Source organism: Parasteatoda tepidariorum, chromosome 7, assembly GCF_982258835.1.
Source record: "Parasteatoda tepidariorum strain Cologne lab strain chromosome 7, Ptep-v5.0, whole genome shotgun sequence".
Classification (NCBI taxonomy): domain Eukaryota; kingdom Metazoa; phylum Arthropoda; class Arachnida; order Araneae; family Theridiidae; genus Parasteatoda; species Parasteatoda tepidariorum.
The window spans coordinates 5369132-5505198 of record NC_141761.1 but is presented as its reverse complement, the minus strand read 5'-3'; the positions used below and the strand labels follow the sequence as shown (position 1 = coordinate 5505198).

General features: G+C 29.6%; 1 protein-coding gene, 1 long non-coding RNA gene and 2 pseudogenes across 4 annotated transcripts; 2 read left to right on the top strand and 2 right to left on the bottom strand.

Moving 5' to 3' along the window:
- Positions 1-28459: 28459 nt before the first annotated feature.
- On the bottom strand, positions 28460-67978 carry LOC147806771 (ras-related protein Rab-34-like; annotated as a pseudogene). Its single transcript, XR_015435145.1, has 10 exons — positions 67732-67978; positions 67101-67207; positions 66209-66303; positions 64928-64993; positions 64398-64499; positions 61650-61714; positions 59485-59612; positions 57744-57834; positions 44460-44570; positions 28460-33592 (listed from the first exon to the last, which is right to left on the bottom strand). The product of XR_015435145.1 is annotated as a ras-related protein Rab-34-like (transcript).
- Positions 67979-67980: 2 nt separating this feature from the next.
- LOC147806770 (phosphatidylinositol N-acetylglucosaminyltransferase subunit A-like) lies at positions 67981-109794 on the top strand (annotated as a pseudogene). Its single transcript, XR_015435144.1, has 13 exons — positions 67981-68213; positions 69152-69263; positions 69987-70140; positions 74330-74452; positions 75533-75708; positions 78268-78383; positions 80041-80148; positions 85856-85959; positions 87298-87376; positions 88368-88491; positions 98821-98935; positions 103075-103179; positions 109679-109794. The product of XR_015435144.1 is annotated as a phosphatidylinositol N-acetylglucosaminyltransferase subunit A-like (transcript).
- Positions 104443-126308, bottom strand: LOC147806768 (acetyl-coenzyme A synthetase, cytoplasmic-like). The gene is made up of 2 exons (XM_087167161.1): positions 125570-126308; positions 104443-108400 (listed from the first exon to the last, which is right to left on the bottom strand). The coding sequence occupies exons 1-2, from the start codon at positions 125848-125850 to the stop codon at positions 108352-108354; spliced, it is 330 nt and encodes a 109-aa protein (XP_087023287.1). The 5' UTR covers positions 125851-126308; the 3' UTR covers positions 104443-108351.
- On the top strand, positions 118794-122729 carry LOC147806769 (uncharacterized). Its single transcript, XR_015435146.1, has 2 exons — positions 118794-118957; positions 120458-122729. It is a non-coding gene; the product is annotated as an uncharacterized LOC147806769 (long non-coding RNA).
- Positions 126309-136067: the final 9759 nt, after the last annotated feature.

Below are 136067 nucleotides of genomic sequence, written 5' to 3'. Positions count from 1 at the left end.
TTATTTTTTTAACTTCTTTCTCAATATTTTTAAGTGAATAAAGTGTTTCATATATGAAAAGAATTATTTTTCTTTGTTAAAGAGCGAATAATGGCTTAAAAAAAGACAAAAGTCGTATCCGGAGGCACGCACACATAATACCTCGTTACTCCCTATAATATTAACCTATAAATTTCAAACTCTTCCTGAAATTAGAGTTTAATGTATCAAACAATTGTACTGAAGGAATTTTTTATTGACTAACTAGAGGGCCCACAATGTTCCAAAATATGTTTTGTTGACTGACCGGGAAGAGGTACTTTAAGCTATATATACGCGGAGCATGTATGTGAGGCGTGGTGCAGTTGTTAGCGTTGTGGGGAAGAATGCTATGCAGTCCCGGATGTCCTGGGTTCGATACCCTGCTAGGATCGGCTTTAATTTTTAACTCCTTTTAATATGAAGTTATAATTTTCAAACTCGGACACTAAGTAGAGGTCCATGGTCCTAACAATACAGTACGAGGAAATTTTTATAGGTGAATTAGGCGGAGCAGGGGGGTCCCCAAAGGTCAATTGCACTGCTGACCTTGAGAGGGATTTTGAAGTGAAATTGTGGCACACTTCCTGTGTTCAAGTGGTCCGGTGGTCAAGACGCTGGACTAGTAATTCCCGGCAGGGATGAGAGGGCAGGGGTTCGAATCCCTACTGCGGCAACTTCTCAAAAATTTTTCTTTCGCTTATTTTGCATTATATTATTTTTTTATTGTGTTTTTCTGTATTTTAGTGGGTCCTACATGTACGAAATAATTTTTTTAAATGCGGAAAACAGCGAATAATGGGTAAAAACAGGAAAAATCCAGGAAATTTGGGTTTTTTCCCATTGTTTTAAATTATTTTTACAATATACTTGAACGTTTATCATGCGTAAGGTGATCTATGAGTAAAATCGTGCATCTTTCTTTGTAAAACAACAGAAAATGGATTAATAATAAAAAAAATGAAAAAAAAAATAAAAAGGTTTGGTGCGGTTCGAATTTCGAAGCCATCTAACTCATTTTAATATAAAGTTATATTTTTCAAACTCGGACACTAAGTAGAGGTCCATGGTCCTAACAATACAGTAGGAGGAAATTTTTATTGGTGAATCAGGCGGAGCAGGGGGGGTCCCCAAAGGTCAATTGCACTGCTGACCATGAGAGGGATTTTGAAGTGAAATTGTGGCACACTTCCTGTGCATGTGATCCGGTGGTCAAGACGCTGGACTAGTAATTCACGGCAGGGATGAGAGGGCAGGGGTTCGAATCCCTGCTGCGGCAACTTCTCAAAAATTTTTCTTTTGCTTATTTTGCATTATATTATTTTTTTATTGTGTTTTTCTGTATTTTAGTGGGTCCTACATGAACGAAATAATTTTTTAAATAGGGAAAACAGAGAATAATGGGTAAAAACAGGAAAAATCCAGGAAATTTGGGTTTTTTTCCCACTGTTTTAAATTATTTTTACAATATACTTGAACGCTTATCATGCGTAAGGTGATCTATGAGTAAAATCGTGCATCTTTCTTTGTAAAACAACGGAAAATGGATTAATAATAAAAAAAATGAAAAATAAAATAAAAAGGTGTGGTGCGGTTCGAATTTCGAAGCCATCTAACTCCTTTTAATATAAAGTTATAATTTTCAAACTCGGACACTAAGTAGAGGTCCATGGTCCTAACAATACAGTACCAGGAAATTTTTATAAGTGAATTAGGCGGAGCAGGGGGGGGTCCCCAAAGGTCAATTGCACAGCTGACCTTGAGAGGGATTTTGAAGTGAAATTGTGGCAGACTTCCTGTGTTCAAGTGGTCCGGTGGTCAAGACGCTGGACTAGTAATTCACGGCAGGGATGAGAGAGCAGGGGTTCGAATCCCTGCTGCGGCAACTTCTCAAAAATTTTTCTTTTGCTTATTTTGCATTATATTATTTTTTTATTGTGTTTTTCTGTATTTTAGTGGGTCCTACATGTACGAAATAATTTTTTAAATAGGGAAAACAGAGAATAATGGGTAAAAACAGGAAAAATCCAGGAAATTTGGGTTTTTTTCCCACTGTTTTAAATTATTTTTACAATATACTTGAACGCTTATCATGCGTAAGGTGATCTATGAGTAAAATCGTGCATCTTTCTTTGTAAAACAACGGAAAATGGATTAATAATAAAAAAAATGAAAAATAAAATAAAAAGGTGTGGTGCGGTTCGAATTTCGAAGCCATCTAACTCCTTTTAATATAAAGTTATAATTTTCAAACTCGGACACTAAGTAGAGGTCCATGGTCCTAACAATACAGTACGAGGAAATTATTATAGGTGAATTAGGCGGAGCAGGGGGGGTCCCCAAAAGTCAATTACACTGCTGACCTTGAGAGGGATTTTGAAGTGAAATTGTGGCAGACTTCTTGTGTTCAAGTGGTCCGGTGGTCAAGACGCTGGACTAGTAATTCACGGCAGGGATGAGAGGGCAGGGGTTCGAATCCCTGCTGCGGCAACTTCTCAAAAATTTTTCTTTTGCTTATTTTGCATTATATTATTTTTTTATTGTGTTTTTCTGTATTTTAGTGGGTCCTACATGTAGGAAATAATTTTTTTAAATAGGGAAAACAGCGAATAATGGGTAAAAACAGGAAAAATCCTGGAAATTTGGGTTTTTTTCCCACTGTTTTAAATTATTTTTACAATATACTTGAACGTTTATCATGCGTAAGGTGATCTATGAGTAAAATCGTGCATCTTTCTTTGTAAAACAACAGAAAATGGATTAATAATAAAAAAAATGAAAAATAAAATAAAAAGGTGTGGTGCGGTTCGAATTTCGAGGCCATCTAACTCCTTTTAATATAAAGTTATAATTTTCAAACTCGGACACTAAGTAGAGGTCCATGGTCCTAACAATACAGTAGGAGGAAATTTTTATAGGTGAATTAGGCGGAGCAGGGGGGGTCCCCAAAGGTCAATTGCACAGCTGACCTTGAGAGGGATTTTGAAGTGAAATTGTGGCAGACTTCCTGTGTTCAAGTGGTGCGGTGGTCAAGACGCTGGACTAGCAATTCACGGCATGGATGAGAGGGCAGGGGTTCGAATCCCTGCTGCGGCAACTTCTCAAATATTTTTCTTCTTTTGCTTATTTTGCATTATATTATTTTTTTATTGTGTTTTTCTGTATTTTAGTGGGTCCTACATGTACGAAATAATTTTTTTAAATAGGGAAAACAGAGAATAATGGGTAAAAACAGGAAAAATCCAGGAAATTTGGGTTTTTTCCCATTGTTTTAAATTATTTTTACAATATACTTGAACGTTTATCATGCGTAAGGTGATCTATGAGTAAAATCGTGCATCTTTCTTTGTAAAACAACAGAAAATGGATTAATAATAAAAAAAATGAAAAATAAAATAAAAAGGTTTGGTGCGGTTCGAATTTCGAAGCCATCTAACTCATTTTAATATAAAGTTATATTTTTCAAACTCGGACACTAAGTAGAGGTCCATGGTCCTAACAATACAGTAGGAGGAAATTTTTATTGGTGAATCAGGCGGAGCAGGGGGGGTCCCCAAAGGTCAATTGCACTGCTGACCATGAGAGGGATTTTGAAGTGAAATTGTGGCACACTTCCTGTGCATGTGATCCGGTGGTCAAGACGCTGGACTAGTAATTCACGGCAGGGATGAGAGGGCAGGGGTTCGAATCCCTGCTGCGGCAACTTCTCAAAAATTTTTCTTTTGCTTATTTTGCATTATATTATTTTTTTATTGTGTTTTTCTGTATTTTAGTGGGTCCTACATGTACGAAATAATTTTTTAAATAGGGAAAACAGAGAATAATGGGTAAAAACAGGAAAAATCCAGGAAATTTGGGTTTTTTTCCCACTGTTTTAAATTATTTTTACAATATACTTGAACGCTTATCATGCGTAAGGTGATCTATGAGTAAAATCGTGCATCTTTCTTTGTAAAACAACGGAAAATGGATTAATAATAAAAAAAATGAAAAATAAAATAAAAAGGTGTGGTGCGGTTCGAATTTCGAAGCCATCTAACTCCTTTTAATATAAAGTTATAATTTTCAAACTCGGACACTAAATAGAGGTCCATGGTCCTAACAATACAGTACGAGGAAATTTTTATAAGTGAATTAGGCGGAGCAGGGGGGGGTCCCCAAAGGTCAATTGCACAGCTGACCTTGAGAGGGATTTTGAAGTGAAATTGTGGCAGACTTCCTGTGTTCAAGTGGTCCGGTGGTCAAGACGCTGGACTAGTAATTCACGGCAGGGATGAGAGAGCAGGGGTTCGAATCCCTGCTGCGGCAACTTCTCAAAAATTTTTCTTTTGCTTATTTTGCATTATATTATTTTTTTATTGTGTTTTTCTGTATTTTAGTGGGTCCTACATGTACGAAATAATTTTTTAAATAGGGAAAACAGAGAATAATGGGTAAAAACAGGAAAAATCCAGGAAATTTGGGTTTTTTTCCCACTGTTTTAAATTATTTTTACAATATACTTGAACGCTTATCATGCGTAAGGTGATCTATGAGTAAAATCGTGCATCTTTCTTTGTAAAACAACGGAAAATGGATTAATAATAAAAAAAATGAAAAATAAAATAAAAAGGTGTGGTGCGGTTCGAATTTCGAAGCCATCTAACTCCTTTTAATATAAAGTTATAATTTTCAAACTCGGACACTAAGTAGAGGTCCATGGTCCTAACAATACAGTACGAGGAAATTATTATAGGTGAATTAGGCGGAGCAGGGGGGGTCCCCAAAAGTCAATTACACTGCTGACCTTGAGAGGGATTTTGAAGTGAAATTGTGGCAGACTTCTTGTGTTCAAGTGGTCCGGTGGTCAAGACGCTGGACTAGTAATTCACGGCAGGGATGAGAGGGCAGGGGTTCGAATCCCTGCTGCGGCAACTTCTCAAAAGTTTTTCTTTTGCTTATTTTGCATTATATTATTTTTTTATTGTGTTTTTCTGTATTTTAGTGGGTCCTACATGTAGGAAATAATTTTTTTAAATAGGGAAAACAGCGAATAATGGGTAAAAACAGGAAAAATCCTGGAAATTTGGGTTTTTTTCCCACTGTTTTAAATTATTTTTACAATATACTTGAACGTTTATCATGCGTAAGGTGATCTATGAGTAAAATCGTGCATCTTTCTTTGTAAAACAACAGAAAATGGATTAATAATAAAAAAAATGAAAAATAAAATAAAAAGGTGTGGTGCGGTTCGAATTTCGAGGCCATCTAACTCCTTTTAATATAAAGTTATAATTTTCAAACTCGGACACTAAGTAGAGGTCCATGGTCCTAACAATACAGTAGGAGGAAATTTTTATAGGTGAATTAGGCGGAGCAGGGGGGGTCCCCAAAGGTCAATTGCACAGCTGACCTTGAGAGGGATTTTGAAGTGAAATTGTGGCAGACTTCCTGTGTTCAAGTGGTGCGGTGGTCAAGACGCTGGACTAGCAATTCACGGCATGGATGAGAGGGCAGGGGTTCGAATCCCTGCTGCGGCAACTTCTCAAATATTTTTCTTCTTTTGCTTATTTTGCATTATATTATTTTTTTATTGTGTTTTTCTGTATTTTAGTGGGTCCTACATGTACGAAATAATTTTTTAAATAGGGAAAACAGAGAATAATGGGTAAAAACAGGAAAAATCCAGGAAATTTGGGTTTTTTTCCCACTGTTTTAAATTATTTTTACAATATACTTGAACGCTTATCATGCGTAAGGTGATCTATGAGTAAAATCGTGCATCTTTCTTTGTAAAACAACGGAAAATGGATTAATAATAAAAAAAATGAAAAATAAAATAAAAAGGTGTGGTGCGGTTCGAATTTCGAAGCCATCTAACTCCTTTTAATATAAAGTTATAATTTTCAAACTCGGACACTAAGTAGAGGTCCATGGTCCTAACAATACAGTACGAGGAAATTTTTATAAGTGAATTAGGCGGAGCAGGGGGGGGGTCCCCAAAGGTCAATTGCACAGCTGACCTTGAGAGGGATTTTGAAGTGAAATTGTGGCAGACTTCCTGTGTTCAAGTGGTCCGGTGGTCAAGACGCTGGACTAGTAATTCACGGCAGGGATGAGAGAGCAGGGGTTCGAATCCCTGCTGCGGCAACTTCTCAAAAATTTTTCTTTTGCTTATTTTGCATTATATTATTTTTTTATTGTGTTTTTCTGTATTTTAGTGGGTCCTACATGTACGAAATAATTTTTTAAATAGGGAAAACAGAGAATAATGGGTAAAAACAGGAAAAATCCAGGAAATTTGGGTTTTTTTCCCACTGTTTTAAATTATTTTTACAATATACTTGAACGCTTATCATGCGTAAGGTGATCTATGAGTAAAATCGTGCATCTTTCTTTGTAAAACAACGGAAAATGGATTAATAATAAAAAAAATGAAAAATAAAATAAAAAGGTGTGGTGCGGTTCGAATTTCGAAGCCATCTAACTCCTTTTAATATAAAGTTATAATTTTCAAACTCGGACACTAAGTAGAGGTCCATGGTCCTAACAATACAGTACGAGGAAATTATTATAGGTGATTTAGGCGGAGCAGGGGGGGTCCCCAAAAGTCAATTACACTGCTGACCTTGAGAGGGATTTTGAAGTGAAATTGTGGCAGACTTCTTGTGTTCAAGTGGTCCGGTGGTCAAGACGCTGGACTAGTAATTCACGGCAGGGATGAGAGGGCAGGGGTTCGAATCCCTGCTGCGGCAACTTCTCAAAAATTTTTCTTTTGCTTATTTTGCATTATATTATTTTTTTATTGTGTTTTTCTGTATTTTAGTGGGTCCTACATGTAGGAAATAATTTTTTTAAATAGGGAAAACAGCGAATAATGGGTAAAAACAGGAAAAATCCTGGAAATTTGGGTTTTTTTCCCACTGTTTTAAATTATTTTTACAATATACTTGAACGTTTATCATGCGTAAGGTGATCTATGAGTAAAATCGTGCATCTTTCTTTGTAAAACAACAGAAAATGGATTAATAATAAAAAAAATGAAAAATAAAATAAAAAGGAGTGGTGCGGTTCGAATTTCGAGGCCATCTAACTCCTTTTAATATAAAGTTATAATTTTCAAACTCGGACACTAAGTAGAGGTCCATGGTCCTAACAATACAGTAGGAGGAAATTTTTATAGGTGAATTAGGCGGAGCAGGGGGGGTCCCCAAAGGTCAATTGCACAGCTGACCTTGAGAGGGATTTTGAAGTGAAATTGTGGCAGACTTCCTGTGTTCAAGTGGTGCGGTGGTCAAGACGCTGGACTAGCAATTCACGGCATGGATGAGAGGGCAGGGGTTCGAATCCCTGCTGCGACAACTTCTCAAATATTTTTCTTCTTTTGCTTATTTTGCATTATATTATTTTTTTATTGTGTTTTTCTGTATTTTAGTGGGTCCTACATGTACGAAATAATTTTTTTAAATAGGGAAAACAGAGAATAATGGGTAAAAACAGGAAAAATCCAGGAAATTTGGGTTTTTTCCCATTGTTTTAAATTATTTTTACAATATACTTGAACGTTTATCATGCGTAAGGTGATCTATGAGTAAAATCGTGCATCTTTCTTTGTAAAACAACAGAAAATGGATTAATAATAAAAAAAATGAAAAATAAAATAAAAAGGTGTGGTGCGGTTCGAATTTCGAAGCCATCTAACTCATTTTAATATAAAGTTATATTTTTCAAACTCGGACACTAAGTAGAGGTCCATGGTCCTAACAATACAGTACGAGGAAATTTTTATAAGTGAATTAGGCGGAGCAGGGGGGGTCCCCAAAGGTCAATTGCACAGCTGACCTTGAGAGGGATTTTGAAGTGAAATTGTGGCAGACTTCCTGTGTTCAAGTGGTCCGGTGGTCAAGACGCTGGACTAGTAATTCACGGCAGGGATGAGAGGGAAGGGGTTCGAATCCCTGCTGCGGCAACTTCTCAAAATTTTTTCTTTTGCTTATTTTGCATTATATTATTTTTTTATTGTGTTTTTCTGTATTTTAGTGGGTCCTACATGTACGAAATAATTTTTTTAAATAGGGAAAACAGAGAATAATGGGTAAAAACAGAAAAAATCCAGGAAATTTGGGTTTTTCCCCACTGTTTTAAATTATTTTTACAATATACTTGAACGTTTATCATGCGTAAGGTGATCTATGAGTAAAATCGTGCATCTTTCTTTGTAAAACAACAGAAAATGGATTAATAATAAAAAAAATGAAAAATAAAATAAAAAGGTGTGGTGCGGTTCGAATTTCGAAGCCATCTAACTCCTTTTAATATAAAGTTATATTTTTCAAACTCGGACACTAAGTAGAGGTCCATGGTCCTAACAATACAGTACGAGGAAATTTTTATAGGTGAATTAGGCGGAGCAGGGGGGGGGGTCCCCAAAGGTCAATTGCACAGCTGACCTTGAGAGGGATTTTGAAGAGAAATTGTGGCACACTTCCTGTGTTCAAGTGGTCCGGTGGTCAAGACGCTGGACTAGTAATTCACGGCAGGGATGAGAGAGCAGGGGTTCGAATCCCTGCTGCGGCAACTTCTCAAAAATATTCTTTTGCTTATTTTGCATTATATTATTTTTTTATTGTGTTTTTCTGTATTTTAGTGGGTCCTACATGTACGAAATAATTTTTTAAATAGGGAAAACAGAGAATAATGGGTAAAAACAGGAAAAATCCAGGAAATTTGGGTTTTTTTCCCACTGTTTTAAATTATTTTTACAATATACTTGAACGCTTATCATGCGTAAGGTGATCTATGAGTAAAATCGTGCATCTTTCTTTGTAAAACAACGGAAAATGGATTAATAATAAAAAAAATGAAAAATAAAATAAAAAGGTGTGGTGCGGTTCGAATTTCGAAGCCATCTAACTCCTTTTAATATAAAGTTATAATTTTCAAACTCGGACACTAAGTAGAGGTCCATGGTCCTAACAATACAGTACGAGGAAATTTTTATAAGTGAATTAGGCGGAGCAGGGGGGGTCCCCAAAGGTCAATTGCACAGCTGACCTTGAGAGGGATTTTGAAGTGAAATTGAGGCAGACTTCCTGTGTTCAAGTGGTCCGGTGGTCAAGACGCTGGACTAGTAATTCACGGCAGGGATGAGAGGGAAGGGGTTCGAATCCCTGCTGCGGCAACTTCTCAAAATTTTTTCTTTTGCTTATTTTGCATTATATTATTTTTTTATTGTGTTTTTCTGTATTTTAGTGGGTCCTACATGTACGAAATAATTTTTTTAAATAGGGAAAACAGAGAATAATGGGTAAAAACAGGAAAAATCCAGGAAATTTGGGTTTTTCCCCACTGTTTTAAATTATTTTTACAATATACTTGAACGTTTATCATGCGTAAAGTGATCTATGAGTAAAATCGTGCATCTTTCTTTGTAAAACAACAGAAAATGGATTAATAATAAAAAAAATGAAAAATAAAATAAAAAGGTGTGGTGCGGTTCGAATTTCGAAGCCATCTAACTCCTTTTAATATAAAGTTATATTTTTCAAACTCGGACACTAAGTAGAGGTCCATGGTCCTAACAATACAGTACGAGGAAATTTTTATAGGTGAATTAGGCGGAGCAGGGGGGGGGGTCCCCAAACGTCAATTGCACTGCTGACCTTGAGAGGGATTTTGAAGTGAAATTGTGGCACACTTCCTGTGTTCAAGTGGTCCGGTGGTCAAGACGCTGGACTAGTAATTCACGGCAGGGATGAGAGAGCAGGGGTTCGAATCCCTGCTGTGGCAACTTCTCAAAAATTTTTCTTTTGCTTATTTTGCATTATATTATTTTTTTATTGTGTTTTTCTGTATTTTAGTGGGTCCTACATGTAGGAAATAATTTTTTTAAATAGGGAAAACAGCGAATAATGGGTAAAAACAGGAAAAATCCAAGAAATTTGGGTTTTTTTCCAATTGTTTTAAATTATTTTTACAATATACTTGAACGTTTATCATGCATAAGGTGATCTATGAGTAAAATCGTGCATCTTTCTTTGTAAAACAACAGAAAATGGATTAATAATAAAAAAAATGAAAAATGAAATAAAAAGGTGTGCTGCGGTTCGAATTTCGAAGCCATCCAACTCCTTTTAATATAAAGTTATAATTTTCAAACTCGGACACTAAGTAGAGGTCCATGGTCCTAACAATACAGTAGGAGGAAATTTTTATAGGTGAATTAGGCGGAGCAGGGGGGGTCCCCAAAGGTCAATTGCACAGCTGACCTTGAGAGGGATTTTGAAGTGAAATTGTGGCAGACTTCCTGTGTTCAAGTGGTGCGGTGGTCAAGACGCTGGACTAGCAATTCACGGCATGGATGAGAGGGCAGGGGTTCGAATCCCTGCTGCGACAACTTCTCAAATATTTTTCTTCTTTTGCTTATTTTGCATTATATTATTTTTTTATTGTGTTTTTCTGTATTTTAGTGGGTCCTACATGTACGAAATAATTTTTTTAAATAGGGAAAACAGAGAATAATGGGTAAAAACAGGAAAAATCCAGGAAATTTGGGTTTTTTCCCATTGTTTTAAATTATTTTTACAATATACTTGAACGTTTATCATGCGTAAGGTGATCTATGAGTAAAATCGTGCATCTTTCTTTGTAAAACAACAGAAAATGGATTAATAATAAAAAAAATGAAAAATAAAATAAAAAGGTGTGGTGCGGTTCGAATTTCGAGGCCATCTAACTCCTTTTAATATAAAGTTATAATTTTCAAACTCGGACACTAAGTAGAGGTCCATGGTCCTAACAATACAGTAGGAGGAAATTTTTATAGGTGAATTAGGCGGAGCAGGGGGGGTCCCCAAAGGTCAATTGCACAGCTGACCTTGAGAGGGATTTTGAAGTGAAATTGTGGCAGACTTCCTGTGTTCAAGTGGTGCGGTGGTCAAGACGCTGGACTAGCAATTCACGGCATGGATGAGAGGGCAGGGGTTCGAATCCCTGCTGCGGCAACTTCTCAAATATTTTTCTTCTTTTGCTTATTTTGCATTATATTATTTTTTTATTGTGTTTTTCTGTATTTTAGTGGGTCCTACATGTACGAAATAATTTTTTTAAATAGGGAAAACAGAGAATAATGGGTAAAAACAGGAAAAATCCAGGAAATTTGGGTTTTTTCCCATTGTTTTAAATTATTTTTACAATATACTTGAACGTTTATCATGCGTAAGGTGATCTATGAGTAAAATCGTGCATCTTTCTTTGTAAAACAACAGAAAATGGATTAATAATAAAAAAAATGAAAAATAAAATAAAAAGGTTTGGTGCGGTTCGAATTTCGAAGCCATCTAACTCATTTTAATATAAAGTTATATTTTTCAAACTCGGACACTAAGTAGAGGTCCATGGTCCTAACAATACAGTAGGAGGAAATTTTTATTGGTGAATCAGGCGGAGCAGGGGGGGTCCCCAAAGGTCAATTGCACTGCTGACCATGAGAGGGATTTTGAAGTGAAATTGTGGCACACTTCCTGTGCATGTGATCCGGTGGTCAAGACGCTGGACTAGTAATTCACGGCAGGGATGAGAGGGCAGGGGTTCGAATCCCTGCTGCGGCAACTTCTCAAAAATTTTTCTTTTGCTTATTTTGCATTATATTATTTTTTTATTGTGTTTTTCTGTATTTTAGTGGGTCCTACATGTACGAAATAATTTTTTAAATAGGGAAAACAGAGAATAATGGGTAAAAACAGGAAAAATCCAGGAAATTTGGGTTTTTTTCCCACTGTTTTAAATTATTTTTACAATATACTTGAACGCTTATCATGCGTAAGGTGATCTATGAGTAAAATCGTGCATCTTTCTTTGTAAAACAACGGAAAATGGATTAATAATAAAAAAAATGAAAAATAAAATAAAAAGGTGTGGTGCGGTTCGAATTTCGAAGCCATCTAACTCCTTTTAATATAAAGTTATAATTTTCAAACTCGGACACTAAGTAGAGGTCCATGGTCCTAACAATACAGTACGAGGAAATTATTATAGGTGAATTAGGCGGAGCAGGGGGGGTCCCCAAAAGTCAATTACACTGCTGACCTTGAGAGGGATTTTGAAGTGAAATTGTGGCAGACTTCTTGTGTTCAAGTGGTCCGGTGGTCAAGACGCTGGACTAGTAATTCACGGCAGGGATGAGAGGGCAGGGGTTCGAATCCCTGCTGCGGCAACTTCTCAAAAGTTTTTCTTTTGCTTATTTTGCATTATATTATTTTTTTATTGTGTTTTTCTGTATTTTAGTGGGTCCTACATGTAGGAAATAATTTTTTTAAATAGGGAAAACAGCGAATAATGGGTAAAAACAGGAAAAATCCTGGAAATTTGGGTTTTTTTCCCACTGTTTTAAATTATTTTTACAATATACTTGAACGTTTATCATGCGTAAGGTGATCTATGAGTAAAATCGTGCATCTTTCTTTGTAAAACAACAGAAAATGGATTAATAATAAAAAAAATGAAAAATAAAATAAAAAGGTGTGGTGCGGTTCGAATTTCGAGGCCATCTAACTCCTTTTAATATAAAGTTATAATTTTCAAACTCGGACACTAAGTAGAGGTCCATGGTCCTAACAATACAGTAGGAGGAAATTTTTATAGGTGAATTAGGCGGAGCAGGGGGGGTCCCCAAAGGTCAATTGCACAGCTGACCTTGAGAGGGATTTTGAAGTGAAATTGTGGCAGACTTCCTGTGTTCAAGTGGTGCGGTGGTCAAGACGCTGGACTAGCAATTCACGGCATGGATGAGAGGGCAGGGGTTCGAATCCCTGCTGCGGCAACTTCTCAAATATTTTTCTTCTTTTGCTTATTTTGCATTATATTATTTTTTTATTGTGTTTTTCTGTATTTTAGTGGGTCCTACATGTACGAAATAATTTTTTTAAATAGGGAAAACAGAGAATAATGGGTAAAAAAAGGAAAAATCCAGGAAATTTGGGTTTTTTCCCATTGTTTTAAATTATTTTTACAATATACTTGAACGTTTATCATGCGTAAGGTGATCTATGAGTAAAATCGTGCATCTTTCTTTGTAAAACAACAGAAAATGGATTAATAATAAAAAAAATGAAAAATAAAATAAAAAGGTTTGGTGCGGTTCGAATTTCGAAGCCATCTAACTCATTTTAATATAAAGTTATATTTTTCAAACTCGGACACTAAGTAGAGGTCCATGGTCCTAACAATACAGTAGGAGGAAATTTTTATTGGTGAATCAGGCGGAGCAGGGGGGGGTCCCCAAAGGTCAATTGCACTGCTGACCATGAGAGGGATTTTGAAGTGAAATTGTGGCACACTTCCTGTGCATGTGATCCGGTGGTCAAGACGCTGGACTAGTAATTCACGGCAGGGATGAGAGGGCAGGGGTTCGAATCCCTGCTGCGGCAACTTCTCAAAAATTTTTCTTTTGCTTATTTTGCATTATATTATTTTTTTATTGTGTTTTTCTGTATTTTAGTGGGTCCTACATGTACGAAATAATTTTTTAAATAGGGAAAACAGAGAATAATGGGTAAAAACAGGAAAAATCCAGGAAATTTGGGTTTTTTTCCCACTGTTTTAAATTATTTTTACAATATACTTGAACGCTTATCATGCGTAAGGTGATCTATGAGTAAAATCGTGCATCTTTCTTTGTAAAACAACGGAAAATGGATTAATAATAAAAAAAATTAAAAATAAAATAAAAAGGTGTGGTGCGGTTCGAATTTCGAAGCCATCTAACTCCTTTTAATATAAAGTTATAATTTTCAAACTCGGACACTAAGTAGAGGTCCATGGTCCTAACAATACAGTACGAGGAAATTTTTATAAGTGAATTAGGCGGAGCAGGGGGGGGGGGTCCCCAAAGGTCAATTGCACAGCTGACCTTGAGAGGGATTTTGAAGTGAAATTGTGGCAGACTTCCTGTGTTCAAGTGGTCCGGTGGTCAAGACGCTGGACTAGTAATTCACGGCAGGGATGAGAGAGCAGGGGTTCGAATCCCTGCTGCGGCAACTTCTCAAAAATTTTTCTTTTGCTTATTTTGCATTATATTATTTTTTTATTGTGTTTTTCTGTATTTTAGTGGGTCCTACATGTACGAAATAATTTTTTAAATAGGGAAAACAGAGAATAATGGGTAAAAACAGGAAAAATCCAGGAAATTTGGGTTTTTTTCCCACTGTTTTAAATTATTTTTACAATATACTTGAACGCTTATCATGCGTAAGGTGATCTATGAGTAAAATCGTGCATCTTTCTTTGTAAAACAACGGAAAATGGATTAATAATAAAAAAAATGAAAAATAAAATAAAAAGGTGTGGTGCGGTTCGAATTTCGAAGCCATCTAACTCCTTTTAATATAAAGTTATAATTTTCAAACTCGGACACTAAGTAGAGGTCCATGGTCCTAACAATACAGTACGAGGAAATTTTTATAAGTGAATTAGGCGGAGCAGGGGGGGGGTCCCCAAAGGTCAATTGCACAGCTGACCTTGAGAGGGATTTTGAAGTGAAATTGTGGCAGACTTCCTGTGTTCAAGTGGTCCGGTGGTCAAGACGCTGGACTAGTAATTCACGGCAGGGATGAGAGAGCAGGGGTTCGAATCCCTGCTGCGGCAACTTCTCAAAAATTTTTCTTTTGCTTATTTTGCATTATATTATTTTTTTATTGTGTTTTTCTGTATTTTAGTGGGTCCTACATGTACGAAATAATTTTTTAAATAGGGAAAACAGAGAATAATGGGTAAAAACAGGAAAAATCCAGGAAATTTGGGTTTTTTTCCCACTGTTTTAAATTATTTTTACAATATACTTGAACGCTTATCATGCGTAAGGTGATCTATGAGTAAAATCGTGCATCTTTCTTTGTAAAACAACGGAAAATGGATTAATAATAAAAAAAATGAAAAATAAAATAAAAAGGTGTGGTGCGGTTCGAATTTCGAAGCCATCTAACTCCTTTTAATATAAAGTTATAATTTTCAAACTCGGACACTAAGTAGAGGTCCATGGTCCTAACAATACAGTACGAGGAAATTATTATAGGTGATTTAGGCGGAGCAGGGGGGGGTCCCCAAAAGTCAATTACACTGCTGACCTTGAGAGGGATTTTGAAGTGAAATTGTGGCAGACTTCTTGTGTTCAAGTGGTCCGGTGGTCAAGACGCTGGACTAGTAATTCACGGCAGGGATGAGAGGGCAGGGGTTCGAATCCCTGCTGCGGCAACTTCTCAAAAATTTTTCTTTTGCTTATTTTGCATTATATTATTTTTTTATTGTGTTTTTCTGTATTTTAGTGGGTCCTACATGTAGGAAATAATTTTTTTAAATAGGGAAAACAGCGAATAATGGGTAAAAACAGGAAAAATCCTGGAAATTTGGGTTTTTTTCCCACTGTTTTAAATTATTTTTACAATATACTTGAACGTTTATCATGCGTAAGGTGATCTATGAGTAAAATCGTGCATCTTTCTTTGTAAAACAACAGAAAATGGATTAATAATAAAAAAAATGAAAAATAAAATAAAAAGGAGTGGTGCGGTTCGAATTTCGAGGCCATCTAACTCCTTTTAATATAAAGTTATAATTTTCAAACTCGGACACTAAGTAGAGGTCCATGGTCCTAACAATACAGTAGGAGGAAATTTTTATAGGTGAATTAGGCGGAGCAGGGGGGGTCCCCAAAGGTCAATTGCACAGCTGACCTTGAGAGGGATTTTGAAGTGAAATTGTGGCAGACTTCCTGTGTTCAAGTGGTGCGGTGGTCAAGACGCTGGACTAGCAATTCACGGCATGGATGAGAGGGCAGGGGTTCGAATCCCTGCTGCGACAACTTCTCAAATATTTTTCTTCTTTTGCTTATTTTGCATTATATTATTTTTTTATTGTGTTTTTCTGTATTTTAGTGGGTCCTACATGTACGAAATAATTTTTTTAAATAGGGAAAACAGAGAATAATGGGTAAAAACAGGAAAAATCCAGGAAATTTGGGTTTTTTCCCATTGTTTTAAATTATTTTTACAATATACTTGAACGTTTATCATGCGTAAGGTGATCTATGAGTAAAATCGTGCATCTTTCTTTGTAAAACAACAGAAAATGGATTAATAATAAAAAAAATGAAAAATAAAATAAAAAGGTGTGGTGCGGTTCGAATTTCGAAGCCATCTAACTCATTTTAATATAAAGTTATATTTTTCAAACTCGGACACTAAGTAGAGGTCCATGGTCCTAACAATACAGTACGAGGAAATTTTTATAAGTGAATTAGGCGGAGCAGGGGGGGTCCCCAAAGGTCAATTGCACAGCTGACCTTGAGAGGGATTTTGAAGTGAAATTGTGGCAGACTTCCTGTGTTCAAGTGGTCCGGTGGTCAAGACGCTGGACTAGTAATTCACGGCAGGGATGAGAGGGAAGGGGTTCGAATCCCTGCTGCGGCAACTTCTCAAAAATATTCTTTTGCTTATTTTGCATTATATTATTTTTTTATTGTGTTTTTCTGTATTTTAGTGGGTCCTACATGTACGAAATAATTTTTTAAATAGGGAAAACAGAGAATAATGGGTAAAAACAGGAAAAATCCAGGAAATTTGGGTTTTTTTCCCACTGTTTTAAATTATTTTTACAATATACTTGAACGCTTATCATGCGTAAGGTGATCTATGAGTAAAATCGTGCATCTTTCTTTGTAAAACAACGGAAAATGGATTAATAATAAAAAAAATGAAAAATAAAATAAAAAGGTGTGGTGCGGTTCGAATTTCGAAGCCATCTAACTCCTTTTAATATAAAGTTATAATTTTCAAACTCGGACACTAAGTAGAGGTCCATGGTCCTAACAATACAGTACGAGGAAATTTTTATAAGTGAATTAGGCGGAGCAGGGGGGGTCCCCAAAGGTCAATTGCACAGCTGACCTTGAGAGGGATTTTGAAGTGAAATTGAGGCAGACTTCCTGTGTTCAAGTGGTCCGGTGGTCAAGACGCTGGACTAGTAATTCACGGCAGGGATGAGAGGGAAGGGGTTCGAATCCCTGCTGCGGCAACTTCTCAAAATTTTTTCTTTTGCTTATTTTGCATTATATTATTTTTTTATTGTGTTTTTCTGTATTTTAGTGGGTCCTACATGTACGAAATAATTTTTTTAAATAGGGAAAACAGAGAATAATGGGTAAAAACAGGAAAAATCCAGGAAATTTGGGTTTTTCCCCACTGTTTTAAATTATTTTTACAATATACTTGAACGTTTATCATGCGTAAAGTGATCTATGAGTAAAATCGTGCATCTTTCTTTGTAAAACAACAGAAAATGGATTAATAATAAAAAAAATGAAAAATAAAATAAAAAGGTGTGGTGCGGTTCGAATTTCGAACCATCTAACTCCTTTTAATATAAAGTTATATTTTTCAAACTCGGACACTAAGTAGAGGTCCATGGTCCTAACAATACAGTACGAGGAAATTTTTATAGGTGAATTAGGCGGAGCAGGGGGGGGGGGTCCCCAAACGTCAATTGCACTGCTGACCTTGAGAGGGATTTTGAAGTGAAATTGTGGCACACTTCCTGTGTTCAAGTGGTCCGGTGGTCAAGACGCTGGACTAGTAATTCACGGCAGGGATGAGAGAGCAGGGGTTCGAATCCCTGCTGTGGCAACTTCTCAAAAATTTTTCTTTTGCTTATTTTGCATTATATTATTTTTTTATTGTGTTTTTCTGTATTTTAGTGGGTCCTACATGTAGGAAATAATTTTTTTAAATAGGGAAAACAGCGAATAATGGGTAAAAACAGGAAAAATCCAAGAAATTTGGGTTTTTTTCCAATTGTTTTAAATTATTTTTACAATATACTTGAACGTTTATCATGCATAAGGTGATCTATGAGTAAAATCGTGCATCTTTCTTTGTAAAACAACAGAAAATGGATTAATAATAAAAAAAATGAAAAATGAAATAAAAAGGTGTGCTGCGGTTCGAATTTCGAAGCCATCCAACTCCTTTTAATATAAAGTTATAATTTTCAAACTCGGACACTAAGTAGAGGTCCATGGTCCTAACAATACAGTACGAGGAAATTTTTATAGGTGAATTAGGCGGAGCAGGGGGGGTCCCCAAAGGTCAATTGCACAGCTGACCTTGAGAGGGATTTTGAAGTGAAATTGTGGCAGACTTCCTGTGTTCAAGTGGTCCGGTGGTCAAGACGCTGGACTAGTAATTCACGGCAGGGATGAGAGGGCAGGGGTTCGAATCCCTGCTGCGGTAACTTCTCAAAAATTTTTCTTTTGCTTATTTTGCATTATATTATTTTTTTATTGTGTTTTTCTGTATTTTAGTGGGTCCTACATGTACGAAATAATTTTTTTAAATAGGGAAAACAGCGAATAATGGGTAAAAACAGGAAAAATCCAAGAAATTTGGGTTTTTTTCCAATTGTTTTAAATTATTTTTACAATATACTTGAACGTTTATCATGCATAAGGTGATCTATGAGTAAAATCGTGCATCTTTCTTTGTAAAACAACAGAAAATGGATTAATAATTAAAAAAAATGAAAAATGAAATAAAAAGGTGTGGTGCGGTTCGAATTTCGAAGCCATCTAACTCCTTTTAATATAAAGTTATAATTTTCAAACTCGGACACTAAATAGAGGTCCATGGTCCTAACAATACAGTAGGAGGAAATTATTATAGGTGAATTAGGCGGAGCAGGGGGGGTCCCCAAAAGTCAATTACACTGCTGACCTTGAGAGGGATTTTGAAGTGAAATTGTGGCAGACTTCTTGTGTTCAAGTGGTCCGGTGGTCAAGACGCTGGACTAGTAATTCACGGCAGGGATGAGAGGGCAGGGGTTCGAATCCCTGCTGCGGTAACTTCTCAAAAAATTTTCTTTTGCTTATTTTGCATTATATTATTTTTTTATTGTGTTTTTCTGTATTTTAGTGGGTCCTACATGTAGGAAATAATTTTTTTAAATAGGGAAAACAGCGAATAATGGGTAAAAACAGGAAAAATCCTGGAAATTTGGGTTTTTTTCCCACTGTTTTAAATTATTTTTACAATATACTTGAACGTTTATCATGCGTAAGGTGATCTATGAGTAAAATCGTGCATCTTTCTTTGTAAAACAACAGAAAATGGATTAATAATAAAAAAAATGAAAAATGAAATAAAAAGGTGTGGTGCGGTTCGAATTTCGAAGCCATCTAACTCCTTTTAATATAAAGTTATAATTTTCAAACTCGGACACTAAGTAGAGGTCCATGGTCCTAACAATACAGTACGAGGAAATTTTTATAGGTGAATTAGGAGGAGCAGGGGGGGTCCCCAAAGGTCAATTGCACAGCTGACCTTGAGAGGGATTTTGAAGTGAAATTGTGGCAGACTTCCTGTGTTCAAGTGGTCCGGTGGTCAAGACGCTGGACTAGTAATTCACGGCAGGAATGAGAGGGCAGGGGTTCGAATCCCTGCTGCGGCAACTTCTCAAAAATTTTTCTTTTGCTTATTTTGCATTATATTATTTTTTTATTGTGTTTTTCTGTATTTTAGTGGGTCCTACATGTACGAAATAATATTTTTAAATAGGGAAAACAGAGAATAATGGGTAAAAACAGGACAAATCCAGGAAATTTGGGTTTTTTTCCCACTGTTTTAAATTATTTTTACAATATACTTGAACGTTTATCATGCGTAAGGTGATCTATGAGTAAAATCGTGCATCTTTCTTTGTAAAACAACAGAAAATGGATTAATAATAAAAAAAATGAAAAATAAAATAAAAAGGTGTGGTGCGGTTCGAATTTCGAAGCCATCTAACTCCTTTTAATATAAAGTTATAATTTTCAAACTCGGACACTAAGTAGAGGTCCATGGTCCTAACAATGCAGTACGAGGAAATTTTTATAGGTGAATTAGGCGGAGCAGGGGAGGTCCCCAAAGGTCAATTGCACAGCTGACCTTGAGAGGGATTTTGAAGTGAAATTGTGGCAGACTTCCTGTGTTCAAGTGGTCCGGTGGTCAAGACGCTGGACTAGTAATTCACGGCAGGGATGAGAGGGCAGGGGTTCGAATCCCTGCTGCGGCAACTTCTCAAAAATTTTTCTTTTGCTAATTTTGCATTATATTATTTTTTTATTGTGTTTTTCTGTATTTTAGTGGGTCCTACATGTACGAAATAATATTTTTAAATAGGGAAAACAGAGAATAATGGGTAAAAACAGGACAAATCCAGGAAATTTGGGTTTTTTTCCCACTGATTTAAATTATTTTTACAATATACTTGAACGTTTATCATGCGTAAGGTGATCTATGAGTAAAATCGTGCATCTTTCTTTGTAAAACAACAGAAAATGGATTAATAATAAAAAAAATGAAAAATAAAATAAAAAGGTGTGGTGCGGTTCGAATTTCGAAGCCATCTAACTCCTTTTAATATAAAGTTATAATTTTCAAACTCGGACACTAAGTAGAGGTCCATGGTCCTAAAAATGCAGTACGAGGAAATTTTTATAGGTGAATTAGGCGGAGCAGGGGAGGTCCCCAAAGGTCAATTGCACAGCTGACCTTGAGAGGGATTTTGAAGTGAAATTGTGGCAGACTTCCTGTGTTCAAGTGGTCCGGTGGTCAAGACGCTGGACTAGTAATTCACGGCAGGGATGAGAGGGCAGGGGTTCGAATCCCTGCTGCGGCAACTTCTCAAAAAATTTTCTTTTGCTAATTTTGCATTATATTATTTTTTTATTGTGTTTTTCTGTATTTTAGTGGGTCCTACATGTACGAAATAATATTTTTAAATAGGGAAAACAGAGAATAATGGGTAAAAACAGGACAAATCCAGGAAATTTGGGTTTTTTTCCCACTGATTTAAATTATTTTTACAATATACTTGAACGTTTATCATGCGTAAGGTGATCTATGAGTAAAATCGTGCATCTTTCTTTGTAAAACAACAGAAAATGGATTAATAATAAAAAAAATGAAAAATAAAATAAAAAGGTGTGGTGCGGTTCGAATTTCGAAGCCATCTAACTCCTTTTAATATAAAGTTATAATTTTCAAACTCGGACACTAAGTAGAGGTCCATGGTCCTAACAATGCAGTACGAGGAAATTTTTATAGGTGAATTAGGCGGAGCAGGGGAGGTCCCCAAAGGTCAATTGCACAGCTGACCTTGAGAGGGATTTTGAAGTGAAATTGTGGCAGACTTCCTGTGTTCAAGTGGTCCGGTGGTCAAGACGCTGGACTAGTAATTCACGGCAGGGATGAGAGGGCAGGGGTTCGAATCCCTGCTGCGGCAACTTATCAAAAATTTTTCTTTTGCTAATTTTGCATTATATTATTTTTTTATTGTGTTTTTCTGTATTTTAGTGGGTCCTACATGTACGAAATAATATTTTTAAATAGGGAAAACAGAGAATAATGGGTAAAAACAGGACAAATCCAGGAAATTTGGGTTTTTTTCCCACTGATTTAAATTATTTTTACAATATACTTGAACGTTTATCATGCGTAAGGTGATCTATGAGTAAAATCGTGCATCTTTCTTTGTAAAACAACAGAAAATGGATTAATAAAAAAAAATGAAAAATAAAATAAAAAGGTGTGGTGCGGTTCGAATTTCGAAGCCATCTAACTCCTTTTAATATAAAGTTATAATTTTCAAACTCGGACACTAAGTAGAGGTCCATGGTCCTAACAATACAGTACGAGGAAATTTTTATAAGTGAATTAGGCGGAGCAGGGGGGTCCCCCAAGGTCAATTGCACAGCTGACCTTGAGAGGGATTTTGAAGTGAAATTGTGGCAGACTTCCTGTGTTCAAGTGGTTCGGTGGTCAAGACGCTGGACTAGTAATTCACGGCAGGGATGAGAGGGCAGGGGTTAGAATCCCTGCTGCGGCAACTTCTCAAAAAATTTTCTTTTGCTTATTCTGCATTATATTATTTTTTTATTGTGTTTTTCTGTATTTCAGTGGGTCCTACATGTACGAATTAATTTTTTTAAATATGGAAAACAGCGAATAATGGGTTAAAACAGGACAAATCCAGGAAATTTGGGTTTTTTTCCACTGTTTTAAATTATTTTTACAATACACTTGAACGTTTATCATGCGTAAGGTGATCTATGAGTAAAATCGTGCATCTTTCTTTGTAAAACAACAGAAAATGGATTAATAATAAAAAAAATGAAAAATAAAATAAAAAGGTGTGGTGCGGTTCGAATTTCGAAGCCATCTAACTCCTTTTAATATAAAGTTATAATTTTCAAACTCGGACACTAAGTAGAGGTCCATGGTCCTAACAATACAGTTCGAGGAAATTTTTATAGGTGAATTAGGCGGAGCAGGGGGGGTCCCCAAAGGTCAATTGCACAGCTGACCTTGAGAGGGATTTTGAAGTGAAATTGTGGCAGACTTCCTGTGTTCAAGTGGTCCGGTGGTCAAGACGCTGGACTAGTAATTCACGGCAGGGATGAGAGGGCAGGGGTTCGAATCCCTGCTGCGGCAACTTCTCAAAAATTTTTCTTTTGCTTATTTTGCATTATATTATTTTTTTATTGTGTTTTTCTGTATTTTAGTGGGTCCTACATGTACGAAATAAATTTTTTAAATAGGGAAAACAGAGAATAATGGGTAAAAACAGGACAAATCCAGGAAATTTATGTTTTTTTCCCACTGTTTTAAATTATTTTTACAATATACTTGAACGTTTATCATGCGTAAGGTGATCTATGAGTAAAATCGTGCATCTTTCTTTGTAAAACAACAGAAAATGGATTAATAATAAAAAAAAATGAAAAATTAAAAAAAAAGGTGTGGTGCGGTTCGAATTTCGAAGCCATCTAACTCCTTTTAATATAAAGTTATAATTTTCAAACTCGGACACTAAGTAGAGGTCCATGGTCCTAACAATACAGTACGAGGAAATTTTTATAGGTGAATTAGGCGGAGCAGGGGGGGTCCCCAAAGGTCAATTGCACAGCTGACCTTGAGAGGGATTTTGAAGTGAAATTGTGGCAGACTTCCTGTGTTCAAGTGGTCCGGTGGTCAAGACGCTGGACTAGTAATTCACGGCAGGAATGAGAGGGCAGGGGTTCGAATCCCTGCTGCATCAACTTTAAAAAAAAAAAAAAAAATTCCGCTTATTTTGCATTATATTATTATTTTATTGTGCTTTTCTGTATTTTTGAGGGTCCAACACGTAGGAAATAATTTTTTTAAATCAGGAAAATTTCAAATATTTGGTGAAAACTGGAAAAATCCAGGAAAATAGGGTTTTTTCTATTATTATAAATTATTTTTACAATATATTTGAAAGTTTATCATGCGTAAGGTGTTCTATGATTAAAATCGTGCATCTTTTTTTGTTAATCGACACATATTGGAATAATAATAAAAAATTAAAAAACAAATAAAAAGGTGGGGTGCGTTTCGAATTTGGAAGCCGTCTAACTCCTTTTAATATAATGTAATATTTTTCAAACTTGGACCCTAAGTAGGGGTCTTTTGTTCAGAGTTTTTACCAGAAAATTTTCCAGAGAATACCAGAAAATTTTAATAGGTGAATTAGAGGGAGCAGGGGGGTGGCCCAAAGTTCAATTACATAGCTGACCATGAGAGGGCTTTTGAAATGAAATTGTTTGACCGTTTTGAATTGTTTGACCGGTTGTCATTCACGTTAAAATATTGAAAAAGATCTCATAAAAGTATTTTATAGAACAAATAAATAAAAATTAACCCGTGACCGGTATCGCAATTTTAAAAATTAATCCTCGATCCCAGACCCTTTGCTTACTACCCAATCGCGCTTCTATCCACGCTATGCCTCACACGCTGCTGCCGCGAATATTGAGCTTAAAGAACTTTAAAGCGGTTACCTAATGGTTCCTATTATGGGCCATTGTATGCCTCCTGATTTGCCTATTAAAATTCCCTTTGGTACGATTGTTTAGTATATTGAACTCCAATCTCTTGCTGAGTTTGAAAATTATAAGTTAATATTAAAGGAAGATACGGGGTGATTCGTCTGCGTGTCTTCGAAGCCGAAATTTATCCGTTTTTTGGCAATTATTCGCTTTTTCCCAAAGAAAAATAATAATTTTTATATATTGAACACTTCATGCACGTTAAAATATTGAAAAAAATGTCAAAAGTATAATATGGAATAAATAAATAAAAATTAACATTTGACCAGTATCGCAGTTATAAAATTTAATCCTCGGCCAGTATCGAACCCCAGACCCTTTGCTTACAAGCCCGTCGCGCTTCTAACGACACTATGCCTCACACACTGCTGTCGCGAATATTAAGCTTAAAGAACTTTAAAGCGGTTACCTAATGGAGCCTATTATGGGCCTTTGTATGGCCCCTGATTTGTCTATAAAAATTCATTTTGGTAGGTTAAAATTTGTATGTGTACAATAAAAAGGACCATCCTCAATAACTTCTGATCTAACGATCGGATTTTCAGGATTCCATGTTAATGGTTTAAGAGGGTGACTTTAAATATGTTAAATAATTAGTGCATCCGATTTTGAAAGTTACGAAAACAGACACAAAAACGTTTCTTCTCTGAATAAACATACCTTTTTTTATGATGGATTCCGATTTCTGACCCATGAAATCACTATAATGTGTGAAATATAGCCCTTATAGTTTGGCCCCCTTCATGTTAACCTTACTTTACCATTTCTTGAGAACTTTTTAAGCGTACTGAAAAATATTTAGATAATTCTATGCAAAATAATTCCGTTTCAAAATATTAAATATTTATAGTTTTTCCTGATAATAATCCTGAAAATCCCTTTTATTAAATATTTAATTTATTAAATATTATTTTTTAATTAAATATTAATTTCACAATTTTATTTAATAATAGTTGAAAAGTTTTGGAATTGTAAGGTATACAATTTCTTAGATCACTTTAAAGAACGGAATCTTTTCTTTTCGGTCGGAATTTTTCTTTTTGAGCGGAATCGGTCGAATAGTTCCTGAGAAATAAATTTTAAAAATCCCCTATAGTTTGGAGGGTCAGTAATCCAAATCCATCATAAAATGAAGATATTTTCATGCAGATAAAGTACGTTTTTGAGTCTAATTTCGCAACTTAAAATATCGTCTTCACTAATTAATTCAAATGATTGAGATCACCCCCTCCAACCATTAAGACTGAGCCCTTCGATCAAAAGTTATTCAGGATGGTCCGATTTATTTCGCCCACTGTACAATATATTGAAAAAAAAAATGTATTAAGTTTATCACAGTCATTCTAAAATTCATTAAAAAATCTTTCTTCTTTAAAGACTTCTGTGTTGTTCCCTTTTAAGTGGTTGTATGTAGGGCTTTGTCCAAAATTTCCATTATTTCTTTTGAATGGACTGTGGACAATATGGCTTTTTCGATCGGAGGAAGAACCGGTCACATCCATTCTATGAGATCTCAGGCTTCTAATAAATTGGGCAAACATTTGGTATAATTTTGTTACTTAAAATATATTTTTTGGTATAATTTTGTCACTTAAAATATAAATACGATTTGTTTTCCTATTTAAAAACATTTATCAATGTAGTTGGATCTGTTCTCGCTGGTGAAAATTTTGAATAGCAATAAAAAAATTATATATATGAAAAACAACAACACACAATTAGTAACCTTTTGGACAGTTTCGCGGTACATAGATATCCTAAATTGCATCCAATGGGTTGTGTTTCATAATTAAAATTTGAAGAAATACATTATACAATTATCCTACGATCAGTACTAAGAAATTAAAATTTGTAATTTTTTTGTACAATAATAATGAATTGAAATTTTTTATTAAAAAAATCCTATTATCGCATTTATGAGTTTATTTCCCACTATGCTACATATTTTTCAGTAAAAATCGCATTTCCGCCATTATTTAAAGTTTGGGTTCCTTGAAGATATGCTGAACGCATAGTGGAAAACAATACCAACGATTTAAGTTGCATGGAGTTACATTTTTAAAAGTTATATTTAAAAAAACAGGAATTATGCCATTATAATTTCCAATTTGTAGAATAAGTTGTTGTCCAATTTGTAAAAATTCAGCATATAAAATTTAGTCATGTTAAAAATTAAGAAACAATTTTCTAATTTTTAATCGTTGAATTGTATCATTTGTAACTGATTTAAATCCACTTCAGCTACATCTCCATATGTTTCATATGATACAGATAACTCGATTTTTCTCAATTATATCCTACATTATTATTCAGTAGGGTCATTTTTAACTTTTTACCAAGACCTGTAAGGTGAAGCACGACATTCAGTACATTCATGCTTAAAAAAATTGATGTACGGCATACCGGGCAACTATCCGGGACTTACCAAAGCAACTATGTGATTGTCAACATTCACCGGTGGAAGCCAACAATCGTCAATTTCGCTCATTCACAATAACATACACACTATTTAAGAGCAATTAAAAAAAATAATAATAAAACAAACTTATTACTTTATTTCTTCCAAATAACTTAAGAATATAATTCCTTAACATTAAGCGGGGCGACATTTTACAAAATTCTTTTCTTTATTGAATGCGGTAAAAGTGTGCATGCAGTCTCAAAAAGTATCGTCACGAGAGGACCATGGAGTAGGAGTTACAGCAGTCTTTTTGCATCCCCTCATCCATCAGGGGTGTTGAATAATTTTCCATATGAACACGATCTGAAACATTTATTGACTTGACCCTCAAACTTTTCTGAGAAAAAGATATCTCAACAGGAAATTGGAGGTAAAGGGTAAGTAAAAGAACATATTCTCGTTTTTAAATTATTCTCATTTACAAAAATAAAATAACCCTAGATTTTTAAAGAATATATATATTTTATTGCAAGGCAGTAGCTTTTTACCCACGATTTTTAAGTTCATCCCGATAGGGGGCAAAAAGGTGCGGGACAATTGCCCCCCTTCTGGCTACTACCTTAGTTCTAACGTTAGGATGACAAATTTTAATTTTTCATACTTTTTGCGACGTGATATTCATTTAAAACTAGTTTCATCTTAAAGTATAAGTGACATATTTTCTTAAAACATCCTATCATGCCTCTATAAATGTTTAAAAATTCTTTTTTTGTCCAAAGTACTCTAAGTCAAACGCCCATATCTTGTAAACGTAAAATTAGCCATTTTGGACTTTTTTTAAAAATAATTTTTTGCCGTGTATTATTTATTTAAAACAAGTTTCATAAAATACCCATTTATGTCTAGAAATATTAACAGATAATTTCAAAAATTTTCAACCTTACATTAGCATCTATCTTGTTAATGTAAGGATGGGCATTTTTTGATTTTTTTTCCTCATAATTCTTTACTCTGTGAGACTCATTTACAGCTAGTTTCATATTAGGTGGCTGTAATTTTCTTTAAATATCCATTTATGACTAGAAACAATAATGGAATTCTTTAAAATTTTCTTATTTTGTCCAGAGTACACGAAGCCAAAAGCATATACCCTGCTAATGTAAGGATGAACATTTTGGAATATTTTTATAGTTCTTTGCTGTATGGAATTAATTTAAATTTCATTATATGGGTGTCATATTTTCAAAAATATCCATTTATGTCTAGATATATTTATAAATTTTTTTTTTTTTAAATTCTTATTTTTTCTAAAATATGCAAAGTCAAAAGCATATATCATGCCATGTAAGGTTGGGCATTTTGAGATTTGTTTAAATTTTTGCTGACTTAGGTAGTAATAACGTAAAGTTAGACATTATGTTGATAATTTTTGCAACATGGGACTTATTTGTTACTTACTTGTCAATATGGGAGTCATATTTTTGAAAATATCCAAATTTGGATTTTTTTTTTATATGAGTTTTTAAATATTATTAAGCCTAAAAAGCATGAGCATATGTAGCACAAATGAAACAATAATCATATTGCGATTTTTTTAATATCTTTTAGCCAAGGGTTATTTGTTTGAAACTTGTTTCATATTAAAATATTGGCTTCATATTTCTGAAAATAGATCAAGAAATTTTCATATTTTTTATCGTTAAATGCCCAAAATGGCTATAAAAGCCAGGATAGCCTGGTTTTCAGGCTACTGGACGACTCCTTGTGTAGTAAATGGTGACGGGTGCACGTTAAATCTGTCGGATCACAAAGTCCTCCATGTTCTCATAACTTCATTGGAGATTGATCATTCTCTGGTTCATGTCAAAATTACAATTTGTGATGAAGGAATAGATGTATGAATGGGTCCACACTATAAACAGGTGTGATGTATGGGTGTGGCAGAAGTCAAATTCTTGGACATAGATGGCGCAACTGGAAAACAAGAACTCGCGACCCCTCTGCTTTAATGGTCAACAACAACAAAATGGCTACAATAAATCACGAAAGAATGAGTTTAGATAGGTGAACGCAATAACCTTATGTTACCTGACATAAAAAGTTTTGTAAAAAGTGAGAAATAATTTTTATAAATATCTATAAAAATTTTATTTTGTTTTCAAAATCACAACACTACTTTCATAAACATCATTCATGTGATAACAATAAGGGAATAGACATGTAAAAAAGATTTAAAAAAAAGTAATATTATAACTATAGTACACAGAATAAGTGTAACTGTATAAAAAATATTGCAACAGTAGAAATATGAATATATAGTGGGAAAGTGACATTGCAATAATTATTCAAAAATAGTTCTAACTACGAAAGAGACTAGTATATTCATATAAAGCATGATAAATATTACATTTGAATTTTGATTCAATAAATCTTTATAAAACAAATATGAAAAATATTTTCTAAAATATATATGAAATGCATTGACTAGAAAAATATTTTCTTTCAAGAATGTAATCACTGAGAAATGCATTTAAATGCCTAAAAATTGTATGACATAAAATAAGAGATAATAAAATAAATTAAGTAGATTCGAAAATACAAATATGAAACGAAAATAATACTGATTTACATTTCAATTTATAAGTATATGATCAGCCCAGAAGCTTAAATTGAAAATCTGTCTTCTACATAAAGTTAGAATAATTTATAAGTCTTATTTTTTACACAATCACTTATCAATACAAACTTTTAAACTACTATTAAAATAATGATATAAAATGAAAGCTCTTAATTTTTTAAAATACTACAGAGTTTCAGAATTCCTTTTTATTATTATACAAACAGATTCTAACATTCAAATCAATCTCTTTTTGTAAACATATTTTTTTTATAAAATTGAAATGATAAATGAAATAACGATTTCTTATAATTTTTTTTAAAGTTATGTTTAACCATGTGAAATAATGCATAATAATATAATTGAATTATGACTATTGAGCCAGACTTTTTTGTATGCTTAAGTTACAGTGGATAAAAAATGTGAAAAATGTAATCGTTTTAATTCTTCAGACAAATTATTAAAAAATTAATGCCATGGGAGATTTACTAAGTTCTAAATTGTGCTGATAAGTAAAGGGTGATGTTGGTTAAGGTAAGAAAGATTGTGAAGCAGAAAATTAATTTCATTCCTGAAGGAAAAGAACAACACAAATCAACAGAAAAAAAGGCGAATTCTTGTATATTTTTAAATGGGGGTTGATGACTTTGAAGAATATCAAATTTTAAAGCATCTAAGTTATTGTATGTAGTTCCATTACATAATAAATTATGCATAAAATAAGAGAGATAGTTAAATAATTACAAATTATCAATATAATTGTGATCAGAAGAAAGACATACATAATAGTGGCGACAATCGCAGTAAAATGAAAATAAGTGGTATATATATATACATACAGGCACACAATATATCATTTATAGAATTGTATGATTGATTCCCACTAAACATTTACTAAATAGTATATAGGAATTTTGAACTGACAATTACCTTATATTACTGACATTTAACAATTAAAAAAATGATGTAGTTTAAGTTTGATACCCATATTATAAGCCTCCAACCTTTATTTATATCAAAAAATTTCAAGCACTTAATTCTATGTGCCTATTTAAGTTTTAAAATATACACATTTATCTCATTAAAACTATTTATTCAGTTAAAAAAGTTTGAATTAAATAAAACTTAGGAGCGTATGAAAATATAACAGTGGATAAAATCTCATACATAGATTCCAAGTTACATAAGTTCCTGGCAACAGAATTTAGGGCCTCAAACTACAGCACTATCTTGATAAATTCAAATTTATCTGCAACGTCAACGACAGATTACTGTTAAAATTTAGCTTAATGTGTACAATACAGCAAAATTTGGAAACACGAGGCACTTAAAAATAATTAACAAAAACATTATGTTGTTGTAATTGATAATTCAAAAAAAGGAATAAATACCTATGCTATATGGGGAAAGTCTTTAATCCTGCTAAAAAAATAAGTCCCCCCCCTATGCGTCAAGTCTTATGTCAATTCAGCTTTATAAATTTGATGAGAAGAAAGTTTAGAAATGCTCTAAAAGGAAGGGTAGTAATTAAAAATAAATAGCTCTGCTCAATATGAGAACAAACAGGTGCATACATTAAGTACAATAAAGAAATCAGAAGAAAAAAATATTTATAAAAAGTACGAACTTGTAGATGATAATATTGTGGGGAAAAAATCTTTTTACTTCAAAGGGAAATTTAATCTGCAGATGTTGTAATATTTTGCAATGCCCTCTGCAGTGCAGTAGGGTTTCTGCTACCAGGCACAAGTTGTTTAGCTTACTCCAAAATTTTGGAAGCTACAATTGTACATTTAATTTACAGCAAACATCTTTTTACATACAAAAACCACTGTTGATTGACCATAGTAAAAAAAGCTTATTACAATAAAATTATTTAAACTTGTACCATAACAGAAAAATGTGGAAATCAAATAACATTTTTAATATAACTGAACATTAATATCCTAACATTAATTAATGTGATACAACCTGACAACAAATGTTATATTCAAATAAATGCATAAATATTTGAGGACACAATAGCCACTGAAAAAAAATTTATAATGCCATTGTCTAAAGTAATTTCAATAATGCAATAATAAAAAATTGGCATGTAAGTTAATATTCAAATAATATAAGAAATAAAAATACAATGAGATTTCATAAATGAATTTTAAAATTTGGTCATTTTATTTTAACAATTGTATTGTATTTATAACAATTGTATATTTGGTCTTAGCAAAACACTTTTTAAACTTAAAATTCAGATAATACATAAAATGATGGAATATTTAAGTAATTATATAATAAAGAAATACTGGAAGTTTATATGCACACATGGAATTAATTGCTTACTACTTATTATGAATAAAAGATATACAGCACATAATATATATAAAAGATGGTATATATATCATATAGATAAAAGATGGTATAGATAAAAGATGGTATATAGCACAATACACTTTTATACAAAGTATAAAAAAATAAGGCAATTTTTTTTTAGCTCTAAGTAGGTTTCAATGTAGATGCAACAAAAGTAGTGAAATAATGTATGGGTTAAGAAGGGTTTTTTTTAGAGGTTGAAACTTCTGGGAAAAATGATATTAAAAAATACTGTAAACAAATACATATATAATAAAAACAACTGGTAAACATTTAAAAAAAAAAGTGTAGAGACCAATCAAGTAATGAAAGCACTTAATATATATGGGCATTTTCAAATATGGTGTTGTTTTTGTATCAGTGACTACAAAAAATAATTTTTTTTCTTTTAAAAAAAAAAAGACAATTTGTAAATTATAAAATTGTTCATTAAAATTTATAGAATAAGTAAATTGAAATAAAAATTACATGCTTTAATTGCATAATTTTACTTCAAAAATCAAGTAAAATTACATGAAAATATAATTTTCTTGGGTCACTAACACTAAATTCTCCCTTTTGAGCCCTTACCTTTTTGTGGGACATGGCTATTTTCTTTTGAAAAAAGAAAAAAAAAACTGTGTACATATAAAACGAAGTAAAGGCTACAAATTCTGTTTAAATATCACATTGTGAAAATGGTTTTTAAAACTGAAAAAAATTCAAACTTCTCTCACTAGTTTAGGATTTTAAATGTCTGGTCCGAACTTTTGATGTGCAAGTGGAGCATTATGTCCAAGTGCTTTACTTTTTTAAAAAGTAATTATGCCTACAATTTACAGGTAATTTTATGAGGACTGTGCATCCCCATTATGCACCTCAATCCTTTCAAAAATGTTGCATAATTTTATTTATACTTTTTGTCTGATTGAAAGAAAAATTTTTCTCTTGCATTTTTATAAAACTAAGGTGAGTTGGATAAGAAACTACAAGCCTTGTTTTCCTGTAAGCTATAATTAGGAGGTCAACTTCAACAACATATACATAGCTGCCAACATGAACAGGAAAAAATCCAGCAGATTTTATGAAATAATATAAACTTCATGATAATCGTTGCATAATTTACTAAATATTTTACACGTAGGGAATTTTAGGGATTTTTAAAATCATCAAAATAGAAATACTGCAATATTTTCCAACTATAATTGACATTAAACATACTTGAAATGTTATGCATTATGTATACTCATAATTTTGAATATTATTAGGCATTTAATTCATCAAAGATAGTTAAAAGATTTTTTTTAAATTATTTAAAAGAAAGAGATTTTACTATTAAAATAAACTGTATATTTAAAAACAACAAAAGTTTTGAACTGATTTCTATAAATGAGGTTTACTTCATTACATATTAGTAATACTTATTTAAATATTTAAGCAATAATCTGTTTAAAAATTCTATTTCAATAGGGATTTTTTAGATAACTTACTCAATTTAAGGGAATTTTCTAAAACGCACAAAAATCAGAAGAAATTCAATGAAATCAGTAGACCAGGAGAAACTGGAAAAATACAGTAGTCTACTGGGAAATCCAGTAGAGTTGGCAGCTATGCATATGTCATTTTGCTTGTAGATAACATAAAAACTTGAAGACAATTAATTGACACTATTTCTAAAAATGCTCATATGATTAAAATTTAAAAAAATATATATTAAAATCAGGGGGTGAAAATCTATATTTAATTGAGGAAAAACAAGAAATTACTAAAGCTGTAATTAATCACAATATAGTAAAGGACGGATTAAAATAATCTAACACTAGTTTATTTAAAGATGAAGCTTTAAGGCTGATTTAATTCTTAATGGTTATGATGATTCCTAATGAAAAATAAGTGAAGTTTTATGATTTCATATTTTTACTAGTATTAAAAATACATATCAAAAGCAAATATTGTTAAATATAATTACATTAATATCCATAAATAAGTAGTTTTTATTGGCTTAAAATATTGTAAAAAAAAATACTGTACAAGAACAAAACTAAAAATATTGTGCGAAATTAATAACTAAGTTCACCTTACTACTAATAAAAAAAATACATAAATAATGCATAGAAAGAAATGTAAACCATATTTATTAAGTAGGATAAATGAATTTTTTTAAAATGAAACCCGTAACTCTCGCAACAAAATAAAAGCAATTCAAGAGGTAACTGTTCTCCCTCTGCAAGTCAAGAGCCGCAACCTGACACACATCTTCCTTTCTTTTTCTTCGGACTTGCTTTGCTGATCTCTGTAAATAGTAAGACGTTACACAAAATATAAAAAGACAGAAAGTGTTAAAACAGATGAATAATAAATTTTTGTTGCATTTGTTAAAATTTAAGACATTTCTTTTAAAATTGTCAGACATTGTGACACATTCAGATAAAAAAATACTGAAGTTTAATCAATTTAAAATGAGATATGTAAGCTGCAGTCAAGCATGGCACCAGACTTTGCCAGACAGGGGATCAAGCCACCCCGATAGGGGAGCTCAAATAAATTAATTCAAAATATTTGAATTAAAATACATTTTATACTTTAGATTTTTTTTCACATAATTTTTTTCAAATGTGTTTCTAAGAAACTAAAATCACTAATTTTGATACCACAATGTGCAGATTCATTTACAACTCTATTTTAATATTTTTATTCATATATGAGCAATTACAATTGAATTTATTAGTATACATACACTATTTAAGAGCAAATTAAAAAAAGAAAAAGATTGACAGAACAAACTTACTCCTTCACTGCTTCTAAATAATTTAAAGACAGAATTCTTGGAGTTTAACGGTGTGACGTCTAACAAAATACTTTTCGTTATTGAATGCGGAGAAAGTGTGCATTATAGTCAGTCTCAAAAATTGTGATAAGAGGACAATGGAGTAGGACAGTCTTCTTGACTCGCCCTATTCCTCAGGGGTGTTAAACAACTTTCCATATGGAGACAAACAAAAGACTTGTCTATCAGAATTTTCTGATGAAAAGTGAGCAGTAAGTGGTAATAAAGTGTCAGTAAAAAGATAACGCATGTTAATGTTTTTAAATTATTCTTATTTACAAAAAATATAAATAAATAAATAGCTTTTATTTTTTTTAAGAATGTAATTATATTTTTTTTCAAAACAGTAGCATTTTCCCAACAATTTTTACATTTGTCCTGATAGGGAGGCAAGCGATGTCCGACAGGAGGCAATTGACTGACGCCCTACTGGTGCCGGCCTTGCTTGCAATCTTCCTGTTTATTAAGATGTGCATAAAGGCATTGCATGCAATGTACAAATAAGCAAAGTGGGAACATATTTAACTATGATGTTACTCGTGATATGAAAGAAAAATCTCAAAAAGCTGCAGAAAGTGTAGATAAAATACTTGTTAAAAATAAAACTAGTTATAATTAAAAAACAAACAATAAATTATCAAACAAACATTAAAAATAAGGATGTTAATTTTTTTTTGTTTCAAAAAATATTTATCTACACTAAATATAATTTTTTTTAAATTTATACATAAAGACCAATTTAAAAAAAGCTGTTTATTTTTATATTAACTATCAAATCGTTTTTAGGTACGTTAAACAAAAAAATAAACACAAATGTTAAGAATAAAAAAAGTAAGCACAACACACCAGATTCAATAACAGCTCTGCTTTCTGTTAAAAATTTCGAAAGAGGTAAACACTAAATATAATAATAACATAAACACTAAATTTAATTAATTGTAAAAATACCATAAAAGCTTTAGGACAAGATAATTGGAACAAAGTGGCATTCTATATACAGTAGTCTCTGCCTAATGCATTAAATTTGTGACGATTTTAGTAACATTAACAGAGTGATAACAATAAAAAGGAAACCAAAATGACATAAATTGAAGAAAAAAATTCACTTTATATTTATGCAAAGCATTTTTACTTTAACATATAAAAATGATACATTATTTAAAATTGCTGTCAACAATTTTCTCTCATCAGTTCACTCTGACTCATAATGCTTTTTAAAGGCGTATTGCACTAAACATTTCAAAACTTTCATTGCATTCCTCATTTCAACATTTGAAGAAGGTGGCATTTTCTTCTGATTTGTCAGTTCCAACATCTTTTTTCCTACAACAATCTGGTAAACTTCTGATTTCATTAATATGAAAGCATTTTCATCAATAGGATACCTGCAAGTGACGTAGTGTAACCAGCTTGATCCCGATTGGTTGTTAAAACGTGGCATTTGTTTACTTTAGCAACTGTTCTTTCCATCCTATTTTGAGTAAGCCAAGCTCAATTCCCTTCCCTGATGTTTTGACTCTTTTTATAATTTCAATAACAGATGGCGCCAGTGGTACTGTTAATCAAGAAATATTTTGTTTTTGTTATTCTCCGTCCTTTTTTTTAGTTTCAGTTTAGATTTATTCATTATGTTGGTAGATGAGTAATATTTATGTTTGGCAATATGGCCATTGAAATTTCAATTACTCATTTATAATTCAATGAAAAATATTTCAGTGTTATCTATAAATCATGCTCTGATAATCAATCAAAGAAATAAAGTATATATCCGGTAAGATTTCGAAAACTTATTTGTTGTGCTAAGTTGTCATAATTTTCATTTTCCCACATTGTATTAGTTTCTATAATTTTAATGATATTCTACTTAATTTTTATGATTTTTCCATTATATAAGTTTATAATTTATTTAAGATTCATTCCATTTTTTGGTCCTTCGAGACCAGAGTGAAAATTCTGAGCTATTGTTTATAATTGTAGTTTCGATTTCAATTAAGAGAGCTAGATAAAAGTATTTTATATTGCTCTAGTTAATGCTGTTTTTTGTTTTTATTTTTCGGTCCGTCGATAAATCTTTGATCTTAAATATTGTATTTTGTAATTATAATGGAAACTTTAAAGAAAAGACGTAGTATTTTGAAAGGTAAAGTAGCGCGTATAAATAATATTCTGAAACCGAAATTTGTGTCTGGGGAAATAGAAAGAGCGGAATTAGATGTTTTTTCGGCTCAAATGAATGAAATATGGGTGGAGCTTAATGAGATTCATACGGAAATTATCGTTTCTTGCAAGAATGAGGAAGAGGCAAGCAATATGAAAGAATTTGATGATTTGGCATCTAATATTGATACGTTGCGAATTAATATTGCACGGGAAATGTCGGAATTGAAATCAAAAGTAAACAATACTAATAATGGCGGCGTTTCTCTAGATGATTCGAAACCGAAACTAAATGAATCTTGTTTAAAGTTGCCCAAATTCGAGTTACCGAGTTTTTATGGAGATTTTAATAATTGGATGTCATTTAAAGAATTGTTTTTGAGTTCCATAGATAAAAATCCAGAATTAACAGAACTTCAAAAATTTCAATATTTGTTTGCTAGTTTAAAGGGTACTGTACACAAGCTTATTTCAGGATTTTCGCTCACAGATGAAAATTATAAACACGCTTGGCAGACTCTAGTTGCGAGATATGATAATAAACGTGAATTAGCGTTCGCGCAATTTTCAAAACTATTTAATCTAAAGACAATTAAGTCTAATTCTGCGGTTTCGATATTTGAAATTTTAGATACGTGTAATGAAGTTATTCGAATTCTTTCAACTTTAAAGTTAGAAGTTAATCCTATGGTAGATGTTATTTTAATATATTTTATTTTGGGAAAACTAGATGATACACTAAGGCAAAGATGGGAATTATCTTTAACTAATCAAGATATTCCAACATTTTTAGAATTGGCTAAATTTCTTGAGCAACAAGCAAAAAGTATTTCAAATCAAACAGAATGCAAGCCAAGGGTTCTTCCTAAAAAGGCTTTTGTAAATAATGTGGTTGTAAACAAAACCGAAAATTTATGCAATATTTGCAATGAAAATCATTCGATTGTTAATTGTCCCATGTATAATAAGATGTCTGTTGATGACAGGTGGAAGGTAATTAAATCTAAAAGGCTGTGTATAAATTGTTTAAGAAAATTTCATATGGCAAATAAATGCCGTTTTACTAACACCTGTAAGGCATGTCATAGAAAACATCATATTTCATTGCATAGATTTTATTCTAATTCTGAAGAACCTAATGTAAGCAATACAGTTTGCTATTCTAATTCTTATTTAGATAATGCCAATTTCTTAAAATGTTCCTACAGTGAGGGAAAACATTCAACTTAGCACAACTTGTCTAAATTCTAATAGTGTAGATAGTAATACTTTATTATCAACAGCTTTAATAAAGGTTAAAAATGCTAAGGGACATTTCGTTAATTGCCGAGCGCTGATTGACAACGGCAGTCAGAAATCTCTAGTGAGCAAAAACTGTGTTAAAAGACTGCAATTATCAAAGACTGTTACAAATCATTCAGGAATTAATAATACGCTAGTAAAGTCTTCTTTATCTGAAGTATCTTTGGTCTTTTCTCCACATTTTAATGAGAAAGTTTTTTGCTGTAAAGCCTTGATTGTAGACTGCATAACAAGTGATTTACCGAATTTCACATTTTCTTCATGCAACTGGCCACACCTGCATGGTCTAATGCTTGCAGATCCAACATTTCATGCAACTGGTCCAATAGACATTCTGTTAGGAGCCGACTTATACGCTGACTTGCTAATTGGAGAACCAATTTTAGGGAAGAAAGGTACTCCAGCTGCACTCAATTCTTATCTAGGCTGGCTATTATCGGGAAGAGTGTTCTCAAACTCCAATAAGGAAAACTCCTTTGTGAACTGTCATCTTACCTCATTGTTGGATTGTCAATTGGCTAAATTCTGGGAGCTCGAATCTTTACCTCAAGCTGAACTGAAATCAAAGAATGATTCAGATTGTGAAGCATTTTACGAAAAAACGGTTGCTAGAGATCCATCTGGACGTTATATTGTGAGAACACCTTTCAAACATTCTATAGAATTTGGTGACTCAGCTACTCAAGCAAGTAAAAGATTCAACTACATTGAAAGAAAACTAAGTAAGAATAATGAACTTGAGCATCAGTACACAACTTTCATGTCGGAATATCTTCAACTAGGTCACATGGAAAGGGTTCCTTCCGACGAACTGATTAAGGAATCAACATTTTATCTACCTCATCATTTCGTTATTAAAGAAGACAGCAACACAACCAAACTAAGAGTGGTCTTCGATGCGTCAGCTAAGGATTCTTCAAGGAATTCTCTCAACAATGCATTGCATGCAGGTCCTCGTTTGCAGCCCGAATTATTTTCTCTATTACTAAAATTTAGAACTTTCAAAGTGGCATTTACTGCAGACATCGAGAAAATGTTTCGCCAAATTCGTATTCATGAAGAGGATGCTGATTACCAACGAATACTCTGGAGGTTCAAACCTGATGAAGAAATCCAGATATACAGATTATTAACTGTCACCTATAGGACAGCCTGTGCTCCCTATCTTGCTGTAAAAACACTTCAACAACTCGCTAAGGACGAAGAGAAAGCTTTTCCTGATGCTTCAAGAGTTCTTAAGGAAGAATTTTATGTTGATGATCTGTTATCAGGTACAGATTCCATCCCCAAAGCCAAAAATCTAGTTTCAAACTTAAAATCACTTTTGCAACGAGGAGGTTTCAATCTCAGAAAATGGTCGTCTAATTGTTCAGAGGTTCTATCAGATCTTTCCCAAGACTCTCTCTCACAGCAGCACAATGTTACTATAGAAGAAAATCAATGTCAGAAGGTCTTAGGACTGTATTGGAATACACAGCAAGATACTTTTCAGGTGAACATTTCATTTCCAGAGATAGTTACCTCAAAAAGAGAACTGCTTTCTGTCATAGCTAGGATTTTTGATCCCCTGGGCTTTCTTTCACCTGCCACAATCATCTTAAAAATTTTGATGCAAAGCCTATGGAAAAATAAATTAACTTGGGACGAACCTTTAACCGGAGAGCTCTTATGTGTCTGGAAAACCTTCCAGGCTGAAAAACAGACTTTAAAGGAAATAGCAATTCAAAGAAGACTGGTGTCTGTAAATAATTTAATCATTGATGCCCAGTTACACGGATTTTGCGACGCCTCACTCAAAGCATATTCAGCTGTTTTTTATTTGAAAGTAGTGGATAACGAAAATAGAGCTTCAGTGAACATAGTGGCAGCAAAAACCAGGGTCGCCCCTTTGAAAACAGTATCATTACCTCGCCTCGAACTGTGTGCAGCTCATTTGCTAGCAAAATTGTATAGTAATCTTCAAATTTCGATAGATCAAATTTGGAAGCAAGTGTTCTTATGGTCGGATTCAGAAATCGTTCTGAGTTGGATTCGATCAGACTCTTTAAAGGATCAGTTCGTAAAAAATAGAGTTGCAGCCATAACATCACTTACTAATATTGGCGACTGGAACCATGCGGCTGGAGTTACCAATCCTGCCGACTGCGCCTCTCGAGGAATTTTTCCAAAGAAGCTTAAGGACTTCGAACTTTGGTGGCAGGGCCCGGAGTGGCTATCTAATGCAAATTCAGCGTTCACCGAAGAGGTTAAACCAAACTCTGTTCACACTTCCAACCCTGACACTTTAATACATGCCTCAGCAGTTGAAAGTAATTTGATGCAAGAGTTGACTCAAAAATATTCATCATTCAGCAAATTAATAAGAGTGATTGCTTGGTGTAAAAGATTCGTGTTCAACTCGAGAAATTCGGAAAATCGGATAAACGGTTGCCTTCAAGTTTGTGAGCTGGATAATGCTCTTATCGCAATTATTAAAGAAATTCAAAGGGTGGAATTCAGTGCTGAAATTAAGTCAATCAAAAATAAAGGCTGTGTTCCAAGAAACTCTACAATAATAACCCTTTCACCTTTTCTAGATTCTGACAAGGTCTTAAGAATTGGTGGGAGACTCAAAAATTCAAATCTGTCACTGTCGGCTAAACATCCTTTTCTTTTGCCGAAAAGTCATCATTTTGTCACGCTTATTATAGAATATTATCATAAGCTTTCGTTACATTCTGGCATTTCTGTAGTTTTATCTTTAATTCGGCAAAAATTTTGGTTTCCAGCTGGGAGAAACACAGTAAGAAAGATCCTCAGAGGCTGTATAACTTGTTTAAAGGTAAATGCTGTTTCTTCAAGCCAGCTCATGGCCGATTTGCCTCGTGATCGAGTTATTCCATCTAAACCTTTCCAACGTGTTGGGTTGGACTTTGCAGGTCCAATTTCAACCAAACCAAATTTACCAAGATCTAAAGTCACCTTAAAGTCGTACATTGCACTTTTCATTTGTTTTGCTACGAAGGCTGTCCACTTGGAACTTGTCTCTGATTTGTCAACAGAAACCTTCCTAGCATCCTTTCGTCGATTTATTGCTAGACGAGGGTTGCCATCTGATGTATACAGTGATAATGCCACAAATTTTAAAGGACCCAGTAACTATTTGAAGTCTCTGTTCAAAATTGTTCGAGACAATTCAGTTCAAGATTTTTCCAGCAATCTTCAAATCTCTTGGCACTTTATTCCTCCAGCAGCACGTCATTTTGGCGGACTCTGGGAGTCTAATATTAAATCAACCAAGAGACACCTGCTGAAAGTATGCGGCTCAGCTACACTGAATTTCGAAGAACTGGCTACGCTCTTGTGTCAAATTGAGGCTTGCCTCAATTCACGACCGTTATGTCCATTAACATCAGAAATAAGTGATCTAGAGGCTCTTACCCCTGGACATTTTATTGTGGGTGCTCCACTTCTTTCGTTGCCTGAGAGAGACCCATCACCATCCGTGTGTCTCAAGTCTAGATGGTCTTTAATTCAAAAACTTCGTGCTCAATTTTGGATCAAATGGAGTAAAGATTATCTCCAAACTCTGCAAGCAAAGTCTAAATGGACTGTTTCTGGCTCAGAGTTTCATGTTGGAGATTTAGTTTTTCTCAAAAATGACAATGTCCCACCTCCATTAAAGTGGACTCTTACACGAGTTGTGCAGGTATTTCCTGGAAACGATGGTATTATTAGGGTTGTTAAATTAAGAACAGCTCATGGAGAAACCACCAGGCCTATCTGTAAAGTATGTCCATTGATAAAAAAATAACATTTCCACCTCCTTGGGTGGCAGGATGTTTTGACTCTTTTTATAATTTCAATAACAGATGGCGCCAGTGGTACTGTTAATCAAGAAATATTTTGTTTTTGTTATTCTCTTTCCTTTTTTTTTAGTTTCAGTTTAGATTTATTCATTATGTTGGTAGATGAGTAATATTTATGTTTGGCAATATGGCCATTGAAATTTCAATTACTCATTTATAATTCAATGAAAAATATTTCAGTGTTATCTATAAATCATGCTCTGATAATCAATCAAAGAAATAAAGTATATATCCGGTAAGATTTCGAAAACTTATTTGTTGTGCTAAGTTGTCATAATTTTCATTTTCCCACATTGTATTAGTTTCTATAATTTTAATGATATTCTACTTAATTTTTATGATTTTTCCATTATATAAGTTTATGATTTATTTAAGATTCATTCCACCTATCAATTCCCTTAAATGTCATATTCTATATTCTTTCACAAAGATTTCGATTCTTTCAATATATATTTCTTACTTAACACAAAGGCAGGCATGAAGCCAAGTGGAACATAAACAAACTCAAGTAAAAGAAGTAGAAAGGATTATATTTTAACTAATTCGACGTGCGATACGGCTCAGTATCTGATTCACTTATCGTTAATTAACATTCTAAATTATGTAGAGAAAGTTAGCTAAACTTTAATAAGTCATTTTGCTGATAAAGATTATCTGGCACTGACGTCATAGGTCACATGTGTGGGTATGGGAGGTCTTCTTCTTAAAGTGCAAGTACCTAATTTTCATCCATAACTGGAATTTTTGAGATGTCAAATCTGAAGGATGTTCTATAATTTTTTCAGTTTTCTGGACCTTTTTTTCTTCATAAAATCTTGCATAAGCAAAGCAGTTTCATATCATTTCAGCAGAAACTTGATCCCATGAAGTTGCTAAGAGGTGCACTGCATCAAGATCGTTAGTGATCATGGCAAAATGTTTTAAAATGTCAATCTTTTGTTTCATGTTAAACTAGTTCACTTTCTGCCATTCACATTGTAACTCTACGAAAGTGAGCAATGCATTAAAATGATGACATGGTAGTTCTTAGTTGAACTCGCTATTCCAAAAGATGAAAAAAATCACATTTCATTAACAACAAATTCACACACCCCAGAGTTCACCTGCAGTTAAAAAAGTGGCAAAAGAAATTGAATTCTAGTATAAAAGAAGTACAATTCTTGGCAATTCAAACATAAGCATTAGCACAGAGAAAGATTAGGCTTCTTCTAAATACAGCAAATAAATAAATATAAATGAAAAATAAAATAATAAGAATAAACAAAAAAAAATTAGAATATTAACTGCAATCAAATTAAGCGAAAACTACTATTTTATGTATGTTTCAATCATTTATATGCTGTGGCAGTCAAAATCACATTGAAGTAAATTTACTGAACCAAGAAATAAATACTAACCTCTTCAGGGGAAATTTTTTTATTTGATTTATTTACTTCATACTAAAAGGAATTTAAAAAGATAAAAAAAGGGCAATACCGTCATGTGGGGCTACTTTGTGCAGTGGGGGCTACTTTGTGCAAATTCGAATTTGGCACTTTTCAAGTGCTGTTATCAGTATTATGTTTTTTTCACGTTAAAAATGTGTGGAATTTGAAGATAGAAGTCTCCTCTATTACTTCTAAAATTTTTTCGAATTTTAAAACAATCTCAGAGTGTGTTTTGTTTATTCAATGTCAACAACTTTTCGAGATCATCGGACGTCAAAAAGTGTGCGTGGAAACTTTAGCTGTGAAATGCATAGATGTTGATAAAACAATTGTCGTAAGTGCAAAATTTTTTATTTTATACATTAATAAACAATTGTATCATGTTAGCGTTAAAAAAATTTAAAATTAGTAACAAATAAGCGGAAAATGAAAAAAAATGCTCTGTGGGGGCTACTTTGTGCAAAGTTTCATTCGTTTTTTTTTTCGACAGAAAAAGTGTCAGACATTATAAAAAAAAATACCTCGAACGAGAAATTACAGTGATTACACTTTAGAAAAGGTGCAACAATGTTTGCAAGCAGTTGCTGGTGATATGTCGATTGCAGAAGCTTCTCGGAAGTACAAAATCCACAGAAATATTATCTCCAATAAAATTCACAAGAAACACGTGAAACGTGCTGGTAAACTATTTTTTTTCTCTTCTACATAGGTTTTCTAATGAATTAATCAAACGATTTAACGCATAAAAATATATTTTATAGGACATCAGGTAATTTTGACAGAAACTGAAGAGCAAGTTCTGTCGTGCTCCTTCAAGCATGTTATGTTCGAATTTATCAATATTATACATGCTAATGAATATGTAAGAATTATTATTTTTGAAATTTCATCCATTTCAATGTTCAAAAATTTATATGGTTTCCTTTTGTTTAAACTCAAATGTTTTTTTAACGCTGAAAATTATTTTTAAACTAATATCTTTACATATCTTGATGTTTTTGTTATTAAAAATGTCAACAATTAACTTTCTTAACAATTTTATATCAATATTTTGCTAAAAACATGATTATTAAACTGAATTCCTATTGCTGCACAAAGTAGTCCACTTGGGGGCTACTTTGTGCAAGGTATGTTTTGACTTATTATTTGTAAATATTACATACAAATAATGCCAATATTGATCAAATTCACTCGCCTGAGTCCAGTTATGAATATAATATAGATAAATTTTACTAAAGTTTGAATTAACATAGTTTTTTTTTTACATGTCAAAGTTCAAAAACTGCGAAATCCTGCACAAAGTAGCCCCACATGACCGTACAATAAAAATTCAAAAAACAATGTAACGCGAACATTTGTGGCAAATGAGCATTAATGGTAACCTATGAGTTGAAAGATGAAAATTACGTATAAAAATAAAATTCCAGCAAAACAAAACAAAAATTGCAAGCGATTCAAAGTAAAAAATTACAATTTGATTTAAGTTATCAGTATTGCGATATGATTTGAAAATTGGTTAAAAGAAATATTTTATAAATTCACTGTTCATTCAGATAATTTTTTCTGAAAAAAAGGGAAAGAGAATTGATGCTTACTTACTCACAAAATTTTCATTTATTTTAGCTAAATCTACATCAGCTGTCTCTTTCAAAATATCTTCACAAAATGTAACAGAAGCAATGCGTTGGAATAGGGCATCAACATTTTCACCTAAATTTTCAAAGACCCAATTTGTACATCAAATCATTAATTTAAAAAACAATCCTTAATAAATATTTAAGTATAAAAATACTAGAATTGGTTATAATTGACTTCTGAATTGAAAGTATGCTAAAATAAATGAATGAGAATCTGTATATTAAGTTAAATTAACACATGTCTTTTGTGCAGTTACTATCTACTAAGAGCGAAAAGTGTCAATGAAACACCATAGATTGTTCTAGATAAATAAAATATCACTTCCATGTTACAAAGAACACTTTTCTCTACAGAACAGTACCGTAACCTTTAGGGTCAATAAGCATAATTTTACCTTTAAAAATCCGTAGGTAACTTTATTGTGCGTATTTGCGTTTCTTTGTTGTTTAACTGTTGCTTGTTCAAAATAACTTACTTTTCTAAAAAAAAAATTTAAAAAAACAAAACAATTCTCAAGTATTATAGCAATTTTCAATTTCAGTTTTAATTACTTGTTGATATTTCCTAATTTCAGATATAGATGATAAAAAAGAAGATCAAGGTTAAAATTCAACCCAAGTACTGACATTAAGTAATGAGTTAACTGACATTTCACTTGTCTGTTTGGTTAAAAAATGCATGCACAAAATAAACAAGAAGTGAAATTATGTGTCCTTTAAAAAAGGCCACAAAGGCCAGTTTCCAAACCCTAAACAATTTAGATACAATATACATATTATATTTTAAAATGCAAAATAAACAATATCAAAATTGTTTTTAAATTATTACAGAGGTCATACATAAGTCAAGAACTTTTTTTTTTTTTTAATAAGATAAAAAAAAAATGGTGTTTTCTGATTTATAGTCATCCTTGTTTCTTTTTATAATTACTATTGTTGTACACAAAAACACATTTTAAAAATAAAAACAAAAATTTTGGTTTTAAATCATTATGTGTTTGCTTAGAAAATGTGTTCTTACTTAAGGTTATATAAAAATATAAGTAATACAAAAATGTTTTTGCAATAAAAAGTAAAAAATCTTATTATTCCTCCAAAATTCTAGATATAAAAATTTTTTTTTTTGAAAACTATTATTGAAATTTTTATATTTAATATTATTTAAAATGTTTTCCTTTATTAATTTAAATTCTATTCATAGGAAAAAGTTTTTTTTTATATTTTTTTAAAGGTGAGGGGAAAATAATTTGACTTTTGCAATAATAATGAAAAACTGTCTAATAATGCAATAACTGCCTAATAATGCAATAAGTGTCATAAAATTTTAATTTTTCAAGTTTTTCATTGCTGAACATTGATTTGTATACTTAAATGTATGGTCTTAATGTAAAAATTATTAATATTAAGATAATCATGAGATAAAATGTTCAAAATTGTTGTTTTTATTCCCTTCAAGTTTCTCAAAAAGTTTACGTTTTGAGAAAATCATTTATACAAATATATATATATATATATTAGATTGTTTTAAATTTTTTAAGTTTGTTTTGTTTTTAACATCACTTAAAAATGCTGAAAATTATAATAAAGTTAGAATAAAAATAAATAGAATAGTATTCATAAACTAAATAAGCAAAAAAAAAGTTACGATTTACATTAAAATAAAAGAAATGCAAAAAAGAAAAAAAAACAAAAACAAAACAAAAAAAAAAAAAACAACTGAAGAATACAAACCTGTTTTTGAAGATAAAGGCCAAAGTAGCGAACACAATTAATTACATTAATTGTGTTCGCTACTTTAATAGCCTCATTTTCTGTCATTTATAAGCAGAATTCGCCTGTAAAAAAAAATATCAGGTATTAAGAAACCCTAAATATCAAATTTTAACCTAAATCAAATTTCATAGCTAAAAGAGACATTTTGTTATTTAAAAGTCAAACATTAAAGCATAAAACCTGAAAATGCTTATAAAAGAAGTTTTGTATTTTAAATAATTTTTGTACAATGGTTATAACTGTAAAATATAAATTGTAAGACAATTTTAACTCTGATACAAAGCTGAAACTTTTTATTGTTCTTCTTACTCTTTAGTGGAGTAATGGACTGTTATAGTTATTGATTAATTTTTAATAAAGACAAATATAATACACATTAAGCTTAAAAGTGCTACTTGAGCAAGTTTTAGCTTTGCTTTTCGGTTTTGCATTTGAGATCTTAAAGCTGTTTTACAAAAGCTCTTTGTTGCATAAAATAAAAGTTTTTTTTTCGTAAATGTTATTTTTATAGCCAGTTTATAAATTATGTGGACACTTTTTCAGAACTGAAAGTTACACTTTTAATAATGTATGCAGTCAAAATATGGCAAACATTACAACATTACAAAGTCAAAATATGGCAAACATTACAAATGAAGAAAAATTTTAAGAAACAAGTGAAATAAATTAATTTTTAGAACAGTATAAAAGATTCATAGCAGACTGGTGACTCCAGCCAGTTTTGTGAATCAGTCACCTTGTGGCTACAGGGCCACCAAATCTAGATAGAGACGGAAAAAATAGAATTATAGCTTTGCCTCCAGTGTAAGGCACTTAAACTGTGGTTTTATTTATTTTCTTTGACGAAAGAGCTCCAAAAAAAACCTCTTAAATAATGTGATTTCGAAAGTTAAGCATGCACATACATAACCTTAAACCAAGTGGCAGAGTAACTACGAAAAAATAAATACATAATTAAATTCTGTCAATGTTTCTTAATGTTTGAAAATGCTGCTATGCATCTATTCAAATTATTCAAAAGCAATTTAAATAAATTATCTAAAAGAACTAAATCAATATAATAAAGAAAACAATATTTTCATATCGTAATACAGAAATCCTATAATAAATACTATTTATTACTAAAATTTTGAGATTAATTTACTAAAATTAAATTTTTTTTAAATGTTATTAATATTACTTCAGTTAATAATATAAAATCCTTCCACGATTATAGAACTGAAAAATAATGTTTCAGGAGTTGTGATGCCTAAATAGGCATCACATATTTTCTAGCATTTAAAGATTTCTTTAATTTCTTAAATTAATTTTTTTTAATCATTCTTAATCCAATTTTCATTAAATTAAACTAATTATTAGTTTTTATTACATTTTATAAAAAGCGAATATAAATATGTTATTCTTTTCCTAACAATCAATACAACGGTTAATGTTTTTTAAAATTCAAGACAAATGCATAATTCATTAAGTCATGCCACGACTTAATTGAACATCAAAATCTATTTTTAACTCTTTATTCCTTAATTTCTCTAACCACAAAAGTTAATTTAAATTACCAAGCACTCAGAAACTTCTTGTTCCTGTTTAATAAATAGTATAATTACAATTTAAAAGTTCAATAGAAAAATTGATAAAATATTAATTAAACTGAGAAACACCATGATAAGAATAGAATAAGACTTACAACTGCATCTTTCTTGGTACCAACTAAAAACAGCAATGGTTTGCTAGTGCATTTTAAAGTTTCATCAAGCCACTTGGGTATGTTATATAACGATGAGAGGACACAGAAATCAAATACTAAGATCACAACTGCAATAAATACATCAAAATAAGAAAACAAAATATTGTAAAGCATGATTTTAGAATAATAAATAAATACAGCAAACTCTGCAGGGCAAATTCACTTGTAAAGTGTAATTTTGTCTAAATTGGAAAATTTCTTATAAAAGCAAATTTAGCAGCAGTAGCAGGAACATTTATTAAATACACAGAATATTCTTATTTTTACTGAATTGACAAAGGTATATGATGTAAATGAATTTAGGTGAATAAATGTAAATGAATCTAGCCAAACAGAAAAATATAAATTTAAAATAAAAACAAGCAATGGACCTAAAATATGTTTCTCCTAGATAAATACAGGGCTTGATGTAAGATTTCAAGACATTAAAGTCGTTGCAGTAGACATTTTCTGGAATGTTCATTAGAAGCTTGGCGAAAGACTTTGTAATGTTCCATCGACCAACAACACCAATCAAGAACGTTATCAGACAAATTCCTAAATTTTGCTTACATTCCTGTTTTGTTGCTCCCATTTGGGTGAACCCACAGTCTGTCAGCAGGAGTAGAATTATCGGTTTTCTACATCACAACACGTCCTTTTGGTCATGATTAATATTAAACATTCAGGTAATAATTAATATTAATTTTAATAATTAATATTAAACATTCAGGTTATGTAAATTGAATGGCTTCATTACTGACTTCTTCATGGCCTTCAAATAATGCGAGGGTAAACTGGTAGAATTGGCATTCTGATAAACACTCATTACCAAAAGCGATTTTTATCACGGGAAAGTCTTGATGGGAATCATTTGAGTGACTGAGAGACTAAACATAAGTTAACTGGTCTCTTTACTGGTCAAAGTGTGCTGAGATGTGTATTTGCATAAAAAAGTGACATTACTTAAGATCAAATCTTACATACCATGTGTGGGATATAAATATCGACTATGTCAGTCTTCAAGATAGAATCGAGTTAGCATGTCTTATATACTAGTGAATCAATGTTTAGTAATCGTAGTGGTAGTCACGCCTCAATACTCTCTCACCAGAATTTTATCATGGATAGAATTCGATGAACGGATACCAATAGTTGCCATATCAGTGAAAGACCTGGAGAGCTGTGTCAAGTTCACCGAGTTTTGAGCCTTTGTCGGGAGAGTCGTATTAAGTTCACGGGGGGGGGGGGGGGGGTCTCTCTCTAGCGTCGCTATTGGCCGTTGAGTATGTGCAGGATTTCCGATGGGTAATGAAACTATACTGTCATGTGTAAATGAGATTGAGAAGCAACAATACAAGGAGGACAATGACGCGGTCACAAAAAGCAAGTCAACTGCTCAATGTGAACCATACATTGAAGTAGGCATGTCCATATCACGTCCGTAGGTGAACTATGTGAAAAAGAGTTTTCAACAATGTTAACCATCATCTATTAAAGAAAGCCCAAGATAAAATTGAGATAGCATGTCTTATATACAAGTGAATCGATTTTTAATAATCGTGTTGTAGTTATGCCACACCATGCTTAATGTCTTATAATTGAAGAAACATTAATCAAGTACTATTTACTTTTGTTACCACAATCTTTAATATATATATATTTAGAACTTTGATCAAGTAATAAATCAGAAAAAAGAACAGAATCAAAGCCATAAATTACTAGTTTGAAAAAAAAAACCCAAACAAACATCAAATTTTGCGGAATCAGTATCGAGAGAAAACACAGTAGATAAAATTAAAAAGCAATTTGTTGGATACAAACATATTGGTTTTGATTATTTTAATCAAACTTTTGTTGGAATTATTCTTTAAATTGGTAATGCTCATCAATTGGATATCAGTTATAGATATAGTTCATGCTTAAACATCAATCTATTAATGTGTAAGTTTTTATAATTTCATTTTTAACATTAATTCTGTAGTGGTTACTGCGAATGTTAGTGCTTTATGGAAAATATTCATTATATGAAAATGTTCAACAAAAAAAAAAGACATAAAAACTAGTAATTTATGTAAATAATATTTTGCTTTTAAAAAAAGGTTAGTAAAAATTTATGTAATGAGAACCTCTTGCTCCTTTGTAATGTGAAGATGCAATGCATTTAAACTTTTCTTGTCCAGCTGTATCCTACCTAAAAATAAACAAGAAATCTCAACAAATCATAACATCAAAAATAAATCTACAGACAGAAAACAACATATATATATAGTTTACTCTCGATATCTCAAAGTTGGGGCGCTAAAATAAAGTCAAGAAAATGAGTTTTCAAGAACAAGTTCTGAACCAAATATGTTCTAAAAAGTAAAAAAGTAATTCTAAAACTTAGAGTTGTGGAACATCAGAATATAAGTACTAATAAACATATTTGTATAATAGTTGACTACAAGTCTAAATGCAGCAATAATGAAAAAAAAAATTAATTTTTTTTTTAAAGTAACACAAAAATAATTATGCATTAAATATAAAATAATTAATTTACGATAAACTTACATTAATAGAGTTCCTTAAAAAAAAACTCTACCATCGTGGCCTGTCAACATCGTTTTCGAAATTGCTCATTGTTCTCGGAGCATTTCAGGAAACATTTTAATAAGTGGACAGCATTTTCTCTTGAGACACTGTAATGTTGAGTTGTGGTATGTGATGATTTTTCCAATAATTTTTTACTTCGAAAAGTATTTGACATAGGAATTCAAATTAATATTAAGTGGATATGCAATGCTAAGGGAAAAAGTATTTTCTTGACGTAAAAAAGCTTTAGAGACATCAAAGTTTGCGATATCGAGAGTACACTGTATATATATATATATATATATATATATGTAATGTTAAAACAATTATATATTAAATATAATCCTTAAATAGAGCATTTATCTAACGCGCAAACGTTTAAAAACCTTTCCCACAAGAAAGTAATAATATTGATCTAATTATCTCAAAAAATGTGATGATGTGGCATTAGCAGCTTGGGAAATTGATCAGTCCCACGCTACTGAGACCTATTAACATTTAAATATATTGTCCAGAAAGATATAAAAACCCTCTTTCCAAGGTCAAATGTGCTTTTTCTATACCTATCCACCAGCATGTAAGGTTGTCATTCTGGGGCTCTGGCCCTTACTTTAATAAAATTATATTATGTACGATTCCTGCATTTTCCTGTATCTTTTCCAAGAAGCACCGGCCACACTACAAACTTACAATGTTTAGGCTTTCAAAGCGTAACAGATAAGTCGGCAGTGATAGTTTCCTGTCGCGAAAAATTATTATTGAAAACTGAAAATGCTATTTAATTTAACAATGGAATACATCTTTTGATAATCGACTTTCGCTTCTTAAATGATTCGTAACCTTGGATTAGAAATTCGAATGCGTGGGTGTGGTAAAGAAGAACGAGGACTGTTATTTCTCTCTTTGTTTTGTCTTCTTCACACTTTAATCACCGATTAGAACTTTATTTTAATGACTTTGGAATTAAGAAACAGAAAAATTAAAAGAATAATGTCTGATTCAGAAGTAAAACAGGTGGACGCTCCAGTGCGCGTTAATATTTCTCCGTGTGAGGATAAAAATAATTTTCCCAACTGGATCAAGTATTTCAATAAAAAATGTGAAATCCTACATTTGGAAGAAAACTGGAAAATAAATAACATATCTGAACACCTGAAAAGAGACTTATTTACCTTCTACATTAATGAATGCATAGAAATTGAAAAATGGACCGAACTCGAGGAAAAACTACAAGAAAAATTTTCTCTTTCTAGAGAAGATAAGTATGAACTTTTTCTGTCTATGAGGCCATCTCCAAAAAAGACATTTTCTGAATATGCTACAGAGAAGTGGAGAGCGTCGAAGGATCTAAGCATAGATGAGGAGCTGTTGCTAGAATCCATCAAAGCTGACGTACCAGAAAAATTTCGTAATTTTCTGAGTATAGCATCTCCTTCTACTGTTGAAGAACCTATCAAGTTGTGTTCAAAGTTAGAAAAAAATTAAAAGTGTGCCTTCAATAGACCTACTCCCCAACGACAAAACTGGAATGATAATCCAAGATACTATGAGCAACCAAGACAGTGGATTCCCCAGCATCGGTACAGAATGGAGCAGCCAAGACAGTGGATTCCCCAAAATCAGTACAGAATGCGGCAGCCAAGGTTTGTGAATTCTCTCAATTGCTATGAAGTACCTCAGCATGATTCCCAGTCTTCGCAGCCCATCAATAACAACAGCTGTCCATCAAATGACTATTTATGTGTGACATCGCGAGTGAACAATAAGAATTTACTAACTATATTGGACACAGGATCCAACATCCCTATAATTCCGAAACATTTTATAGGACAATCAAAAAAACATGTGAACTCTACTAGGATTTTAATTTCGCAATTTCAAGGAAATATCAAGGGAAACCTCCAAAAGGTAAGTGTTAAAATAGGAAACATTACAAAAGTAATAACATGCGCCCTTATAGACACCCCTTATTCTGTAACTCAATTTCCTCCTGCTTATTTAATGTATGGAAAATTACCTTGTGATTCTCTTGTAAATCAAAATATTTATCCTCCAGTTCATGAAGCGAGAAAAATAGCTGCTCAAAATACCCAAGAGTTTTTTAAGAAAACCAAAATTCGCTATGACACTCATTTTTTGGAACCTAATTTTAAAGTTAATGATTTAGTAATTTACGAAGAATTCCATTATCCTAACACAAGGAAATTAAGTTCACCATATTCTGGTCCATACAAAAGTTTAAAGAAATTATCTGAGGTGTCATTTGAAATTGATAAACCTAATTTTCTCACTAAGAAAGAATCAGAAATAGTACATGTAAACAAATTAAGGAAATTTTATCCAAGTCAACAGTTTCAATTGTATGTAAAAAATTCACAATAGCTTTTCAATGCTGGTATTTTCATATGTTTTTCATTTTTATTTTCTGCCCCTATTTTTGGAGTCCCGTTATTTTTTTTTAATGCCTCTATGTCTGAATTTTTTATTACATGATGTTTGAGAGTTACTTCGGAAAATTAAGGTAAATTTCCTAAATTTTATTTTGCAAATGAAATATATAAAAATGGTTTTTTGAACAGTGGGACTCCTCACATAGAATGTTTCTTTACTGATGTTTTCTCCTCAATTAAGGATCAAGCATGAGTAAACAAACTTAAAACCCTATTTTTTTCCCCGTCTAGTTGGGAATATTTTACCCAACTTAGACTATCAATCGTTATCAATAGATAACGCATATATTTTTATTATTTTGGAATAAAGCATATCATTTTCTACAAAGATTTACAATGCACTTTGTATGTAAATTTTTATGCTATCGAAGAATTTAATTATCATGTGGAAAGGAAAAGTAAACATTTTAAATTAGATTACTTATATTATTTGTATTATTTTATTTGTATTGATTTCTTCATATGTTGTGAATGTCATATGTTGTGAATAATTCTACACAATATTTGTGAAAACACATAATCATTAATGGGATCATAAGTAAAAACCATGTAAATGAGGAGTGAATTTAAATGACTTTATGAATAATAATTGTTTCGAAAATGAAACAATGATGATTAAGAACATAAACTTTTTTTTTTCTTCTTAAGTCATGAATAACTTAATAAATTTAGGCCTGAACAATGGATCCTTTTATTTCAAGAAAAGAACTTTTCACAAGTTGTGAAGTTGTGGTTTGATTTATTTTTATTTTAGATATGTCATGGTATTTTTGTTTTAGATATTCTCAGGGGTGATTGTGAGTCCAAGTCAAAATTCCGGAAAATTTCCTGAATTTGAAAAAAAAAAACAAAAAAGAAACAGTTTAAATTGAAAAATTAGAAAAAAATTTAAACAAGGTTTTTTTTTCCTTTTTCTCAATATTTCTTAGTTTACTAAAACTATATTTAAAATTTTACACATACCTATGATAACCTGGAGAAGTAATTAAAATTTACAAATATGTCTTTTTTTTGAGTTAATGATTATAACAACTATTTAGTGATAAAAAATGAATATTAATCATGAATATAAGCTTATAAAGTATCTCTGTGGCTCTCCCTTACAAACAAATTAAATAAACTGTGTTTTTAAGTTCCACCTTTAAAAATTTGATTTCCGGAAACTTAAGTGATCAATGATTTTCTGAAACGTCTGGACTTTCGATCTCCGGAAACTTCCGGATCACTGTTAGCGAAAAATCCGGAAATCAGGATTTTTTCCGGAGCACAATCAGCCCTGTATTCTAGAGTTGTTTTGATATTTTTTTATTCTTTTCAACAGGAAAAGGAAAAATGTACATAATCATTATTGCTTATTATAAGTTATGCAGAAATATTTAGTTACTTTTATATAAATGTTGTTGTTGTAATACTTTACTTATAAATGTATAATATTGGACAATATACCAAAAATAATAAATTTTAATTTGAATAGCGTGAAGGGGGAAGTTCTGACTAATAGGCTAGCATATTGATCAGACCTTTCTTCAGAGGGGGGGAATATTATGTAATGTTAAAACAATTATATATTAAATATAATCCTTAAATAGAGCATTTATCTAACGCGCAAACGTTTAAAAACCTTTCCCACAAGAAAGTAATAATATTGATCGAATTATCTCAAAAAATGTGATGATGTGGCATTAGCAGCTTGGGAAATTGATCAGTCCCACGCTACTGAGACCTATTAACATTTAAATATATTGTCCAGAAAGATATAAAAACCCTCTTTCCAAGGTCAAATGTGCTTTTTCTATACCTATCCACCAGCATGTAAGGTTGTCATTCTGGGGCTCTGGCCCTTACTTTAATAAAATTATATTATGTACGATTCCTGCATTTTCCTGTATCTTTTCCAAGAAGCACCGGCCACACTACAAACTTACAATGTTTAGGCTTTCAAATCGTAACATATATATATATATATATATAAGATTGCTTCTTGCCTAATTTTTTTAATAATAAATCTTACTAAGAAGTATAAGATTTTTAAATTAATTGCTTTCCTCAACAGCTAATCCTTGAAAATTAAATAGCAAAGAGGAAAAAAAAGTTAGTAAAGCTAAAATAAAACACATTTTTCTATTTTTCATTCATCTACAGAGGAACAAGAAATATCTTAAACAAAGTTTAAAACCAAATATATCTATAGATGTTTATAAATATTTTGCTTGGTTACACAAGTTCTTTGGAAACTAAAAATCAGTCTTCCAACAGGAATCTGCTCAGTACACAGAGCTAAAGGCATCGATGAAAGCTCACCTTATTCACTAGACTTGAATCTAATAGATTTTTCAATTAGATTCATTTTGGAGATCAGGGTTAGTACAGTGATGTTTGAAAACGGGTTAATACTAATATAATTATATAAAATTTTGTACACCTTACAATTAAAAAGGTTGATGATTATTATATAATAAATGATTATAAATAACTATAAATATTTTTTACATAGAATTATTTTCGAGTAAACAAATTTTACAATTGTTTTTTAAAAAAATGTACCTTGAGAGATATGATAAATTGGGTGAAAAGTACGGGTAATGAAATCAAGAAACTCAAATTTTCAATAGCATTCCAGACTGAACTATCGAAATATTATTTTCCAGATTTTCCTAATCAGTAATTTAAAAAAAGGAATATATAATCAGAGAAAGCATGATATTATTTTGTAACAAAAAACATGGTCTGCTCTAGCTTGCATTCATAAGGATTATCCGTTTGAGTTCTTTGGAAAAAAGAATAGATCAAAAGATATTCAACTGTGTTTGAAAGTATTTTAGAAAAGTCTTACTCTTAGATGAAAATGTTTTGAGATATTGCTATTTAAAGTTTCCAAACCATTTTTATTCATACATACTCAATAATGTAAATAATAATGTGTGTTTCTCATTTATATTAGTTTCAACTTATACTTTTATGATGTTACAAATAAACAAAACTTTCCGATTATCTAAGAGGAAAAAATTCATTATTTTTGTAATTTAGAAATAAAAATACTTAAAAGTATAAAATAAAGAAATAATGGTAAAAATTTATGTATATAAAAATAAGTAACTCAAAAAAACAACTATATGATGAATCTTTAGTTTAATCCTGAACCAAAATAACATTACTATCTATGCCCTGTTATCTAAACTAGCACCAAACCACATAAACCTTCTAACTCATAAACTAGTAACTGAAAGTACAATGAACAAATGTGGTCCCATTGCCTATATTAAACATCTAGAATTAGCGATTTGCATTCTGAAACTGAAAATAACTACAGGGACTACTCCTTCTTAGTTTGGAAAGAGAAATCACAGCTGCTATAAGGTTATATGAAAATATAAGTAATAAGAAAATGTTTTTGCAATAAAAAATAAAAAATCTTATTATTCCCCCAAAATTCTAGATATAATCTTTTTCTTTTTTTTTGAAAAATGCTATTTAAATTTTTAATTTAATATTATTTAAAATGTTTTCCTTCATTATCTATATTATATAAAACGCTCATACGTACGTATGTATGTATGTATCAATAAAACCGATGATATTTCTTTTCTCGCGCTGGCAACAGTTTTAATTTTTAATTGATTGGATTCGGCGCGCAAGAGCACGTAGTGAGCAACCAGATAACAATAACCAGAGTGAGCATTATTAGGTTGTTCAATTCAGATTCATGCACTAAAAACATGACAATATTTAATTTAAACTCAATTGGGAATTAATTAATTGAAGTGAGAATGCTTTAAAAGGCCGCTGTTGAATTGATATTTTTCCACTGGGAGCTACCTAAACGTCTAATAAACGTTTAAGTGTTTGTATTGAATGCATTGAATTTTTTTATATTTCGCGTTTATTTATGCATTGAATTTTCACGCTTTAAAATGCAGAATATTAGTGAAGCAATATTTGATAATTTATTTTGCTAATATGTTTCTTATTTAGCTAATGTTTTGATTTTTTCACCATGTACAATCTAAATAGCTAATATACTTTTTTAAAAGCCAATAAGAACATTGGTAGAATTCTTCTACATAAGTACAATACTATGTCTTTGATGATAAAATACTATCTCTGATGATAATATAATATGTCTTTGTGCTAGAACATTGTGTTCATTGGCGAGCGAGCGCAGCGAGCCATGGTTCACGGCGTGAACCACATAGGATTGCATAGCAATTCTCGGGGGATGGCGAGCGTTAGCGAGCAGGGGGCGGAGCCTCCTAGTTTATTAATTATTAATTCATAGAAAAAAAATATTTTATATTTTTTTAAAGCATTTAAGTGAGGGGACAATAATTAGACTTTTGCAATAATAATTAAAAACTGTCTAATAATGCAATAACTGTCATAAAATTTTAATTTTTAGAGTTTTTCATTGGTGGACATTGATTTGTATACTTAAATGTATGGTCCTAATGTAAAAATTATTAATATTAAAATAATCATTAGATAAAATGTTCAAAATTGTCGTTTTTTTCCCTTCAAGTTTTTCAAAAAGTTTGCGTTTTGAGAAAATCACTTATCATATATGCATTAAATTGCTTTCAATTTTTTAAGTTTATTATAATAAAGTTAGAATAAAAGCAAATAGAGTAGTATTCATAAACTAAACAATAAAAAAAAGCTATGAATTACATTAGAATAAAAGAAATGCAAAAAAATAAATAAATAAATAAATAAACTGAAGAATACAAACCTGTTTTTGAAGATACTGGCCAATATTCAGCATTAATAGTGTTTGCTACTTAAATAGCCTCATTTTCTGTCAATTTATAAGCAGAATTCACCTGAAAAAAATAAACTATTAAGAAACTCTAAATATTAAAGTTCAACCTAAATCAAATTTCATAGCTAAAAGAGACATTTCGTCATTTAAAAGCCAAACATTAAAACATAAAACCTGAAAATGTTTAAAAAAGAAGTATTTGAAATAATTTTTGTTCAATGGTTATAACTGTAAAATATAAATTGTAATACAATTTTAATTCTGATACAAAGCTGAAACTTTTTATTGTTCTTCTTACTCTTTAGTGGTGTAATGGACTGTTATAGTTATTGATTAATTTTTAATAAAGCCAAATATAATATACATTAAGCTTAAAAGTGCTACTTGAGCAACTTTTAGCTTTGCTTTTTGGTTTTGCATTTGAGATCTTAAAGCTGTTTTACAAAAGCTCATTGTCGCATAAAATAAAGGTTTCTTTTTGTAAATGTTATTTTTATAGCCACTTTATAAATTATGCGGACACTTTTTCAGAAATTGAAAGTTACACTTTTAATAATATAAGCAGTCAAAATATGGCAAACATTACAAGGTTCATATCTAAAATGAAGAAAAATTTTAAGAAAGAAGTGAAATAAATTAATTTTCAGAACAGTATAAAAGATTCATAACAATTCCATACTTATTAACCCTAAATAACTAAACATTCATAGCAGACTGCTGACTCCAGCCAGTTTTGCGAATTAGCAACCTTGTGGCTACAGGGCAACCAAATATAGGTACAGACGGAAAACATAGAATTACAGCTTTGCCTCCAGTGTAAGGCACTTAAACTGTGGTTTTATTTATTTTCCTTGATGAAAGAGCTCTGAAAAAAAAACCCCTCTTAAATAATGTGATTTTAAAAGTTAAGCATGCACATACATAACCATAAACCAAGTGGCAGAGTAACGAAGGAAAAATAAATACATAATTAAATTCTTTCAATGTTTCTTAATCTTTGAAAATTCTGCTATGCATCCATTCAAATTATTCAAAAGCAATTTAAATAAATTATCTAAAAGAACTAAATCAATATAATAAAGAAAACAATATTTTCATATCGTAGTACAGAAATCCCATAATAAATACTATTTATTACTAAAATTTTGAGATCAATGTACTAAAATAAATTTTTTTTTTTTAAATGTGAGCCATTATTATTAGGATTACTTCAGTTAATTACATAAAATCCTTTCATGATTATAGAACTGAAAAATAATGTTTTAGGAGTTGTGATGCCTTTATAGGCATTACATATTTCCTAGTATTTAAAGATTTCTTTAATTTCCTAAATTAAATTTTTTTTAATCATTCTTAATCCAATTTCCATTAAATTAAACTAATTATTTAGTTTTTATTACATTTTATAAAAAGCGAACATAAATATGTTATTCTTTTCCTATTAATCAATACAACGGCTAATTTTTAAAAAATTAAATACAAATGCATAATTTATTAAGTCATGCCACAACTTAATTGAATATCAAAATCTATTAACTCTTTATTCCTTAATTTCTCTAACCACAAAAGTTAATTTAAATTACCAAGCACTCAGAAACTTCTTGTTTCTGTTTAATAAATAGCATGATTATAATTTAAAAATTCAATAGAAAAATTAATAAAATATTAATTAAATTAAGAAACGCCATGATAAGAATATATTAAGACTTACAACTGTTACTTTCTTAGTACCAACTAAAAACAGCAATGGTTTGCTAGTGCATTTTAAAGTTTCATCAAGCCACTTGGGTATGTTATATAACGATGAGAGGACACAGAAATCAAATACTAAGATCACAACTGCAATAAATACATCGAAATAAGAAAACAAAATATTGCAAAGCATGATTTCAGAATAATAAATAAATACAGTATACTCTGCCAAGACAAATTCACTTGTAAAGTGTAATTTTGACTAAATTGGAAAATTTCTTATAAAAGCAGATTTTGTAGCAGTATCTGGAACATTTATTAAATGCACAGAATATTCTTACTTTACTGAATTGACAAAGGTATATGATGCAAATGAATTTGGGTGAATAAATGTAAATGAATTTAGGCAAATTGAAAAATGAAAATTTAAAATAAAAATTAGAAATGGACCTAAAATATGTTTCTCCTAGATAAATACATGGCTTGATGTAAGATTTCAAGACATTAAAGTCGTCGCAGTAGACATTTTCTGGAATGTTCTTTAGAACCTTGGCGAAAGACTTTGTAATGTTCCATCGACCAACAACACCAAACAAGAACGTTATCAGACAAATTCCTAAATTTTGTTTACATTTCTGTTTTTTTTTTTTTTGCTCCCATTTGGGTGAACCCATAGTCTGTCAGCAGGGGTAGAATTATCGGTTACTGCATCACAACACGTCTTTTCGGTCATGATTTAAAATTAACATATATTACTCTTTCTTAGGGTCTCTAAATAGTTAATATTAAACATTCAGGTTATGTAAATTGAATGGCTTCATTACTGACTTCTTCATGGCCTTCAAATAATGCGAGGGTAAACTGGTAGAATTGGCATTCTGATAAACACTCATTACCAAAAGTGATGTAGAAAGTAGACTGAGAAAGTATCATAAGTTAACTGACCTCTTTACTGGTCAAAGTGTGCTGAGATGTTTATTTGCATAAAAGAGTGACATTACCTACGATCAAATCTTACATACCATGTGTGGGATTTAAATATTGATTATGTCAGTCTTCAAGATAGAATGGAGTTAGCATATTTTATATACTAGTGAATCAGTGTTTAGTAATCGTAGTGGTAGTTACGCCACAATACTCTCTCACCAGAATTTTATCATGGATAGAATTCGATGAACGGATACCAATAGTTGCCATATTGGAGAAAGACCCGGAGAGCTGCGTTCAGTTGACCGAGTTTTGAGCTTTTGTCGCGAGAGTCGTATTAAGTTCACGGTGGTTGCGTGTGTGGTCTCTCCTGTAGTGCTATTAGCAGTCGAGTCTGTGCAGGATTTCCGATGTGTAATGAGACTATACTGTAATGTGTAAATGAGCAACAGCATGAGGAGGACAATGATATAGTCACAAATAGCAAGTCAACTGTTCAATGTGGACCATACATCGAAGTATGGCATGTTCATATCACGTTTGCAGGTGAACTATGGAGGGAAAGGAGTTTCTGACAATGTAAACCTTCATCTATTAAAGGAACCACTAAGATAGTATTGAGTTAGCATGTCTTATATACAAGTGAATCGATTTTTAATAATCGTAGTGGTAGTTACGCCACACCATGCACATTATCTCAGAATTGAAATAACATTAATCAAGTACTATATGCAATATATTTCTACAATGAAGTACGATTCATTTTTGCTATCACAATCTTTAATATATATATTTAGAACTTTGATCAAGTAATGAATCATAAAAAAGAACACAATCAAAGCCATAAATTATTAGAGTTTAAAAAAAAAAAAAACCCAAACAAATATCAAATTTTGTGGAATCAGTATGGAGAGAAATTCAAAACCTATTTGCTGGATACAAATGCATTGGTTTTGATTATTTTAATCAAACTTTTGTTGGAATTATTCTTTAAATTGGTAAAGCTCACCAATTGGATATTAGTTATAGATATAGTTCATACTTAAACATCAATATATTAATGTGCAAGTTTTCGTAATTTAATTTTCAACATTAGTTCTGTAGTGGTAATTGCATATGTTAGTGCTATATGGAAAATATACATTATATGAAAATTGCCCCCCCCCCCCCGAAAAAAAAAAGAAACATAAAAATTAGTAATTTATAAAAATATTTTGTTTCAAAAAGAGAGTTAGTAAAAATTGATATAATGAGAACCTCTTGCTCCTCTGTAGTATGAAGATGCAATGCATTTAAACTTTTCTTGCCCAACTGTATCCCACCTAAAAATAAAAAAGAAATCTCAACAAATCATAACATCAAAAATAAATCTACAGACAGAAAACAACAATATATATATATAGTTTACTCTCGATATCTCAAAGTTGGGGCGCTAAAATAAAGTCAAGAAAATGAGTTTTCAAGAACAAGTTCTGAACCAAATATGTTCTAAAACGTAGACTTGTGGAACATCAGAATAAGTACTAATAAAGATATTTGTATAATAGTTGACCATAAGTCTAAATGCAGCAATGATAATTTCATTTTTAAAAGCAACACGAAACTAACTATACAATTAAAAAGATTAATTTACAATAAACTTACATTAATGGAGTTTATTAACAAAACCTCTAAAATCATGGCCTGTCCACATTGTTTTCGAAATTGCTCATCAATCAATTTTTCTATTCGAAAAAATAGCTGCCAAGTCATCGTTTTTTATGTTCTTAGAGCATTTCATGAAACATAATAAGTGTGCAGCATTTTTTCTTCTTAATGTTGAGTGGTGTTATGTGATGAGTTTCAGAAAAAAAAAATCATTCTTCATGAAAATAGTTGCTTTTTTTTAGACTTTTCAGGCAAAAAAAGTTGCCATAGTCACCTCATGCCAAAAATAGTTGCAAACAATTGCATCTTAGTTGCCTATGGCAACCCTTAATTTAGTAATAAATATACTTAAAATTATAAAATAAAGAAATAATAGTTAAAATTTATGTATATAAAAATAAGTAACTTAAAAAAAACAACTTAATGATAAATCTTTAGTTTAATCCTAAACCAATGTAACATTACTATCTATGTCCTGTTATCTAAACTAGTACAAAAGCACCTAAACCTTCTAACTCAGTGTTCCCCAACGTGGGGCCCACGCCCCACCGGGGGGCAATTTAATTGCAAAGGGGGGCAATTCAAAAATGGACTCGACATGAGTTTAAACCTTTTGCTTGATTTCGGTGACAAAATCGAAAGAAAAAAGCAAATTCTTAAATAATTGCGGTCAATAAATATTATATGACAGGGATTTTTTAAGTGACAAACCTGAAATGAAGTATCTGTTTACAGTCGATGGTAAAGCATTTGTGAGTTATTTAGTCAACATCTTTGAAAAACTGAATATATTAAATAAGAAACTTCAAGGAACAAATAAAACCTGGTTGATGCAAAAGCGAAGATGTATGGCTTCATTACCCTTATTGAGTTATGTCAGAAATATATTAACAACAAAAACTTTGAACAGTTTCATAGGCTCCAAAAATGTGAAGTAAATGATACCCCTTTACTTGTTATTGTCTATCATCTGAAAATTCTATCGGCTGATTTAAACGGAAGATATTCTGATTGAAAACAAATTTATTTCCCAACATGGATGTTGCAGTCCATGTTAGTGGATTTGTCTGATATATCAAATATATCAAGAAGAACTTGCAGAAATGCAAAATGATGAACCAGTTAAAACCTTATTTAATATGAAAGGAGTGATGGCATGGCTTCGTGAGAAAACAGAAAACAAATACACAAATTCAATCAAATGTGCAAGAAAACTATTGTTACCGATTCCACCTTCATATTTAGCTGAATGTGGATTTAGTTCTGTAAATGATTTCATTGGTAAAAAAAAATCGTCTAGATATAACACAACGGGGAGACTTGAGACTGAGGCTAACCAAATTGGAACCTAAGATAAAATCTACGTGCAGCAAGCATCAAGGGCAAGAATCTCACTTAATTAAAATATTAAATTATTATAGAAAAATATTTATTAAAATTATTTCGAATTTTAATTTTAGTTCATTATATGTTCTGAAAATTTACTTACTTTGTTTCGCTAACAATTTCCTAAGTTTCTTAAGTGAACAATTCGATTTTTTTAATATTAAAAATTATGTATATGTTACATAGGGGGGCATAAGAGTTTTAAAAAGGCTTAGGTGGGGCATGGTACAAAAAAGGTCGGGAAACACTGTTCTAACTCATAAAGTAGTAACTGAAAGTGTAATGAAAAAATGTGGTCCCATTGCCTATTTTAAACCTCTAGCATTAGTAACAATTCATAACAATAAAAATAGATCAATAGACAGAAAACAACATATATATATATTAGATTGTTTTTTGCAAAATTTTACTAAGAAGTATAAGATTTTTAAATTAATTTAATTTTTCTTAAAATCCTAAAAAATTGAATACAAAAGAGAAAAAAAAGTCAACAATGGTAAACCTTCTAACTCATAAACTAAAAACTGAAATAAACAAATGTGGACAGCTGTTATGAACAAGGTCCCATCGCCTATTTTAAACCACTATCATTAGTGATTTGCATTCTGAAACCGAAAATAACTAGAGGAACTGCTCCTTTATAGTTTTGAAAGGGAAAACACAGCTGCTAAAAAAAGTATCATCTTTGACGATGACACTTTCAGCTGGATTTCAAACTGAGGAAGAAAGACCAAATGGGTTAAGTTGTTTCATTAAAATCACTCAATTATCGCCATTATTTCTGAGCATTAGTTTTATGTTTATTTTAAATTTAGACATGAATTCAACAAAATTAATCACTCCTGATTATACAATATTGTGAGCTTAATAAAAACACTTACTACTAATAATTATTATCTAAAAGATAAAATGCTGAATAATTAAAGGTTGAACAATGAAAAGATTAAAAATTATTTAAGATAATAAACTTACAGTTGCAATATGTAAGGAACTCCTAATATATAACATTTTTTTGTTTCAATATCTACCCCAATAGTTGCCTTGTAGTTTGTATCAAACGCTTGTAGACAAAACCTTAAAATGAATAAAAAAAATATGAATAAATAATGAGCAATAGTGAACACGCTAATAAGCAATTGAACAATCAAAAAAAAAAAAATATTATTTTGTGCTATAGAAGCATTTTTAGAATTATTTCTAAAAAGGAACATCGATTGGTTAAAAACTTCTGATACTTCACATTTTTAAGAGAAACATAAAAAAATAAAAACAGATATATAAAAGCAAAACTTTTGATAAAAAAAGAAAGGAAAGAAAGAAAAAAAAACAGGGATACATTAAAACTAATGAGCAATAGGTACATTAAAAAGAATTTTTTTTTATGCTTTCGATGCAATACTCTAAAAAGGATCATTAATAAGATAATTTTTTGATACTCTACATTTTTAACAGCAACATAAAAAAAAGAAAAACATATATAAAAAAAGCACTACTTTAATTACCGCCGGACAAGACAAGTTTTCCCAACAGCAACATCCCCAACAACAATGACTTTTGTCAGTCTGAGCCTATAAAAATGTAAAGATAGTAAATGTTTTTTGAAGACACACATATCGATAATTCAAGTTACATTTGATATGCAAACTGGGGAAAAGTCACATTTTCCCTGACTATAATTATTTCAATTACAGTAGAGCCTTAATTATCTTGGAAAAGTTTTTGATTTGAATACTTCTGTTAATTGAAATTGATTTTGAAGTGTTTTTTTCTCTTCATGCATACTTATTTTTTTCTTATTTAAATTTCAATGCCCTTTTATGTAAGCAAAAATAAATGTTTTATTATTCGATGATATTAAAAATAAGAATTGTTAAATACTCAAACAAGATATGTTTACTAAATTGTATTCCATTATAATTAAGAAGTTGTATGAATATTACAAATAAATGAAATGAACTTTGAATCAATGACATCAGCTAAGAATTCAAATACAACTGCTACAATAAATATACAAACTTTACTTTCTAAAAATATTTTGAAAAAGGTATTGTAATTTTAAAAAAAAGATCTTTAATTTTGGGGGAAATTCCAAACCTGAAATACTGAGTTCTGGTGAAAAATAGGGCTCTGAGAATCTAATGCACCCTGAGACAATGCTAAATCAGATAATATGATTCCTCGATAATATGATTATTTCAATTGGGTACTTGCACTGCAAGAAGATCTCCCATACCCACACATGTGACCTACGATGTCAACTAATCTTTATCAGCAAAATGGCATATTAAAGTTGAGCCAAGTTTCTCCACATAAGTCAGAATGTCAATTAATTAAATACAGAGCCTGTATCGAATCAGTTGAAATATAATTCTTTTACTTAACTTAGATTTATAAAATGTTTATGTGTACTCTGGCAATCAATAATTAGTTTATGTTCCACATGGCTTCCGACCTGTCCCTGCTGTTAAGTCTCTGTGTAAATATATGGTGAAAGAATCAACAACCAATCAACATTGAGATACCCACACTACGCCATCCCTCTGTCTAATGTAACAAACTTACTTCAGACAGTAGAGGTCTTACTTTATTTGAATTAATTCAGAATAAGCTAACAATGATTAATTCAGTATAAGATAACATGTATTTGAGAGTAGAACTAAAAAAAAACAAAACATGATTTAAATCTTTATAGAAAAGCCATAAGCAACTCTCTTACAATTATTCATTTTAAATTACTTTAATAAGAAAAATACCATAGAAACGAGAGAGAGAAATAATCTTACATTTCACATTTCAAACTATTTATTTTATGGCAAGCACTGTGAATCCGGTAGGAAAAGTTCATTTCTCCATGTGGTGAACAATCATAGTTGTATGGCTAAAAAGCAATAAGTGAAATTTTAAAACGTTAATCAATAAATAACAATTATACATGTTTTTGTGAATCAAATCACTATTGACAACTAACATGAAAAGTTGCTGAAAATTATTTTATTATTAATTTTTTACTACATATAATACAATGGTCTCTTGAGCCATTATAAGGGAGGAAGCAAACAGGACATTTTTTTCAAGGCTCTGCTTTTCGAAAACTCTACACAGTTCTCAGCTAGTGATCTCTAAAAAATAATTTTTTCTTAATAATAATAAAATTTGGATTTTAAATTTATTTTTGCGAATGAAAATTTGAAACATTTGTTTTCTATTACAATTAAAGGGATAGATCTAATAATCTAAGCCTAACTGCTGAAAGCAGTGGTCTCTACCCTATATTCATAAAAATTGCAAAAATAAGATAGATCAAAATACTTTTATATGCTTATTAAAGTTAAAAAGTTCTCACTTCTAAAGATATATAAATAAATTATCCCCAAAGATTTCTAGTGATGGCCTCTTAATATGAGACTCCATTTTTTAAATAACAGCAGTTACAATTATCTCCATAGATTTCAATGGTAAGCTATATCGAAAAGTAATACTCCATTATAGGTGTTCTCCTAAATTATGGAATGAAGGACTCATGAATGAGTCCTCATTCAAGAATTCTTTGGGCAATTTATTCATCCATACTCATTCGAAAATTTCAACCATCTCCCTTCAAGAATATTGACATTTTTTTAATCATTGTTTTATGCAGTATTAAGTTCTATAAAATATGCCCACAATTTTGCTTACCCTAGGAAATTCTGTAATTGTTCTTTCTTCAACAGTTTTTCTTAAATGAACTTCATAGAAGGTATTCTGATCATTTTTTGTATTTTCATCCATATGAAGATTTCAACCTAAAATGAAAAATAAAATTAAATATTTGATAACAATTTATTATTTAATAAAGATATTTAGTACATTCATTTTTTCTAGTCTCTACATCACGTCAAATCAACCATTGGATAAAATGGTATTTGTGTTGTTTAGTTTTGGCTCAAAGGTAGAGGGGAATAGAAGAAAATTACCAAGATTCACTCTTTTCACACCATTTGTTTCCAAGTTAAGTATTTCTGGAAATTCAGAAATTTTTTCGATAATTTTTAAATAATTAAAACTTGAGAACTATTTATCATAGAGAGTTAAATTTATAATTATAATTTTACAAAATATATAACACTATATGCACTTTCTCTATTATAATCAATTTTGTAAACATACGTAAATTATGAAAAGGTGCATTAAGTACAAATTGTCGGCTAATGTAGATTTTTAAAATAGTAAATATTTTAGCTATCTTTTTCATCAACTTACATTCGTTAATTTAAACACAGTTTTAAGTTAAGATATGCTGATAGAAAAGAACACAAAACCGACTTACTTTTTGTTCTTTTATTTATCAACAAAAGTGATAGGGGCTAAAGTAGAGTTGTATTAGTTCTGTTTATAACAGTAGCACAGAATAAATTTAGAAAGTTATTGAATTAAAGCTCTGAAGGAGTAAGTAAAAAATCAATTTTCTATTATTAGAGTGATTAAACACTAGTCGATGCAAAAAAATAATAAGTTTTGAATCACTTCATTGGAAACGTGAAAATGACTCATTTCATCTGCTCACTGTTCCGTTGACTGAGATTGTTTGTTTATATTTTGCTTTCAAAAATGAATTGTTTAATTAGTCTTTGTAGTACCTGTTTCCGTAGTTAATGTATTGTTAAATTGAGAAATGACTCATAAATTATGGCAGATGCTGAATTTTTTTAATAAAAAGGCGAAGTTTTATTTCGTAAACAGTCAAAGTATAATTCTTTATTGAAATTTTAATCGAAAGGTAGAAAAGATGCAGAAAAAGCTCAACATTTGGTAATTTAAATAATGCTTATGCTGATGAAAATCCATATTAAATTATTACCATATGCATACATAGTTCTTTGATAACAATGTATTCTATTTAAAATTTTCACATTAGGAATGATACAAATTCATCTTATGTTTAATCGAAAAGTAGAAAATATGCAGAAAAAGCTCAACATTTGGTAATTTAAATGATGCTTATGCTGATGAAAATCCATGTTAAATTATTCCCATATGCATACATAGTTCTTTGATAACAATGTATTCTATTTAAAATTTTCACATTAGAAATGATACAAATTCATCTTATGTTTAATCGAAAAGTAGAAAATATGCAGAAAAAGCTCAACATTTGGTAATTTTAATGATGCTTATGCTGATGAAAATTCATAATAAATTATTCCCATATGCATACATAGTACTTTGATAACAATGTATTCGATTTAAAATTTTGACATTAGGAATGGTACAAATTCTTCCTATGTGTAGAACATACTTATCTTTTTTTGAAATTGTCCCCACAATTATAACACTGTTGGTTTAGAATTATTTTGCATACAGAAATATTGACATACGATATTAAATTTGTTAATTGAAATTTTTTTTAAATACGAATTGCAAAGGGGAGAATTTTCTTTTTTGAGGACAATCTAAAGTAAAAATATCAATATCATTGATGATACAATTAAACTTCAATATTTAGATAAGTCAACCATCAACAACTAGTAATTTTGATTCTGAAAGAAAAAGTTGGAATTTATTTTTAATTGATCTGATCTATTAATTTAAATCAGGCGTTCATGTCCTTGTTCACTTACAAACTTAAAATGAATGAAAAGTGAAGTTTATATTGATTGCTAATTGTATTTACAATTTGACTAAATTGTCTTCTCTATGCTTTTGATCCTAAAAAAAAGCACAATTCTGTTTTTTCTTTTCTTTTCCAGATGATTTCTGTATAGGTACTTGTACCTATGTTTGTTGATTTCTGGGCATTATCCTGCAAGAAATAATGATAATAAAAATGAAAAAAAGTAAAGCTATAGAAGGGCTTCTAAGGCAAGCTTCCAAATGTTTTATTTATTTTTTAAGAATGATTTTACGAGTTTAAATTCCTTTTGGGGAGCTGGCAGTTCTAGGTGGTGTGAACAGGTATCACTACGGAAATATGTCCCCCTTTTTTATACCTATTCAGATTTTACAGAATGAAACCAGCATCATGAAACATATTTTATTATTAATTGAAATGAGTGCAGAACATTCAAAATTAAAGTAGCAAAACACAAAATTAAATTAGTTATTTTTTATTCTGAAATGTGATTTACATAAAGCCCCTTTATTTCTCATTTTTTTTGGATAGGAATAACACTACTGTGACTAGATTTAATTACAAATCCTAACTTTTTATGAGCTAAATTAGTAAAAGAATTTATATTTGAAAAATGAGAAAAGACACTCATTTTCCATCTTGATATATTTTTATTTTATTGGTCAAAAGCAATTTTTGTTTCAACATAAAAATAATAAAAACACATCTAACTCAAAATGTTAACTTTACAACTGAAATAATAGCTTACATAAAACATTTATTTATTAAAAAACTTTTTAGAATTTATTATTTTAAAAATTTTTATTACCTATTATTTAACAAAAATAAAATATGCTTTGTTTATGTAGTTTAAAAAGTTCTTTTCAAATCTGATGAACTGCCAGAAGTTATATATGAATTGACACAGTGTTCATATACATTAAATTCTAACACAGAATATTTTTTACTTCTAGTATGGTGTCTGATTTCTTCTATCCCAATACTGGTGGAGTAGAGAGTCATATTTAACAACTTGCTCAGTGTCTTATTAAAAAAGGTCACAAAGTCATTGTTATTCATGCCTATGGAAATCGTAAAGGAATAAGATATTTAACCAATGGATGAAAAGTATGTTTATAAGTAATTTTTAAATAATACATATTATTAAAATAATATTATTAAAATTATATTATTAAAGTAATATTATTAATATTTTAATAATAATATTTTAATATTCTTAATAATATTATTAAAATGCATAACAACTTTTGTAATTTTTTCCCTCAGGCACAGCAATATCCAACTTTTTTTTTTATTGCAAATTCCTAAGAAATGTTGTATATTGTCTAATTTTAATTATTCATCAGAGGAGGTTTTCTTTTTTTAAATTAAATAGATTGTGAATAATTTATTGTGCATCTGAATTTATTATAATAGTTTTAGCATTTTATATGTTTGTGTAGCTTAAAAATTAAATTTTTATTCTTTCAATCTTTTTTTTTTTTTTTTTTTTTAAATTGATGTCAGTTTCAATCTTGGTTCCTTAATAATTTTTGGATTTCAAACTTTGTTTTTCAGCTTGAATTCATATTCAGCACTATATGCTATAAATTTTTGCTTGTAGTATATTATTTATAATTCTTTTTTAGTTAACAAATTCACTTGCAAAATAATTTTGATTCTCTTGCAAGTTATTGGTTGCTCCCAACTCAAAATTTTCTGTTTTACCTTCAACAACTTGAAATTTTTTAAAATTAATTTGAATAATATCTAACTAAAAAAATCTTTAATAGTTTAGAGTTAGTTTAATGTCAGGAAAAAAAAATAATTTCCATTTTTAAGTGTTTTATATTGAATTTAAATTTGCTTAGTTTTATATAATAACCCTCCTGGCTTACCTCAAGCGGCAGGGCACATTTGGAAAGATGCTACCTAAAATGTCCAGGGTCAGAAAAAAACGTAACAAATCATAGTTAGTAACAAATCGTGTTAGTAGCAAATCATATTTATCTTTCTAACCATTATTTTAAAAAATAATTAATAGTACTTTCAATAATGTTAGACAGGAAAAATAACTGCAGTTCAATGGATATATTCATGTATAATTTTTCTTTTTCCTTGAAAGTGAGAGAAAAAAAGCTTTTGTTAAGCGCTACTGTTTCAAAAATGAAATATCTTTTAAAATATACTAAAAAATCATTAGACTCTCTTTAGTAGTGCTCTTATTGAATATCAAGTTGATTGGAAAATTAATTTTTAATTCGTCGTTTAAGCGTTTGAGTAAAAATCGTTATCTGTTCTAATAATGATTTATAAAAACTTCTAAAAATTTGAATTTCTATTTACACTAGTAGTTATTAAGCAAAACTGCATTTTTCATTATTATATTTTTGCTTGGAATATAATATTAAAAATGAAAATAATTCGAAATCTTATTCAATTTTGTATAAAAGGAATAAATATTAGTACAAGAATCATTGCAAGAATATCCTTTCAAGAATCAATACATTGATTCTTTGCTATTTTGTCAATTGCTTCTAATTTTGTGTGAATGATTTTTACAATATAAATAGGAAAATTTTATATTTTTAAAAAAAGTACGTCAAAGTAACAGAATTTAATTATACAAAAATAAACATATTTTCACAAATTTTTTTATTAAGAATTTATCTCTTTTCACCATGTTGACCTATAGAATCAGTTATTCCAAATATGTTTCTGGGACACCATTTCTGAATGGTGTCTCAGAAACCCAAAGGTAAATAACAACACTTCTAGCTGGCAACATAAATTTTTTCAGCCTATAGAATATATTGCATGCAAAATTGGAAGAAAAAAAAATCGTTGCTCTGCTTTTCTTTTTCTGTTAATCAAACTGACATTAATTACAACCTATAAACATGACATAAAAATACTTTGTCGTAAAAAAGTACTACAATTATGCTTTATTTAAGGTGCACACCTTTTGTATGGCAATTAAATGACATGGAAAAGAATTACGCAAAAAAAGATATTTTCAAAATTGCAAAGAGAATAGATATAGAATTATATTTCTATTCAGTAGTTCATATGTTCATTAGTTTATATTCTTATATTCATTGGTTTATATTTAATTTTTATAAGTAGGATTTTTTTTTTCTTTATCAAGCCTAACTTAGCTGCAAAAAAAAAAAAAAAAAGAACTTATGTGTGTAAGTATAAAAATTTATTAAAATATAAATGTTGCTTTCTTCGGAATTTCATTCTTTCGTCCCTCGTCAAAGTCAAGAGATAGAAAATGACTGACGTATATTGGGAAATGATCTATGGGATTGCAAATTCACGTTTTTAAGTCGAGCGTCCTCAAACTATTCACTCATGTAGAACGTCATCGAATATTGGGGGGGGGGGTAAGGTCATTTCGGTGCACTTGATATTTGTTACCAAGATTTTATTTTTAATCAAAAATGTATTCACCCTCGTTATCAGCAACCTTCCAATTCAGGATTGAAAAAAAATTAATTGGTGTTTAAGGCTAATGAGTATTGAAAGCGGCGAAACGTCGGAACTTTCCAGTTTCACTAAATATTTACTGACATTATAATTAGAACACAACTCGAGTTTACACCCTTGAGTTTACATAGTTCTCTATCAGGGCTCTGAATGATATGATAGCAGTGAAAACTTTACAGACAAATTAATGTTGAATTTAATTAAAAACAAAACTTTTTCGTAGATAGAAAATCTTGTTAAAAGAAAAAAATATCGAAGAAATTAGCTGTTAATCTAAGAAAAAAATATATAAAATGTGAAATCATTCTAATATTTTATTGGAGTTAGAACTGGAATTTTATAACGAATATATATTTTAAATACAATCATACTTTAAAAAAATCGTTTTCTTTAAAATGTATATAGTAATGTGAGTAACATAAAAAATTTACAATTCATTTGATATTTTGCTTGGTTGGAAAAAAATGTTTGGTATATTAAAACTCAATTAGTTATTTGGTGTTTTAACAGCTTGTAATTTTTTTTATATAATTTATTAAGAAAATTTGAATTTATTATTAAACTTATTTGTCATTACTAAAACAAGCTGCATTTATATATTCACATGTATGAGAAATTTATTTACTAATGAAAAGAATTTCGATTTCCTCTCTATCCATAAAAATGTTTTAATATCATTAAACTAAAGTACAAATAAAACTAGTGTTTTAAGAGATGGGATTTTAGACAAGCGCCGAGAAAGTCCAAAATATTACAGGAAGAGGAGAGAGTGTTTTTAGAGTTAACTTCAATTACCAGATAAAAAAAAATTAAAATTTTTTGAAAACAAAATAATCTTTTTTTTTAAAAAAAAACATTAACTAATTGAATTACATTAGTTAAATATAACTGAAAATAAGTATTATTAAAAATTCATAAATTTGTTCAATAAATATTACATTATTAGACAATAAATAATTTGCAGCAATTTACATTAAAATGAAATTGCTTTTTCAAAAATAATTTGAAATTTAAAAGTATGATATGATTTAAAATATTTAAAGATTTAATGTAATAAATTAAGCAGTAAATATTAAAAAAAAAATCAATATATCGAAAATGGAGTAATAAAAATAATCTGTTTATTAAAGGTAAACTTTTGATTTGAGTGGGGGGGGGGGTTCAAACATCAAAAAGAACGCAAACTATTCATATCTATTCAAACAGAAATACTCTAGCACAGTGAGTGAGTTATGATGACAGCTTATACGCCTCTCAATTTGTGAGCGGTAGGAGGTTGAGGGGGAAGGAAATATTCTACTTGAAAAAAATACGGGTTCGCCACTCAAGGGGTAGAACATGAGCCCGTACATGCACGGGCAAGCCACTTTTAGTATAGAAATCATGCCCGTGATATTACGGGCTTGACGCCAGGAGGGTTAATAATCACCGCACATTTCACACCAAAAATATAAAGTTCTAATATTATTTTAAAAATTCATCATTGTTATTATATTGTTTTAAAAGTTTAAATAAATCTTAGGAGAGTTTTCCTTATTTTAAAGTTTACAGTGAATTTTTTTATTAAAAAAAACAATTAGTAGAATACAAAATAAGAAAAAATTTACTATAAACTTTCAAATTTTTAATTTAAATATTAAATTATCAATCCATATATTAATTTATGTTATTTTTTATTTATAATTTTCTTAAAACTTAAGAAATAAATTACTGTAACTTTTATATTAAATATAATGGGGTTTTATTTGTTTTAAAAGTAATTATGTACTTATAATTAATTCAATTATTAATTGCATACTTGTTTTACATTTACTTTTTTTTTTAGGTTTATTATATGCCAGTATAGGTGGTGTACAATCAGTGCACACTACCAACATTATTTACCACCTTCCCTGTCATCCGTTTTATCCTTGTTAGAGAAAAAATTTCTATTGTGCATGGACATTCAGTAAGATACTTTTATCTCCTTGCTTTTGCTGTAAAGGATCCTCAAAAAATTGTGTAAAAAATTCCAAAAAATTAATAAGTTAACAATCACTGGGGGTACTAATGCTTATCATATATTAATTTACCTTGGCTCTAGTGTAGAGTCTGGAAGACCTAGGGTTGGCAAAAAATTTGAATTGTACAGTTTTTGCTGAAACTCCGTTTTTGATTATCATGATATTCTTTGCTTTCATTGACATCTCTTTCAAGTTGCCACAATTTTTTTTATATTACCAGATTGGCTCTTGGTTTATTTTCATACATATTAATTTAAATTTTAAAATTCCTTTTTCTTTTATCATTAGTTACTCGCTTGTTAGAGCCGAAAAATGTCAATTGTACAATTTTGATGAAACCCTGTTTCTGATTATATCTATTAATTTTTGACACCGACCTTGGCATAAAAAAAATTGCCAAAAATGAGAGGTACCCCCCATTGTAAACTATTACCTTAATATTTTTAACTAATGTTTATGTTTCAATATGTATTATACTAAAGTAATACATTCTAAGGAATGAAAATTATTATGCAATAGTATTGCAATTTATTTATTTAAAGATATCTAATAATCAATTAAGGTATACGAAGAAAAATAGATAATAGTAAATGAATTAAACTACAATGCTATAATAACAGCAAGAGCGGATCTACTATTTCAATGTGGCATAACCAAATGCAACCAAGCCAACATGATAGAACTACCTTTTTTTAAAAATAATAATAGTTATAAAAAACATAGGTGCCATAATTACAATTAGGGTAAGTCATCAGCTTACCTTGGAATTCAATTAAAATATGTGTTATTAAAAATTTTTTATTGGAACACTTTTAATTATTATGACAATGCAAAAGAAAAACAAATTTTGTTATTTACCTATAAGTAGAAAAATTTAGACAGAATAATTTCTCTAATTTATATTTTTGTTTTTCTTTCAAGTTTTCTATCTTTCATATTAAATAAGAAAATTTTCTTTTACAGTTTTGATGTTTAAAAATATGAAATATTTAAAAAAATTTAAAATGTATACTAATTTTTTCCAGGCATTTTCTGCGTTAGCACACGAAGCAATGCTTCACGCTAAGACAATGGGACTGAAAGCAGTTTTTACAGATCATTCCCTATTTGGGTTTGCAGATGCCAGTGCCATAATCACAAATAAACTTCTCCAAATGACTTTGAGTGTCTGTTATCACGTGATATGTGTGTCTCATATTGGGTATGCTATATTGAGATATATTTTAATTACTATATAATAGATATAGTTTAATTTTTCCTTACGATTATAACATGTGTATTGTTTATTAATATCTTTTTAAGGTATTCTCATGTTTTTTGTTAAATTATGAAATTAATTTATTGTCATAACTCCTCTCATTGCTATGTAATGGGGTCGTAACACACTTGTATGTTGTTCTAGTACTTTTTGAGAAACAGGGCACCATTTTGGAATCTGAGTATTATTCCTTTTTCTTTTATAGTTATGAATTTCTTTCTTTGAAGAGTGAAGTTTTTATGGTCTTAGCAGCATGTTTCTCGAAGTTCTATTACCATACCTGCCAATTCTCCTGATTTTTAACAAAGACTCCTGCATTTTACGACTACCACCTGTTTGCCTGTATATTCTAAAATTTCTCCATATTTGTTGAAAAAGTTGTATGCAGTATGTTGAGTGTTAATATTTTAAGTACCTTTTGCGGTCTGGCTACCTTTGGGATGTTTTCGTGGTTTTCCTTTCCATGTAATGCAAATGCAGGTTAGTTCTATCAAAATGTCCTTCACAATATAAAATTTGATCCAATACTTGATTGATCTAGGAGTTTCCTTGTCTTCTGGATTGGATTCAAAATTACAAGGCAACAGAGTTGAACATTAGTAGCCATAAGCCCAAAATTGTGTCAGCTGTTTAACAATGGTTACAAAATAGTTTAAGTAATTATAAATAATGGTTTAAAGAAATCTTCTTCAGATTAAGATTTACATATATATTTTTACTTCGCTAAATATAAGTGCTTATGTTATTTCCACTTTTGAATTTCTTTCTTTGACTTATATGATTATACATGATGTATCAAAACTTTATGCGCAGCCCGAAAAATTTCGCTTGTAAAATAGTAAAATCTCCGTTATTTTTTTCCTAGAATGTTGGCAGGTATGTATTACCTTATCAGATATATGTATGCTGATTGAAAATGGCAAAATTCTGAAAATATATATATAAACAGTTAAAATGGCGGAGTAGAAAGAATGGCAGAGTAAAGAAAAGCATTTGTTTCCATAGACATGCCATTTAAAATTTTATTTTCTCTATACCAAACTTAATTTTCTAACTCTTTTTTTCTGGAGGAAAATAACTTTAGTTTCGGTGCTTGAAAATTGATGCAAATTTTTTTTATTTTTAGATTATCTTGTTCAAAAGAATTAAAGAAAATTATTTAAGTTTTTTTTTTTTTTTTTTAGCAAATTGCCAATTGGCCAAATTTTTCTCTTAACTAAATATAATTTAAACAAATGAATCATTTCCAGTTTTTGCATATATTTTGTGAACCTGAAGGAAACATTAATGGAGTAATTTTTTAAGTATTAAGTAATCTGGTCACAAATGCTTTACATTAAAAAAATAGAATCACAAAAGTTCAAGTTTTTTTTATAATTTTTTTTTTGTTGATTTTAATATCCTACTTTATTCTTATTCATCTTACAACACTTAATGTTTATTCATTATTGTAAGTGTCAGTTTGTTTTAACATAATTTGAGAGTAATAGTTCCCACTTCCATAATTCAAGTGACTGAAATACCAGAAAACAAAAACACAAATAATTTTTGCACGGATTTATGCAATTCGATTTTGTTTAGTGTATATCTTTTATAATTATTACCCATATATTTAAATAGAAAATTTTAAAGGAGAAAATAATGAAAAATGTAATAATGACATCGAAGTTGACGTCGTCAAGGGTTACCAGTTCCGGAAGTCATAAAAACACAAAACCTTTTCTATCGAGAGAGCACGGCAAATGTCTAAAATTTGCTCTTTCTGTACCTCAAAGGTTTTGCAAAAAGTCCAGAAAGAGAGAAAAAGAGAATAAAAAAAAACAAAATACAAAAGTAAACTGAGTTTCCCCAGTTAAGCTTTTCTACTAACAAATGGCAACAACTTTCCTGTTTATGTTTTTTTTCTTCTTTCTGCTCATAAAATGGGGGCGTAGTTTGTTGGTGAATTTTTGTTCGGTTAAGGATTTTCAGAAAGTAGTGTGCTGTTTTGGTTTAACTATGGAATATTTTTAAGCAGGTTTTTTGAACATTGTTTTCCTTTTATAATTAGTTTATATATTTTATTTTTTTTATTTTGTTTTTGTATTTTGTATTCTCTCCTTCTGAACTTTTTGCAAAATCTTTGGGATACAGCGAGAGCAAAGTTTAGACATTTGAAGTGCTCTCTCTACAGAAAAGGTTTTGTATTTTTGTGATTTCCGGAGCTGGTACCCCCTGACGACGTCAACTTCGGACGTCATTATTATATTTTTCATTATTTTCATTGTTTTCTTCTTTAAAATTTTCTATTGGTTTCAATTTACTTATGGAATTTTTACTGCTTTTCTTTGGAATTGTAGTATTTATCAGCTTTATACATGGTTTTTGATTTCTTATTTTATTACCATAAATTGAAAGTTTTTTTTGTTTATTACATGCAAATTTTAAAAATTTATTTTGATTTCATAATTGCTGTTTTTACTTTTAAAGTTAATTTTTTTAAAATGTACTTATTTTAATTAGGAAAGAAAATACTGCTCTTAGAGCAAATGTTTGTCCAAATACAATATCAGTTATACCAAACGCAGTGGATACAACGATCTTCCAGCCGGATTTCTTGCCAAAGCTAAAGTCAAGAAGTAAAGTAATTTATGACAACGTGTTCACCTTATTTTTTCTGTAAAATTTCATTTGTATTCCTTTTATCTTTTATTTTCTCATGGCACTTATGTCCCAAAGTTAAAATATAGGCTCTCTCTTATCTTAACTATATATAAGAGCCTGTGGCAGAATCGTGGGGACACAGCAACATTATCGCAGAACACTACAGAGTTCTTGCAGAAAGAATTTTTATTTGGGAAGCAAACAAGTTTGATTTTTTTTATCTGCAGAATATTTGGGAAGATTTTTTTTTCTGCAGAGCTTTTTTTCTTCCTTTTCTGCTGAATTATTTTTAAAAAATGTCTTTCGCGTATATCAGAGATGGAAGAAATGCTCATGTTTTTTTTTTTTTTTTTTTTTTTTTTACTTTGCTTTGAGAATTAAAAAAAAATTCCCAATGCCTGATTGATATTATAAAAAGTAATTTCCAAATCGATAAAATTTTAAAAAGTTAACTACACAAAATTTTTTTTGTAACAGGACAATATCGCCAATGATATCAGAATATCTATTCTTTTTGATGTATATCAAAAAAAAAAAAAAAAATTCTTACATTTATAATTAAAAAAATTATATGCTGTTCTACTCTGTTCATAAGGCTTTCTTTGAAAATTTATTTTTTTGAAAACAGGAAACGCTTCTGTTACTTGAAATTAGTAATATATATATATATATATATATATATATATATATACTGTATTTATTATATCTATAATAATGTATATTATTTATTATATATATATTATATATATATTATATATATATATAAGTTAAAATATAGACATAGACAAACTCTGCATTAGGATTGTAACTCCACATTGCCAGACTTTCATTATCACTACTCAAATCCTGTTTTTAGTCTTATCACCTGATATTGTCTGAATCCTTCCAATTTTACTGGTATTCAATGTCTGTTAACTCTCATTTATGTTCAACACAATTATATTCATATTCATTCATCAGTTCGATGTATTCAAAAAAATAATTGTAGTTTTGGGAATCTATGTATTCCTCCAGTTTCATAATAATCAAGCTTAAATAACTGGTTTAGACACAACACATATTTAACAGGGTGCATAGAGTTTTTAAAAAGTAATTAAAGGTGCTTATTTTTGATTTACATTTATTGAAAGCCCTTAAAGGTGCTTTTTTTAATCAGGGTTTGTAAAAAGGGCTTAATTTTCTATTTTTTAAAACGAGATTTTTCATTGCCGTATTGATTGTCATTCTAAATTACAAAAAATTCATGATTTTCACTATTTTCTCTGCAATATTTATCAGAAACTAGTTATTTTATCATGATTATTTTAAGTTTTTGAAAATGTTTTTGAATTTTATTGATTTTATGTTTATAAATAAAGAACTTGAAACGATAGAAGAAGAAAAAATATTTTTATTACTGCACAGATCCTAATTATGATTTTTTTTGGAAAGTGATTAAAAATATTTTTGGAGTACTTAAAAGGTGCTTATTTTTTGTTGAAAAATCAGGCTACGCACACTAAAAATATGTATAGATAGATATTTATTAATAATGCAAAATTGTTTAATATTTATGTTATTATAAAGTTTCATATTAATAATTTCATTGTACAAGTAATCTTATGTTCTAAAATAAATAATAATTTATTTTAGTTGCAATCGTTGTCATCAGTAGACTTGTTTATAGAAAAGGAATAGATCTACTTGAAGAAGTGATTCCACAAATTTGTTCCAGATACCCCGATGTAGATTTTATAGCTGGTATGTGCTTTAAATGTATTTTTCCCTCTCAGTTCGTAAGCGATATTTAAATACCAGTCTTAACCCTCCTGGCGTCAAGCCCGTTATATCACGGGTATGATTTCTATGCTAAAAGCGGCTTGCCCGTGTATGCACGGGTTCACGTTCTAGCTCTGGAGCAGCGATCACATCTTTTTCTGAACTAGAATATTTCCTTCCCCCTCAAACTCCTACTGCTCACAAATTGAGAGGCGTATAAGCTGTCATTGTCAATCACTCACTGTTGTGCTAGAATATTTCTGTTTGAATAGATGTGAATAGTTTGCTTTCTTTTTCATGTTTGAACCCCAATCTAACCAAAAGTTTACTTTTAAAAAACAGATTACATTTTTATTTTCTCCAACACTTTCGAAATATTGAATTTTTTTAAAAAAAATATTTATTGCTTAATTTATTATAATAAATCTTTGAATAAATAAAATCGTTTCGTGCTTTTAAATTTCAATTAATTTTTGAAAAAGCATTTTTCATTTTAGAGTAAATTGCAGGAAATTATTTCTTGTCTGAATACAAATGCAATATTTAATGAACTTTCAAAAAGATGTTTTATTTTTAATTAAATTCATCATTAATTTGATTTAAAGTACAATTTTTTCTGTAATATCATTCGAAATCCAAATAAAAGTGTGTGTAAATTCAATGGTGTAAGCTCGAGTTGTGTTGTAATTATCATGTTTGTAAATATTCAGGAAACCTGGAAAGTAATGACACTTTGGCGCATTGAATATTCAATAGTCTTAAAAATCCCTTTTTTTACGATCCGGAATTGAAGGGTTGTTGATAACGAGGGTGAATACATTTTTGATTAAAAATATCATCTTGGTAACAATTATCAAGTGCATCGAAATGACATTACTTTCAGATCTCCCTAATATTTCATGAATTTAAAAGTTGTTCAATCCAGATGGGTGGAAACAACCAACGTAAGTATTACAGTACTGACATTCGTACTAAAATATGCATCGATTGATTGTCTGAAATCTAAAGTAGATGATTACATGATGTTTTTGTTAAGTTATTAAAATAGTTTTCAGAAGTTTAATTTAAAATGGGGGTACGCAAAGCGATAAACAAACCCTTAATGTGATGTAAATATAATCTAGACAATACTTATCATACTAGTGTCCAGATATCATACTAGTTATCATACTAGTGTCCATACGAGTTATCATACAGTTTCATCTAAAGGGAACGTTTTCTTTTCTGTTCATGGTCAAAAATGCTGTAAAAGGTGATCTAAAAAATGGGCGTATAGTACTAAAAGTGAATTGCAGAAGTTAGAGAAATGCGAAATGTAGAGAAGATTTGTCGCTATATTTTCTGCAATTCAATTAAAGTCTAAACTTCGATTGCGAAAAAAAAAAACTTTAAATAAGAGCTTAAGTAAACTTAAAACAAAAAATAAGAATAAAAGTAGGCTAGAATTAAAAAAATAAAACATAAATGAACTTAAATAAAGTACACGACAATTCTGCGAACTTAACAAGTAAAATAATCGAAGTAGTGGATAAAATTTATAATTAAAGGTCACGGAAAATACAATTCAATAACACTCTGCAACAAAATATCCATTTTACTTCATCAGTAATCTTCCCATGCATTTTGTATGCAGAATTTACTTTTGGAATAAAAATTAACTCGCTACTTGAATAAAAAGTTCTAAAAATATTTGGCAACTAAAATGGAAGGCATTACGTTATTTTGATTCTTTGGAATTGGATATTTTTGAATTTATAAATGACGTTATAAACAAATTTATAAAACATAATCCAACAAATCATATGTTTAAAAAAAAGCGATAGCAAGTTTTTGTGCCCAACCACAATCTTAATTTCATTCATAATCCACAACATTCATAAATATATTGCTATTTATTATAAATACAATATTTTTAAAATATTACTCTTATGAATAGTAAATATGACTATTAAGGGATACTAGTTTTATTATTTTAAATATATTTTACCACATATAAATTAAAATCACAGATAACATAACTTAATGTTAATTTTCTTAAAAATAATTTTCTTTTAAAAAAATTTTTAAATTTAATTTTTTTAGAAAATAAAAAGTTGTTATGATCTTTAATTTATTGATATTTGACCGAAGTAATACAGAAAATTTTACTTTCCTTATTTCAATAAATTTTTCTGCTTATGTTACATACGTTCTTTGATTTTTTACTGCTAAGCTGCGCACTTTAAAAAGTAAAAAAAAAAAACCTAAGAAAAAAATCCTATATTTATTTTATATGCTATTTCCAATTTTGAAAAAAAAAATTTTTTTAAAAAGCATTTTTGATGTTATTTTATTGCTATACAAAAGGTGTGCATAGTCATAGTACCTTTTCTTATGTCAAAGCATTTTTATGTCATAATCATTAGTTCTAATTCTTGTCAGTTTGTTTCGATGAAGAAGAAACGCAGAACAACGTTTTTTTACTAACAGATAGGGAGAGAAAGTTGTGAAGTCCTTTTAACACATTTTTCCAATTTTTCACGATATTATATAATATATAAGCCGAACTATATTATATAAGCCGAAAAAAATTATTGTTGTTTGTTACTTACCATTGTGTTTATTAGTCGCCATTTTTTACTAGTGTGGAATAACTGATTCCGTGGAGCAACATGGTGCTAAGAGATGAATTTAAAAAAAAAAAAATTGGACATTAAATATTTTAAACCAATACTACCGAAAATTTTTGTATAACTACGAATTTTTTTAAGCTTTATTATTGATATTACCCTATGAAATAAAATAAGAAAATTTACAATAAAAAATGCAGTTTTGCTTAACTAGTGTATATAGAAATTTATATTTTTAGTCAATTTTATAAAATGTTATATGAACAGCATTTACTTAAATATTTAAAAGACGAATTAAGAATAAATTATCCAAATAACTTGAAATTCAATACGAGCACTATGTAAAGAGTTTTAACGTACATTAAAAAGTTTTAAGTACGTTTTTAACAATATTCCATCTTTAGAACAACGGAGTTTAGCAAAAGCTTTTTTTTTACTTAATTTCAAAGAAAAATAGAAATGAAATGGGAATTAAATAAATAATATCCATTAAACAGCAGTTATTTTTCTAATCGAACATTATTGAAAAAATACTCATTAATTATTTTTTTAAATTTAAAAATATCATTAATATACTTAAAAGATAAATATGACTTTTTACTAGCATGTATATCAATGAAATTGTACTTTGAATTCGGAAATCAAGCAATTTAAAATGCACACGCATTTTTTAAAATAAAATACTTAGACAGTAGCCGCAAATGTATCTGGAAAATAAAAGAAATCACAGGAAACAGGAAGGAAAAAATATCCATCACAAGAATCTATTCAGCTCCATTTCATTGAACATTCCTTTGATGTTATATTTCAACTATATCATTGTGAAAAAGCTAAGGACAAGAAAGAATGTAACATAACCTGAAAGTAATTATCTTATCAGAACAAAAGAATTGCTTGATATTTCAGAGAAAAGTGTAAGATTGTATGAAGTTCAACAATGCCTTTCAGAAAAGTGAATCAGGAAACACAATTCATCCATCAAACTGTCTTGACCCTCCTTGACCACCTAGACCGATAATCACCCCTTTTAACCACAAGTTGAAGCAGAAGGGGAAAGCATACCTTTTGTCCGACCCTCGACACTTTTGGTAGCATCTATCTAAAATGTGTCTGCCGCTTGAAGTAAGAAACTAAGAGAGAGGGGAAATGTTTAAAAAGAGAAGGGGACAAAACTATTTTTTCAGTTTTCAAAGTAAAAAAAAGCATTAATTAGAAAGTTACAAGAGTTAAAAATGCATATTGAGTTATAATGTAACATTTTGTTGGATATTTTAAAACAGGAGGATTCACAACTTATGGCTGGCTGGCAAAAGTGGCCCAAGTGACCTTATTAACTTGACCCTTGATCTGCCTCAAATATTAATAAAAATATGAAAGAAAAAAATATCTTTAAAATATTTTTCAGCCATGTTCTAGAGAAACAGTTATGTATCTTTATCTAAAGTAACAGTTATGATTACTGATGTAGTTCAGTTTTTTTTTTAAATATCTGATCGTAACTATTTTGTTTTGCAAATTTTGTTAATGGCTATGGGTTCAGGAAGCTTTTTCAGTTTTCAGCCTCTAATTTAAAATAATAATCAAAAACCAAAAAAAAAAAAAAAAAAAAAAAAAAAGTAAGAAAGGATGAGTAATTAATATTACATTATAACTATCTTTAAATTAAGGAGAAGACATATATTTTGTATGTAAAAAATTCTTTTAATAATTTTATTTACCAACTTTTATTAGTCTTATGCTGTTGACAATCAAATAACTCTTCATACAATTGAAAACTGGATCTTATACCACATGATTTATTTGATCAATGAGAATGCATGAATCCAATCATACTTTTCATCTGATTTTTATGTATACAATAGTTATTTTATCCTAGGTGTCTACTCATAGCCCCACATTATTCAATAATTTCAATGAATTTTGCCATGTCATCAAATTTGATTTAAATACTTGCTATTAGTAAAAATCTTTACAATGTTTGTTTTGCTCAAACTCTTCCTAAGCAAGTAGTGTGTACTTCAACTGTTTTTTGACAAAATTCAAACCTTGAAAATGTCTAAAACCATTCTTTAAAATGCCCCAAACCATACAATTCTGATTTACAGGGATACAAATAACATTATTGCAACTGTATTTGTAATTGACGATATTTTTGTTTTCTTAAAGTAAGTTATTTTACATTTTTTAAATATATTTTGAGGAAAAATTATAGCAAGTTCCCTTAATTGTGTACAGCAGTAGGATATAAAACATTTACAATGAACTTAATGTTGATGAAACAGGGCGTTAAATTTTATAGCCAAATGTAGTGAAACCATTGGCCACATCCATGACAAATGTGTCCTAACTTTTTACTGTATTTTTTTGTTGAGATTTTGGTTTTAAATTTGTTTTAGAGAACAAATACTTACCATCAAAGTATTGTAAACTGGAGTTATGTATTAACCCATTTTTGTCCAAATGGGCGCAAACGCACCATTTCAATAAATATTTTTTATTAACACTGTGACATATATTTTTCACTAATTTTATTTTTCTGCCATTGTCAAGGGCTCTTAAGACACCCAAAATTTAATAATAATTCAGTTGGAGTACACACTTTCTGTTGAGAAATTTTTTAACTATTAAGTTTTTTTAAACTTAAAATCGTTATTGACGTATAAAATTTTTTGAAAATTTATAATTATTCCTTTTAAGATTTGTCATTATGTTTTATGATGGATTAAAGTTGAAAGTCAGTTAATAAAAAAAATATAAAGTAAATTTCATAAAAGGAAACAAGCGTTCACCGAAATGATTTGTTCATTGATTTGGTGAATGGTGCTCATACGCACCATTTTATTTCTTGAATAAAATATAATTTTTATACACGAAATTTTGTTTCTTAATGAATGTAATTTAAGCATATTTGAATGAAAATAATTCATTTTATAAAATTTATATACTTGGCTTAAAATGAGTTAAACTATTTTATGTAAAATCATCAGTATCAAAGTGCGTCTGTAATTAGAGAGATAAAATGTTCTAAACTGGAATAGAAACTTTGATAAAACTAAGTTTTTTTTTTTGAATTATTACAGGCGGGGATGGTCCTAAGAGAGTTTTAGAAGAAGTTCGAGAACGTTGCCAACTGCAAGAAAGAGTGACTCTTCTTGGAGCCGTAAAGCAAACGCAAGTCCGAGATGTAAATATGTTCTTCCGTTTATCTCACAAAGGCTTTTATTATAGTTATTTATTTAATGTTATAGTTTTTTAATTATGGTTTATAGTTTATGATTTAATTTTTGTTTAAAATAAGTTATATGCTCATTTCAGTCAAAATAATAAATTATTTTATTCTACATATAATGTTCAAATTATGACAAATATAACTTGATTCTGATTGGTGGTTTGGTTTCTAGAGTAGTTTATGTGCATTAAGGTAGTCACATTTGTTAGCAAAACTTTAAATGCATTTTGAAAATGTATGTTTTTCTTTCTTTTGCAAGATTAAATTCGATGCGATAGATGCAAAATTCAATTTTTGTTAAACTTTTTTGTTATTTTGCCTGGTATGGTACACATTCTAACCAGGGCTCAAAAAACCACCCGTCCTCGGCGGTCAAAAATTCCCCGCGGGCAACAAATTTCTCGGATCCGACGTCCGACGGCCATTTTCCCGCTAATGTTTGTGATACATTTTCAATTTTTGTTTTCTTACAAGAGTCGAGCGCCTCACTTCTAAAATGACCCTCTAATCTAGAAATCCCGTTAATTCTTTTATTACTGAATAATGTAATCCTAGTAACTACTAATTCATTGTGCAATTATGTAAATGTTTCTAATAAATAAGAGAAAATTATATTTTTATTTATTTAGAAGCTACGGGTTAGTTTCAAAGGAGGACATGTACATTGTCGAACAAGCCGTCCTAGGGGACGGGTAAAATTTCTGAGTTTTTTCAAGCCCTGATTCTAACTTAGGTTTACTTTTTTAATTGTTGATTTAATTATTTCTATAAGAAATTTTTTTGATTAAAAAGTCTCTAAAATTTCAATTTTGAAAGTAAAAGTTTAATTTTTTGATTGAAAATTTTGTTGAAAATTTTTTAAAAAATAAAGGGTTTAAAAAAATTACATTACATTGCAGAAAAATTACATATTCAAGAGAATGAACTATAACGTATTTTTTGCACCCGCTCTATGATTTTTTTTTGCCGTATTTGACACTTCATAGTACGTAAGTCAAAATACTGATTTTCTGTGCATTAAAACTCCATAACATACATCTGACATTTTTTGATAAAAATTGTAATTTTCTTTATGCTGTTATGCGAAAACTGTAACTCTAATTTTTTTTTTATGCTGTTACGTAAAATCTGTTAGACTACTTTCTATTTTGCCATATATTTTTTTCTAAAAATGGCTCCTATCTTTTCAAAATTTTGAATCTTTATATACTAATCTCAGATAGCATTATCAATTTTGAGTTATGTTTTTTATGACTGCAAAATGAATTAAAAAAAATAGTAATCTCTGTGTAGGTTCTTGTGAAGGGTGGTATCTACCTGAATGCATCACTTACAGAAGCATTTTGTATTGCAATTTTAGAAGCAGCTTGTTGTGGGTATTTAATATTTTACTGCTAATATAATTTTTTTTATATATTATACCCTTTGTAGAGTTAAACATTTTAGTAATGTTATGTTGAAATATTTTTGAGATTTATTTATACAAAGAAATTCCTTTAGCTTATTACGTTGATTTATAAGATCAGTTTCTTTATGAAAAGGTGGTGGGGATTTTCAAAATTTAACCTGCAGCAAAGAATTGGCCATAAATGTGATTTTCTGTGCATACAGAATTTCTAAATTCTTTGTTTATAACTGCAAATAAATTTGTTGAGAAACAATCAAATAAACAAATACAGAACACACAAGAGAAAAATAGCTCCTGTGTATTAAACTTTCTTCTTGACCTTACTCTAACCTTAACTGTTATCCACATTTATGTAAACAAAGCACTTCATTATAGTTTGTATATGATAAGAATTCCCCCTGCCACGAAGTCTGAGGCCGTCTGCTGCTATGGAAACAAGAATATTGCATTTCACGGAGGGTAGATTATCTTTTCTCTTCAGAATGTTGATTCATTTTCAGCGATACCGAATGCTTAACCTGAGACTTTTTTTCATATTTTAATTAATTATTTTGAATCCTTAGCGGTTGGAGGAACCATGTTTCTATTCAGCACATGTGACGTCATAACCAATCAAGGATAATTTTTTACTGCATCATTTATAGAGGCTTTTTTTGGCAATTAATAAGGTTTAATAATCAAACAAATAAGCATTTGAGGAAAGAAAATAATTACATTTTTGGATTCAGGAAAGAATTTCCAATTAGTTTGGACTGAAAATATAAAAAAATTAAGAGATGCTGTAATTGTCCATTATGTATTTATTCAAACTAATGGTACATAAAAATTTGATATATTTGCCTGTATATGACTTCTCTAACATCTTCTATACCTTTAAAAAACTATGCCTTATATATATATATATATATATATATATTGTAAAAAAGTTAAATATATTTTAAAATGTCTCTGCTAGACTTGTTCTGCTTTGAAGATCAGATAACCACTAGGGAAACTCAAGCTCGGTCCTTCAGTCGATTTCTCTTACAATCTTCAGAATATTTTTATATTCAAATGGTAAAAGAATTACATTTATTAAGGTGAGACTTCTTTATTTCAATTATTTTATTATCAAACAATGACATTCATAAGAATGGGACCTTTTTTTAAAATTAAATTTCTGTATTTGTTTTTTTAATGTTTTTTAATATCTCAGTCTTTTGTTGGGACTTTTTTTATTATAAGGGAATTCATTTTTCTATGGATTGCTGGCTTTTCTTTTAAGATGCTTCATAGTGATCTGGTGTACTTCTTAAGAAATTAATTTACAGAATCATGAAGATGATTTAATTCACTTTCTGTTTTATGTAAAGTGATAAAATATTGTTAAAAGCAAATAAGAGTTAAAATGTTTAGTAAGTTAATGGTCCATTCAAAATATTTCCTAAAACGCAGACTATTATTATTTTTTTAAACTCCTTTTTTTCTTACTTCTAATAACAAAAAATAGTAACTTAATGTTAAATGTTTTAAAATAAATATTTTTTTCTATCTCACTTTGTGTCACTTTTTTTTTTCTTCTTAGAACACAATTCTACAAAATATAATACATTGAAACAAGGAACACCATAAAGAACACAGATAATTGTTCTTGGACGCAAGAACAATCATTTTTTTTCACCTTCAAGTTTGATTTAAAACTGTTTTAAACTTTACTTATCAATGAGATTATAATAATAATTTAAAAATTGAAGGTGACCTCCCTTTTTCCTGAAGTTGCTTTGTTGTCCATGGGGACTCAATACAGCATTAAAAGATTATCATTAGTGTCCACTATAATTGTATGGAAGTTTTTAAAAGTTTAGCAGAAGATTAAAAGAAAAGGTATGAATGAAAAATTTAAAGAATTCACCTATGGCTGGTTGACCAAAAGTGGCTTATAGCATTTTCAATTTAGCCTCTGAACTATCTTAAATAAAAAATACTAAGAAAATAAGCATGCCATAGCAAATATTTTTCCATCTGTATTCTGCATCAATTACTGATGTAGGTAATTTGTAATTTTTCTCACATTATTGGATTGCAACAATTTTGTTTTCAAAGTCTTCTTTATTATGATAGACAGGATTTCAAGAATTGAAAAACAAATAAAAATAATTATAAGTGAGATCATTACATTCATCTCGTACTGATTAGTAACAATTTTCAATTAACGGTTTGAAGCAAATGAAAGTTTTAATTTCCTGTTTTCTTCTTCTTTTTTTTTCCAACTTTTGCACTCCTATGAATTCGTTATAATTGGTTTTTTTTTATCTACAATACAAAAATGGTTTTTCATCTATGGTACATGAAAATAAATTTTTTGTCATAAATTATTTTTAATTACATTTTTCTTATAAATGTTATCACTGGCCGCTTGTGACAAGCAGTTACATAAAACAGTTTATTGTGTAAACTTTTTTATATTGTTCTTACTCAAAAAAGTATCAAGTTTAGTACTTTTCTTCAAATAAAAATACTTTGATCTCTTAATTAATTAATTTGTATTAAAAAATAAGTTCAATAATATTTTTTGAGTGATTAATAAGTTTTAAGTAAGTTCAATTGTAAGAATATATATTTTTTAGGAATCTCATAACGTTGAATTTTGACATGCGAATTTTTTTCATCATTCATACATTTTTTTTTTATTTATTTTTAAATATGAAAATATCTTTGAATAGTATTTTTTTAAACAATTTTGTAGTTGATTTAATGAAAGTTTATGTAAAAAAATTTTTGCTTAGAAACTATTGAGTTCCTTATTAAATTATGCTCATAATACTAATATTTATGTTTCAAATAAATATTAATAGGCATTATTAATTTTATTTATATATTTTACTCTTTCAAGTGTGCACCAAATACTTTTTAATTTTTTTTCTCCCTCCATCAGGAGTTTCCGAATGTAAATAAGAGATCCAATCCTGCTTCATTGCATTCTAAGGTATGTTTTTTTTTATGCATTTGTTTTTACTTTATATTGAAAAATTCATGAATAAAATGAAGAGAAAAAAATATTTTTATTTGAAATTTGATTTAGTTCTTAGACCAACTTTGTTTCTCCGGCTCAGAATAATTTTGGCAATTTCTTTTCGCTGACAACCATTTTTAGTCCATTTTTACTGCTGCCACCTTTGTTACATAACAAAAACTCTTAACAAATATTGGAACCCTATTAAACTCAAAATTCACTTTTATTATTGGGATACTAGGTTGATATGATTTAAATCACTTGATTTAAGTCATGTTTTAAATTAACTATGAATATATTTTTTAAGAAAATCATTGTTTTAAACAAAATGATTTTTTTAATAAGTTATTAAGTAAAAAATATTTTGTAATTATATTCTTTAAGGTGTGATTTTTTTTAAAGTCTGAGTTTGTTGATAATGAAGGTTTTATCCAAAAAATATAATTAAAGGGTAAATTATTATGTTTCTTAATAGACAAGTAGATGAATAAAACTAGAGACTAAAAGTGGATAAGACTGTTAAATTATAATTTTTCATTAGCTGTATGTAAAACAATCATTTAGGAATTTAACATATTTCAATAATACTCATTTAATTTTATGTTTATTTAAATACTTTAAGTGTTCTTAAAATAAATTAAATACGTCGTTAGTGTTTAACAATATTGATGAAAGACGGCACATAGTAATTTCAATAATTTTTTTTTCTGTAATGTGTTCTGATCTAAACTAGTTTACTCTTCATTGTGTATCTAACTGTTCAATTGCCTCCCTAATATTAAAAAAAATTGATTGAAAAATTTCAATGAAAATTTGATTTCAAAAACAATTTTGCCAACCACTTTGTGATTGTCGTTCATTAACATCAAGTAATATACATTTCCTAAATAAAGAATACAGAAGATCTCTATAAGATTTGTTTTTCACCCAGGCAAACATTTTGTTACCACTCTGCCACAAGTTTCATAAAACTAAAGCATTATATACAATTTAAAAAATGACATCTCTGTATCAAATGTTTTATCCAGGGTTACAGTTTTGTTACTCTTATGCCCATAATTTCATAAAAATGAAGAAATAAAAATCCCCCCCCCCAATATAAGTAAGCAAAAGCTCAACTAAAAATATGGTATCGAGGCTGTATTTTACTATAGCATTTCCATATTAATTTCATTAATAAACAATCATTCTTTTACAAATTAGTAACTCCTCATAACTACTTTACTAACTCAGGCTGACAAGCAACACTCAACTACACTATTTAATATTAAAAGCAACTTATATTCAAATTCTCTTTCTTAAATGTAATAATGCTAACATTAATACTCTTTCTCCAATCAAAAAACATTACTCCATCTTAAAACTAAACTTTCATGATTAAATCTCTTCAGAACATGTTAAAAGCAATACAAAACACCAGTAAAACCTTAATTGCATAAATAATATTCTTATTACCACTTTCTTCATAATTTTTTCCCTGTTGTGCAATCACAAATCTATCACACCACAATGCCAAATATCCACTTCCAATGCAAGCTTGCCTACCTGAATATCTTCCTCTTCTCACCTTATCCTTCATTTCTTTTTTTTTTTTCCATCTCTGCAATAAGCTTAAAACATCAGATCAGTTATAGTCAGATTTAGTAATAATTAAAAATTTGTCAAAGAGAGCTGCAGAGCAAATAAAAGGAAAGCTGTTTCGAATTTATTTAATTTTTCTTGATGTTTTTTTTAAAATTCTATTCCAGATATTATTCTTTATCTTATTCTAGTTATCTATTAACCGAAAATTTAACTGTTTCTTTAACATTTCTTTGAATATGCTTTTATAAATGTTTTTTCTCAAAAGTATGGTTGAGAATGGATTATCCAAAGCAGTCTTGTTAATTATGCTCAAGTAAATTAAAAACTGAAATTCTGGGTTCGTATAGACTCCTTATACTCCTTGGAAATAAAAAAAGTTTGCAAAGAGTACTTGGAACTACTTAGATTTCCAAATTAGTCCTTTAACACTCCTTAGATTGTTGCGTTGCATAGATGAGCTTACTAAGTCCGCTGATGAATTTGCTGTTCAAGCAGGGAAACGAAATGATATGACTTTTTTTTTTGTATAAAATACCTTAGATTTTCTTATGTATTCAAATTAAAAGTATGAGATTGGTAGGTTTTTATGTTAATCTTTAACATCTGTACTTCAACAAGATTTATTAAAATATTTGAAACTGGAAGATGTATTTATGTGTAAAAGTGATAACTTTATTTATTTTTCTTAATGAAGTTTGACAAAGTCAAAATTTATTTCAAAAGGGCTAGTATTAAATATGCAAACTATACATTTTTGCGAGTTCTTTATAATAACTGCTTTTTGATTTTAAAAAAAAACTATCTAGTTATCTTTAACACAAAGTTTTTTAATTTTTGATAAGTCCTTAAAATTTTGGACTCCTTGGATTTCTTCTTCTGATCTCTGTAGGAACCTTGAAAGCATTGCTTCTTTTTCCTTTTTAGAACTAGTGCTTCTTCAGTATTTTTCAATGAAATGAACTTATACAGGTTTAACGAATAGGATACAATGAAACTTGTTTTAGATTGACACTTATTATTTAATATTTATATGTAAAAGAAGCTTTAATTTCTTTCACATGGTAGAAAAATTATTTTATAGTATTATGTGATATTGTTTATCCTTTTACGTGTCTACACTCGGCCATCAAAGCTTTTTACATAGTCCAGTCGCATGTCTGATCACGGTAAACTGAAACAAGTAGTTTTTTAAATCAGTTTTACTTGCAATTGATTACAATTTACTCTTTCTCGTTCCCGCGAAAATGACGAGACGGAATTTTGCCCTCTAAAATTTTATTGTGATATTTCTAGGCTGAAGTGTTCAAAAGTAATGTTCCAAAAGGATTGAAACAATCTGTTGCTTATGCCCGTAAACATGTTGATTTCTCTATGTTCCAGATAGCAACACTAGATTATTTGTAATGGGTTTCGAGAAAATTTATTTTAAACTAGATATCAGCATGCATCGAACATGTAGATTTGCGATTAAACCATAAATTAAGAATGAATACATATTGTAAATGCACTTCGTTTCATTTAATTTTCTTGAATAAAAAAAATTTGGCACTTATATGATTGTTTTCAAAATTATGCAACCATTACAGGGTTTATAGACAGATTAATAGCTAGATTGAAAAGATTTAATAAAATTTCTCCAAACTTAATTACTTTTCTACTCGTTTAGTTACTAGTAATCTCGTAATTTCCATTTATGCCTCTAATTTTCCATCAGCTGTGTGAGCAACATCTAAATCGACTGTGCCAATAAGTACCTAAGCTATTATTGTTGCATAAGTGCTTTAAACAAATTTACTCCTGAAATTTAGAATCACTGATTTATATTTAAAAATCAAATTTATAATAAGTTTCATTTAGAGTTATTTCAAACTTAAATTTTGTTATGGTATCCTTACCTAGTGTTAAGAATTAAACTTGTCAAGAAAGCACTTTTTTTTTAATAAATTAGTTTTTGGATGAATAGGAACTGTGATAAGGAACATTAAAAAATAGTATTTATTCTAAGGAGGGCAAAAAAGCAAAACAAATTGGTAAAATTTTTCCTTCATTATATTTAATTTTTTGGGTAAAAACAAAAATACTTTTTTCTTTTATAATAATTTCATGTTATTATTTTTTTTTTGAAATCTGATAAAATAATGTACTTAATTTAAGTTTAGGAATTAAAGTTATATTTCGCAACATTTTCAAAATACTGTGTTTTTTTTTTCTTTAAAAAAATTATTAACACCAATAAATGTATTCCAAAATTATCATTGTTGATAATACTTATACTTTAGTTTTTTCATTTAACAGCTCAGTTTCTTTATATTGTATTCTTTTCTATTGTGACTCATTAATCGATTATACGTGCTAAAAAAATAAAAAAAATTTCCATTAAGTTAAGTTCTAAGTACTTTTAAAGAAACAATTTTTTTTTTAGAAATGTTTTTGTTGTACTGCGCCTTATTTTTTTTTTTTTTTTGTTGATACATCTCTAGTTTAAATATTAAGAGAAGAAAAAAAAACTATTTAGCCTATTAGAACCTTGATAATTTTGTAGTTCTTGAGATTTATACTTTGTTAGTATAGTAAAACTAACATGTTAAGTAAATTTTAGTTGTTGTTTCTAATCCCCAAGAGGTCCATCCCAATTAGACCAATTCCATAAGTCCAAAAATGTCCAGGAAGTCTAAAAACAGATGAGGTTTTGAAAAAACCTCGTCGATCTTAAAATCGATACAGTTTAGAATATGCTCGGGCGAAGCCTGAGCAGTCCTACATTTAGTGCACAAAAATTGTTTAAATATTTATATTTCACAACCCTTCATTTATTTGTATTATTGCTTTAATTCTTCTTTCAATGTAACTTGTTTTTTCTTTTATTTTTTAGTTTTAGTTGATAAATATTCATCATTTCAGGACATTATCTTTTTGTTATTTTATTTTTGAGAGTTTTTTAATATTATTTTGCTTACTTAAAGTTATTTAAATAATTAATATATTTTTTATTCAATAATTTCTAGTTAAGTATTTTTCTCAGTTAACGTTTAAATTATTTATGCTATTTAAACAATTGAGGAGCTCGGTACAATAATAAAGTAAATCTTTTTTTTTTTTTTTTTTTTTACTGTTAACAATATAGTCAGTGTAGTCAGAAATATTTTTAAAGCAACAATCTTCTTTCATTTTGGTAGATCTATCTATCTCTATAGATCTTTTTTTCTACCAGGTTGTCTATAGATCTTACAAAGTTATAGATTAGATCCTTTTCATGGTCTGTTTGCGTTGATCCTGCCAAGTGTAGAGCGTGAAATCTCTAGAGCTCCCTTATCACATAAAATTAGAGCTCAAGTCTCTGATAAATAAGTTGGCTTATTAACAGTTTAGTAATTTATATTTAAGAAATTTAGATTTTGATAGCTCTTTCAAGCCATGAAACATGTGTTTACAATAAATTTTTTTAATATATTTCTGAAGGCAGATTGCTCCGTATTATATAATTTCTTTCACTAATTTTTTGGGAAAAAAGGACATAAAATAGTGCTGAAAACCAACACTAAATTGTGTGTAGTTCTTTGTGATGATATTAAGTAATTATAATTCTATATGTTACTGGCAAAGTTTGAAATCTGTTATTCTATAGAATGCCTAGGCCTTTTATATAATGTTTAAAACTAAATATAGGGTATCTGGACACCTGGAAAGTCATGAAATGTCATGGTTTTAACTATTAAAAAAATTCATGGGAAGTCATGGATTTAGGTCGCCGAAAAATCTTATTTTTCGGCGATACTCACATTTTGGAATTTACTTACCCCCCCCGCCATTATCATGGTGTTCAAAATATCTAAGTTTGTAACAAAATCCCCTCTTACTATAATATTTTACTGAAACATAAAATGTTTTTATCATGTTCTTTAAGAATTATGGCGTTCTTTCAAAAAAGGAAAGAGGAGCATTTCTAGACCGAATTATCTTTAAAACTTCTGTGATTTTAGAATTTTTATTATTATTTTTATTTTTTTATTTTATCAATTTAAAATTCTAGCTGAAGCAAGCCAGTCATTGGCAATTTTTTTTAGTTCAGAAATGCAAACAGAAAAATCAGGAGTATTTATTTCCCTTCCGATGAGCAAGAAAAGTATCTATAGAATATAATTCTGCAGTAAAAAAAGAAAGAAAAATATTTGCTTTTGTATTTTTTATAGCTGTTTTATTGCTTCAACTCTTTCTTTACTCTGTTTTTTAAATTTGAAATCCATAAGTATGAAGATACAAAGTACAACAGTTTTTGGTTATACCTATCATTTCAATTGATGTTATTATAATGCTTTTTGAAAATTATTGTGTTTTTGTCGGAGAAAATAGTAACTTTGTCAAATCATGAAAATTTCTTGGAATGAGTCATGGATTTGAAAATCTAAAATGTAGCAGGTAACCTGAAAATGGCAATGTATGAAACGATTCATATTTCACACATTTCTAGTGCATTCTGCAGAATACCAATTGAGAAACCGGCAAAGTAGGAAATAAATTACCGATTTGATAAAAGCTTTCTATTCTTGAGCTGGAGATGTAATTCTCATCAACGCTTGACTACAGTGGCATTGTCATTGTGTCAATTGACAAACCTGTGACGACCAATCAGATGCAAAAAATTCTTTACCTTGGTGCGTAGTGTTTTTAAAAAGTGCTTAAAGGTGCTTATTTTAGATTTTCGTTTTTTAAAAGCCCTTAAAGGTGATTTTTTCATTGGGTGTTTTTAAAAAGTGCTTAATTTTTCCTTTTCAAAAATTAGATTTTTTTCTTTGCTATGTCGATTATGCAAAAGCCTGCTTTTCACACTGTTTTATTCAAGGTATTCACAATTCATTCAACCACAATCTATTTCGAATTACTTTATGAAACCGCTAATAATTTTACATGTTTGATGAAATGCTTGCGAGTTCGCATGCGCGTCTACTGAGCAGGGTTCGGTGAGATTATTGCACTCTCGTGTGCAACTCTACTGCATTTTGCCAGATATTCTCAATTTCAGGCTTCATTTTCCACCCTCTGATATCGAACCGAAAAATCTCTTGATTATTTTATAATAGCTAATATAATCAAGAAGAGTAATCAGGAACTAGTTATTTTATCATGATCACGTAAAGTCTCTTAAAATTATTTTGCGTTTTGTTACTGTATATAGTGCTTAAAAATATTTTTTGAGTGCTTAAAAAGTACTGAAAAGGTGCTTCTTTTTTGTTGAAAGATTTGGCTACGCACCCTGTTTACGTTTGAACCTTACTTTTTAAAGAAGTGAACGTTAAAAGTAGTTGCGCGAAAATTCTTAAAAGTACTGTTTTTTATCACCTATTCACTACTTATTTTGAAAAGTAGCGTACTTCATTTCAATCGACAAAAAGTGTAGCGATTACTGCAATTTCCTGACTTCTACCGACCACTGTATATCAGGGTTGGGTTTTTGATGTCAAAAAGTGGTTTTTGACATGACAAGGGTATAATACTGGTTTAAACCGTCAAAAACTGAAGTTTGCCAAGAAAATATATAAACTTCAAAACTACCAACAGTTGCCATGCATTATATTGAAATTTAATTATACTATAGGTAATCAGCAGGTTTTAAAATATTTTTTAATTAAAATTAAGGTAAAATAATTAAGGTATAAATTTAAAATCTCAGAAATTTATATTCAAATGCATGTGCAGAAAAATTTTGCACAAAAATTGTTTAAATATTTATATTTAAAAAAAAAAAAAATTTTTTTTTTGATACTTAAGAAAATTAAAAGTTTATTACTATGCATTTTTGACATATAAGGAACATATAACTAATATTTATAAGGAGCTTACAAGTTATGTTGTATAAATACAAACTTGATACAGGTGTATAAAAAAAAATTTTAATGTTATGCCGAATATCTTTATTATCCAATATGTTAATTTGAATTTAAAAGTAGTTATATTTATGAATAATGATAAATATAATTCATATTGTTTATTATATTTATTTATAATTATTACACTTATCATTTAAAAAAATTTTTTATCTCTTAATTTTTTTTTTCTCCACTTGTATTAAGAATACAAATAATGCATATCTTGAAAGCAAGAAGTAATTATTCAACAGCTGAATATTTAGATATTCAACAAAACTATATCGTATTCAGCAAAATGAAATTCACAAGTATTTGCATGAACTAAATTTTCAGCATAGTAAATGAATAGGCTGAATATACTGTAAATCGACACTAACTACTCTGTGTATTTAACAGAAAGCACTTAAATTTGTATTGTCTTATGTTAAAAAGATTATTAAGAAGATTTAAAAGAATATTAAAAAGATTTTTCTTTAAAAGATGTCTAATGTACAAAACTGCTAATGTTTATCTTTAAAAATGTCTAATTTGTAGTATAATCTATACTATACACTAAATTTGGTTATAAATAAATTTCTTAATAATATCACTGCAGATTTTCAATAACACATGAAAATGAATACATAATATTACAAAAGATGTGAGTTTTCAAAAGTACAAGATTTTGGTTACTATTCAAAATATAAGTGTTTCTTCAAAATTTAAAATTTATTTTTTCTAGAGCATATTTAGAAACACTATCCTTTATAAAAAATATATAAGTTTTATGTATTAATTAAATTTCACATATGAATATAGGTTTTTGACAGTGAGGGTTTTGACGTGACGGTTTAAACCGTCAAAAACTGTTGCATGTCAAAAACCTGCCAACCCTGCTGTATATACCTCACAATAAATTATTCAAAAAAGTTAAACCTCTGTGGATAATAGATTCATTGTTTATTTGTACAAATAAAATTCAATTCTAGGTTTTAATGAAAGACATCATGGCTCTAGAAGAAGTTAGAGCAGTTTTTAAAAAATGTTTAGAAAATGCAGCACTCTCAAACTACACTGGAATATCAGAACAAGCCAAAATTGAAGGTAAATTATTTGCAAATTTAGTACTAACTTTTTAAGTGTTTACAAAAAAAAATTTAAGTGTTTTAAATTTAAACTATATTGTCTATTTTCTATTTCTTCTTTTAAAATAGGTTTACTAAATATAAATACAGTCAAACCCCTCTATAGTGAACTTCCGGATATAGTGAAAGAAATGTTCGATCCCGTGCCCTGCTATACACGTATGTTATTTTTTGTGGATATAGTGAACCGAAAAAGTGAGGAAATTGGATACAATGAACTTTTTTCTGTCTTTGACTGATTTTCTTCTTCATTATTTTGAAATTTCTACTTCAAAATAAATACATACACCGATTTTTAAAACCATCTATTGAGGGGAATGTAGCGATAGGCATTTTTTTCTTGTTTGCTTCTTTTATCTCTTTATATCTTTGCTTCTTTACACTTTCCCATCCCTAAACAAACCAAGCAGATGTTTCCAACCCAGGCAGATGATGGTGCACCTGTAAGGTGTCAGTGGGATCAATATGCATTTTCTGTCAGATCGAATGAGGCATTATTGGTCAACACTAATATGTGTTGATAAGGCCCTCATTTCAACTCCTTTTTGTTCTCAGTTCAGTTTAAAAAAGCCTGCAGACAAGTTTCTCAAATTTAACTATGGCGAGCAGTAAACGTAAAACGTTCTTCATTGATGATAAAATGGGTGTAATCGGAAAAATTGAAAATGAATGCAATCAAGCTGATATTTGCAGAGAATATCCAAATCTGCAGTTTGTAACATATGAAAAAGTAGTCAGTTAAAAATTTCTGCTCATGAAAAAAATTTAGATGCCAGAAAAAAGTTGAGAAAAGCAGATCACAAGGATGTTGAAGAAGTATTACAGAAGTGGTTCAGCATTAGAAGAAGCCACAATCTCCAGTATCTAAACAAATGTCGATGAATTTGCTAAGCGATTTTATGATACTACTTTTATGTGCTAAAATGGCAGGTTAGACAGGTTTAAAAAGCGGAATAACAGAAATTCAGGAAAAATTATCTGAGAGTCGAGAAGTGTTTCCATATCTGATGTTGAGGATTGCTCATCAGCTAGAGATTACTAATTTTTTTTTGCACGCAAGGCGAAGAGTAATAAAAAAGTAACTCATTTTTTGCTCAAACTTAATATTTTCCAGTTATTTATTTGAATAATGTGTAATAAAAGGGAGGATTTAAGGAACCATTAGTTAAATTGCCTGCGCAACGGATAAAGTGAACTCCCCGTTATAGTGAACCATAATGTCGGTCCCTTGAAGGTTCACTATAGCGGGGTTTGACTGTATTATGACTTCTATTGTTTTTTTTTAAATTCAGTTTATTACTATACTGTTTAAGATGAATAATCTTAAATAGATAAATTATTGTATATCTTGGGGTATAAGTCAACCTAATTTTCGATTACAAGATATAAAATTTCTACTATGTCAGGTGTATAAGTCAACTGCTTTGTAAACCAAATATGAAAATTTCTAAAATTGGAAAATAAATAAATAAAATTATTAAATTTCTTTGAATATGATACATTTACCCTCAAGTAAAGATGGTGTTTTCAGGGCTAGGCGTGATTCACTTTTCTCACTTAATGTCAGTATCTTAAAAAATAGTAACTTTTATTTACTGTTTTTAAGGCTGTCACTTATCTCTTTTTTTATTTTAATTTCACAATCCCTCCCTCCCATTTCAATCAAAAGAAAGATTTCACTAAACCCATGATCCTCTTGCTATAGTAAAGAAGGACTCACCCAAATGGGTGGGGCATGGAAGAGGATTGAATGTGTGAAGAAAAATAGACAATTTCCACTTTCAAATGAATTGTTCACTTTTTTTCAGTGCTGTAGTTGAAAATTCTTTATTTTATTTTACTTTTATGTGTTTTTGGATGAAAAATACTGAGGTTTGGTGAAATGCTTCACAAGTATTTTTCTTAAAGCAAAAATATGCACAAATTTTTTTTTTTAAATATTGCTAACATATATCTAAAACAATGTTTTTAATTTTTGAAGCTAATTAAGCTAGTGAAAATATTCATAGAAAACTTTTTTAGAATTAAATAAACCTTTCTTACTTTAAATGTATTTTTTTATAAATTATATATAAAAAAGCTTTCTTTTAAAATTAATAACCTTTCTCATTTAAAAATATGGGAATAATACATAAAAATGTTGTTAATCAAATTCATCTATTCATCCAACAAAGGTAATGTCATCTTTCATCTATGCTTTATTGAAGTGTGACAACATGCCTTAAAACTTGAAAAAGCATTCCTTTCGGCCTATCTCTCTTTCTCAAAATAGAATTGTCATTGCTTGGTGGTTTTTGCATTTGAAACCAAGCAGTTTATGTCAAGTCCTGCACTATGAGAATTTACAGACTGCTAATTTGCTAAAAAAGTATAAAATAAAATGTTTCAAAAAGTATAGGATTTATCCAAAAATTATAAGTTCATCAGTCTAAGGGACTTCATCAGTTATTTTCAATTAAGCTTTATTTATATTTTCTTTTTAAAAACATTTTATATATTCATTATTGTAAGTGAATAATGAATATATAAAATGTTGACACCCCCCCCTTACTTGATTAACTATTCTGATGGCTTATTCTCTCTACACTTTTCATAACACATGTTTTTCTGAATTGAGTGCAAAGGTCAATGAAAAAAGTGACCACACATTTAAGACAACCTAAAACTTCTTTTCCCAGTATCGAGAGAGTTTTGCCACGCTGTATTTCATTTCTAAAAACTTGTCTCTTTTCTTTGATTGATTTTCCATGCTTTGAAAAGAAAATTGGCAATCTTCTTAACAGTTAAAAACAAAATTTTTTAAAAGTGTTAATTTAGTATTGTGGAAATAGAAGTCTAAATGGTAATTTAAAGCTTTTTAAAAGGGAACTTTTTTAACAGGTTTCAGTTTGTGCGTATAGACATATATAGGGTTTAAAGTGAGTGGTGACCATTATAAAATAAATAATCAGTCTTTTTAAACTAGCAATCAATGTTAAGGGATATTTCGCTGTTATGGTATTATTTCAGTTGTTGCTTATCCTCATAGATCTGACATTAGTCAGGTCAACTCCAAAAAGTAGTTTACAGCCAGAAAGTCGATGACAAGAAGGACATCGTAAATGAAGTCCGCCCTGGACTGTCCGACACAATCAAGTATATGTTTCTGTGATGCTGGTTGGATAGAGCATTTTTTACAAGTCTGATAAATCTTTGAGCCACGTTCGAATGTTGGACATTTTAGGTGACCAGTTGAGAATCTGACCAACGCAGTCTGGGTGTTTCGATCGCTTATTTATCGATTATTTCAGTTCTTTTAGTTATTGGTCCTTTGGACCAGTGACTAAATCTTCTTAATTTCTACTTCTGTATACATTTATACATTAATGTCTTAATATTAATATGAATTTGTTGTTCACTTTTTTGATTCAATCAAGAAAATATTTTCTGTACATATTTTTGTGATTAATCAAGGACGTCAATATTTTCACTAAATATCACAGATTTTGTTATTTTGCAAATAATATGCTTTTTAACTTCTTTTTTCTCTTTCTCATTTCGTCAGATAAACATAGATTTCTTGAATACAAGTAAATTTAATTTTTTTCTTCGTTTTCTTAAATTTTTTTCTTTGTCAGACATCATTTACAATACTGAATCAGCACTTATTTTGAGTTTGTTATGTCATTTACCTTTGGTACAGTAAAGCCAATTTAGGTTCCCTTGTTGGCAAACTCTACAGTCACTTAAATGTTCTTTTTCTTTTCGCATTTTTAAAAATTTTTTGAATGTATTTTTTAAAATCTAAAATATTGCAGTATTTTTTTTTAAACCAACAAACTGCTGACAGCCCCTTTACTTTCGGTCACGGAATGCAGTTTTTCTTATATGTTACATAATGAAAATAATCTGCCAATCAGTTAAAGGGTTCGTAGTATAGTAGCTTATCAGTTTAAGAATTAAATTTTATTTAACATCTGGTTTAATATGAAACTGTTTAGTGTCATTTACATATGTATGATTCAGTAGCTTATTATAGCAAGAAAAAATTAATTATAGTTTTTCATTATATAATTGTTAGGAATGTATTTAATAATATATTTTATTATTATATCATAGAATCAGAGATGGGTCACCTGGAAAGAAACTGGAGATACATTTAGCTGAATTATGTGCAACAGAACAATGAGAACTATGCTGTGGTTAGTGAAATAATACCAAATAGCAAGTATATTTTATTAACTTTTTATTTTTCTCCCTTTTTAAGGTTTTGTAGAATTTCTAATGCATTTTATATTCATTTGCATTTTATATTATGAATGAGAATACATTATTTGACTTATTGTTAACTTTAAGGATTTTTAGTTTACTTAATTATTTCCTTGTTTGATGTTTTTTTTATTTTGATTGTGTATTTAATTCAGTTATTCTTTATTTTGGGAATTATTTATGGTCTCATTTAAATACGAAAATTATAATTTTTTTTAAACTTAGGACAATGACATAATTGTTCTCTCTTCAATTAAAGATTTTTAAAAAAAAATTAAGCTTAATATACATGTACCATGTTTTCAAGTTTAATTTATGAATAACTTTGAAATGATAAGCATTTTTGTATCAAAATTGTAACAGGGCATACATTGAAAGAGTACAATATATATATTTGTAATAATTTTAAAAACACAGTTGAAGAAAAATACTTTAAACTTGTTTTTTTTTTTTTTTTTTTTTTTACTTTACTCAACTGTTAATACTAAACGACATATTTTAATGAAATATTTAATTTTTTAAATAATTTTTTTATAAATCTTAATGAAAAAAACCTATTTCTGTGTCTATAATTATCAGGGTAAATGCTTATCTTAATTTAAATATCAATTCGGGTTTTTAATATAGTAGTAATTTATAAATATTTGTTACTTCTATATGTTACGATATTAATTTATACAATCTTATTTATGTTTTTCTTGATAAATATATCACTTTTATGTATAAATCAGCTATAAACAACCTTTTTTTAATAAATAACTCAGCTTAATTTATTAAACTTCAGGTTTTTGTAAATAATTGCATCTAATTTATATACTTGTATATTTTGTAATACAGTGCATAATTAAAAGTTATTTTTTTACTTTTATTATTCTTTTTAGTTGCATACATTTTGCATGAATTTTATAACTTCTTTTATTATGAATGATTAATAAGTTCAATTTGCAAATGATTTGATATTCATATTACTAGTACTAGTATAAAGTGCGTTTTCTTTAATCATGTTCTTACTATTAATTGACTTGCTTTTCAGCTGACCATAATTGTAATATTTACTCCTTTATAGTTAATGGAAAATTAGGAATTAACTGTTCAATAATAAAATTTTTAAGAAGTGTGGTGATGTTCAATTCATCACCACACACATTAAGATAAGAATAAAAATTAAAAATAATATACTCTTAAGTAAGAGAACAAGATCATTAGAATGATCACTAATTGCAAGGTGTTAAAACTATTTATTTAATATAGATCATTTAAGATATTTAGAGTTACAAATTTTGTTCCAGGAAGGCATACACTCCAATTAATAATAGGTACATAAAAAATTTAACATGAAATTATACATTATGAAGCTGCACTGCTACTTAATAAATAAATAAAAAATAATTATGGGGTGATAGAAAATTTTATAATATAACTTAGCTGTTGAGGATCCTCATATTTTGTATCTTAACCTCAGCTCTCCAAAACCATGTGTGTCCTTGCCTTTTCTCTCACCTCCTCTAACCAAGCCCCCAAAGCATACTCAACTCTTATTGGCTGTTACCACCATCACAAAATAAGTAGGGCTATACTTGCTATTTCATTTTTATTTTTATTTTTGGCTAAATTATTTAAGGGCAGAAAAGGGCAGGTGAAAACTTATGAAAGAGAAACTAAAACTTTAAAGTAATTATAGCAGTGCAGCAAGGATAAAAGTAACAAAACATCATAAAAGCAATACCACATATATATAAAAGTAACAAAACATCATAAAAGCAATACCACAAAAGTTTATATTAATATTTCATAAGTTGGCCTTAAATCTGTAAATCTAAATGCATATTTTAAAGTGTATCAAGGAGAGGTACAATTATCCCCTTATTTGTTTATTTATTTATCTTTTTATGATATTTTGTTTCTTGGCTTTTACTTTTACTACCTCTTACTTTGAACTTCTTAATCTGTTTAAATAAATCAATATTTTTTATGTTTTAACAGATTTATTAGTTTTGTACCTTTTAACTTTTCTGTTTTCAATTCTTTAATAAAACAGTCTTTAATAGCGCAGTAAAACAGTTTTAACTTTTAATTTATTTGTACCTTTTATTCCCTTTATAGTGGGAGAAATATCGCTCATACAAATTCATTTCTACTCGTAGTCATAGAATTGAATTGTTAGTGGTATGAGATACAACATTTTTTGTCGTATTGTACTTTTAATATTAATTAAGGACTTTCTTACGTGTTAGTAGGCATGCACAGTATCCTAGTAAATGTACAGTGCACAAAATAAAAAACAGACCACCCTGAATAATTTTTATGGAATGACCAAATTTTCATGTTGTGGGACTCATTCTTAATTGTTCGAGGAGTTGACCTCAAATATACTAATTCATAAGTGCAAACAATATATTAAGTTACAAAATCATATACAAAAAAGTACTTTCTCTGAATTAAAAAAATATATTTTTGTTTAACTGATTCGGATTTCTGCCACCCCTAAATATAGGGGGTAGCCACAATCTGAGAAATATGGTCCCAATAGTTAGATCAAAAAAGTGGTAAAGTTTTAACCCTGTGTTAATTTTACTTTTTACGTATTTTGCTATAGATCGAACTTTTTAAGCTAATTGAAAATTTTTTGCATATAAGAATTATAAAATTCATTTATCCAAAGATAATTCCATGCAAAAGATAACTTTCAATAAAGATTTATTATTTAATTTAATAGTGGTCAAAAAAATCTTGAATTGAAAGATTTACAATTTTTTGAATCATTTTAAAGACTGTACATTTATATGGTAAATTACAAAATTTGACCAAAATTGGTTTAATTGTTCATGAGAAATGGAATTTAAAAAAAGCCAGATGTTTAAAATTCTGTTTTTCGTGAACTATTCAACCAATTTTGCTGAAATTTTGTATTTTGTAATGTAAAATTACATTCTGTAAGTTGATGTAAGTAATATCTTACAATATCTTATGCATATCTTACAATTCAAAATTTTTTCAATCAATATTAAATAAGATAAGAAATTTTTTTGAAATATTTATTAAAAGTTATTTTTTGCGTGGAATTATCTTTGGATAAACACATTATATAAACACATTATATAATTGTGTGCAAAGTTTTTTTCAATTTGCTTTGGAATTTCTCAAGATAGGCGAAATACACAAAAAGTAAAATTTAAATTAAGGGATCCAAATTTTGGACCAATCTCTTCACCAAACTATGGAGATCATGTTTTCTAGATTGCAGTTATTCCCTGTCTTTTAAGAATCAGAAATCAAAAAGGTATGTTTATTTAGAGAAAATACATTTCTGTGTCCTTTGATTTCATAACTTAAAATATCGTCTGTACTAATTAGTTAGCATATTTGAGGTCACTTCCTCAAACCATTAAGATTGAGTCCTAGAATGCTGGAAACCAGTTTCAGTGTTTCTCAACTTATTAATTTCCTTTTTTTCCAGCTACCTAAAAATGACTAGTTGCACTTTTGTATACACAATGTTTTGTATCACAAAGTTGCCAAAGATCAAATATGCAGGGTATTTACATATAAATCTTCTGATTTAAAATTCCATTATTAAGAAAACTATTTTTATAAATACTTGCTGCATGTGTTGTTGTGGAGAACAATTCATTAAGTTTTTTATTTTCTTAATTTTTTTCCCTTAAATTTTTATCTCTGTCTTCATGAGTAGTTTATTTTTAGGACAAAAATATAGTCTACACCACATATATATTGGGAAATAAAGGGAAATCTCATAGATGTTTGATAAAATGTTGCTTTTGTAAAGTGTTACTGTATAGAATCTCTTGTAAACAAAACAAAGAACAAAAAAAAGACCTGATTACATTAGAAGATGAAAAAAAAGAAAAGAAAAGAAAATTCTTGGAACCCCTTAAAACTACTATTTTACTATTGGGTTGGCTGGAAAATAATTTCGGTGTCTTAGAGTGAAATAAACTCTTTCTATACAAAAAGTAAAATTAGAATAAAATCTTTCATGCTTTTTGATTTTCACTATCTTGTTATATTTAATATTTTCATGGTCCAGAGCCCATATAACTTCAGGTCCTTATCAGCAAAACTTCTTTTTTTTTTAAACTACAAATGTCATTACTACATAAAATGGTAATTTTATCAGAATTTTATGTGATTTAAGGTAATTTTTATTACTCAATTTTTAAAAAATGTTGGTCTAGATATGATAAATGATATAAATATTAAATGATAATGCGAGATCAGGGCTATATGGGAGATGTGACATTACCTCCCAACCAAGTTGCTATAATTTTGTGCATATTGCTGAAAATGTGTGAGGCTTTGCATTAACCTATTGAACATGATTTCTTTGCGATTTTAAATCTCCCATACATCTGCCAACTTATATCATCAGAACATTTATTTTGAAAAATTCAATAATAACAATGACCTCAAACGACACTTTGTTGAGTTTTTTTTTATGATAAGGACCTGAAGTTCTGTGAGCTTTGGGATCATGAAATTACTACAAAGATGGTAAAAGGTCAAACAAAATTGAAGATATTTGTCTAATTAAAGACTACTACTATTTGTCTATTTTTTCTATAGAAAAAAATCATTAAACCTGTAATTTATTATAATTTTTAATTTATCATATTTGTTATCATTTTTAATTTTATTTAATATTATACTTTTTAATTTATTGTATTTAATGTTATGATTTTTAATTTATTGTATTTATTATTTATTCTAAAAATATATATTGATATTTTCAATTGATTTGAGGAGTGCATGCTTTTTTCATTCTTTTAAGTGTATTAATTGCAGAAATTTTTTTTTCGAAATTTTAAATTTTTGTCATTTTTCGCCCTGAAACAAGTAACATAACATTTATTGTATAAATTTTATGTTGGTTAATTTTAATGTTACTATAGTTCTTAAAAAAACAAATTTTAAAATGTTCGATTTTAAAATTTTATACCACTTTTACAAGTGTTCTCTTATTGTCATTAGAAATTACTGAATTTAGCTGTTTTCAGTAGAGAAAAATATTCCAATAAAAAATTTTCTTACATTTTAAAAGAATGTTTTAATAAGACTTCAGCAAAAGTTAACAGCCGTTCTTTAATTATGCAATGCATTTCTCTCCACTCACACTGTTTTACTCTGCATATAGTCTATTGAACTTACATGTTTTGACCTGTAATAAAAACAGAACAATTTTAAAAATTTATAAATTACCATTACTATATAGAATAAGATCCACAATGGACTGATCTTTAATTCAAAGTTCACAGCAGATCACCGAAATCAAGCATCACGTTGGTTGACCTCTTAGATTAACCTGCGAAAATGACTGAGGGTGTGCAGTATCGGCCCTCATTAGATTATTCTGTTTTAAAGTACTCGACTTTAGGCACAGGACATCTGGTTATCAAAAAGAAAAAGTCATGTTCTTTGCACACGATCAGTATTGTGTCCGCACATCTAAAAAATCAGGGAAAGTTATGGACAAAATTTTGTATTGAAAAAATTTGTCATGAAATGCCATGATTTTAACTATTTTTTTGAAAAACATCATGGAAAGTCATGGATTTAGGTCGCAGAAAAATCTCATTTTTAAAATGGAATTTACCTCCCCAATTTCACAATTTTCCAAATATCTGAATTTGTTACAAAATCCCCACTCACAGTCGCATTTTATTAAAATGTAAAATGTTCTTATGGGGCTTTTTAAAAATTGTATTGTTCTTTCCAAAAATGAGCGAAAGAACATCATTTTTAGAGCTAATTATATTTTAAACTTTTGTGATTTCAGAATGTTTGTTATTATTTATTTTTATTTTATCAATTTAAAATTCTAGCTGAAGCAAGCCAGTCATTGACAAATTTTTTTTCATTCCCAAATGAGAACAGAAAAATCAGAGAATTTCTTTCTTTACCGATGAACAGAAAAAGTATCTTTAGACTATAATTCTGCAGGGAAAATAAACGTCTTAAAAATTTTGCAGAAAAGGAAACAAAAATTTTTAACTTCCCAAAAGAAAAATCTTTTTTCTTTTCTGCAAGAATTCAATAGTGCTCTACGACAATGTTGTCATTTTGCCCATGATTTTGTCAGGGGGGTTAGCAATGCTATACAGTGGTGAAAGGCTGGTGCTACGTGCTTGAGCAGCTGAAGGAGAATTATTAAATTTGTTGTTGTGTTTTGTTTTTTTTTTTGGAAGAAATAGTAACTTCGGTAAGGCATGAAAATTTCTGGAATTAGTCATGGAAAGTCATGGATTTGAAAATCTAAAATTTAGCAGATACCCTTTAAATAAAATAGTTAATAGTTTCTACAAATTATTTTCTGATTGAAATTATGTTTGGGTAAATGAGTGTTATAATTGTGTGTAAGCATTCTCACATAATTTTTGAGGCAAACTGTTAAAAAGTTGTTCAGTTACATATTAATCACAGTGCTTTATTTTTGCAGTCTTGCAAGTATGGTTTGAGGTTGATGGGACCTATTTTAGAATGTGAAGAATTGAATTCTATGTTCCAAAAGTATTTACTTGAAGATTCTCACCTGAATTATGGAGAATTTGTTAATGGATTTACAAAAACAGTGGTAATGTCTCTATGTCTTAAGCATTGTCATTTATTTTTGAAAAAATGTGTATAAAGCATGATAAACTCCACCGTTGCTTTCGCAATAGTGAAGCAACAAAACAACCAACCTTTTTTTGTATCATGATAGATACTGAAATGATAATTATTTTGTCATGATTGAAAAGCTAATTTGATTTTCTTTTTTGAAAAATTCTTTTTTTTTTTTTAAATATTTTTCAGACATTTATTTATTTATTTATTTTTTCATTTAATTTTGGGATGGTATTTTTAAAGGGGAACTTTTTATATGAAAGTAAAAGTAGGAATGTGGCATGACTTTACTATATGTAAGTTATGTGCTCTAATTTGCATTTGGTAATTTATCAATAGATTACTATTCTAATGTTATAGTCTTGGTTATTTAAATAAGAAGCACAAATCGATAAAATGTTATTTAACCCTCCTGGCGGCGGACCCGTAATAACTCGGGCTTGATATCTACACGTAAAGCGGCAAGCCCGGAATAACTCGGGTTGCCTGTCTGCCTCTCTAGCGGCGCGCCCGAGTTTTTGGCTGGTGTTTACTTTCCTTCCCCTACGACCGCCGACTGGGTACTAATTGAGAGGTGGGGATAGCTGTCATCATAAATCACAGAGGAGTTGTGAGATTATTTTAGAGTTCATTAGTAGTTAAATTGTACTGATAGCAAAAGTTGTCCGTGAAGGGGAAAAATTAATTTAATGTTTTATTTAATTTTATTTATTTATTTAAATTTTTTTTCTTTTGCTAATACCAAATTAAACATTTCGTTGCTTTCATTGCTGTTTAATTTTCATTATTATTTTTTTTTAAATTGAAATTTTTCTTGGTAAAATTAGAAAAGTGTGGGGGGGGATATATTATCGCAAATTACTTTTAAATTTTTTATTATTAAATATTTGTTTATTTTGAATAAATTTTAAAATATCTCTATTAATAATGTTCGGCAGTTTCATTATAAGTACTGTAAATTCGATATTTTGATAATATTCATTAATTGAATTTTATTTTGTGAACGGAAGAGATTTTGACTTACTTTAGATTTTGACTTATTTTATTTCTTTCACATTATTTTAAAAATTTTCAAGCAAAGAAGGATATGAACAAAAGGAAAATAATAATAACAATAAATAAATAAAGAGCAAATAAATAAAAGTCTGTTTTTTTTGTTGTTTTTTTTCATGCTTTAAGCATTTTCTTTGAATTATCGCATCTAAAATTTATACAGAAATAAAATTTAAAAAAAAAAATTGAACAGAATACGAAAGACAGTTATTGAAATTTTTAAAAAAATAACTTGTATATTAAAAAAAATTTTTGCAAAATGAAAAATCTTATAACTACAAAGAAACCAACGAGATTAAATATCTTTTTAAGTTTAATTTTAATTAAAAGTTTCAAGTTTATATAAAAACCATATACTAATACTTTGAAGCAATTTTCCGCAGCTAAACTCTGATTACTTCCTGTGACAATTTTAATATCAATTTAAACTATCAAGTAATTTATTAATAATGTGAGTAAAAATTTTAAAACTAAATAAGATACTTGTTTTATTGCGTCATAATAAAGGAATTTAACGAATTGCAAATTAGCAAGAATTTCGGATAGCTCTTATTATTTAACAAGAGATTACTTAGTAGTTTTCTTCTTCCTCATAAAGTTATCTATAATTTTTTAAACTAATATTGTTTAAAAATGTATCCAAAACTAACTTTATTTTACTATAAAAAACAAGACTAGGTAAAAGAAAGAGTATAAAGTTTTTTTTATTTCTTAAAAGTTTTTTTTTCTATCAAAATTCTTTAATAATACTATTCTTATGTATTTGTTTCAAATTTCTGTTTAATTATAATCAATACATATTAAGGACAATAATCAAAAGAAAAGGCAACGCAAAGTTAAGTTTTTTGTATTACACAGTTTTTTACTCTTACTTGACCAAAAAAAAGGCCAAACAATCTAATATTTATTTAGTAAGATGTAAAAAAATTTTCGAAAATTAATATTAGAGAAACTAAGGAAAATTATTTTTACTAGATAATTTAGCGAAATAAATATATGCTAAGATAGCATTTCGAACGGTTTAAAAATGTGTAATTTTTTTACTTATGAATTAACTGCCGAAGAAATTTGACAACAAAGCATTTGGTTCAAAAATATCAAATACGATGGTCCTGCAATTTTGGTTGTGGTTAAAATTCTAGAAAACATCATTGAAGGTGTTACAATAAAATTATCTGCGAGCTAAAGTATGGATAACTTTTAAAATTATATATATATATATATATATATTTGATTTTTAAAGTACATTTTATTTTCAAATTTCATTTTACAGTGAAGCTATTTTATTTTTATGCACTACTTTATTATTTTAGACAATAAATTAAATGTTTGGTTTTAATTTGTTTACTGTTAGTTATATTCTGTTCTATACCTCCTTTTTCAAATTACATGTATAAATACGTTTCTCATTGCAAACTATGATGCAATAATTTTTCTCCAGAAATGTTTTCCTGTAAGACGACAGATAGAAAAGAGAAAAATTTAAAGACTAGGTTTAAAAACAGAGTGCCAAGGATTCTAAAGTATGGATAACTTTTAAAATTATATATATATATATATATATATATATATTTGATTTTTAAAGTACATTTTATTTTCAAATTTCATTTTACAGTGAAGCTATTTTATTTTTATGCACTACTTTATTATTTTAGACAATAAATTAAATGTTTGGTTTTAATTTGTTTACTGTTAGTTAAATTCTGTTCTATACCTCCTTTTTCAAATTACATGTATAAATACGTTTCTCATTGCAAACTATGATGCAATAATTTTTCTCCAGAAATGTTTTCCTGTAAGACGACAGATAGAAAAGAGAAAAATTTAAAGACTAGGTTTAAAAACAGAGTGCCAAGGATTCAGAGAGTGATTTATCTTCTTTCCAGAAATGTGCAAAGCTTGGAATTCCATACAATTAGCAACTACTGGGCTGCGATACAGGAAATGACCCCTTGCAGAGAAGGAAATATCACTCTTTCAAAACGCCAATCTTCCCCCATGCATTGACTATACCTATTGTAATCTTAGAAAGTGATTCTTCAAGAAATTTGTTGCAACATTTGCTTTCATTCTTTGAAAACTAACACTTAGTACACAGTGTTGACCCCAGGATATCTTCAGTTTCCTTCAGTTAGAATGTATTATTGCTTCAAAAGAAAGCGCAAAATGAAATATGCTACCTCTTTTTTTTTTCACTAATAAGTTCACTAATAAAATAACTAAAATGGTCATGTCATTTAGTAAAAGTAGATTTAATATAAAACTTTGAAGTAGTGTAAATAAAGGGAGTATATACTCTCTATCAAGGCTCCCAAAAGCTGAATATAGACCATTCTCAAAGTCTAAAATAGTTTTGTGACATTGAATTTTTTCACTTTATATTTAATTGGTAAAAAGATTGTCAACTGCAAATATTTTATGTTGCAAAAACTTTTAATCAATTATCCCTTATTGGTGTTGGATTTTCATGAAGTCGTGATTTCTTAAATAATGTTTGCTTTTTCCTTTTTCTAGATCACTAATTCCTAACTAAACTCTATATAATTTGTCCACAGCTTCTCAATCTGATTTCTATTCTTATTTCAGAATACGTAATTTCTTTACTAACTTATAAACTTTAAATTTTAATAGGGATATCAGAATCAATACAGTTCGTGTTTACTGAGTATATAATTATATTGAATCAATCAGTCGTCATAAAATCGTTCTATTTAATGAAAAAAAATTTTGATTTTAGAATCGAAGGATTTTAAACCCGTTTTTATAAAGCTCTTACCAGCAATTTATGAATAGTAGTATGAGCAAAAGATTTTCTTTAATGCGTTATTTTGTATCAAATTAGTTACCACTTTAAAATCATTTCTATTTTTAAAAATTTCTCAAGAGCTAATAAGAAATTTTCTGATAATCTTAACTTCAGACTTTTAATACTAGTTTGAATTTCGTTATTGCTGAATATATTTCAATTAATCAGATTTGAAAAATATTTTGTGAAAGAAAATGCGTGCAAGGAGTTAGAAGATGACTACGATTATGCTCTTACTCTAGTGATCTTCCAAAAAATGTGAATAGTATATAAAAAAAGGAAATTAAAATTTTATACAAAAATACAGAGAATTTAAACATAAATATAGGAGTCTTAACTAATTGTTTTTTGTTCTTTTTTAACATTTTGAGTAAAAAATTGTTTTATTCTGAGAATACTTTCTTATTAAAAAGTGATTTTTTTAAAAACTAAAGTAATATGATTTTCATTAGAGAAACCAATGTTTAAATTAAATCACAAAATATGAAGTTTGATTGAAATATTTAGTTTTCCTGATTGAAATTCTAAACCTGGTCATATTATTATACTATAACTGAAAAATTAGGTTCAAATTCTGTTTAGTAGGGTTACATATTTTTAAATTGGCGTATGCGAAGGATATATGATTATGCAAGAAATTGAAGAAAAAAAATCTTTTAGTCCCAGTTTGGATCAATCTGTGATTTCTTTCAATGACGTTTACTGATATGGATAGAGACTGGATATATAAATAAATATGAAGGAATCACAAAAAATGGAACCATTTCAAGGATATAAATTCATAAATGTAGATTATGATCTTTGTGATTTTTTAAATTTACGTTTGTTTATTATAGGTTCGTTTTATTTATTACTAAAAAAAAATTTTTTTCTTCTTTTTTTGTTCAATTATTGATTTGTTATAAAATAAAAAATGTATACAATTCAAAATTCCAATAAAAGTAATACTGAGAAAAAATTTTGAAATCAATAGTAAATTTAAGTTTATATTTTTCCTTTATTCTTCTTTACACCGAAAAAGTAGAGATTTTAAACAAAAATAACCACAAGAGGAAATTCTATAAAAATTTTGCAATTAACCACTAAGTTTTTCATTTTAAACTTGTTTCAAGCTATTCTCTTAATCGTTATCTTATAGTTCATACCTAATGTCTACGGCATGCATAATGTGATGAATACTATTGAATATTCATAGATATCATAGACAAAAAAAGATTTTGCCAAAATGTTTCAAATTCCATCGGTTTGAAACAAACAATTTAAAATCAAGCCTACTTTAAATAGTTATTGCTCTCTAGGTATCCGCCTTAAAATCAATCTAAAAATTGAAGAAAAAATCGGAGAACTGTAAAGAAATTAATGTTCTTTGGTTATCTTCTTATGTTAAAGTTAAAAACTAAATTTTTTATTGAGTTATACAATGAATAATTTTTTAGAGTGATTAGGGGATGTGCTCGTTTTTAGCAACACCAACGTTTATTTGGGCTTTAAATAAGAATTTTCACTTATATTTCCTGTACTTTACTTGTACATTTTTTTAAATTTAATTTTGAATGTCTGAAAATTCTAATAGAATTAAATCTGTTAAATTCTAAAAAATTCAGAAAAACAAAAAATTCTGAGCAGATAAAGAAAATGAATAATAGCAAACCATGCTAATAACCATGCAACACACAGTTTGCATGCATTTAAAAAATTTACGAGTAATTTTTAAAATTTTCATAGGTTAATATTACCATTGACCCAAGAAATATATTGATTTAAAGGATACGCATTACTATTTTCAAACTAATTTAAATATTCCATAATGTTATTCAGAAATGCATAACGTAAAATGAAGATAATGATCATGGTTTAGATTAAATAAAAGAAAAAGATTGCCACCCTGCAAAATTAAATATTACAGAAAATTAAAGGATCTTAAAGTAATTATAAACGATATGCATAGTGATGATAAGCACTAAATCAATATAAATTTAATAATAAAAAAGAAAGAAACTTAAACTACATAATATTGTTTTCAATGTTTATTTTTTTTATTTGAAGATTCATATTATATTTTTTATAATTAATTTTTTATTTTAATTTTAAACTGGAATAAAATTTGTCTAACAATCTTTATCAACGAGAAAGGCGAGTGCCATACAGTCATGTCTTTTAAATATAAATTGTAAAAAGATCAAAACATTCTGGAAACAAACACTGAATTGCAGGAGGATTCAAAAAAGATAGTTGAAAAGTGATCTACAAAACGAGTTCCATCCATCAAACTGTCATTCCCTTGGCTGACCCTCCCATCCAAAAGCTGACCTCATAGAGCGTAAATAATTCCCTTAACAGCGAACGGAAAAAAAGGGGGGAGGCATTCCTTTTGTCTGACCCTTGCCGTTTCACGGACAACTCTGTTAAATATGCTGGACCTTCTAAGAGAAAAACTATTTTAAGTAAGCCCCACCAAGAGGGTTAATAGCAGCTGTGCACTTTTTCTAAAAGTATATTTTAATTCAAACAAATTTATGACTAATATTTAAAATGATATTTGGAAACCAATTAAATATGATTGCCACTAGAAATCATTTTTCATTTTTTTATTAATTTTATTTTGTAATTGTAAACTAAGTTACAAAAGGGATTAAAATAAAAAAATCTAGATTTTGTTTTTATAACTGTTGTAAAAGTTTTAATGTATGAACTTTCATGATACATGTTATTAATTTTATAGATAGCTAGATTTCCTGACAAAATAGGATTTTATACTACAACTTGTATGTCGTACTTAAAAAGTCAATTCCCATTCATCCAGTGTAACTCAGCAACATTTTTAGGTAAGTGTGTTGTAATAATCATCTAATTATTGCAAATATAGTAAACCTTTGGAGCATTTACTAATCTTTATTTCATTATTCAAGGCTCCTTGTTGTAATCTTTTACTGCCACTGACAAGTTTTACTTTATTTTTATAATACGTATTTTAGATTTTTTTTTACAACAGCCGACACAATTTTGAGTTTCAATATTTCAATAGTTCAACTTTCAATATTTCAACTCTGTAACCTTGTAATTTTTGAACCCAACCCAGAAGCCAATGGAACTCCTAGATCATTGAATCAAATTTGTTTACACAGACGACTTTGCAATAGAATTAACCTGCATTAGCACTACATGGAGAGAATAACTATGAAAGCCTATCTCGGTTAGCAAGGGGATTCTAACCCACACTCTATCTAGCACTGAGTAATAATTTACATCAGTACTGTGGTCAATGCAGAATTGGTAACAACCAGCATCAATGGGATTCGGATAACTTCATTGCTATCCGCTGAGATTAGTTATTAATACCTTCTAATTTTCTTTTATTTTTCTAATTAAAATTACATCTAGGATTAAACATTAATCCCTAATTATGTAATCTTGGAATAGACTTCCAATCTTTCCAGCATTATAAATTTAAAATGTTACCTGAACGCTTGTGTTTTCCAAAATTATGACCATTTAATTCCTTTACTTTAATATGAGTGTTCCCCTTAAGCTATAATATACTTTGCTTGGAAATGTTAAAAAAAAATATGCCTTTTTCAATAGTTTTTTGGATTTAATAGTTAACTACAGAGTAAACTTGATTACTTATCTTGTCTTAAACCGCCTTATTTTTGTTTGTGAGGAATTGGACAAAAATATTATTAGAATTTTTTATAAATCTTGTGGTGACTGGTGGCTATTTTTATCAAAAAGAAAAAACAAAATTAAAACAAACAATATTTATTCAATTGAAAACATTATTATAATCTATATATAATACTCCAACTTTATTGGTTTCCATTAAACTGAATACCTTTGAGAAAAATATTATTCAAATTAAGAGATGCCACTGCCATGGCTTTACAGAATTAGGATTTGGGTTATGAATTAGGGTTTTGTAAAAACTGAATTGTAGAGTATAATTTTGAATAAAACAAGCAGAATAATTTAAACATCAAAGTCAGAAAATATTAGAATGCTTATAAAAACATACTGAAAAATTATTTTTGTTGTATGGAACTGAAGTATGAATTATTTGTTATATGAACTGAAGTTTATAGTTTTAAACTGTACTATGAAAATCGTTCACAACAAGAAATTCATTCCCCACAAACATCACTCATCAAATAAAAAAACTCATTGGAAGTAAATCTCTGTTTCAGAATACTTTTATTTATTTTAAACAGTTTTTGTACGTTTTAAACAGTTTTATAAAACGTTTTATGATATCTAACAAACCAGTGGTCCAATTTATGAGAATTTTCTTCAGACTATTCTTACAATTCATTGTGTGAATGATTTATGTATGAAAAATGATACAAAAACTGTTCATTTTTCATACATAAATCATTTGTAAGGAATTTTATAAGAATAAATTTCCTCACAAATTTATTTTTTCGATAAAATTGTGCAATTTTTTAAATAGTTATCCAAAGGAAAGCAAAATTTAACGTTGTAAATCCAAAAAAATTGCCATTGAAAAGTTAGAATAAAATTTTCGCATGTTACTAATTAAATAAAAATATTAAATTATAAGCTTATGCTTACAAAAAAGAGACCTTTGGAGTAGTCTTATGTATGAGATGAAAAATATCAAAATTAATTTTATTCTGGAATTCATTTGTAATGAATTTTGAATAATCACAAATATGACTCTCTTGCACGCAGTGACAGATGCCTCTCTAACTACGAAACTGCTCGAGATGATAGCTTAATATTTTTAAAATAGTAAATAATTGATTTCCTCACTATTAATTCAAATAGTTGATTCAACAATTTTATTCTCACTTAAATATATATTTTAAAAAAATTACCATGAATTGACTGTTTATTTACAAAATAAACCTGGTTTAGCTTTCTTTTCTAACCCCACTCCTCTTTAGCTATTTTTGAAAAGTTTTGACACAAAAATATAATTATGGAACCATAATTCTCTTCTATCAATTCTAATATTTTTTTTCTTTTTTAATATTTAGGTTATATTCTTGGGAACCTTCCGTCTGAAAAGCATAACTTGATTCCAAAAGAAAGGGTCTGTTCTGGTATGCATTCTCACTATCATTATTATTTGATGTTTATTTGAAATTTAGTTTGTACTTCGCGGAATGATTGCGGAGAAGCTAACTGCCAATGTTTTTAGTTCTAATTATTGATTTATCTAAATTTCTTAAAAGCTATTTAAAGATCTAATCAAAGAATGAAACTAATTTACAAATTCAGAAAAAGACAAAATGAGTAAGTAACATTTTAAATAATAAATCAAAGTGGAAAAGCACTTAAAGTTATATTGTGATGAACCTTTTAATGATGAACAAGATTAATTCTATTCCTTTAAGTGTTGGTTTTTATTTTTAATCCCTTTGTGCCTTATTTTCAAAAAATGGAGCATTCGGCATCAATGATTATGTTTTGTAATTTACATAAGATATATTTTAGATATTTTTTTTCTCTTCAATTTTGGTACAAATCCTTAATAAAAAATAAGTTTGAATGAAATAGTCAGTGCCAACATTCAAGATTATTAATAAAAAGATTACAATATGTGAGCCTCAAATTGCATTTAACTAATTAACCAGTGTATGTGAGAGTGTTTGAATTGAATGTAAAGTCTTCTAAGAAAAAGAGTGCATCTCCGATTGCCTATAAGTAACTCACCAGTTTGTGTTAGAGCACGAATAAAGTTTTATGCGAATGGCATGTTCTGTTAAGAATTAATTTTGGACTTGATACCATACAGTGTGCCACGCCACTTTCACAGGATACCATGGCAAACAGTTTAATGACCACTGCTACAAAAAATTTTAAAAAGTGACTTAAAACTACTTAATTACTTAAAAGTGTAATCATTTTTTCATGTCTCTGTGTTGATTCAAACACTTTTAAGTTACTAACCAATTTGTATTAGAGCAGAAATAAAGTTTCGTGCGAATGGCATGTTATGTTAAGAATTAATTTTGGACTTGAAATGGTGGATGCCACACTCACAAGATGCTATGGTAAACAGTATAACCACTGCTGTAGTGTATCTACCACTACAAAAATGCAATTACAATTTACTGGTATATAAAACATGTTAACTAGATTCTATGTTGGGGTACCTTTGCATAGATGAAGGTTTACATTGTCGATAACTACTATTCCCACGTTTGTGACCCGGACGTGATGTGAACCCGCCTACCTTGAGAGAAACTACTACTTTGATACAAACATGCCTACTTCGATGGATGATTCACATTGAACAGTTCACTTGCTACTTGTGACTGTGACATTCTCTACCTCATCACGCTGTTGCTACTCAGTCTCGATCATACACGTCTTTGGCCTGACTGCAAATGGCAACACAGAAAGGACCACAACCGTGAACTTAATATAGCTCTCACGATCAGCACTCAAAAAGTACGATGATCTTAATACAGCTCTTCCGGCTTCTCACGAAATAGCAATGAATCAACTGGGGGTATCCGTTCATCGAATTCTATCACATATATAATTCTGGTGGGGGAGTACTGTAGTGTATCAACCACTACAAAAATACAATTCCAATTCACTAGTGAATAAGACTCGATTCTTTGTTGGGGTTCCTTTTTGATAGATGAAGGTTTACATTATCAATAAATGTATCCCCACAACTGCTATAAAAAACTCAAAACTACTGAATTACTTGAAAGTGTAACCATTTTTCAATGTCTCTGTGTTGATTCAACCACCTTAAATTTACATTTTGTTTATTTTCAGCTCTTCTAGTACTGTTGAAAGATCAATCCCTGATATGAGAATCAGAGTAGCTGAAGCATTGAGCTTATTACACCATTATTGAGTTTAGACTACTTCTTTTGTTTGTTCTGCCTACAACAACTGAAGAAAAAATGTGCTTGCAACCTTTTTTTTAAAAAAAAAGAAAACACAACAACATATATATATATATATATATATATATATATATATATATATATATATATATATATATATATATATATATATATATATATATACATATTTATATACAGTTTTCAATGTGTTGTGAGATTATTGTTAGAACAGGGAATGCCAATGGATCTTGGATTTTCCACGATGATCACAAATTCCAATGTTTTTACTCTTGTAAAAAATTTAAATTACAGAATTTTTATTGTGTGATTTTTTAAATTTAATTGCCATTATTAAATGTTAAGTTTATTATTGTTGATTTTATTATTCCTTTGCCTATTCTGTTGGGACAAAATTGAAACCTGATCATTTTGTTCAGTTATCATTAGAACTTCATTTACAACTTTGTTTTTATAATTCCTAATACTGTTGGGATGAAATTGAAATCTGATAATTTTGTTTGGTCACTGTTGAAACTTCATCGACAACCTTTTTTTTAAAAAAAAATTCCTGTTTCATGATTAGTTATTATAAAAACTTTTATTATCTGTTTATTACCCAAATATTTAACAACTATGTGAAAAGTTAATTTTTAATGTTTTTCAATTTTGTATTAATTATTTTTATTGCATTTTTTGACTGGTATGGTTTAATGTAAAACATATTATGAAGGCGAATGTAACTTATTTGTTACTTTATAATTGCAAACGTAGTTGCATAACGTTTTAAATATGTTTTACACATCTAATTTTGCATAATAATCAAAATCTATGTAATAATAGCAGAGAAGAGAAATAAAGTATAATAAATAAATATAGCTTTAAAAGGTTATAGGTAGTAAAAACAATTAGATAAAAATACAGAAGAAATATTTTACAGGTGCAAAATGCCTTCAAAGCTTTAATATTTTGCAAAAGGCAACTAAGAAAATCTAAATCATTGGTAGGTAAGAATCATGTTACAATCAATAGAACAACGAGCATAAGTTTGATCATCAAGATTCTATGGTATTTCATTAAATTTGGTTGATTAAATGGAACACTGATTTTTCAATTATACATAAATATTAGTTTATTAGACAACTGTGTTTCCTTTTCTGTATGAATAATAATTATATATATATTGAAATACTTTTGATTTTTTTTCATGAAATTGGATTGCTTTATGCTTACCATAGAGTACCTTATACCCAAACTTTCCTGAGATAATGGGGTGCTTACCAAAATACCTAAGGGACGATTGTGGTCCCTCCTGTCATTCTAGGTATAAAGTTCTATATATACATACATTTCTATTAAGCTAACTCATGAATGATTAAATGAGCTCTTAAATTGGATCAAATTATGAAAAGTCAGAAGTACTCAACGTTTTTAATAAGTTACTTTTTAAATTACAGAGCAACGAATTACCAGAGGGGTATTTATTAAACTTGCGAGTGTAAACAATGAAAACTGCAGCTAAGAAATTTTTGAGAAAGCAAGAACTATTAACTTTTTATATTATTTCTTTTTTTTTGCGAGAGAGAGAGAGAGGTTGCAATGTCAGAAGCTAAGCAAACCAAAATTGATAAAAAAAAATATTATTATTAGTTCTAATGCTCTATAAAATTTCGTTTTTTTTTTTTACTACAAATAATAAATACTACATATTTTTGGGATTTTAAGTGCTTGCTACTGAAAATTATTTTAAAACTTTTTAAGATTATTTTGCTCTAAACAAATATTGACTTGTCTAATTGGTAGATTTAAAAATATGTGGAATGATACTAAGTCTCACGTTTCAATGATAGTGTTAAAGATTTTTCTGTATAAAGAAATAATTCCTTAGACTCTCTTTTAGATGTAATTCCTTTGTCTACTAACTAACCCTCTTGATTTTTATTTGGGGGGGGGAGTCATCTTTGTTTCTCGCTATCACAAAACAAATTTTCTTCAAAGAAAAAATCATTCCATTAAATGTTCTTTAAATTTCTGTTGTTATGTTTGAAAAATAGTGTCAATCTGTACTTCAATGCTAATGTTTGCTTTTCTTGTGAATAACCAGTTGTGTTTTATTAGTTTGCTTCTTTTTGTCTAATTTTCTTTAAATATAATTTTTGAAGAATTACAATAAAAACATATTATTTGTCTTACAGTATAAAGCATTTATTTTCTTTATGTACAAACATGACGAGATGTTAATCGAATTTTTTTTCATAATTTTACGACTAATGTTTTTCTTTATGAATCATCTACTGAAAAAAAAAATTTTTTTTTTTGCTTCATATTCAATGACTGAATTTAAAGTGTTAATATATTCCATAAATTACCAAACGTTTTATCTTGATGCTCACTTTATCTCACTTTTTTTAATACAAGTTTTGCAAATTTATTTCTAGAAAAACTTTCAATTTCTGTTACAGTTACAAAACGTTTAACTTTTAGTCTATACCAGGGATGGCGAACCGATCACAAATCACAAACCGATCACAAAGCCACCGCCACCGATCACAAAGTTCACTATGAAGCATATTAACAATTAAATTAAATTCACAAAAAAATTAACAATTAATACCAAAAAAGCAATTAATAACCATAAAAAAACAAGCTAACAATAAATAACTGGCAAAAAAAAAATTAACAGTTCTGCTTGAACTAACATCCTATAACCCTAATATAAGTTACTTGTCATCTAATCTGCAACAACAGAAGTCACACTGATGTTACTTTAAGTTGAATTACGCTTATAACTGAGACATTGCAAAATGTATTATTTTTTTCGTAGTAAATAAGGAGTTTTGAGTTGATAGTATTATTATTTACTCAATAATCACGAAGTCAAAACTATTTTTCGGCACGTCTATGACCTCATTAAACAATTTTTTGGAAAAAGTGGCACGTTGGTGCATAAAGGTTCGCCACCCCTGGTCTATACCAATAAAATCTATAGCAGAAATGAAACTTTTTTTTTCTTTTTTAAAAATTTAATAAATATATAAACTTAGTTATTCCTGGTGTGAATTTTAACTCAATCAGTTTGTAAATTATTCCATTGCGCTAAACTCTATGACACGCATTACTGATGTCAAGCATTAACAAAAAAAGTCTGAAGTCTATTTTGAGTGTAAGCCTCTGCGAATGTTATTTTTGGGGTGTTAACCCACATTGTTCGTCTGGTAAACATGAAAGACAAGGTTTTAATTAATTGTAGACTATTCTCTTCAAGCGTGCAAAGCAAACTTATAAGTTGATAGCTGGAAGGTAATAGTAAATCTTTGTTTGCTTTAGATCAGCGGTTCCCAATATTTTTCGACTACAGAACCCTAAATAATTAACCTTCTTTCAACAGAACCCCCTACTTTATAATTAAAGTTAATAAAGATAATAGTGAACGTTTTACTCTATAAAGACTATTTTTTAAATATTTTAAAATTTTTTTGCGATAACATCTAAAAATTGGGAGGGATGAAGGACTCCGACCTCAATATGAATAATATAAATACTGTGTTGTTGTTAACCAATATTAATAATTCTAAATTTCTCTTTATAATCTTTTATTCTTTCTGAGTTCTTTATAATTTGCAATTTTAAAACTTATACACAATAAGAGAATAAAATATCCCTTATCCAAGCAGTAGAGTTAAAAGAATAAAGTTTCACTTATCATAGTAGGAAAGAAAGTAAGGAAAATAAAAGTAATCAGTAATGAAAGAATAAAAATTGCCCTACCACATTGTAATAAAGGTAATCAATGATAAGAGAATAAGATTTTCTTATCAGAGTAGTAAGGGAGTAAAAATGAAGTAATCAGTGATAAGGGAATATAATTTCCTTTAACCTTAAGGAGAAAAAATTTTTCTTATTACAGTAGTAGTGGTAAGAAAATAAATTTCCTTTATTGCAGTATTATCGGTAAAAGGATATATTTTCCTTTGTTATAGTTATATCCGAAAGATAAAATTGCTTTTATTTTAGATAAGGGTAAGAGAATAAAATACCTTTATTACAGTAGTAGCGGTAAGAAGACAAAATTTCAATTACTGCAGAAGTAGTGATAAGAGAGTAAAATTTCCTTTGTTATAGTAATATAGGAAAGATAAAACTACCTTAATCATGTTAGTAGCAGTAAGAAAATAAAATAAAAAAATCACTAGGATGAAAATAATCAGTGGTAGCTTAAACAATCCCTTGTCTTTCCAAATCGCCAAAACAGAATGAAATTTTCTTTCTTCCGATCGTTGCGACGGTAAAAGAATAATAAAAGTCAGTAGTACGATAAAAAAAAAAATTACAATACCAGAAATAGGCAATTTGTTCCCCATGTCCACTCTCAGCATTTCTGTCCAGTGCACTGTGGGCCAGACAACCATGATCTTAGGCCAATAGTCAAAAATTAAATTTTCAACTAAAATATGTGTAGGCAGTTTCAATATAGCCCAAATTAAGTATTCATAATCATTCCAAACATTATAATTTACTTTTTTAACCAACAAGAGTATAATGTAATGAAAAATATGTTTAAAAAAAATTTTTTTTAATGTAACTTTTACATTTTTATTTCAAAACTATATATAGAAATTTCACCTTACTGTTGCATTTTTATCCAAGTAATTAGTCTGATACTTAGTCCGATACTTAGTTCCAAAAAGTTCCACGAGGTAATTAGCTAAACTTTTTGTTGTTGTCTTGTTTGATGTTTCTTCTTTCGAAAATTCCTACCCCATTTTGCCCGTATTACAAAGGTGGACTAAATATACCAAAAAACAAAAATTATGTTTTTTTTTCATATTTTCGCGTTATTTTGTAATATTACTTCGGAAATATAATTTGCTTTTCATTTTTAATATAAAATTACGAAAATTATTATATTTTCATTGCTATATTTAATTATTTAAACGTACTATATTATTTCTTTTATTTTTGCTCGACATATTTTAGCCGCCATTTTTTTTTCTGGGTATTTTTAGTGTATTTCAAAATTTCAACTATGAATTCAATTTACCTGCACGTAAGAACACCCAAATTTTTTCGAAATACTAATTTTGGCCACGAAACCTTGGATGCTGGTCCACTGTGCAGTGCATTGTAGCAGATATTGGCCATCGCTCCCTTCATCCATTCGATAAAAATCCTTCCCTTATTGTCATCGAAATTGTACCTGCAGACATTTTGGTTCGGTACCGGAATTTTCCAATATAAAGATTCCGAGGCCTCGCTCCAGAAGGCATCCGGATCTTCCAAGGATTTCTTGTGCATTTTCCAGAACTCATCGAGGCTGCTCATCTGGGCATTTCGCTTCTGCTCCTCCGTAGCCTCGTATGCGTAGTTCGTGTCCTGGTAGTTATCGTGCAGTACAAGTCCATTCAACGATCTCTAGGTCCATCACTGTCCACCGTGGAGTAGTAGTCTTGCAAGACGAAACTCAAATAGGTGTCTTTCAAAATCGATTCAGTCAACTGACTCGAGACACCTTCAGAAAATATATCCGACGAAATCATGATTTTTTCTTTAAACAATGCAGGAAACTACAAAAGTATATAATTTGGGGAGTTGCACACTTTAAGCGTTAATGAGGTAAAATGCAAAGGAACGTAATTCATAAACAACTCGGTGGATACATTTTCCTAAATATAAAGTACGGTTCTGAGATTTTTACTAAAATCAGATTCATTGATTGGAGTTTTGTAACGAAGTCAAGTATATTTGACCTTCGGAAGTTGCATCGGTAATTGTCTGCCAAAATACTATCTTTATGTCATAAATTAAACCGTAGTAAATTTAGCTATTTATTAGCTAACTTTATTCACTTTAAAATATTGAAAAAGAATTTAAAAAAATAATATAAATTGAAATACATAAGTAAATAAAAATTATCCGAAATATATCCGTTTATTAGCTATTATTCGCTATTTCCTAAGGAAAAAAAAGTTATTTTCATATATAGAACACTTTATTCACGTTAAAATTTTGAAAAATATATTTAAAAAATAATACGTAAAAATTATAAGTCGACCCTCGCAGGTTTTCGTGCCCGGGCTTCCAGGACTACAAATCTAACTTGCCAACAGCGCTACTGACTGCGCCACGCTTCACATTCCAGCACCGCGAATATTTAGCTTAAAACACCTCCTCCCAGTTAGTCAACAAAACTTATTTTGGCCCATTGTGGGCTCACTAACAGGTCTATAAAAAATCCCTGTGCTACAATTGTTTGTTACATTAAACTCTTATATCGTGCCGAGTTTGAAATTTCTAGATTAATATTATAAGGAGTTACGGGGTGTGATGTGTGCGTGTCCCCTGACACGACTTTAGTCCCTTTTTTCAGCTATTATTCGCTCTTTAACAAAGAAAAATAATTATTTTCATATCTAGAACACTTTATTCACTTTAAAATATTGAAAAAGAAGTTAAAAAAATAACATAAAATAAAATAAATAAAAATTATCCAAAATTTATTCGTTTATTAGCTATTAATCGCTATTTCCAAAAGGAAAAATAATTAGTTCTGTATACAAAACGCTTGATTCACGTTAAAATGTCGAAAAATACATTTAAAAACATAATATAAAATAAATCAAAAAAATTAAAAGTCACACTTCGCAAGGTTTCGAACCCAGGACCTCCGGGACTACATATGAAACTTCCCCACAGCGCTACCAACTGCGCCATGCTTCACATATCTACCCCGCGAACATTAAGCTTAAAACACCTCCTCCCAGTTAGTCAACAAAACATATTTTGGCCCATTGTGGGCTCACTAACAGGTCTATAAAAAATCCCTGTGCTACAATTGTTTGTTACATTAACCTCTAATATCGTGCCGAGTTTGAAAATTATAGGTTAATATTATAGGGAGTTACGGGGTGTGATGTGTGCGTGCCTCCTGATACTATTTTAGTCCCTTTTTTCAGCCATTATTCGCTCTTTAACAATGAAAAATAATTCTTTTCATATCTAGAACACTTTATTCACTTTAAAATATTGAAAAAGAAGTTAAAAAAGTAACATAAAATAAAATAATAAATAAATAAATAAAAATTATTCAAAATTTATTTCTTTCTTAGCTATTATTCGCTATTTCCCAAAGGAAAAATTATTATTTCTGTATACAAAACACATGATTCACGTTAAAATGTCAAAAAATATATTTAAAAGCATAATATAAAATAAATTAAAAAGACTAAAAGTCACACTTCGCAAGGTTTCGAACCCAGGACCTCCGGGACTACATATAAACCTTGCCCACAGCGCTACCAACTGTGCCACGCATCACATACAAGCAACGCAAATATTTAGCTTAAAACACCTCCTCCCGGATAGTCAACAAAACTTATTTCGGCCCATTGTGGGCCCACTAACTGGTCTATAAAAAAATCCATGTGCTACAATAGTTTGTTACATTAACCTCTAATATCGTGCCGAGTTTGAAATTTATAGGTTAATATTATAGGGAATTACCGGGTGTGATGTGCACCTGCCTCCTGAGAAGGCTTTTGTTCCTTTTTCAGCCATTATTCGCTCTTTAATAAAGAAAAATAATTCTTTTTATATATAGAGCACTTTATTCATTTAAAAATATTGAAAAAGAAGTTAAAAAAATAACATAAGATAAAATAAATAAAAATTATCTAAAATTTATCCGTTTATTAGCCATTATTCGCTATTTCCTAAAAAAAAATAGTTATTTTTACATACAGAACACTTTATTTACGTTAAAATATCGAAAAAAATATTTAAAAAATTATATTAAGAAATTTGAAAGTCGACCACTTCAGGGATTCGTACTCAGGAACTCCGGGACTTCGTATCTAACTTGCCAAAGCGCTACCAACTGCGCCACGCTTCATATACCAATCCCGGGAATATTTAGATTAAAACACCCTCCTCCCAGTTAGTCAACAAAACTTATTTTGGTTCATTGTGGGCCCACTAACTGGTCTATAAAAAAATCCATGTGGTACAATTGTTTGTTACATTAAACTCTAATATCGTGCCGAGTTTGAAATTTATAGATTAATATTATAGGGAGTTACGGGGTTTGATGTGTGCGTGCCCCCTGATACGACTTTAGTCTCTTCTTTCCGCCATTATTCGCTCTTTAACAAAGAGAAATAATTCTTTTCATATCTAGAACACTTTATTCACTTTAAAATATTGAAAAAGAAGTTAAAAAAGTAACATAAAATAAAATAATAAATAAATAAATAAAAATTATTCAAAATTTATTTCTTTCTTAGCTATTATTCGCTATTTCCCAAAGGAAAAATTATTATTTCTGTATACAAAACACATGATTCACGTTAAAATGTCAAAAAATATATTTAAAAGCATAATATAAAATAAATTAAAAAGACTAAAAGTCACACTTCGCAAGGTTTCGAACCCAGGACCTCCGGGACTACATATAAACCTTGCCCACAGCGCTACCAACTGTGCCACGCATCACATACAAGCAACGCAAATATTTAGCTTAAAACACCTCCTCCCGGATAGTCAACAAAACTTATTTCGGCCCATTGTGGGCCCACTAACTGGTCTATAAAAAAATCCATGTGCTACAATAGTTTGTTACATTAACCTCTAATATCGTGCCGAGTTTGAAATTTATAGGTTAATATTATAGGGAATTACCGGGTGTGATGTGCACCTGCCTCCTGAGAAGGCTTTTGTTCCTTTTTCAGCCATTATTCGCTCTTTAATAAAGAAAAATAATTCTTTTTATATATAGAGCACTTTATTCATTTAAAAATATTGAAAAAGAAGTTAAAAAAATAACATAAGATAAAATAAATAAAAATTATCTAAAATTTATCCGTTTATTAGCCATTATTCGCTATTTCCTAAAAAAAAATAGTTATTTTTACATACAGAACACTTTATTTACGTTAAAATATCGAAAAAAATATTTAAAAAATTATATTAAGAAATTTGAAAGTCGACCACTTCAGGGATTCGTACTCAGGAACTCCGGGACTTCGTATCTAACTTGCCAAAGCGCTACCAACTGCGCCACGCTTCATATACCAATCCCGGGAATATTTAGATTAAAACACCCTCCTCCCAGTTAGTCAACAAAACTTATTTTGGTTCATTGTGGGCCCACTAACTGGTCTATAAAAAAATCCATGTGGTACAATTGTTTGTTACATTAAACTCTAATATCGTGCCGAGTTTGAAATTTATAGATTAATATTATAGGGAGTTACGGGGTTTGATGTGTGCGTGCCCCCTGATACGACTTTAGTCTCTTCTTTCCGCCATTATTCGCTCTTTAACAAAGAGAAATAATTCTTTTCATATCTAGAACACTTTATTCACTTTAAAATATTGAAAAAGAAGTTAAAAAAGTAACATAAAATAAAATAAATAAATAAATAAAAATTATTCAAAATTTATTCCTTTCTTAGCTATTATTCGCTATTTCCCAAAGGAAAAATAATTATTTCTGTATACAAAACTAAGATTCACGTTAAAATGTCGAAAAATATAGTTAAAAACATAATATAAAATAAATTAAAAAAACTAAAAGTCACACTTCGCAAGGTTTCGAACCCAGGACCTCCGGGACTACATATAAAACTTGCCCACAGCGCTACCAACTGCGCCACGCTTCACATATCTACCCCGCGAACATTTAGCTTAAAACACCTCCTCCCAGTTAGTCAACAAAACTTATTTTGGCCCATTGAGGGCTCACTAACAGGTCTATAAAAAATCCCTGTGATACAATTGTAAAACCCCAGTCCGCCATTTTTTTTATTTTATTATTATTCCATTACGCGTTTCTTAACGAAGAAAGATGCAAGACTCTACTTATAGCACACCTTACGCATCATAAACTGTCGAATATATTGTAAAAATAATTTAAAACAATGGAAGTAAGCCAGTTTTTATGGATTTTTCCAGTTTTTACACATTATTCGAAATTTTACCAATTTAAAAAAATTTTTTCCTTTATGTAGGACCCACTAAAATATGGAAAAACACATTGAAAAAATAATATAATGCAAAATAATCGGAAGAAAAAAAAAAGAAATTTTTTTAAAAAGCTGATTAAGCTGGGATTCGAACCTGCGCCCCCTCGCCTTAGCCGTCAGGTACTACTCCGGTGTCTTGACCACCAGACCACTCGCACACTAGAAGGCAGTCGCGATTTCGCTTCAAAAGAGCTCTGACGGTCAGCTATGCAATAAAACTTTGAGGGGTCCCCTGCACCCCCTAATTAACATATAAAAATTTGCTCCAGCAGACATGTTTTGACCATTGACCCCTACTTAGGGTCCGAGTTCGAAAATTATAACTTAATATTAAGGAGAGTTAGACGGCTTCGAAATTCGAACCCCAGTCCGCCATTTTTTTTTATTTTATTATTATTCCATTATGCGTTCTTTAACAAAGAAAGATGCAAGATTCTACTTATAGCACACCTTTCGCAACATAAACTCTCGAATATATTGTAAAAATAATTTAAAACAATGAAAAAAAGCCAGTTTTTATGGATTTTTCCAGTTTGAACACATTATTCGTAATTTTACCAAATTAAAAAAATTATTTCCTTTATGTAGGACCCACTAAAATATGGAAAAACACATTGAAAAAATAATATAATGCAAAATAATCGGAAGGAAAAAAAAGATTTTTTTTTAAAAAGCAGAGTAAGTTGGGATTTGAACCTGCGCCCCCTGGCCTTTGCCGTCAGGTACTACTCCGGTGTCTTGACCACCAGACCACTCGCACACTAGAAGGCAGTCGCGATTTCGCTTCAAAAGAGCTCTGACGGTCAGCTATGCAATAAAACTTTGAGGGGTCCCCTGCACCCCCTAATTAACATATAAAAATTACACCAGCGGACATGTTTTGACCATTGACCCCTACTTAGGGTCCGAGTTCGAAAATTATAACTTAATATTAAGGAGAGTTAGACGGCTTCGAAATTCGAACCCCAGTCCGCCATTTTTTTTATTTTATTATTATTCCATTATGCGTTCTTTAACAAAGAAAGATGCAAGATTCTACTTATAGCACACCTTTCGCAACATAAACTCTCGAATATATTGTAATAATAATTTAAAACAATGAAAATAAACCAGTTTTTATGGATTTTTTGAGTTTTTAACACATTATTCGAAATTTTACCAATTTAAAAAAATTATATCCTTTATGTAGAACCCACTAAAATATGGAAAAACACATTGAAAAAATAATATAATGCAAAATAATCGGAAGAAATAAAAAGAAATTTTTTTTAAAAAGCTGATTAAGCTGGGATTCGAACCTGCGCCCCCTCGCCTTAGCCGTCAGGTACTACTCCGGTGTCTTGACCACCAGACCACTCGCACACTAGAAGGCAGTCGCGATTTCGCTTCAAAAGAGCTCTGACGGTCAGCTATGCAATAAAACTTTGAGGGGTCTCCTGCACCCCCTAATTAACATATAAAAATTTGCTAAAGGAGACATGTTTTGAACATTGACCCCTACTTAGGGTCCGAGTTTGAAAATTATTACTTAATATTAAGGAGAGTTAGACGGCTTCGAAATTCGAACCCCAGTCTGCCATTTTTTTTTATTTTATTATTATTCCATTATGCATTCTTTAACAAAGAAAGATGCAAGATTCTACTTATAGCTCACCTTTCGCAACATAAACTCTCTAATATATTGTAATAATAATTTAAAACAATGAAAATAAACCAGTTTTTATGGATTTTTTGAGTTTTTAACACATTATTCGAAATTTTACCAATTTAAAAAAATTATATCCTTTATGTAGAACCCACTAAAATATGGAAAAACACATTGAAAAAATAATATAATGCAAAATAATTGGAAGAAAAAAAAAGAAATTTTTTTAAAAAGCTGATTAAGCTGGGACTCGAGCCTGCGGGCCCTCGCCTTAGCCGTCAGGTACTACTCCGGTGTCTTGACCACCAGACCACTCGCACACTAGAAGGCAGTCGCGATTTCGCTTCAAAAGAGCTCTGACGGTCAGCTATGCAATAAAACTTTGAGGGGTCCCCTGCACCCCCTAATTAACATATAAAAAATTGCTCCAGCAGGCATGTTTTGAACATTGACCCCTACTTAGGGTCCGAGTTTGAAAATTATAACTTAATATTAAGGAGAGTTAGACGGCTTCGAAATTCGAACCCCAGCCCGCCATTTTTTTTATTTCATTATTATTCCATTATGCGTTCTTTAACAAAGAAAGATGCAAGATTCTACTTATAGCACACCTTTCGCAACATAAACTCTCGAATATATTGTAAAAATAATTTAACACAATGAAAATAAGCCAGTTTTTTTGGATTTTTCCAGTTTGAACACATCATTCGAAATTTTACCAATTTAAAAAAATTATTTCCTTTATGTAAGACCCACTAAAATATGGAAAAACACATTGAAAAAATAATATAATGCAAAATAATTGGAAGAAAAAAAAAGAAATTTTTTTAAAAAGCTGATTAAGCTGGGATTCGAGCCTGCGGCCCCTCTCCTTAGCCGTCAGGTACTACTCCGGTGTCTTGACCACCAGACCACTCGCACACTAGAAGGCAGTCGCGATTTCGCTTCAAAAGAGCTCTGACAGTCAGCTATGCAATAAAACTTTGAGGGGTCCCCTGCACCCCCTAATTAACATATAAAAATTTGCTCCCGCAGACATGTTTTGACCATTGACCCCTAATTAGGGTCCGAGTTCGAAAATTATAACTTAATATTAAGGAGAGTTAGACGACTTCGAAATTCGAACCCCAGTCCGCCATTTTTTTTTTTTATTATTATTCCATTATGCGTTCTTTAACAAAGAAAGATGCAAGATTCTACTTATAGCACACCTTTCGCAACATAAACTCTCGAATATAGTGTAAAAATAATTTAAAACAATGAAAATTAGCCAGTTTTTATGGATTTTTCCAGTTTTTACACATTATTCGAAATTTTACCAATTTAAAAAAATTATTTCCTTTATGTAGGTCCCACTAAAATATGGAAAGACACATTGAAAAAATAATATAATGCAAAATAATCGGAAGAAAAAAAAAGAAATTTTTCTAAGAAGCTGATTAAGCTGGGATTCGAACCTGCGCCCCTCGCCTTAGCCGTCAGGTACTACTCCGGTGTCTTGACCACCAGACCACTCGCACACTAGAAGGCAGTCGCGATTTCGCTTCAAAAGAGCTCTGACGGTCAGCTATGCAATAAAACTTTGAGGGGTCTCCTGCACCCCCTAATTAACATATAAAAATTTGCTCCAGCGGACATGTTTTGACCATTGACCCCTAATTAGGGTCCGAGTTTGAAAATTATAACTTAATATTAAGGAGAGTTAGACGGCTTCGAAATTCGAACCCCAGCCCGCCATTTTTTTCATTTCATTATTATTCCATTATGCGTTCTTTAACAAAGAAAGATGCAAGATTCTACTTATAGCACACCTTTCGCAACATAAACTCTCGAATATATTGTAAAAATAATTTAACACAATGAAAATAAGCCAGTTTTTATGGATTTTTCCAGTTTTTACACATTATTCGAAATTTTACCAATTTAAAAAAATTATTTCCTTTATGTAAGACCCACTAATATATGGAAAAACACATTGAAAAAATAATATAATGCAAAATAATCGAAAGAAAAAAAAAGAAATTTTTTTAAAAAGCTGATTAAGCTGGGATTCGAACCTGCGCCCACTCGCCTTTCTCGTCAGGTACTATTTCGGTGTCTTGGCCACCAGACCATTCGCACACTAGAAGGCAGTCGCGATTTCGCTTCAAAAGAGCTCTGACGGTCAGCTATGCAATAAAACTTTGAGGGGTCCCCTGCACCCCCTAATTAACATATAAAAATTTGCTCCAGCAGACATGTTTTGAACATTGATCCCTACTTAGGGTCCGAGTTTGAAAATTATAACTTAATATTAAGGAGAGTTGGACGGCTTCGAAATTCGAACCCCAGTTCGCCATTTTTTTTATTTTATTATTATTCCATTATGCGTTCTTTAACAAAGAAAGATGCAAGATTCTACTTATAGCACACCTTTCGCAACATAAACTCTCGAATATATTGTAAAAATAATTTAAAACAATGAAAATAAGCCAGTTTTTATGGATTTTTCCAGTTTTCACACATTATTCGAAATTTTACCAATTTAAAAAAATTATTTCCTCTATGTAGGACCCACTAAAATATGGAAAAACACATTAAAAAAACAATATAATGCAAAATAATCGGAAGAAAAAAAAAGAAATTTTTTTAAAAAGCTGATTACGCTGGGGTTCGAACCTGCGCCACCTCGCTTTAGCCGTCAGGTACTACTCCGGTGTCTTGACCACCAGACCACACGCACACTAGAAGGCAGTTGCGATTTCGCTTCAAAAGAGCTCTGACGGTCAGCTATGCAATAAAACTTTGAGGGGTCCCCTGCTCCCCCTAATTAACATACAAAAATTTGCTCCAGCACACATGTTTTGAATATTGACCCCTACCTAGGGTCCGAGTTTGAAAATTATAACTTAATATTAAGGAGAGTTAGACGGCTTCGAAATTCGAACCCCAGTCCGCCATTTTTTTAAATTTTATTATTATTCCATTGTGCGTTCTTTAACAAAGAAAGATGCAAGATTCTACTTAAAGCACACCTTTCACAACATAAACTCTCGAATATATAGTAAAAAAAAATTTAAAACAATGAAAATAAGCCAGTTTTTATGAATTTTTTCAGTTTTTACACATTATTCGAAATTTTAACAATTTAAAAAAATTATTTCCCTTATGTAGGACCCACTAAAATATGGTAAAACACATTGAAAAAATAATATAATGCAAAATAATCGGAAGAAAAAAAAAGAAATTTTTTTAAAAAGCTGATTAAGCTGGGATTCGAACCTGCGCCCCCTCGCCTTTCTCGTCAGGTACTATTTCGGTGTCTTGGCCACCAGACCACTCGCACACTAGAAGGCAGTCGCGATTTCGCTTCAAAAGAGCTCTGACGGTCAGCTATGCAATAAAACTTTGAGGGGTCCCCTGCACCCCCTAATTAACATATAAAAATTTGCTCCAGCAGACATGTTTGAACATTGATCCCTACTTAGGGTCCGAGTTTGAAAATTATAACTTAATATTAAGGAGAGTTGGACGGCTTCGAAATTCGAACCCCAGTCCGCCATTTTTTTTATTTTATTATTATTCCATTATACGTTCTGTAACAAAGAAAGATGCAAGATTCTACTTATAGCACACCTTTCGCAACATAAACTCTCGAATATATTGTAAAAATAATTTAAAACAATGAAAATAAGCCAGTTTTTATGGATTTTTCCAGTTTTTACACATTATTCGAAATTTTACCAATTTAAAAAAATTATTTCCTCTATGTAGGACCCACTAAAATATGGAAAAACACATTAAAAAAAACAATATAATGCAAAATAATCGGAAGAAAAAAAAAGAAATTTTTTTAAAAAGCTGATTACGCTGGGGTTCGAACCTGCGCCACCTCG

Excerpts from the sequence above, each read along its gene's own strand:
- LOC147806768 (XM_087167161.1), bottom strand. The coding sequence starts at position 125,850 with ATGAGCAGCCTCGATGAGTTCTGGAAAATGCACAAGAAATCCTTGGAA. Across the intron at positions 108,401-125,569 it reads TTGGGTGTTCTTACGTGCAG|GTCAAAACATGTAAGTTCAA; the intron begins GTAAATTGAATT and ends TTTTTATTACAG.